The 144,179-nt window shown below is 40.4% G+C and overlaps 2 protein-coding genes and 1 pseudogene across 5 annotated transcripts; 2 read left to right on the plus strand and 1 right to left on the minus strand.

Moving 5' to 3' along the window:
* The first annotated feature begins 1,941 nt into the window (after positions 1-1,941).
* Positions 1,942-98,356, plus strand: FBXO11 (F-box protein 11). Of its 3 annotated transcripts, none has more exons than XM_045885045.3 (23): positions 1,942-2,824; positions 62,985-63,112; positions 63,252-63,333; positions 63,755-63,899; positions 64,976-65,105; positions 65,808-65,891; positions 65,970-66,102; positions 68,629-68,735; positions 68,826-68,937; positions 69,023-69,129; positions 69,217-69,354; positions 76,342-76,559; positions 77,881-77,966; positions 79,054-79,148; positions 80,565-80,687; positions 80,776-80,861; positions 81,613-81,689; positions 81,780-81,923; positions 84,401-84,511; positions 85,128-85,235; positions 85,530-85,638; positions 86,242-86,340; positions 86,441-98,356. In XM_045885045.3, the coding sequence occupies exons 1-23, from the start codon at positions 2,605-2,607 to the stop codon at positions 86,568-86,570; spliced, it is 2,772 nt and encodes a 923-aa protein (XP_045741001.1). In that variant the 5' UTR covers positions 1,942-2,604; the 3' UTR covers positions 86,571-98,356. The 3 variants fall into 3 exon arrangements, with proteins under 3 accessions (XP_045741001.1, XP_064428591.1, XP_064428592.1); XM_064572521.1 differs by having other exon boundaries at positions 2,064-2,824; positions 63,003-63,112; XM_064572522.1 differs by lacking the exon at positions 65,808-65,891 and having other exon boundaries at positions 2,064-2,824.
* Positions 45,470-58,205, plus strand: LOC123851334 (protein BEX1-like; annotated as a pseudogene). Its single transcript, XR_008506899.2, has one exon. The product of XR_008506899.2 is annotated as a protein BEX1-like (transcript).
* On the minus strand, positions 87,728-110,254 carry MSH6 (mutS homolog 6). The gene is made up of 10 exons (XM_045885043.2): positions 109,896-110,254; positions 98,869-99,068; positions 96,151-96,317; positions 91,830-94,374; positions 90,489-90,760; positions 89,392-89,509; positions 89,012-89,101; positions 88,318-88,472; positions 88,014-88,213; positions 87,728-87,898 (listed from the first exon to the last, which is right to left on the minus strand). Exons 1-10 carry the CDS (start codon positions 110,153-110,155, stop codon positions 87,817-87,819), a joined length of 4,089 nt encoding a protein of 1,362 aa, XP_045740999.1. The 5' UTR covers positions 110,156-110,254; the 3' UTR covers positions 87,728-87,816.
* Positions 110,255-144,179: the final 33,925 nt, after the last annotated feature.

Raw genomic sequence — 144,179 nt, forward strand, 5'->3', positions numbered from 1 at the left:
GAGAGAGAGAATGTACAGACTCGAGAAGGTTAAACATTACAGAAAATAAACAAGCTATATATTTTTTGTACATCTGAATTAATATAAGTAAATCTTCACCTCTGCCATGCCAAATTACAAAAGCTTTATGCCCAAGGTTTTTGCCTTTTATTTGGTATTTCCCATAGCACCTTACATAGTAATGCAGATGGAACAGAAGGAACCAGTAAGTGCTTGTTGAATAAAAAAGTAAATTTTCAGAAAAATCAGAATTATGGATCCACCTATATGTATAATAGCAAGTAATTTTCCTCCCCCTCCCCTTATATTTATCTGAACCAAATCTAAAATTTTACCCATTGGCACCTAGCTAACAACCATAAAAATCTGGAGTTCTTCAGTTGTTTTCTAACAAACCCCTTCCTCAAATATTTTTTGGAGACGGAAACTTAGATCTAAGTTTCAACATTTTCAGGACCAAAGAGATCATCTCAGAACTACAGAATTTTTAAAAATTGAAAAGAGGATTATGTCATCCAAAATAAATTCTTATTAAAAGGTGAGGAACCCTCATTATCTAGAAAGGTAATTTGCCTAGAGTCACATAATCAAATCAGGGATTCAAACACCCTGCACAATAACGATTCATCTGTCCTTGCCCTTCACTCCCCTTTCCCCAAGTACACACTTTTCTGCCTCTCAGCCTTTATCATACTTTGTAAACCGCTTAATTATCTATCTCAAACCTAGCAGCAATTGATCAAACTCAAATAAGAGAGAAATCACCCAAAGGTCTGAAAACCAGAGAATCAGGTAAACTGCGAGTTTTACCACATCCATAAAATGATAAACAAAAGGGAGAACGAAGCGAATTGAGAAAGGGTACTTTTTCCGTCTTCACAACAAAAGCTAGGGAATAAAAACGCGTTTTCCTTGGGGACAGATTATGCTGAGGGGACCAGATACAGATACAAAAGATAATTCCTCCTGGGGTTTTTCCTTTTCCTTTGAGTTTGTGGGATCTAAGAAAAATTTTTTTCTTAAATCACATAAACAATCATAACCTCAGCACATTTACTTCCCTCCTTTTCTCACATAGTATTTTCCTGAACATTAATATAGACCACGTTTCCAAAAAAGAAATTGACCAAAGGTCTATTGCCTATTTACCAAAACCTTTTTCAAGACTTAGGTGACTCCTCTTAGGCTACGATTAGGAAAGTACTCCAAACTTCGGTTACAAGCTGAAAGCTCAGTGAATTGGATCTCCAAGGTTTGCAAATACCCTCAGCTGGGCTAAAGGGCACAGAATCTCTAGCGCTCCCTACAGCTCACACTTTGAACCTACCTACCACAGAAAACGCGAGTTACCAAGGATCGGCTCCCTGGCTCCACTTTTTTTCCTGCTTAAAAAATCGGGTGAAGGTGGTGGGGGGGGGGGGGAGGGGGGGAGGGAAGGACTGAAAAGGCGAACCAAAGGATTAATCACTTCTCCCCATTACATCAGCAGCCCCCGCCCTTCCCTCCGAGCACCTCCTCTCCTAGAATCGTCGCTACGCACTAGCGCTCTCTTCGCCCACCCCCCGCTCTATTATATGCCCTGATACCTCCCCATTATCACCCGCCCCACCACACTCCCCCATCCCTCCTTCCCCCTCCTCTGCGAGGGAGGGAGGAAACCCGAGAGAGGAAACAGGGCGTTGAAGGAAGGGACTCCGCCATAAGAGCGGAGGCCCCATTGGCCTGAAGGTTGTATGGGAGCTCCCCATTGGCTGCTTGGCTGGAATCCCCGCCCACCTGCTTCCCCGCCCATTCACCCCTCCCCCCGCCGCCCCGCGGCCTTCCCCCGCGCCCCTGGCCAGCCCCGCGGCGGGGAGGGACCCACTGGGCGAGTGGAGGCTCCGGCGGTGTCAATGGCTCCTCCTGCCACGGAGCAGCAGCAGAAGCAGCGGCGACGGGGTTGAGGAGGAGGAGGAGGAGGAAGGGTTCCTTTAAGGAGGAGGAACGACGACGCCTCTTTTTCCCTCTATCTCCTCCCTTCACACTCATTTCCCCTTCGCCGAGGAGAGAAGGGGGGGGAGGAGAGAGAAGAGGCCGAAGAAAGAAAAAATTCCTCACAGAAATCTCTTTCAGGGGGTGTGGGGGGAGGAAGAGGGAAAAAACGAGCCGGGCGCCCCCTGCTCCCTCCCTCCCTTCTCTCCCTCTCTTCTCCTCCTTCTCCCTTCCTCGCCCGCCCGCCCACTCCCCCCGCCGCCGGAGACGCCGCTCGGGAGTCGGCGGGACCGGAGTCTGTCTCCTCACCCGCCGACGCCGCGCTTCGCCTCGGGATCCCCAGGCGGGCGGACGCCCTTTCTTTCTGTCTCCGTCCCTCGCGGCCGCCCCGCCCGGCGGCCTCGGCCTTCCCCGCGCGTCAGGCCCGCCCGCCCGGCCTCGCTCGGTCTCCGTCTCCGCGGGCCTTTCTCTCGGACTCGGGCTCTCGCTCGCCCCCTCCGCCCTTCCCATCTCCCCTTCCCCTCGCCCCCTTTCCTTCCTCCCCCTCCCCACCCCCTTCTCCTGCCCCGGAGCTCGCAGTGCGTGTGCGTGTGTGTGTGTCCCTCCGCCAACGCCGCCACCTCAGCCCGGCAAATGAACTCCGTCCGAGCCGCCAACCGGAGACCCAGGCGAGTGTCGCGGCCGCGCCCGGTGCAGCAACAGCAGCAGCAGCCCCCGCAGCAGCCGCCGCCGCAGCCGCCCCAGCAGCAGCCGCAGCAGCAGCCTCCGCCGCCGCCGCAGCAGCAGCAGCCTCCGCCGCCGCCACCGCCGCCTCCGCCGCTGCCCCAGGAGCGGAACAACGCCGGCGAGCGGGGTAAGGCCGCGCTCCCTCCCCGCCGCCCGCCGGCTCGGGCGCCGGCCGGCCGGGACCCGCGGGGAGGGAGACCGGGGCGGGCGGGGGAGGCCTGTGCGCCCCGGGGGTGGGAGACGGAGGCCGAGCGGAGGCGGGTCCGCCGGTGCCGCAGTGTCAGCCCGGCCCGGGCCCCGGCTGGCAGGAAAAGCCGCGGCTTCCCCACTCGCCCGGGCTCTCGCTCAGGCCGCGCTTTGTTTGGTTGCGGGGGCTCGGCACCCTCTACCCCCACCCATCCTTTGGCTTCTCGCCTGGCTCACGGACCCCGGAGGAGTCTGTTGGTGGCTAGGGTGGGGGGAGGCAGAGGGTGGGATTTCCCCCTTTTCTGCTGCCTTCCACGGTTTAGACTCCCCCTTCCTAACAGAAGGTGGGGGGAACAACTGGGAGTGATCGGGCGATGGGGCTGGCTGGGGAACTTGTTTTCCCCCTTTTCTCTGTTAGCCTCCCCCTTCCTGTGGAGGAGGGGGAAGGGGGGGAATCCGAGTGGTCTGTGGTGTTGGCCGGGGAACTTGTTTCCCCCACCCCCCTCCCTAGTCACGGGGTAGGGGGAGCAGCGACTACTCTCCCAACCCCACAATGTTTGCTGCGCAGTTTGGCTTTCGTTACAGAACCCCTGGGAAGGACCCGTTAAATCAAGACCTTTAAATAAATAAATATAGAATCCATCGGCCATTTCCAGCCCCCTCCCTCGCGTGCGGTGCAGTTACCCTTCCGCTCTGTCGACCACCCCTCTCGCCTGTCCTCCCCTAGCGAACCCCTACGCCACCGTGCCACCCTCCGTCTCCTAGTGGGGTTTGAACGCCCCTTCTTTCCAGCTGGCCCCTTGGGAGAGTGTGAGTGTGTGCTGTGTCCAAGGCCTAGTGAAATGTGTCATTTGGACCCAACTGTGCAGCTCTATCTGGTAACCACCATTGTCTAAGGGCTGAGGCTCCCGGGGGTTGGATTCTTGGTTTAGGAAAAATAATGTTCAGTTCTAGTTTGATGATGTGGTTATTTTGGGAGGTTTGTGAGGTAGGGTGTTGCACCTTGGTCTCCAAACGTAACTATTCTCTTTATTAATTAGCTGCTCTCAGTGGGGGTGGAGGTCAGTACCATATTTATGTGTACGGTTGTTGTTTTAAGGAGGAGGGGAATTGTTAGGAGACATTTTGCGTGTTTTCGTTGGAGGATTAAGGTTAATTTTACATGCGTTGGTTGTCACACCTCCTTTGATTAAGGGAATTGAGATTAAATGGCTTTTAAAAATTATACATTTCCTTAAAAACTGTTTCAGTGTTGTACTTGACGAAAATACTTAAATGGAAAAGAGAGATGATAATCTGAAAAATAGTTCAAAGGGTTTTCACTAGTCACTGTTACAGATAGTCCTTGAGAAAGCAGTTTGCTATATGTTGCTTGAAAGAATGTGATGTTTCAAGCCAGTTAGAGGTCTTGTGTAACATTATTGGCAAATATGTTTTAGTGATTCTTTGATACATTTACCTTTTTTTTTGTAAATTAAAAATATTTGTAGTTTCATCATTTCCTTTCACATTTGCATATCAGGGTTTTCCTGTGTTCCATTCAAATAATACTCGTCTCCTTCCACTATATGTTGTGTCACAAAATTTTTTGAGAAAACAGTGACACTAGATTGAAATCCTGGCATAGTAAGGATTTAATTGCTAGAAGTAAGCAAGCGTTTTCAAGATGTACTGATTTGTTCATACCATTAGGGCTGAATTAAATCTGTTTGGCCAAACTTAATTTAGTCTCATTGTGTATTTTAAAATATTTATTCTGAATCTCCTTTTCACGGTGTGTGTAATTTCAAACTTAGCTGAGGTACTTTTATCTTGGATACTTTTCTTCATTTGTGTGAATTATTAGCTCCTAAAGTCTGTTTCCTTTTGAAGTAAAGTGACTTGGTTGTTGGCATTGACATGCCAGAGTGTCAATTTTCTTTTCATTCATGTGCGTAAGCTGACTTAAGATGTTCATGAAATCAAGATTTCAGTATGTACCTAACCAGATAGTAAATCAGATGCACTGTAGAATTGTTGCTTTGCTGCAGCTAGTAGAAACTGTTCTGGAGATTCTATGTTGGCACAGAGGGGAAAAGAACTTGCTGATTAGCCTTCAGGGAAAAGACTGTGGGTCTTTTAGAGGGCAAGTAAATGGCTTTAAAATGAATAAAACATTAAGCTAAATTAAAAGACTAATAAAGTTTTTGCCAGATTTATGTAAAATATGTAATTCTTCAAAAATTGGCAATTTGATTACTTTTTTAAAATGTACAGTTCACATAATGATCAGAAGTTAGCCAAAAGGAATACTCTTTATTTTAAAAGTTTTATGGAGCATGCAGAGTGTCACTATTTCTGGTTTGGATAGGAGAGGTTTTATTGTTGTTTAAGAATATGCTGGGTTTCATAATTTTGACAAGGTAATTAAGGAACTACAGCTAACACGTGTGTGTGTTTTACTTTTTTTTTTTTTTTTTTTAACTAACTCTTAATGGATATGTAACTCTTACATTAGAGTTTGGATAGAGTTACATAATAGTGGATCAGACAGCTTTCCTGGTCAGGAATTGAAGTCAGACTCACTGTTTTTAAGACAAGTTAAATCAGTCTGTATATTTCACATAAAGGATGGATTTTTGGCTTTTTAGTGGTAATAGAACAGTTACAAGATAGTATTTTTTTTCAGGCAAAAATTTTGTCAGGGCTGGTTTTAGTTGCTTATTCACCCACAGGTTAATTCATCTAAAAACTTCCTTGATATGTCCTTAAACACACACGCGCACACACACACGCACACTCTTTCTTGTGTATGTAATGGCCAATGTTTGATGTAGAAAGAAATAGTCTTCTAGAGTGAATTTTTATAAGGACTTTTCAAAGCCTTCCATGGGGGAGAATTACTTATAACCCACATTGGGAAATAATTGGCCTGGGTGTTTCATGGAATGCTGTCTTCACTCATGTTATCTGAAATGGCCCACTGTCTTAAGATGGAATACTAATCATTATATGTTTTGGTATTTTAGCTTAAGTTCCAGAGTTTAGGATTTCACATACTACTTTAGTAGAAAGTAATTTGTGTTGCACATAGGGACACTTGGATAATACATTTCAGACTCAGTGAATCTGGAAGTAGTGTGGGGTTAGATTTTTTATATTTCTTTTCTTTTAAAAATCCTACAAGGATTTCACTTTTGCAACTTGTTCTGCTGAATTTATTTTAATATCTCTTTGGTAGTCTTTTTCTAGGAGAAGTATGAGGAAAGCTTATAATAAGCCTGAAGAAGCGCTATGTATTCTGAGCACTTTTAGCTTGTAGTTAAAATTGATTACTTTGAATAGGTAATAAATGCACATAATTTAAAATTCCAGAGTTTCTTGCCTACACCTGCCTCACATACTAGATTCTCCTACTTGGAATCAATCACTATTATTAGTTTCTCATTTATTATGTTTTAATAAAAGATGAAATTTGCCAACTGAAAATCTTGATATGGAAGTTTTTGAAAATAGGTGTAATTTCTTCCTGGCTAGAAAATTCATAAGATTCTTTTGAAGTTCTGAAATTTTAACTGTGTAATAATTTATAGTTAAAGAAATTTAATGAATACAATATATTAATGGGTATTGCTATTAATTTCTAGTCTGCAATGATTATACAGAGTAAAATAGTAATCATTCTTTTTAATTTCATATTTATGGAATAAAAATCTCACCTGTGACCCTGGAACTACAGGGTTTTGTTTTAACTAAACTTATTGAAGTAATTGAGTTCATATAGTATTACATGAAATATTCCTGATGGAGCTACATTATTTGTAATATGCAGCAGCCAGGAAACTCCTTAGCGTTCTAGTCATGCTTGCTAATCATATTTTCTGTGGGCTTATTCTAGCTCATGATATTTTACCTTCAGGCTCTTCAGAATAAGGAACTTACAGAATACAAGAATAAGGAACTTCTGCAACCTTTTTTGATAGAAGAGTTCTGGACAAGGGACATGATTTTTTCCTGTTTTAGGAATTAAGTACTGTGGGGCATTGCTCTCCCTTCTTGTGGCTAAACCTTCAAAATTTTTACATACATGAAAGGAGAGATGTAACCCATTTTTGTGTGTGTTTGGGGAGGAGAGCCTGTTTTCTCAAAGCTTACAAATTATTTGAGGGGTAGGAATGAGATAGTGACAATGCCAGTGTTAAAGTTCTGCTGATGAGGCTTATGGGTTGTCACTATACTGCTTTTCTGTTTCTTTACTGGAAGTTCTGGCAAACCCACGGACAGATCAGCCAACTTGGATACCTACCAGGTAAAGCAAGAACTACCAGTAGATCCTGACCTGTTAAGACCCCTGAACTTAAATTTGTCAGAATTCAAGGCTAGTGAGTATTTTCTAAGGCCCCCCCCCTACCGTTTGTCTTAATTTTGAAGCTAAACAATCTATAATAATGAATTATCTCAACTTGAGGTTTTTTATTGTCCTCCAATTTATTCCTAACTAATAAGTTACTCTTATTTTGTGTCTGTCTTGTCCCACTAGTCTCTGAAGGGTTATTTTGTTTTAGACTACTAATTTAATCAGCCCTTTGAATTGCATTCTCAACTTCCAGAGAATTCCAGTTTATGTGAGGTTGCTGACCAGGTACCCCCAAATTGTAGTGGTTAGCCTTTGAAAATAAAATTATAAAGAAGCAAAATATAAGAGTTGAGACAGTTGGGCAGTATGATAGAGCTCAGAGTTACAGCTAGCTAAATGGGGATTCCGATCCTGGCTACACCATCAACAGGCTGTTTGACATGGGGCAAGCAGTGTAAACTCTTGGAGCCTTTACTTCTTTATCTTTAAGATGGGGGGATGATAATACTTGCCTTATGGAAAAATTATTGCTGAGAGATTTAAGTATCTATCACTTGATAGATGCTCAGTGAATGGCAGCTTTTAAAAATTTTAAAAATAATAGTAAGGAATGCAATCAGTTGTATATAAAACTAAACCCAAGAGATAAAATGTGTATGAGTCGTTAGTTTCTGGCATACCCAAAAATGCAATCTAGCTGACTTCGTATAACCTTAGGGAGACTGGTTTATAATTATAAGAATGAATTGAAATATTCTTTAAAGAAAAAGTAAGGAAATGGAAGAAATTGGTATTGAGAATAATAATAAACATAGGTCTCTTTCTGCTTATGTACTAGAGTCTATGCCAGATACTTTCTTAGACAGTATGTCTTTTAACCCTTTTAGCAATTCTGTAAGATAGACATTAATCAGCAGTGAGTATTCATAGTAAATAGCAGAGAAGAATTTCAAAATTGATTTATATCACTGAGTCTTCCCATAAACAAGAGGAGATAACAAAATGCGTTTGGCAGAATGTCTTCATCACATTTAGGGGATGGAATAACAGCCTTTGAAGCACATCCGTCCCCTATCTTATCCCCTCTATTTTACTGAAAGCTGGTTCAGTAGTCTGATGCCATTGACTGTTAAACATCTGCTTTCACATTTTCTAAGTAACCTTCTGATCATAACTTTACCTCTAATGTAGATCTGTCTCTAGAAGAGATTGCACTGATTGGCCAGCATGTTTTTCCAGCTTGTTGAGATCACTAAGCATTCATTGTACAAAAAGGGGTAGATTTCCCTTGCATAACTCATAAGTTATGAGTAAAAGGTGTTAAGTCATTTTAGCTCATGGTTATAGACTAGACTATTTCAGGAAGGAAAAAAATATGAGTTCAGTTATTCTTCAGTGGTAATTTTGGCAGGTTTGTGGACTGAATATCCTTTTGTCACCAAAGCTTGATGTCTTTAGATATCTAGCCTGGGGTTTTTATATATGTTAGGTTAACACAAGAAATGTGTGTAAACTTAATCCTTAGAAAATAGAGAAATGAAACCAACTAACTTCTCCTATATAATTTATTTTAGTTTAAGGAAATATCAAAAATATTTACTTTAAAAATGAATATGTCGTGTATTTTTTTTGTTCTAAAAAACCCCAAATAAGATAGTATATTAAAGCAAATTTAAGTTCTGTATGTTAGTGGCTTACTCTCCCCAGTTTCTAAAGACCCAGTTGTCAAATGGTTAGCCCTTGTAACGAATGGAAAATTGTGACTATGTTCAAAAAAAGGAGAAAAAAATGATTAAATGCTGTTCTCTCAACTGGTGCCTAAACCTTTAAAAACATTATGGAATACTTCCACATCTTATGAGAGAAGAGGTACTATTCATCTTTTTTGTGAAGAGAGCCCACTTTTCTGTTTTTTCAAAGCTTTGAAATTGAGTGATAGAAATGGAGTAATAACCTGTGCTTTAAAATTATTTTTCTGGTAATAGTGAAAATCTTAGCTTCACTGTTTTCTTCTGGTGTGCAACAACACTCATTTTCCAGATGGTCAAGTTAGGTTGTGTCAAAATCTTTTTTTTCCTCAGAGTGGAATTAACTGGCTATTATAGGGATTCAATCTTTGGCATTTCTTTCTTTAGTACCGTGTATTGATAACGGACTTAAATCAGTTTAGCCTTTGCTAGTTTGCTGACTTGAGTTTAGATATGAGAATTCTTTTTACACTCAAGTATTGATTTTGTATCTTACATCCAGAGTGTATAACATAGTATGTATAAGACCACATGGCTTTATGAGAATCTGACACTTAGGAGGAAGCAAGTGGGGAAGAGGAAGAACATAGAACTCTTTTTTTATTCACCTGTTATATTTTGAGTTGGACAGGGTTGGTATATATACGTCATTAGTAATTGTTTCTTCCCACATAATCATACATCCTTGGGGAAAAAAAACAGGCTTTAAGGAAAATTAGAAGTGATGTAGAATTTAACAAATGGAAAGTAGAAATCATTCCAGGTTTGTGTCATGGCAGAGATAAAGGATCAAAGAAGTGTTTGAAAGAAATGGGGGTGGGTGAGGACATTGTGTTTTGAAATTGAATGTTATTGGCAAAGTGATTGTATGGTAAAAGAAATTGTGGAATCACTCATTTTTCTGTTAAAAGTAGCCACGGATCTACTGAACAGTTGTATGACTGATAACTTCATAATCCTTTGAAATGCATTTGCATTTTTAAGAAACTGATCACTTAGTCAAATTTTGGTATTTTAGACCCAGTAAAAGAGATAGAAATAAGTGATTTGGACAAAGACCTTTTGGATAGGAATGCTTCCTCATAGACAAAATAAGCATGTAGGGGTAGAAGAGTCTTGCAAGAATCACTTACCTTACACATTTATTGTTTTTCCTAATCTACTTCTGACCCTAAAATTTTTCTTAAAAGTTTCACTTTCTATTTTTTCAGAAGACTTAATTTTGGGTAGGGGATGGGGATGGAGAGAAGAAAAAGAATTAGAGCAGGTAGGAGTGGCAGTATGTATGGGTCATTTAAATTAGCAGTGGTAATTTGAATTAGAAACAGATCTATATATAATTATGTACGTATACTATATATAACTATATTTAAATTGTCAAAATAATTTTATTAGGTTTTTTTTTTTAAGATTTTATTTATTTATTTGACAGAGAGAGACACAGCGAGAGAGGGAACACAAGCAGGGGGAGTGGGAGAGGGGGAAGCAGGCTCCCCGCAGAGCAGGGAGTCCGATGCGGTACTCGATCCCAGGACCCTGGGATCATGACCTGAGCTGAAGGCAGTCGCTTAACCAACTGAGCCACCCAGGCGCCCTTATTAGGTTTTTTTAAACTAAGGGGTTTTTTTAATTTTTTTTTTTAAAGATTTTATTTATTTATTTGGCAGAGAGAAACACAGTGAGAGAAGCAACACAAGCAGGGGGAATGGGAGAGGGAGAAGCAGGCTTCCTGCGGAGCAGGGAGCCCGATGTGGGGCTCGATCCCAGGACCCTGGGATCATGACCCGAACCGAAGGCAGATGCCCAACGACTGAGGCACCTAGGCCGCCCCTAAACTAAGGTTTTAATGAAAGTATACAAGTGCACAAATCATTGGTGTATAGCTTGATGACTTTACACAAAGTAAGCATATCTGTGTAGCCAGTAATACCTAGATCAAGAAATAAACACTACCAGCATCCCAGAAGTGGTATTCATCCCATCCTGGCCTTACCCCCGCCACCCTCCAGGCCTTCCCACTCATTATCCCCAACCCTATCTTTCTAACTGCTGGGATTAGTTTTGTCTGTTGAACTTTATATAAATGTAATCACCCAGTATGTATTCCTATGTGTCTGGCTTCTTTCACTCAATATTTGTTTCATCCATGTTGTTGCTTGTAGCAATAGTTTGTTCATTCTTGTTGCTGTATAATAGTACATTGTATGAGTATACTACAATTTATTCATTGTACGATTAATAGACGGAGTTTTCATCTTTGGCTGTCAGAAATAGTGCTCCTATGAGCATTTTATGTGTCTCTTTTGGTGAACACATGTACACATTCCTGGTAAGTTTTATACCTCAACATTATACCGTTATCTTTTCTCAGAGGCAGAGCTTCCATTTACATGGGAGGTAAAAGAGCTTTAAGACAGATATGAATATGGCATCTCATAAGTAATGTTGCTAAAACGATTTTATTTCAGATATTAGTGTTTTTCTTAAGTCTTTTGGTATGTATGCTGTAAGTCCAGCATTAGAAAGTTTACCCAATTAACTTAATATACTGTATTTTTCACCAAAGGTTGTAAGTTGAGTTATTTTGAGGAGGAAGGAAATCTTTTTTTAAATATAGGAATTTTCAAAAATACTGTGTACTTTAATGTGTGATTCTAAGCCTTCATTCGAAAAATTATTTCTTTTTGCTACTGCCATACTTTGTTTCTCCATTTCAGTTTGGGATCCTGTTCCTTACTACTTTTACGCTTATCCTTTTAACTCTTGTGAAAATATTCTGCTTTTATTTGGTTGATTGTTTCGCTTTTTTCCTACATATCTTGATTATAAATATAAAATTATAAAACTTTCATAGAAAGGGCGCCTGGGTGGCTCAGTTGGTTAAGTGACTGCCTTCAGCTCAGGTCATGATCCTGGAGTCCCTGGATCGAGTCCCACATCGGGCTCCCTGCTCAGCGGGGAGTCTGCTTCTCCCTCTGACCCTCCCCCCTCTCATGTGCTCTCTCTCATTCTCTCTCTCTCAAATAAATAAATAAAATCTTTAAAAAAAAAAAAAACTTTCATAGAAAAATTGAGGCACATTTTGTTTTCAAGTTGTTTTTCTAGTCCTTGGCCAGATCTGTCAGTTCCTGATGTATAGGAAGAAGGTGTAAAAGGGCTTCCTCCTCAACTGTGCTGCTGAAGTGCTAGTTAGTGGTTTATAAGCTCATATTCCCCACCATACAAATATCCCCAGAACCAGGCCATCAGTGACTGAGACGGGGCTCTGTTTTTAAGGAATCGCTTGCTTGAAACTGATGATACGGTAGCCTTAGATACCAAAAAGAGTAAGATCTTACTATTTTGTGTCTGATCTTTTAGCACTTACCAGATCAGTGTTAGTGCTAACAGTTGTTCTTTCTTGTCCACAACCAGCAGTATGGAGGAGACTGCCTCCTCCCTCCCTCCCTCCCTTCCTTCCTTCCTTTTTTAAATAACATAGCCACATTGAGTAAATGTTGCTTTTAAGTTTGGGGAGAAGGAACCTGAGCTTTTTCATCAAAGTGGCTTTTTTTTTTTTTAGAGAAACTTTTTTTTTTTTTTTTTTAAGATTTTATTTATTTGAGACAGAGAGAGAGAGCACATGAGAGGGGGGAGAGTCAGAGGGAGAAGCAGGGAGCCCAATGGGACTCGATCCAGGGACTCCAGGATCATGACCTGAGCGGAAGGCAGTCGCTTAACCAACTGAGCCACCCAGATGCCCTTTTTAGAGAAACTCTTAACTATAGAGAACAAACTGAGGGTTGCTGGGGAATGGGGTAATTGGGTGATGGGCATTAAGGAGAGTATTTGATGTAATGAGCACTGGGTGTTACATGCAACTGATGAATCACTAAATTCTACCCCATATCTACTATATGTTAACTGACTTGAATTTAGTAAAACCAAAGATAAAAAAAAAAATTCTAGAATGGTTTCTTAATCCAGTTTCTAAAGTAGGGGATTTTGAATGAGGTGACTTCTGAGATGCTCTAAAACTTTCTGTATCATTTAAATTACCAGTATAATCATTGAGATCTGAATTTGTTAGGTATTGTTGTACAGACATGGTTCTTGCTTTTATGGAACTTATGGTTGAGTTAGAGACTAAATAACATTCAAAATCAAAATGAATTGAAAATAAGCATGTTGATACGGTTTTCATTGTCTTCTGATAAATATTTTTAAGGATACACACGCACATACATACATACATATACCACACCGGAGTTTTGTTTGTAACCTTATCTGTCCACTTTTCCAAGACCCGAGACTGTTGGAGAGTCATCTGTGAGATGCTGTTAAGATGAAGGTTTGTTATGACCCCCTGCTGTCTGATACATGTTCTACCCTTTAATCATTTACCGAATTACGTTTGTGCTACAGTTAGAAAGTTGTTGCCTGGCTGGCTCAGTTGGTAGAGCGTCCAGCTCTTGATACAGGGGTAGTGAGTTCAAGCCCCACGTTGGGCATGGAGCCTACTTAAAAAAAAGTTGTTGCAGCCCAAAGTTTAAGCTAAGTTATAGCATGCTTCTGTATATGATTAAGAAAGAAACATGTGGCTAGTGAAGGAAATTACCTGAGGAGTTGGGGTCATTCATCTTGTTTTCATGGTGTCTTCCTTCTTCATTGCATTCATTGTTTTGCCTTTATATCTAGAAACTGAAAGTAGACAGGTTTAAATTAGATTATATGTTGCCAGAATCTAAGATCTTCAATTGCAGAGATAAAACAACACTTTAATTTTCTTCGTAGCATCTGTAGTCCCACATACAAGTAGTTGTAACTCAGGGTGCCTTTATGGATTTTTTTTCTGATGCTGTCTTAGTCTCTACTGCAACATCTCACAGGGAACCTATCCTCTATTTCTGAGTCATTTGATTTGAGAACCTTTTAGCTGAAATCTTTAAAGCTGAAAAACTAAGCTGAGAGATCTGGGTCTAGTGAGCTTGTCCAGGTTTTGTAAAGTTAAGTCTGGTTTTAGAGGACTAGAAAAATGTTACATACCAATCATAGACATGTATTGAGAACACACTCAGTACGCTTTCTGAAACTTGGAATATGCACTCTTGATTTTGTGAAGTGTCTAAAAATTTTTGGTGAAATGTTAGCAGTGTCTTGGAATGGTGGAGGTGAGGTGATTTTTGTTACTCTTTGTACATTGGAATCTGGAAGGAAAGAGGTTTGTATTTTTAAAAAGATTTTAATAGTTGTGATTGTGATGTGAACTTATAGTATTTGGTCTGAAGATAAAGTTCTCACAAAGGTCATTTTAAACTTGAGTAAGAGCTTAAAATTTTACATTTCTCAGTGCTCTGTGTTTTAACTGCTTATTAATTTATGGACATTTTTAGTTTGTATCCACAGCAACTTTAGGATAATGATTGCTTATATATATCATTTATAGGAGATGAGGATAACTAATGATAAAGTCAGAATTCAGAATTAAAAACAAATTGGTTACTTGAGACTTTGAGCCAGTGATTCTGTCTTTCTAGGATAAGTTTGTGACCATAGGTTATGTAAATACAAATACATAGAAACAGTATTTTAATTACTTGCCTGGCTGAATGATGGAAATTTAGTGTGCAAACTGTCAGAAAGAAAAGCAGAACTTAATACTGGTCATAACAGGTGGCTGTTTCTTTTGTACCCTGGTGGTATGGACTCATGTCAATTTGGTAGTTTTATGTGGAAGATATTTTCTTCTCACAAAACTGGAGTTAGCCCTGAAAGAATTAATGACTGTCAATTTATTAAGTTGAAACAGATTGCTAAGGGAAATTGTTTCACCATTATCAGTTAAAAAAAAACAACAAACCAACCTTCCCTTTCTAAGATACTGTATTCTTAAAAGTTTTGGATTGTGGGACCTAATGTGTTTGAGAATAAATAAACTGCAGTGGCTTTCTTTGCAGCCTAAAATTAGTTATTAGATTTGGAATTAACTCATCTCACATTTGACCAGTCTTTTGATCATCTTATAGACTACTTGTAAACCTGAACCAAGAGAAAACATTTTTTTTTTTTTTAAAGATTTTATTTATTTATTTGAGAGAGAGCATGAGAGGGAAGAGGGTCAGAGGGAGAAGCAGACTCCCTGCTGAGCAGGGAGCCCGATGTGGGACTTGATCCAGGGACTCCAGGATCATGACCTGAGCCGAGGGCAGTCGCTTAACCAACTGAGCCACCCAGGCGCCCGAGAAAACATTTTTTTATTAGAAAATATACTAAAAATCTTCATTGAAGTAGGTGAATGTTTTTGTTTTGTTTTTAAAGGGGCTTTGGGGTGCCTGGGTGGCTCAGTTGGTTAAGCGTATGCTTCAGCTCAGGTCATGATCCCAGGGTCCTGGGGTTGAGCCCTGTGTCAGGCTCCCTGATCATCAGAGAGTCTGCTTCTCCCTCTGGCTCCCCCCGCCGCCGCTTGTGCTCTCTCTCTAGCTCACTTTCTCTCAAATAAATAAATAAAATCTTTAAAAAAATAAATAAATAAAACTACGGACTACTAGGGGCACCTGGGTGGCACAGTCAGTTAAGCATCAGACTTTTGCTTTCAGCTCAGGTCGTGATCTCAAGAGTTACGAGATCAAGCCCGGCATCAGGCTCAGCACTTAGTGGGTAGTCTGCTTTTCTCTCCCTCCCTCTCTCGCCACCCCCCCGCCCCCGACATGCTCTCTCTCTAAAATCTTAAAAAAAAAAGTAGGGGTTACTGATAAGATTTAGGGCAGATCAGTCATTAAGTGTAGATTCTAGATAGTAATCAACATAGTTTTATGAAGAGCTGATTACAGATGAATTCACAGTATTTTCCTGAAAACAGTGACTTTGGTAGCTGAAGAAGGAACAAGAGGAATATAGGTGGATTTAAATACAGCTTTTATTTTATGAAGGAGTCATATTGGTGTTGTAGTTGGGAAAATTTTAAAAGTTGTATTATATGGAAGCTACAAGTTACAAAAAGAGTGCTAACCGGGGCGCCTGGGTGGCTCAGTTGGTTAGGCGACTGCCTTCAGCTCAGGTCATGATCCTGGAGTCCCTGGATCGAGTCCCTCATCGGGCTCCCTGCTCGCCAGGGAGCCTGCTTCTGCCTCTGACCCTCCCCCCTCTCATGTGCTCTCTCTCTCTCATTCTCTCTGTCTCAAATAAATAAATAAAATCTTTAGGAAAAAAAAAAAAGTGCTAACCATTTGCAAATAGACATTTAGTAAATAGTTATTTCTGTTTCAGCTTCCTTCTCTGGACCAAGATTTGTTCATATAATTACTAATTTAGGCTATTGAGCATATTAAGTTAACAGATTAAAAAAAAGGGGGGGGGGCTGGGGTTAAGTACCCGAAAAACCAAGAATAGAAATCAAATTACTTTGAATGGTCTGTAAAAAAAAAAAAAAATGCCTTCATCTTTGTAGAAACAGCAAAAAAGTGAGTAGTCGTTTAGAAATGTTGAACTAGAACCAAGTATAGCAGAAAACAATATGGACTACAGTTGAATGAATCATCCTAAAGTGTGTTTGTGTGTGTGTAAACACATGATACCATTTTATAGTAATAAGACTTGTAAAATGTTGAAGTGGTTGAAAAATATGTCCATTAGAAAATTTTTTGGGGGGGCACCTGGGTGGCTCAGATGGTTGTCTGCCTTCGGCTCAGGTCATGAACCCAGGGTCCTGGGATCGAGCCCCCCCTTGAGTCCCCTGCTCCTTGGGAGCCTGCTTCTCCCTCTGCTTCTCTCTCTCTCTCTCTCTCATGAATAAATAAAATCTTTAAAAAAAGAAAAAAAAAATTTTTTTTAAGATTTTTTTTTTTTTATATTTTATTTATTTATTCATGAGAGTCAGAGAGAGAGAGACGCAGAGGCAGAGGGAGAAGCAGGCTCCCCGCCTAGCAGGGAGCCTGATGCGGGACTCGATCCCAGGACCCTGGGATCATGACCTGAGCCGAAGGCAGACGCTTAACCATCTGAGCCACCCAGGCATCCAAAGATTTTACTTATTTATTTGACAAAGAGACAGCGAGAGAGGGAACACAAGCAGGGGGAGCGTGAGAGGGAGAAGCAGGCTTCCCACGGAGCAGAGAGCCGGATGTGGGGCTCGATCCCAGGACCCTGGAATCATGATCTGAGCCGAAGGCAGACGCTTAACGACTGAGCCACCCAGGCGCCCCGTCTATTAGAAAAATTTAAGTGTTATTCTAAAGAGGGATAAGCTAAAGGGTGGCTAAACCTTTCACGTGGTTGAAAGTAATTTTTTTTTTTTTTTTAAAGATTTTACTTATTTGACACAGCACAAGTAGGGGGAGCAGCAGGCAGAGGGAGAGGGTGAGGGAGAAGCAGGCTCCCCACTGAGCAGGGAACTTGATATGGGGCTCGATCCCAGGACTCCAGGACCATGACCTTAGACCTTAGCTGAAGGCAGAAGCTTAACCAGCTGAGCCACCCAGGCACCCTGGTTGAAAGTAATTCTTAAGGATGTTGCTCAGTTATTTTTCTGTATGCTCAGAAGATAGCTGGGGGAAACGAATTTAAATTATTAGATTGATGATTTACCCTGGTGTAAAGAACATCTGGTAAACATCTAAAGTAGGTCACTAAAGAAGACTATATACCTTGCTTTTTTGGTGTCAGCTATTAGGATTAGATACTTTAATTACCTTAGCAATGGTAAATCAGTAAGAAATCATAGAATGTTGGATATAAAGTAAATTTTAATAGCTTATTTCTTATAGATCGACTTAATATTTTAAGTCTGTACTGGTATAAAAAAAAGGCAGTTATATTATTCAGTATAAGGTGAACCATATTGATAATAGATTCATGTAAAGATTCCCAGGGCAAAGTTCTTTTTCACTGTGAATTCACGTGCCAATTTATGATAATGGTATTTCAGATCAATAAGGAAATTATTAATAAACGATATTGAGACTATTGATTATTCATTTGGAGAAGCATTCAGTTAATTTCCTACTTTGTACAATACCAAAAAATACGTTTCAAATGGTTAAAGAGCTTTTTTTTAATTAAAAATTTCTTTTACTAAAGTAAAAACATTTAACATGATATCTACCCTTTTAACAGTTTTAAGGGTACAATACAATATTGTTAACTATCGGCAAGTTTTTCATCAGATCTGAAGAATTTACTTACCTTGCGTAACTGAAACATTATACCCATTGAATAGCAACTCCTCATTTCCTTTTCATCCCGAGCCCCTAGAAACCACTATCCTATACTTTTATGAATTCAGTTTTAGATATCTCGTGTAAGTGGAATCATATAGTATTTGTCCTACTCTAAGTGACTTATTTCACTTAGCATAATGTCCTCCAAGTAAGAGCTCAGTATTTTTAGAAAATCATAGAAGAAATTAGAAGAAAGTACTTTGGCACTCCTCAGCAGTGCCAAAAAAAATCAGAGTCATTAAGGAAACATCAAGAAATTGACTACATGAATGGAAAGTTCTGTGCAATGAAGGGTGCTAATAAAGTGTTAAGGCAAATAATCGACTGGAAAAAAACTTGGACTTTCTCTAACATACAAATGATTAATATCATAGGAGTTTTTATGAAAAAATTATACATAAAATATTGCTTATTGAGCTGAATCTTCTTTCTAAAAAGTACCTTTCATCCCATTCCCTTCTCACTTCTACCCTCTCAGAAGCAGCAACTATCATGAATTAGATAAGAACCTGTTCATTCCATTTTTATCTTTTTTATTTATTTTTAAAGATTTTATTTATTTATTTGACAGAAAGACACACAGTGAGAGAAGGAACACAAGCAGGAGTGGGAGAGGGAGAAGCAGGCTCCCCGCTGAGCAGAGAGCCGGATGCAGGGGCTGGATCCCAGGAGCCTGGGATCATGACCTGAGCCGAAAGCAGATGCTTAATGACTGAGCTACCCAGACACCCCCATTTTTATCTTTTTTTTAAAAAATATTTTATTTATTTGAGACAGAGCGCGAGTGTGCACAAGTGGAGGGAGGGCCAGAAGGAGAGAGAGAAGCAGACTCCCCGCAGAGCGGGAAGCCTGATTTGGGGCTCCATTCCAGGACCCCGAGATCATGACCTGAGCCCAAGGCAGTTGCATAACCAACTGAACCACCCAGGCGTCCCTATTCATTCCATTTTTAAATACTTTTACATATTTGTGTGAATCTGTAAACAGTTAGTTGTACGTTGTTATGGTTGTTACTGTGGGAAAATAAAAGCTTGCCTTCAGGATGTTTTAGTGCGGTAAACAGGAACATAAAATATTCTCTCCTAATGTTTAATGTGATAATACCACATTTTTAAGTGAAATTTTTAAGTGATTTTTCAGTGAATTAATGAATATAGAAGTATATAAAATTTAAAGGAAAAGTCTGTTCTTTTCTCTTCCCCTGACCTACCACACCCCAGAGGTAACTCTTAACTGTGTGAGGATGTTTACTGTTGAGTTTTTTTTTAATGTATGTTTATATAAATACACTTACTTTATTAAAAAGAAACCACACTATATATTAATTGTAAATTAAGTATTGGTTTTTACTTAAATATATCCTGGGCATTTTTCTGTGTCAATATAAATCTAAAATTACCTCATTTATTTTTTATAGTTGCAGAATAGTTCATTATATGAATGGACCATGATTTATGTTAAATATACATCTATTGATTAATATTCAGGTTATTTTTTGCTATTATAGTATTGAAGTAAACATCTTTGTACAAATATCTTAACATGTTTATGTCACAATTTTGGTTTCATAAAAGTGAGTTATTGAATTAAAGGGATATTTGCATTTTAAAGTTTGATAAATGTTGCCAAATTTGTTTTTTTAAAAAATAATCCCACCATTAATGTATGAGGTTAAATGTTATTGAATGAATGTATACATGAAATGCTTAAGAGTGGAGGGGAAACTAGTCTGAGAGCTGAAATGGTTTGAAAAGACTTGCTAGAGAAAGTGAATGCTTAAACTAGATCTTGAAGAATGAGTATGTCACAGATAAAGAAAAGGGAAAAAAAGGATATTCTTAGTAAGAGGAAATGGGCCAGACAGAGAACATGGAAGAGTTACCAGGACAGAATTTTAACTCTGTCATCATACTCTCTTCATCTCACAGTTTACTTTGTCTTGGTGTTTCTTTTCCAGAAAGACGTTTAAAGTTGAGTTAGGCACTCTCCTGTCTTCAGGGCTTTACCACCTGTAGAATAATCTAAGTTCTTTAGTCCAGATTCAAAGTCTTCTGTACTTTGGCTGCCCCCCCCCCTTTTTTTGGTATGATTCTTCTTTTGACAGGCTTATCTACAGATTGTTCTTGAATGAATCATATAGTTTGCTACTCTTTTTTTTTTTTTTCATTCTTGCCAATTTTTGAACTCAGTGGTTCCTTCAGTATTTAATCACTTGTTTTTGAGTTTCCATGCTTTTGTGGTAGCTACCAATATCTCAGCCTCAGGTGCTTACTGTCATTTACATTTATGTAAGCATAAAGATCCATTTATGCTTAATATGTGGATTATCAGTAAATATTTCATAGTATCTTATGTAATCTTGCTCAATGTCCTGAATGTTTTTATTTATAATACAATTGGCAGTGAAGTTTCTGAAAACTCACCAGAACCTATTTTCCATATTAATAGATATCTGAAATCAGTGTATGCACTTCTAATGCACAATAGAAATGATGTGTAATTTATATATTAAGCATAACAAGAAAATGTTTTTGAAAGCACTTAAGTAGCAATTAGATATCTTTATATCCATGGGAAAACAAGCAATTTTGGTAATAACTACTATTTAGTGGTTGTGATATTAATAGCAATCATTTATTGATTATTCTAGGTAGACAGTAAATTCATGTTTTATTTTTACAATAGCCCCCATCATGTAGATAATATACCCCTTTTACATATGAGGACTTAAAATTGAAGTAAAACCTAAGTTTCCATATTGATACTGCACATTACTGAACAATTATTTAGCAGGATAAATACCAAAAAAAAAAAAAAAGTTCTAAATGCTCCATAGTGAAATTGTAGAATATAATAAAATAAAGAGTTCTTTAAAATTATGAAAAAAACCAGAGTGCCTACACGAAAATATCAGTTATACTAAAGTGTGTTTACCAGAACAATAATTTCCAGAAGTTAGTAGAATGCTCTTTCCTCAAAATGTAGAGGTAATACAGTTGTTTAACTTGAATTCTGTACCCATTTAAACTTGAGTTATCAGCAAGAATGAGGCCCAAAATGAGTATATACACAGCAATTAAGAGTTCATCACCTGTAAAAACTTGATGCAAGAACCAAAGGATATACTTGAGCAGAGAAGAATAGTAAACTAGAGAGAGGGAGGAATTGGATAAATACATCATGAGCAAAGAATTGGTAAAATTATGTTAACAAATCAAGTAGACTATTGATTGTAAATATGTATAATATTTTTAAAGGTAGAACCAAAATACTAGACAATTACAAGAAAGTTGTAAGAAAGGGGATTACAATGAGTCAAGAGTGCTACAATTCAGGGCACCTGGCTGGCTGAGTTGATAGAGCATGCAACTCTTGATTTTGGGGTTGTGAGTTCGAGCCCCAGGTTGGGTATAGAGATTACTTAAAAATAAAATCTTAAAAAAAAAGTGCTAAAAATTCTTTTTTCACAAGAAGTGAGTACAGAAATTCTGAGAATTCCAAGGCATCTTATAAAAATAGCTATTTTTGTGTCACTACAGCCAGACTATCTGGATGAAATCCTAGCTTATCCCTTACTAGCTGTGTGACATTAAGGTTACTACAACTTCCTGTGCCTAAATTGTCTTATCTATAAATGGGATGACAATATCCTCATAGTGTTATGGGGAGGATTAAGTGCAATGCACATAAAGCCATTAGAACACTACTCAGTACATGTAAGCACTCAGTACATGTTTGCTGCTGCTGCTTTTATTTCTTTTACCTTAAGGGTAACCTTGAAAAGAATAGAAGAAAATCTATGACTTACAGGCCTGCAGAACTCAAATAAGAGAAGGAAGAAAGCTTACCCCTTAGTATACCATCAAGATCAATTGGACTAATTTTAATTTTTCATATTATTTTTTGAGCACTTCTAACCACTTAAAAGCATTGGTATTTTATTTTATTCTTTCTTAGAGATCTTCCAAAGAGCAGAAAAATTTTACTTTTTAAAGAAATCATTCTATGGGGGTGCCTGGGTGGCTCAGTCGGTCAAGTGTCTGCCTTCGGCTCAGGTCATGATCCCAGAGTCCTGGGATGGAGCCCCACATCAGGCTCCCTGCTCAGTGGGGAGCCTGCTTCTCCCTCTCCTGCCGCTCCCCCTGCTTGTGCTGTCTTTCTGTCAAATAAATAAATAAAATCTTAAAAAAGAAATCATTCTATGTTGCATGAATCCATCAGGCCCTTTTTATAAATCTAAGGTTTATTATTGAATCTCAGTGATCTTTTTGTGTATCTTGAAATATTTTGCTGTTTTATCATTACCACTAATTATTTCCTGCTGTGCAAAAAAAAAAAAAATAAAGCAAGAATGATGGAATCCACTAGAAGGAAGATATAATAGTGAAATAGTCATTTTTCAGGTTTTTTTTATTGCATGTATTGCATCCTTCAAAAAAGGTGTAAAAGAGGGGGAGAAATATACAGATAAGGGAGACTTGCTGTGTCTCTCTGTCAAATAAATAAAATCTTTAAAAAAAAAAAAAAGAAGATAAATACAAGGTGAGAAATAGCACTTTAGACCTGAGCTGTACAGTATGGAAGCCACTTGCCACATATGACTATATTTAAATTAATTAAAATTCATAGAGTTTAAAATTCAGTTCCTCAGTCACAGTAACCATGAAGTGGGAATGTAGCAGTCTATTAGCTTCATTTCACTATGGCTACCATATTGGACTACATAGCATAGAGCATTTTCATCATTGCAGAAATTTTTTTTTTTTTTTTAAGATTTTATTTATTTGACAGAGAGTGAGAACAAGCAGAGGGAGCAGCAGAGGGAAGGGAGAAGCAGGCTCCCCACTGAGCAGGGAGCCCGATGCGGGGCTCCATCTCAGGAACCTGGGAACATGACCTGAGCCAAAGGCAGATGCTTAAACAACTGAGCCACCCAGGCTCCCCAATTGCAGAAAATTCTTAGAGAAAAAATTCTTAGAGAAAATCCCTGCTGAGCAGGGAGCCCCATGCGGGACTTGATCCCAGGACCCTGGAATCATGACCTGAGACAAAGGCAGATGCTTAACCGACTGAGCCACCCAGGCACCCTAAAAACAACCTTTTCAAAGTAAAAGAGTAGCATTGTTTTACATTTTTGTAAGTCTGATGTCTCCCCCAAAGTTTGTTGAAAGTTTGTATGTTAGAATCTAACCCCCAATGTGATTGTATTTGGAGGTGGGGCCTTTGGAAGCTGATTAGGTCACAAGAGTAGAGCCCTCTTGAATGGCATGAGTGCCCTTATAAGAAGAGGCCATAGAGTTATCTCGCTTTTTTCCACCGTGTTAGAGTACTAGAAGTCAGTCAGTCATTTGTAGCCTGGAAAAGGGCCTTCACCAGAGCCTAACCATGTTGACTTTATGATCTTGGACTTCCAGCCTACAGAACTGTGCAGAATAAATTTCTGTTATTGAAAAGTCAGTTTATTTTGTTACAGCAGCCTGGGCTAAGACACATTGCTTCCCGTAGAGCAAGTGATCTGAAAGGGACCAAACAGGAAGCCACTGTGCCTTTATGACCTCTTTGAGTGAAATTTCTAGTCATTAGAGGCGAGTCACTAAGTTTAGCCAGTATTAGGGGAGGAGAATAAGGTTCGCTCATGAAGGGAGAAGTGTCAAAGAATTTGTGGACTTTCTGAAACTACTACACTGGATAATGCCAAATGTTAATAGGAGTATAGACACTGCAGCCTTTCCAGAGATCAGTCTAGCAGTACTTAAGAATATCAACGCCCTATAGCCTAGTAATTTCATTTCTAGATTTGTATCTCAAGGTATTTGTAAGAATTTCATAGGGGATATTGTACATGGATGTTTACTGCAGTATTGTTTGTAGCAGCAGAAGTTGGAGGCAGTCAGGTTGTCTCATACTAGCCTCAGTGTAGATGGGTAAAATTTGTGAATGCATATTGTATTAGTGTCCTAGAGCTGCCATAACCAAGTATCACAAACTGGGTGGCTTAAAACAACAGAAATGTATTCTCTCATAGTTCTGAAGGCTAGAATCCAAAATCAAGGTGTGAGCAAGGCCATGTTCCCTCTGAGACTCTGGGTAGAATCCTTCCTAGATCATGGTGGTGGCTCTTAACCCTTGGATCGCCCCTGTATCAATCCAATCTTTGCCTCAGTTGTCATATGGCATTCTCCCTGTGTCTATTCACATGGTGTTTTGCTCTTACAAGGACATCAGTTATAGTGGATTAGAGCCACCTAATGACCTCATTTTAACTTGATTACATCTACAAAGACTATTTCCAAATAAGGTCACACTTATTAGATCACCACCTACCAATGGTTAGGACTTCAGCATATCCTTGAGGGATACAATTTAATCCATACAGCAGTTAGAAGCAACAAATTAGATGTACACATGCACATAGTATATAGCAGGAAATGTAAGAAATAGAAGGATGAGGTAGTAACAATAACATTTATATAAATGAAAAATCAATGTGTGTTAAGAGTTCTCCAGAGAAACAAACCAATAGGATGGAGATAATAAATATATATAAATAGGTAGGTTGAGAGAGAGATACTAAGAGATTGAGAGAGATTATGAGGCACTGGCTCACATGATTATAGAGGCTGGGAAGTCAAAATCTGCAGTGTGGGCCGGCAGGATGGATACCCAGGATAGCTGATGGTGCAGATAAGTCCAAAGACAGTCTGCTGGAAGATTTCCTCTTGCTTGGCGAAGCTCTTTTTGTTCTAATCAAACCTTCAGCTGATTGAGGCCCACCCACATTATGGAGGGCAGTCTGCTTACTCAAGAGTTTACCAATTTAATGTTAATCTTGTCCAAAACATCCTCCAAGTTGACATACAAAATTAAACGTCACAAGCCCACCCTTTGTCAGACTGAAACCCATAGATCTCTCCTTAAATCTTACTTAGAATCCACATAGATAATAACACGGTCATACTTATACCCAACATACAAATATCCTGTGTACAACCCAAAACACCCTAAACCTTTCGCCAGAGAGGATGCAAAATCCTTGATTTTTAACTCTTCTCTTTGATATCCCATAACTTAAATATTGTGATGTTATTTTTATATGTACTTTAAAAATTGTAAGTATGATGTGTAAAGTATTATGATACATATCTTATGTTAAATGATAAGGAAATAAAAGAGGGAAGAAAAAGATATTTTGTATATACAAACATACATAGGCACACAAACACATAAGGAAGAAATACTCATGACAGTTACAGTCCTCATTTCTGTAACTGGTCCCATAGTCATAGCTGGTATTCATAGCTACTTTCGTCCAATACCCATTTTATATTATTTTTGCCTTTAGCAAGTAACTCAGCTGGTCATAGTTCTTGGAACAGTGACCCAAACCTTCATTCCTGAAAGGTCTGAGCCATTAGTAGTCTTGCCTGAATTGGGTTGTAGTTTTCCATTGATTTTAGTAACAGGGCATGGTAACATGGAGAGATGCCCTTGAGGATCTCCTGTACTCCAGACACACTCTTTTACCTCTATTGCAGAGTGGCAGTCCAGATTCCCCTTGGTCCATCCATCCAAACAGCATAGTAGCTCCCTTCTTTGACTGTTTATTCAGGAGCATGAGGTGTTCAGAATGTCCAGGTGGCAGTTTTAACTTCCACTTAGTTCAGTGGGATCATTGTTATGTCTTCTGGTGGAAGCATTCCTTCCCTTTTGGAACTAAGACCTCTAGACCACTAGTAGAGCATATGGTCATGGAATCAGCAAAAAATTTTGTAGGTGGGTCACTAGGAGTAATAGTAAGTGGTGCCACTTCCATTTCTCCCCCTTGATTCCTGGAATGTGCATCCTATGAGAGAAACATCACTGTGTATCAAATACTAATATTCCCGGAGGATTTGGCCCCAGCCCTGCAAGGTATTGCCATCAGGCTGGTACTGTAACTGAATCTTCAAAAGGCCATTTCATCATTCTATCAAGCCATTTGCTTTAGAATGCTAGGGCACATGGTAAGACCAGTGGATTCTACCAGCATGGGCCCATTGCTGTACTTTGCATGGTGTTAATAACCTTGATCAGAAGCAGTGCTATAACCATGAGCATGGATAAAGCATTCTGTAAGTCCACAGATGGTAGTTTAGGTAGAAGCTTTGCATTCAGGGTAGGCAAATACATATCCAGGATAAGTATCTATTCCAGTAAGAACAAATGCTGCACCTTCCATGATGAAAGCAGGTCCAGTGTAATCAACCTGCTACCAGGCTGATCACTCCAGGGAATGGTGCCATATAAGAGATTCAGTTTGGCCTGGCTTGGTGAGTCGAAGTCCCAAGTTGCTGAGTCCAGGTATAACTGCCGTTCTTGTCACCCCATCTGCTTTTTTTCATAAGCCCATTGGGGGCTCATGGCATGGGAAAAGAGATGGCTGAGAAAAGAGACTGACTGGTATCCACAGAACAGGTCATCTTACCCACTTGATTATTCACATCTTCCTCTGCTGAGGTCACCCTTTGGTGGGCCTTGACATGAGACACAAAGATCTTAATGTTTTCACCCATTCAGAGAGTTCTATCCTCATACCTCTTTCCCAGACTCACCTGTCACCAGTTTTCCAATTGTGTTCCTTCCAAGTCACTGACCATCTAGCCAAACCATGGACCACAGCCCATGAATTGGTATTTAATCACATGTCTGGCCATTTTTCCTTCCAAGCAAAATGAACAATCTGGTGCCATGCTCAGAGTTCTGCCCCCAAGGAGGATTTCCCTTTACCACTGTCTTTCAGGGATGCCCCAGAAAGAAGCTGTAGTGTTGCAGCTGTCTGTGTTCGGGGGGTGCCTGCATATCATGCAGAACCATCTGTAAACTAAGCTTGAGTTCTTTCTCTGTCAGCTGATGGGATGGAACTCCCCAGGAAGCTCTAGGTGCAGGCTAAGGGAGAGCAGGTGGTGTGGCAGGGGTAGGAACCGTGGACATTTGGGCTACATCTTCATGGATCTTCCTTGTGCCTTCATGATGTGTTAAGACCTCCATTTGATGACTGAGTGCTGCCATGTAGGCCCAGCTTTGTGGCGCGGTGGGTCATATAACACCCAGGTGGTGATGAGCACCTCAGGTCACGTGGGAACTTGATGTGACCCATGGTTAAGTGTTTTGTCTCGGCTAAGGCCCAGTAGCAGGCCAAAAGCTATTTCTTAAAAGGAGAGGAGTTATCTGCGGAGGATGGCAGGGCTTCACTCCAAATACCCGAAGTCCTCTGCTGCCCTTTTCCTATAGGAGCTTGCCAAAGGTCCCAGACATCATCCTTGTCTGCCATTGACACTTCCTGCACCATTACATCTCCTGGATCACGTAGCACGTGTGAGAACAGCTTACATGGCAGTTTGAACCTGTTGCAGAGCCTTCTCCTGTTCTGAGCCCCACTCAAAACTAGCACCTTTTTTGGTCACTTAGTAAATGGGCCAGAGTAACACACCCAGATGAGGAAGGAATGTGTTGCCTCCCAAATCAGAAGAGGCCCACTAGGCATTGTGTGTTTGTTTGCTTTTTCATTGTAGGGGGCCAGATGCAACAGCTTATCATTCACCCTAGAAAGGATATTTCAACATACCTCATACCACTGGACCCATAGAAATTTCATAGAAGTTAAAGGCCCTTGAATTTTTGCCAGATTTAATTTCCCATCTCCAGGTGTGTAATAAGTGTCTTACAATTAAGTCTGGTAGTTGCTACTTCTTTCTCACTAAACCCAATCAATGTGTTATCAGTGTGGTATCTTGTGAAAGGGAAAGGTGATCAAGATCCCGCATCACACAGTATATATAAACTAATGCTTGTTGGGCGCCTGGGTGGCTCAGTTGGTTAAGCGACTGCCTTCGGCTCAGGTCATGATCCTGGAGTCCCGGGATCAAGTCCCACATCGGGCTCCCTGCTCGGCAGGGGGTCTGCTTCTCCCTCTGCCCTCTTCCCTCTTGTGCTCTCTGTCTCTCATTCTCTCTCTCTCAAATAAATAAATAAAATCTTTAAAAAAAAAACAAAACAAAACTAATGCTTGTTTTGTGATAAAGATTAATGTTAAACATTTTAGAATAGTTGTCTTTGTATAAGCAGGAGAATGAAAATGGAAAATGAAAGTAAGTAAAACCCATAACAAGAATTTAAAATATGCAAATTAAGTCTCCCAGAAACTAGGATCAAAAGACCAAAAATATGGAATATGGGTAAGAAAAAGAGAAATAGTAGAAAAGTACAGTAGAATTGTTAGTCTGGGACACCCAGCTCTGAAATACTAGGAGTTCCAGAAGAAGAAAATTGAGAGGAAGTAATTCAAACAAATATTTCAAGAAAATTTCTCAAAAATAAAGGACATGAATTTGCATATTAGAAGGGTCCACCACACATTCATGAGAGTGAATGATAAAAGACCCACATTGTAGTATATCATGATGAAATTTCAGGATATCCAGAAATAAAGAGAAAAACTTAAAAGCTTCTGGGCGAGAGGAGTCACATACCAGTGATCTGGAGTCAGAATATCATTGGACTTCTCAAAAACAAAACTGAAAGACACTTGAGCAAGGTCTTCACATTTATTAAGAAAAATTATTTCTGCCTTAGAATTCATTATTTAGGCACACTGTCAAAAAGTGTGAAGTATAGAATAAAGTATAATAGTCTTGACATATATGAAGAAAATTATAAAACCGAAAGTACAAAAAAACAGACAAGTCCACATAGTCATACATCACAAACTTAGGATATAGAAAATTAAACAATACAGTTGACAAGCTTTATTTAAGAGATATAGAACCCTGTATACACACAAGCACATGCACATGAGTAGAACATATACCTTATTTTCAAGCATATAAAGTTTAAGTTACAAAAGTTCAATCTGTATTAAGTCACAGTGGAAATTTTATCAGTTTTCAAAGAATCAGTGTCATTTAGTGCATGTTTTGGACCTTAATGTACTTAAATGAGAAATCAACAGTGATTAGTTTAAAAATTACATTTAAACAACTTTTGAGAACTAACTAGTATAATGAGATAAGAGAAAATATATTAGCCATTACAAAATACTAGAACTCTGACACAAACACTACATGTCAGAACTTGTAGATTGTAACTTGTAGATTGGGAGGAGACATTTGTTGGCTTAAAAAGACTGATATTTAAAAAGATTGGATATAAAATAAGTAAGTATCCAACTCTTGGAATAGAAAAATAACAAAAGAATAAAACCAAAGACAAACAAAAATAAGTATAAAGTAGAAATTAATGAAATAAAGGACAAATAATGGGATCAGTATAAAGACCAGTAGACAATAGGAGCACCTGGGTGGCTCACTCGGTTAAGAGTTAGATAAGCATCTGCCTTCACCTCAGGTCGTAATTTGTAATCTCAGGGTCCTAGGATTGAGCCCCGCATCAGGATCCCTATTCGTGGGGGAGTCTGCTTCTCCTTCTCCCGCCCTTCCCTTCAAACCACACCCCCACACACCCCGCCCCGCTCTTGCTCACTCTCTCAAATAAATAAAATCTTAAAGACCAGTAGACAATAGAATAAGAATTTTAAGAATCCTAAAGTAACTCCGTGAGTACTTTGTCAATAAATTTGAATCTTAGATGGCATAGTTTTTTAGAAAAATGTAATTTGCCAAAATTAACCTTAGAAATACATAACACAAATAAGTTAATCATCAATAATCAGTAGAAAACAAAGAACAAATTTACATGTACCAGCTTCCTCACCAAAGGTACACCAAACCTCAAAATTTTATAGTTACAGAGAAGAGAAAAAGAAGAGTTGTCCATTTTACAAGACTGATCATTCAACAAATATTTCTAGAGCATTTATACTACCTACATTAGTGAAATAATACAAAAATATTTGATACCTAAAGTAGCCAATGACAGTACAAGAAAAGATATAACTTAATCTTATGAATAGGGATGCAAAAATCTTAAAACATTAGCAAATTAAAGTCAGTTTATGTTAATGAAGGAAAATGTCACAATCAGGTGGGGTTAATCCCAGAAATGCAAAATTGGTTTAATACTGGAAAACCTCTTAATGTAACTTGTCACTTTCAACAAGTTAAAGGAGAAAAAAGTAGTCCATATATTCATTGAGCAGATACTGAGCATCCACCATATTAACCAGGAACTAGGCATTAATGGGTTAGCAGTGTACAAACCAGAGTCCGGTTTGCATGGAGTCTACAGTCTAATGTAAGACAAATGGTAAGTAATATTAGGTGATATGGTAAATGCTGTGAAGAAACTTAAATCAGATAAAGAAAGGGAACAGAGATAATTATTACTAATAACCATTCACACATTAAATATAAACCCTCAATCTCCTCTTTTTTTTTATTCATTAGAGCAAGTGAGGGCAGGAGGAGGGGGGAGGGTCATTGGGGGAGGGAGAAGCAGACCTCCCTTCTGAATTGAGCAGGGAGCCCAATTCAGGGCTCAATCCTAAGACCCTGGGATCATGACCTGAGCCAGAGGCAGACGCTTAACTGCTTAACTGATTGAGACACTTAGGCGTGCCCACCTCAGTCTTCTCTTTTTTGCATCTCTGTTCTGTGTCTGTTTGCCATTTACAATACTCTGAACACTGTAAAATAATAAGATAATCAAATATTTCTGTATGTAAAATAAGGTGACACTTGCTAAAATTGACTCGTTGGCTAGCAAGATCTGTCTTGTGATAACACAGTCTTTATCAGTTGAAGTTTAAAACTTGAAATCTGTGTCTAGGAGTGATAATAGAATATAAACATTTATAATATATAGCATATTTATAATCTAATACAATCAATTATATAATTTATAATAAAATATATGGAGTAAATATAAATATATGGAAGTTGTGTTTCTTAGTAAAAACTTGAAATTCAGAGATTGTCTTTCCTACATAGAACTTTTTTCTCTCCTAGAAGGACTAGAGGGAAAAAAGCTGTTTCCATAGGCTTATTAATTAATATAGCACAGTAACTTTAGCATAACACTAAAGTTGTAATGAGCTGGGAGTTAAGTTTAATTTGAACATAGTGCTAAATGAAGCAAAAGTTATATAGAGTAATTTCACGTAGAAAGACCTGTTCTTAATTCCAGATAAGCAGTCTCATAAATGCTTCCCTATTAGTCATTATTAGGATGCACTGTGGAGTATCTATGGCTTTACAAAAAATTTTTACTCCCAAAACAACCCGAAGTCATGTCTGTTGGTGTTCCATAATATAGCACTGTATTTGAAGGACAGTACTTCAGAAAAATCTAAAACTCTTTAGTTGGATTTGGAAGAAGATCTTTGGATATAAGTCTGTTGGTTCTCTTTGTTTAATCCCTGCAGAAGGACTAAACTCTCATGCCTTGACTTCATTAAAATAGTACTTTAACTAGGAGCTTCTGCTAAAAATGCTTATAGTAATTTTTATACTTACGTATTTTAAAAATTTCAAAAGCAGAATTGTATAAGGTATTTTAGGTCTCTTTTGACAGACTCCTAGTTTACTTCAAGATCCGCCCCCCCCAATAAAATAAGGGTTTATTTTTTTCTAAGATGCCTCTGAGACAACAGTCAAGAATTGGGCAGCTTCACAGAAGATGTGTGCACAAAAAGTCTTTGACTTTGCCTAACCCAGAGGTTTCAGATTTGCAGCCAGCAAACTGATCTGGCCAATAGAATGTTTTATTTGTTCTGCACAGTGCTCCTAAAAAATAAATTCAGTTGGTTTCCAACATTTTAAATGTGAAATTTCATATAATCTTGATTCCTAGGTTCCCTTAACATTTCAGATCATCTGATATCACTGGCTTGAATTCTAACATGGCAACAGTTGGCCAGGGTTTAGCACTGGGTGAGGATTTCATGAACCATTAACTCTCCAATTGTCTGTATTCCCCCACCATTTCTTAATATTTCACTTCACTCATTTTCTTTATCTGTGACCTACATAACATTTAAGTTTGTGATGCTTGCTAACTTACCCATGTACAGAACCTTTTTTTTTTTTATATAAAGATTTTGTTTATTTGTCAGAGAGCACAAGCAGGGAGAGCAGCAGGAAGAGGGAGACGCAGGCTCCCCGCTGAGCAAGGAGCCCGATGCAGGACTCAGTCCCAGGACCCTGGGATCATGACCTGAGCCGGAGGCAGACGCTTGACCCACTGAGCCACCCAGGTGTACCTGTACAGAACCTTTTTTAAAATTTTGTTGCTTCTGATTATGGCATGGGAAGCTAACACTGATTAGGATAAATTAGCATTGCCATCTCTCTTTCCATGAACTGTAGTATGTCTTTAGGAGAATGTTTATGTATGTATCTGTTTATATAGATAGAGATATATAGACATGCTTATCTAAAGTTCTTTATTTTAAAAAAGTCTTTATTAAAGCATTTGCTATTGATTCTCCTAGACTCTGGTAGTTTCTATAAGAAGAATGTTGTGACTTAAGTGAGGTTTGTTAAGGTCCTAATTTTGTTCAGTGATGATAGGACTATTAGAAGTAATAATTTTTCACATCTATCACTGAAAAACATTTATTTAACCTCTTTCTGTGTCATTAGGCTGGGCACTTGGGGTAGTTATTTATACTGGTTACTGAATATTTTTGGCTCTCTTCCATCTGGCATTTCCTAACCTTCTGTCATTGGGCCATGTCAGCAGTTCTGGCCAAAGAGTTGTGAATGGAAATGAGTGTGTCATTTCCAGACCAATCATTTAATTGCCAGTACAATCTCTCTTGCCTTCTGCTGCTGCCACTAGCAGTGTTTCAGAGCCTGAGTTCCAGAAGAGAATGATTGTACAGAGCAGAGCTCTCCACCAGCCAGTGATAGGCATGTAAAGTGAGCAAGAAATAAACCTGTTTTTTTTGTTTTGTTTTGTTTTGTTTTTGAGAGAGCTACATGCATGCAAGCTGGCGGGGGGGTTGGGCGGGGAGGGTCAGAGGGAGGGAGAGAGAGAATCTAATAAGGCAGGCTCCATGCCTAACACGGAGCCTGATGCAGGGCTCTGATCTCACAACCCTGAGATCATGACCTGAGCCGAAATCAAGAGTTGGTCGCTTAACCAACTGAGTCACCCAGGCACCCCTAAATTTATTATTTTAAGCCAGAGATTTTTGGAGTTGTTCATTACTGCAGTTAACCTATCTGATACCTACATAATAGTAGTAAAGTGAAGAAAGAATGTAATTAACTTACTAATTAAAGCAATTAATTAAGGGCAGGTATGCTAAACAAAATCTATAACCTGCAAGCTATTAGAAAATTTTTAGTCTTTAGGGGCGCCTGGTGGCTCAGTCACTTAAGCGTCTGCCTTTGGCTCAGGTCATGATCCCAGGGTCCTGGGATCGAGTCCTGCGTCGGGGGGCGGTCCCTGCTTAGCGGGGAGCCTGCTTCTCCGTCACCCTTTGCCTGCTGCTCTGCCTGCTTGTGCTCTCTCTCTGTCAAATAAATAAAATCTTCCAAAAAAAATTTTTTTTTAGTCTTTAGGGTAAGTCATTTATTTTTAATTTGTGTCATCAAAGGCCTTAAGTCTTAGAAATTGCAACTTTGTTTGAGAGTACACACTAAAGATGCCAGAGGTCACAAAACATTTTGCATAGTCAGCACTGTGTTGTGTACATAAAAATGGTCTGAAGATGATCAAGGCCTATCATAGTTAATCCTGCTGGTTATCGAAGAGGGGTGTGTGTGTGTGTGTGTGTATTTTTTTCTAGAAGAGGGGTGTGTGTGTGTGTGTGTGTATTTTTTTCTCCAGAGTAGCATGGAGCTGAAATTTTTTAAACAAACTTGTAGGATAGGTTATAGATATTTGTGACATAACATAGTTTTGTGATGTAATTTTAGAGCTGGAAGAACCCTTAGATATCATGTAATACAACACCCATAGTTCGTAGAAGTTAATATGTTATAAAAGATGAAATAAAGAACATGTTTGAATTACCTACTTTTACATTATTTTTAAGTCTTAAAATACCATTTTAGAAATCACAGCTAATGTTTTTCTTAGTACTCTGCTGACATTTGTATTCTTTTTGCTTCCTCACTGCTTTCTTCATTCTATTTAATCCTCACAGTATTTCTAAGAGGTAAATTTTTTTCTGCCATTTTACAGTTGTGGAGACTGAGACTTAAGTGAGGTAATGTGCCCAAGATCATATGGCTAAGTAGTAGAGCTGGGATTTGAACAAGTTCTGTTGACTCTAATAGTCTATTTTGTTTCCACTAATATCCTTTTTTAAATTTTTTATTTATTTATTTTTTGAGAGAGAGAACACGAGCAGGGGGAGGGGCAGAGGGAGAAGCAGACTCCCCGCTGAGCCGGGAGCCCGATGTGGGGCTCGATCACAGGACCCTGGGATCATGACCTGAGCCAAAGACAGACGCTTAACGACTGAGCCATCCAGGTGCTCTCCACTAAATGTCTTAAATGTATTTAAGATTTTTGTACAAATGTAGAGAATGTTTTACTTTGTGTGGCTATTAATCAAAATTAAATTTGTCAGAGTGACAGGAAACCCAAGGCAACAGTTACCTAAAAAGATAGAAGTTTATTCCTCTCTATTGTGATTAAAGTCTAGAGGTAAGCGTCTAAGATTAGTATGAAGGCTCTGCCATGACATTATGGACCTAGGCTTCTCTTTTATTTACTCCAATGTCTTTAAACACATGATGTTTATGCTTCAAAACACCTGCTTATGTTCCAACATTCTACCTAGCAGGAAGCAGAAAGTGTGAAGAAGATCCCTCTTCCTTCTCTTTAGAATCTATCTCAGGAGTTGGATAGGACACTTCTGCTAATACCGCATTGGCTAAAACCAAGTGAGATGGCCAACTCTGCAGTAAGGGAGGCTGAGCAATATGGGAAGTGTTCTAGATGGTCATCTACTCAGCTAAAAATCTAGGGTCTGTCACAGACAAGGCAACTAGATTTGGGGTAACAGCAGTTTCTCTCACATTGGTGTAATCAGTTTTTGTTTCAACTTGTTTATTCATAGGTATTTATTGAGTGCTTGTTTTGTACCAAACACTGTGATTCATAAATATATATGACAGTAAACTGTATTAGTTCTTGTGTTCATTTATAGGTTAGGGAAACTTTAGGTTAAAATAAAGAGTACCCAGGTGTTTCCTTTGTACATATATAAGAAAAAAAATTATATCCAGCTTTAGGTTTAGCTTTATGCTCCAATAAAACATGGTATATTTCTTCAAAGTTAGCCAGTACCTTTGAAAATTTTGTACCACAACCCCAAAATACTAGCTCTAATGAAAACTGTGAAACTGGGGCACCTGGATGGCTCAGTCGTTAGGCATCTGCCTTCGGCTCAGGTCATGATCCTGGGGTCCTGGGATCGAGCCCTGCATCGGGCTCCCTGCTCAGCAGTGAGTCTGTTTGTCCCTCTCCCTCTGCCCCTCTGGCTGCTTGTTCTCTCTCTCAAATAAATAAATAAAATCTTTAAAAAAAATTTTTTTTTGTGGAAATGAAGGTGTATTCTCATTTAATTCTGTTCCCTATTAGCCTTAAAGCAGAATACCCATAGAATCAACTAGTGATTATTCTTGACTGAAAAAAAGTATAAATAGAACTATCATTTCATAATTAGCTCATTAGCTTTCCTATGGTACTAACAAATCTGCAGCATTTTAAACTTCAGTTTCATATTGAGCTAGTTTACCAAGAGTGTTTTGGTTTTATTTTCTGTATTGAAGTAGGTTTGAAGGCAGGGGGGAAACACTGTGTTTGAAGCTAATATAAGTCTTTGGACTAATTGCTTTAGATTTGTTTTAGTTATTAAACTGTATTGGTATGCCTAGTGCTATATGATAATCACTATAGATAGGTTTGAATTCTTACTGTTGCCTCTTCTTCCCAGTTCTTGACATCACTCCACTTTAATTCCTTTTGAATTTCTGATTATTACTTCTATATCCCTGTGTCTTTCAGCCTTGGTTGTGTATCATGAACCAGTAGGCCTTTTTCAGAATTCAGAATGCTTTTGAATGTAACATAAATCTCACTCAAACTGGCTTAAACAATAAGAAAATTTATCTCAAATGACAAGTTTTGTCTCACGTTCTCCTCAAGGACCTAGAATGACTGTCTGCCATTAAAAAATGCAGCATTTATCCTTTTTTTGTAGCTACTAGGAGAAAAGAGAGAAGGACCTCTCTTACCCAGAAGCCAAAAAAGCAAGCTACTTCTTGTGTCTCACTGGGTCACATTCGCTTAGGCCTGCTCATCCTTGAGGAGTATGGAATTGCCATAAATAACCAGACTATTCATAAGTGATCCCATATGAAGTCAATCGCAACGTCCACTTCAGAGTGAGTGAATTGTGGACATATTTGTTTTTACAAGAGCTACAGGTGATTTAGTACATAACTAATTTTGAGCACTGCTACACTTCCCAGTTCACAAAATAATAAGGGAGGAAAAAACCTAATCATTTTTCCATTTTCCAGTGGGACAAAGGATAGTTTGGTTTAATTTATCTTCTTGGTTTCTGCTGAGGAGACTGAGTTTGGTTAGCCCATTAGTTAAGGCTCTAGGGTAAAGTAATTGTTAATTGGGGATTAGGATGGAAAACGCATATTCATAATTGTCATTTAAATTTATTAACCATTCATGTGAAATATACAATTCTAACGTGGGGGCTGTTGTTAGAGATCCTTTGACTGTGTGCTTTCTGACAAATGAGTTAACCACTCAGCACAGTGATAAAAAGAAGTATGTTAACTTTTTGGAATAAAGCTGCCCAACAATCTCATTTATCTTTAACACTAAGAGGCAGAAGCAATAAAGACTTTGAGCAGCATCACATATTTCTAATACTCATGTACTTTATTCTCAGAAAAGTTTCCTTAAACTCCTTTTCAGTGCCTATTTACCCTTACTATTAAAATAAATATGTCCAGCAAGCTATTATTTTGGTTTAATCAGAAAAAAATAGACGTCTGTAGCTAGTCTAATAGCTTGGAAGAAGTGACAAAACAGATGACAGCAAGAAAGGGAGGGGAAGAAAAATCTATAAACTATAGGAGTAACAAGAAACCCACCAGTATAGGCCAGTTTCTTCTAGAAAATCGCTTTGTACTTATAAATGGGTCCTCAGGGTCGCATCATATTATAAACCAGTAGACTTATTTATTTGATCCTAATGATTATCTTATAATTATCAAAGTGTTATTTTAAGGATATTCTTTTAAAAACAAAATAAGGTAATATACTTTAGAAGTATTTTCAATCAAAATGATTAAAATTAAAATTCTGGGGATGCCTGGGTGGCTTAGTTAAGTGTCTGCTCAGGTCATGTTCCCAGGGTCCTGGGATCCAGTTCGCATGGGGCTTCTTGCTCAGCGGGGAGCCTGCTTCTCCAACTCTGCCTGCTGCTCCCCCTGCTTGTTCTCTCTCTTTCTCTTTAACAAACAAATACATAAAATCTTAAAAAAAAAAAAAAAAAAAAGATTTAAAAAATAATAAAATTAAAATTCTGTTTTGGTATTTGAAGGGTGTAACCCTGAGCTATCCTGAAGGAGCTATGAAAACATTTTCTTTGAGGGCTACAGATAAGAAAGACACAGTAAAGCTTTAGCGATTTTTTTTTTTTTTTTAAAGATTTTATTTATTTGACAGAGAGAGACACAGTGAGAGAGGGAACACAAGCAGGGCGGGTGGGAGAGGGAGAAGCAGGCTTCCCGCGGAGCAGGGGACCCGATGCGGGGCTCGATCCCAGGACCCTGGGATCATGACCTGAGCCGAAGGCAGACGCTTAACGACTGAGCCACCCAGGCGCCCCAAGCTTTAGCGATTTGTATACAAAAAATAGGACCAAAATCTTTCTTGAGGTCTCATCCATTTATGAATTTATGAAAATTGCTATTTTCCTCTGTGTAAATCATCCAGAGCCTATTACTTTTAAATCTTGCCAAGTTTCCATCCCTCTCCCCTAACCCCAATCAGTGCAAATTAGTTTAATCTTAACCTAACCCAGACATCATCAAGGTGAATCATTGATGTTGACACAAGTTGTTCCCCAAATCTCCAGTTTGTTTATTTTTTATATTTTGAATTCTGGACGATCTTGAGATGAGTTGGATATATTTTGTTATGGTAGTATTACCCCTTACACTTCTTAGAATCAAGAAGGGAAATGCATTTCTGTAAAGAGTAGCTTTAAATTACCCATATTACTAATCAGTTCTGTTAGTGCCATTGTTTATTCCGTAATTCCTTTGTAAGAAGTATGGTTAAACTTTTAGTAAAACCCAAAATACTTTCCAGTTCAGGTTTTTGCATTTGACGCAGTCTTGTGTTTTTCAGTAAGTATTCATGCTATAGAGCGTTGTTATTAACATCAGTCCGTGGGATACCGCATGAAAATCTGGATAATTTGTAAAATTTTTAAAATATTCTTCAGTTCTAATATGAAAAGTTTTTTTCCTTTGGTTTTAGTTAATGATTTATGTGACTCAAGGCAGTAGTGTAAAAAAAATTACATTTTGGCGCCATCTACTGTTCTTTAATATGATCTTTCATCTACTTCGGTAAAACTTGTAGGTAAATATATATATTTTCTTTTTCCCATATAAAGCACAAAAATAAGGGAGGGGTTTTTTTAATCTGCATGAGCTGCCTTGTGATTCCTGTATTTCTGGTGCTGAGGCTATTTCCTTGGTAATTTGGAATAAGCTTATTGAAAAATATTTGTCAGAGGGGAGACAAACCAGAAGAGACCCTTATCAAAGGAAACAAACTGAGGGCTGCTGGAGGGGGCAGGTGGTGGGGGAATGGGGTAAGTGGGTGATGGACATTAAGGAGGTCACGTGATGTAATGAGCACTGGGTATTATATAAGACTGATGAATCACTGACCTCTACCTCTGAAACTAATAATATATGTTAATTAATTGAATTTAAATAAAAAATGAAAATTAAAAAAAAATATATGTACTCTTACCTCTGCCACTTTTGCATATTCATTTGTTCAGTGCTTCTGGGTTCCTGAAGAGTTTTTCCTCTAGTTTCCTTTGTCTTCCCATGAAAGCTCCTGAGTAAGACAGCCTCACTGGACTTCTTACTTATTTTTTTATTATTTTTTTTTAATGTCCCTTTCTGAAGACCTAGTTTTTCATCTTTCATAGTCTGCCCATATCTTATCCTGAAGCCCCACATCTTTCTATTCCATGAAATCTTTCTTTCCCTCTGATTCTGAGCTACATTTACTTTTATTTTTACTGCTTGTCTATAATTTCTTTTATATAAATCATTTGCACTATAGAAATAGCATCTTATTTTATATTCATGGTCTCTAATCGTCAGACATGATCTGGTACTCTGGCACATTGAGAGGGAGAGAGGGAGTTTGTTCATTAATTGCTGTGTATGTCTTTTCTCTCCAAAGAAGTGTCATGTTCTCTGTTGACTGGGGCAATTTATATACTGTTTATGTAGTCCTTAGATAACAAATCTTTATGCACTACCGGGTATAAAGACTTGGAAATCTGATGCTTTAATTTAAAAAAAAAATGTGTGCACAGTAAAGATAAATGAATCCTGAACAGTGAACTTTGAGTAAAGTTGATGAGTTTCTGTGCATAAGTAGCATGCTGTCTATTTTGGCTGATCAAATCTTTTTTTTTTTTTAAAGATTCTATTTGAGAGAGAGTGAGGGTGAGAGAGAGAGAGAGACCGTGCATGAGCTGGGGGAGAGGCAGATGGAGAGGGAGAAGCAGAATCCCTGCCGAGCAGGGAGTCCGATGCGGGGCTCGATCCTAGGACCCTGAGATCATGACCTGAGCCAAAGACAGATGTCCAACCAACTGAGCCACCCAGGCACCCCTGGCTGATCAAATCTTATTCTACTATTTCTCCATCAAATTTAAACATTGTTGATTTCTGCTGTGTTGGTTTATTTACAGCATTTCCGCCACCCACCTCAACCCAATATAACTTTAAAACACATAAAGCTTAATTTTACATTTCCTCAACTAAGAATAGTATCTATAGACTCCCTCTTCTATAAGATGAGGATGGATACTCATGGTTCTTGACTTTCACCACTAAGCTGTTTTAGCTCTGCATTGTCATTATCAATCTCAGTCTGCATTGAGAACATATTTATCATATTGCTAGTAAAGTATTTTTCAGTGATCTGTATGTAGATTGATTCTAGAAGTTGAAAAATAACAGTGTTCATCTTACTATGAATATGGAGATATTTTCTCTGTAGCGCCAAGTATGTACTAGTTTCTTTTTCTCCTCTGCTTAATACTGTTATTCCTAGGCCTCTGAAGAGAGACCATTCCTAACTGTTCCAGTGGATTCTTTTTTACATTTCACCTGTTGCCTTTATCATGTCTTCAAGTTGTTCTAAGTTTCTTACTCTCTAACCTATTAATTTACCCTATGAAATTAGGAAATTTCATTCCTGCAGCTCTTTGGAGTCTTATTCCAATCTGTAGTTTCTTCGGGCCTGCTTCACACCCTTTATCTTAGAATTTCTTCCTTTTGTTGCTTTTCTGTGATAACTTCATTAATTTCTGGATCCCATATCTTCTTCTGTGTTTACTCCCAAATTTTGTTGAAATATATCATCAAGTAACTTCCTGAGAAAGGTTATATAGGAGACCAACTTTGTAAGTCTTGGAATGTCTGGAAATTTCTTTATTTTACCTTCACTCTTGTTTGGTGGTTTGATGAGAAGACTTGACTTCCTTTTATTGATCTATAACGAATGTCATTGCTTTCAGATCTACATATCATGATTGTCCTTTACTGTACTTGCACTTATCAGAGTTTAGAGCTCCTCTGAGGTTTTGAGAGAATTTGACAGTTCCTTCTTCTGTTGTAGCCTCTAACATGCTTTTGTAGGCAGTAGCTTTCTCTGCTTTGCTTCTGTAGTCAATACTTGTTTATGTTTGTGTCTTTGAGAAGTCCATTGAAATCTCTTGTGTTCTGATGACTTTATCCTGTCCCTCTGTTGTAGTGCTTTATATCTTATTTCCTTACTAATAATGTTGAAGAGTCTTAGAGATAAAATGAGTCTACCTACTCTGCCATTTTCTCCCAGGTTTTTATTTTTAAAAGTTTAAAGTTGACAGGGCACCTGGATGGCTCAGTCAGTTGAACGTCCCACTCTTCGGTTTCAGCTCATATCATGATCTCCGTGTCCTGAGATTGAGCCCTGTGTCGGGCTCTGTGCTCATCTAGGAGTCAGCTTGAGATCCTCTGCCCCTCCCCCTGCTCGCTCTCACGCATGTGTGCACTTTCTCTCCCTCTCTAAAATAAATTAGTTAGGGGCACCTGGGTGGCTCAGTCGTTAAGCCTCTGCCTTCAGCTCAGGTCATGATCCCAGGGTCCTGGGATGGAGCCCCACATCAGTCTCCCTGCTCAGCGGGGAGTCTGCTTCTCCCTCTCCCACTCTCCCTGCTTGTGTTCCCTCTCTCACTGTGTCTCTCTCTCTCTCTCTCAACTAAATAAAATCTTTTTCAAAAAAAGTTTAAAGTTGACATATATTAAGAAAGTATCTTGAACATGAGATCCCTATTGATAATATAGTGATTTTACTGTGGCAGAAAACGATTCCTGATTTCATGTTGTGTTTCTACATAATAGCAGTGTGTATATGTACAGCTTTCCATTGGATAATGGCAAAAATTTTAGCAGAGAAGAGTGACTGACGTGTAATTTGGGGGAGGTTTTTTGTTTTTGTTTTTTCCTCTTCTTTACTATCACCACCTTAATCCAGGCCTTTCTGGTTTATTGCCATTATTGAAGGAGTCTTTTTATTGTATCCTAGTTTATATGCACATTGCTGCCTAAGCCACCTCCTTAGTGAAAGGTTTAATTATTAAATGTTACAACACTAACTGAAATTTTTCCTTTTTTTTTTTTAAAACAGAGTAAAAGAGCATTCCCTTTACCCTTGGCTTTTTTAAGGACTTTGTGTGGCCCCAGTGATTCTCAGAAATGTGACTCCTGACCCAACAGTAGCAACATCCCTTGGAACTTGATGGCATTGTAAATTCTTACACCCCCTCTCCCATTTCTGATTCAGAAACACTGGGAGCGGAGCTCAGCATTGTGTTTTAATAAGATCTCCACATGATTCTGATCTGTGCTAGAATTTGAGGACGGCTGATCTAGTCCATCCCTCTCAGTTTGCAGGCAGAGAATTGAGGTGTAGGGAGGTTGATTGGTTTGCCCAAAGTGTTATAATTAGTTTTCTTTCTAACGCTCAACACTTGATTTGACTTTTTTTTTTTTATGATTTTTAAAAATTTATTTGACAGAGACACAGCGAGAGAAGGAACACAAGCAGGGGGAGTGGGAGAGGGAGAAGCAGGCTTCCTGCTGAGCAGAGAGCCCCATGCAGGGCTCAGTCCCAGGACCCTGGGATCATGACCTGAGCCGAAGGCAGACGCTTAACAACTGAGCCACCCAGGCGCCCCTTGACTTGACTTTTTATAAGTTGGAATTAAAGCAATATGAAATGGGGATGTTGGGAAAGGCTTTATAGATAGAAAATATGGGACTTGCCAGAACACAACTATAACCTTATGTAAGTAGAGAGAAAAGAGATGGATATTGTAAGAAGGAAGACCACAATGAATAAAGGCACATAGATATAAATACATATATAAACAGAATAGACTAAGTTGACTGATAGTAGGTGTTCTTTACAGGAGTATAGAGATAATATATGTAAAATAATGATCACACTACCTGACACATTGATAAAATGTTAGCTACACTTTATTAGTGTTGTTGGCTGGTGGTGGTGGTTGTGTTGTTGATGTTGTTGTTAGGCGGACAGTATGGAACAGAAGACTGGATTCCTGAACCAAATCCCAGCCTTGCTACTTACTAGCTGTTTGAGAAGTTACTCTCTCTAAACCAACTATTGTTAAACTAATAACTGTTAATACTTCCTAGCTTAACAAGTTATTTTATACTGAATAACATAAAGCTAATGTCAAAAATCATCTCTCCCGAAAGGGTAAATTTTTGTCTTGAATTGAAAGAATTTACAAAAATGGCCAGGAAAAAAAGTGGAAACTTTAGTAAGAGGGAACTGGTTAAATTTAACAAGGAGCTAATTAAATAAATAATGGAACCTTTATGTTCTATAGCCATTGGAAACCATGTTTCAGAAAATTTCATGACCTGTATCATAAACATATTTCATATTCATGATGCAATGAAAAAAAGCAAGGTACAAAGCAGTACATACAGTATTTCAATTAAATTATATAATTTGCATAGAGAAAAATAAGTAGAAGAATCCTAAAATATTAATGGGAATAAACTCTGAGTGATGGGATTTTCAGTAACTTTTTTTCCTTTGGTGTTTTTCTTCAGATTTTCTAAGTGGACATATTTTTATAATTAGAAAAAAATTAGTGTGACGAATAACTTCAGTTGTGGCAGGATTGTTGGAATAATTTTATAGTTTCCCAGAATGACTACTGATACTTTAAAGGAATCACTATTCATTTTTTTTGTAGTCAGCCCATGGCATTTGTGGATTTCACACTGTATTTTTTTTTTTTAAGATTGATTTATTTGAGAGAGAGAGAGAGAGCTGGGGGGAGGGGCAGAGGGAGAGAGAGAATCCCAAGCCGACTCTCCACTAAGGGTGGAGCCTGATTCGGGGCTCCATCCCAGGACTCTTGAGATCCTGACCTGAGCCGAAATCAAGAGTCAGCCACTTAACTGAGCCACCCAGGCACCCCGACCATTCAAGAACTATTCTGAACACCCATCATAAGTAGTATAATATTTTGTACTAGTAATCATTATTTCTACCTCATAGTTTTTTTTTGAAGGTTGAATTGGATAGTATAAAAAAGGCCTGTAGCTAGAATATTTTGAATGCACCTTGCTAACTTGCAGCATCCTATCTCATTTATGATAATAATAACTAACATTGGATGTCTCTGCAAGGTACTGTATTGATGTTCACAACATTTTATAAGGTAGGCACTATTATTTCCATTTTATGGATGCACTGAGAATCAGACAGATTAAGGAACTCGTCCCAAGATTGCACAGCTAGCTACTAAGCCAAGATTCTAACCAAGAGCCAGTTTTTTCAGAGCCTGTATCCCTAATCATTTGGGTGTGGTATATCCAAATATTATTGATAGTTATACAAAAAGATCTAAGGAGATGCCCATTATGAAAATAAAGGGTCTGATGTGCATGTTCTGGTGTTTTGCATATAACACTTTTAATAAAATATGTGAAAATAGATTTTTTTAAAATTCTATAAACATTTCCAAAAGAATATGTTTTATTTCATTGTTATTCTATATGCTAAATACTCATAGTAATAAATACTCCTGGTGTTCTTGCAAATGCTAAATACTTCTATATCCAGTAGTAGTTAGCAAAACTAATTTATGTTCAGATAGCACAGTGGTTAAGAGTATGGGGCTCTGGAGCTAGACTGAGTTCAAATTCTGCCTCTACTACTTGACACTGTTGTGATTTGGGGCAAGATGCTTAACCTCTCCTTGCCTAGTTACTTACTTAAAACTAGGAATATGTTCCTCAGAGTTGATACAGTGATTCAGTGACTTAATACAGGAATACCTTGTTTTATTGCACTTCACTTTATTATATATCACAGATACTGCACTTTTTTTTTTTTTTTTTTTTTTTTGGACAGAGAGAGACACAGTGAGAGAGGGAACACAAGCAGGGGGAGTGGGAGAGGGAGAAGCAGGCTTCCTGCTGAGCAGGGAACCCGATGCGGGGCTCAATCCCAGGACTCCGGGATCATGACCTGAGCCGAAGGCAGACGCCTAACGACTGAGCCACCCAGGTGCCCCCAGATACTGCACTTTTAACAAATTGATGGTTTGTGGCAACCCTGCACTGAGCAAGTCTATCAGCACTGTTTTTCTAATGGCATTTGCTCATTTGTATTGGTGTGTAATGTTTTGGTGATTCTTGCAATATGTTAAACTTCTTCATTATTATTTTATAGTGATGATCTGTGATCAGTGATTACGACTCGCTGAAAGCTCAGATAATGGTTAGCAATTTTTAGCAATAAAAGACTTTTTAAATTAAGGTATGTATGGGTTTAAGACATAATGCCTAATAGACTACAATATAGTATAAACATAACTTTTACATGCACTGGGAAACCAGAGATTAATTTGATTCACTTTCTTGCAGTGGTCTGGAACCAAACCTGCACATTTCCGAGGTGTGCCTAAACATATATAAAACATTTGGAACAGTAGTGCTTACCACATGTAAGTGTTCAGTGTTAGGTACACAAGTAGTAGTAATAGTACTAGTAGCAGTAGTGGAATTGCTGCTGCTACTGCTGTTAGTCCAGTTACTGTTATTGTCATCATTTGTATTATAAAATAAACTTTTGAGACATCCAAATTACATAACTAACATTGTACTTGGAGTCCATTGATCTAAAACTTATTTAGCTACCCCTGCTAACCTTCAGCAAGCAGTTCACTGAACTTTAATGGGCCTTGGGTGCTCTGTCAGTAGAATAGTGTTATAACATCTTTCCTGTCAGGTAATCTCTTGATCTGTAAAACATTACTTACTAGAAATCTTACAGTTCCAGAAATTATGGTCTAACTTTGAACCGTGAAAGAAAGAGAACTGATGATGCTCAGCCTTCCTATCTCTCCATGAGGTCCATTTTCTTTCTTTCAGAAAAATAGTTTCTTATGTGTGTGGAGTTGACAACACAGGTGAAGCATTTAATGCTTGTTAGACTATAAAAGGCTTATTCTCATTCTGATCTTCATACTTTAAATTTATTGCTAAATTTAATGTGAAAATAAAATTAGGGACAAGCTAAATTGTTTTCTTTTAAGCTGTGTGCATATGGTGATTAGTGTGCCCTATTTTATATTTTCCTAACACCTTATGTGTGCCTTTAAATGGTGCTTACTATCGTGCTTCAATTATTTGTATGTCTAGCTTCCTACAGGATCGAGCTACTTTGGCAGATCTTTATATTCATAGTGACTAGCAAGTACATGAAAACTAACAGCTTTTTAAAAATTGCTGACTTATATGAATCCTAGATTAGCCTATAATTAATTAGGTTTGTCTTAACTGTTGATTTGAGGCCATGGTCATTCTGACCCTAAATTAATGATGCACTTGATTCCCTGGTCCTATCAGCTTCTACTTAAGATGTAATGCTAGTTTTGAATATTAATATTGTCCAAATGAACTTAAAGCGACTTAAAATTTGTGAAAGTTACTAACTTTAAAAGGAATTTTTTCCTGTTTGATAAAATAGAAAAGAATGATTGCATTACTTTATGAATTTTGTCAATTTAAGACATACGGGAAGGGTAAAACTGGAGGTAAAAAAACAATAGAAGAAACAATGCAAATGTTCCATTTTTGGGGTGAGGCTGTTCTATACTCCTTCTTTACCTGAAAGAGGTGGGAGAAAATGTCGTAGGAAAACAGAATGTGATTATATAACAGGAAAGAATGAAAATAAAGCTAAGCTATTCCCAAAGGATGTTAAGCCTTGATTTAGTAGTTGTCAGTTGGAGGTTTTCTTTTTTTTTCATCAAGCTAGAATTATGTATTCTTGCCAATTCTGGGCCCACAGATATTTTTTATATATGGTGTTGATAATTTTGACATCAATAGATAACAGTCCACTCTGCCTTATGTAGCTTTTCCTCAAGGATTGGATAGCACGTTGCCATTAAGCATCTATATCACAGTATGTAAATAATGATAGGTAATCTATACTTAGTGACTCTCCACGTCTCCCGTAGTATATTTACAGAGTGATTAAATTCTCTATCTCTAAATCACTCACTGGATCTTGAGTTTGTTGAGAATCCCCACAGTACCTCAAAACTCAAAACCCAAACCTGAACTCATCTTTTTTCCCCTCCTCCCCATCCATGACTTGCCCACAAAGATCCCTCCCTTGGTACATGACACTACCATCCATTGGATTGCTCAAATCAGTATTACTCCTGGCTCCATCCTCGTGTCACCCATATCCATCCAGTCATCAAGTTTTACGAATTTACCTTGTACATATATCTCAAATCTATTCACTTCTTCCCTTTTTATTACCATAGTTCAAGCCATGTTTATCTCTTCTCAGTTGTATTACTGTCATAGCCTCCTAAACTGGTCTCCCACCATCAGTGCCATCCATTTCTTACTGGTTTTTTTTTTTTTTAAAGATTTATTTATTTATTTGAGAGAGAGAATGAGAGACAGAGAGCACATGAGAGGGGGGAGGGTCAGAGGCAGAAGCAGACTCCCTGCCGAGCAGGGAGCCTGATGCGGGACTCGATCCAGGGACTCCAGGATCATGACCTGAGCCGAAGGCAGTCGCTTAACCAACTGAGCCACCCAGGCACCCCCATTTCTTACTGCAGTCGCTTAACCAACTGAGCCACCCAGGCACCCCCATTTCTTACTGTTTTTACACTGTTCAGGTAATTTTCCTAAAACAACTGTCGCTCTTCTGCTTAAAGACATTCAGTGGCTGTCCTTGGCTTTCAAAGTAAAATCTCAATTCTTTGAAGTGTTTTTGGCACCCTTCATGATCTGGCCCCTGCTACAAGATACAGCCATATGGAGTGACTTGTAGTTCCTTGAGACCTGTACTGGAGGTGGGCACCATTAGGTCTTGACACACACGAACTCCCAGTTTTCATTCATCTCAGCTTGGACTTTCTCCAAAAAATCTTCACTAATACCCCAACATCATCTAATATTGGTTAGATATTCTTGTGTATTTCCATAGTACTTTCTGCTTATTCCTATTACAGCATGTGACATACTGTATTTTTATTGCCTGTTTAGTTGTCTGTATCTCTCCTAAATTCCTGGACGGCAAATACAATATTCTGTTTGGTCGCTCCATTTCCCCCCCCACCCCCTTTTTACAGTTGTCAACAACTTTGGAGCTCCTTTCTTCAGGTCCATTTCCTTCCTTCCTTCTTCCTTCTTTCCTTCCTCCCCTCACTTTCTTTCAATTAAAATTGTATTTATTTTTCGACTTATTTAGACATTAAAAACAAAAAACAGTTTATCCATTTCTCCTACCACCCATCTGCCCCCTGCTGTAGCAACTATCAATCTGTTCTCTGTATTTATGAGTGGTTTTCAGGAGTTTTTTTGTTTTTTATAAGCTTTGGAGTTTTTTGTTTTTGTTTTTTTAGATTCCACATGTAAGAGAAATCATACAGTGGTTGTCATTCTTCATCTAACTTACTTCACTTAGCATTAATGCCCTCAAGATTTACCCATGTAACCACAAATGGCAAGATTCCTTTCTTTTTTATGACTGAATAATATTCCATTGTGTGTATATACCACAATTTCTTTATCCACTCATCAGTCAGTGGACACAGGTTGTTTCCGTATATTGGCTGTTGTAAATAATGCTGCAATGAACATTGGGCGGGGGAGATATGTATATCTTCTTGTGTTAGTGTTTCTGTTTTCTTCAGATAATAGCCAGAAGTGGAATTGTTGGATCATATAGTAGTTCTGCTTTTAGTTTTTTAAGGAACCTCCATACTCTTTTGTGTAGTGGCTGTACCAGTTTACATTCCCACCAGAAATGCACAAGGGGTCCCTTTTCTCTACGTCCTCACCAACACTTGTTATTTCTAGTTTTTTTGATAATAGCCATTCTAACAGGTATGAGTGATACCTCATTGTGGGGTTTTTTTTATTTAAGATTTCTTTATTTTAGAGCAAGCAAGCAGGGGAGGGGGAGAGGTTGAGGGAGAGAATCTCAAGCACATTTTCTGCTGAGTGCAGAGTACAACAGGGGGCTCGATCGCATGACCCTGAGATCATGACTTGAGTCGAAATCAAGAGTCCCGATGCTTAACTGAGCCACCCAGGTGCCCCCCTCATGTGGTTTTGATTTGCATCCCCTAATGATTAATGATGTTAAACATCTTTTCATATACCTGTTGGCCTTAGTATGTGTTTGGGAAAATGTCTATTTAAATCTTCTGCCCAATTTTGAACTGGATTGTTTGGGTTTCGTTTTTGTTTTGCTGTTGAGTTGTAGGCGTTCTTTATACATTTTGTATATTAGCCTTTTATCAGATACATAATTTGCAAATACTTTCTTCCATTCAATAGGTTGCCTTCTCATTTTGTTGATAGTTCCCTTTGCTGTGTAGAAGCTTTTTAGTTTGAGGTAGTCCCACTTGCTTATTTTTGCTTTTGTTGTTTTTGGTTTTGGTGTCAGATTAAAAAAAAAATCATTGCCAAGACCTGTGTCAAGGAGTTTACTACCTATGTTTTCTTCTAGGAGTTTTAATGGTTTCAAGTTTTTAATCCATTTTGAGTTTATTTTTGTGCATAGTGTAAGATAATGGTCCAGTTTCATTCTTTTGCATATAGGCTGTCTAGTTTTTCCAGCATCATTTATTGAAGACACTGTCCTTTCCCCATTTTATATTCTTGGCTCCTTTGTCATAAATTAATTGGCCTTATAGGTGTGGGTTTATTTCTGGGCCTTCTGCTGATTTTTGTGTCTTTTTACTCCCAATACAATACTGTTTTAATTACTCTAGCTTTGTAATAAAGTTTGAAATCAGGGAGCGTGATGCCTTCAGCTTTGTTCCCCTCAAGAATCAGGCAGGGGCTTTTATGTTTCCATATAAATTTTAGAGTTGTTTGTTCTATTTCCATGAAAAATGCCATTGAGTTTATGAGAGGGATTGCATTGAATTTATATATTGCTTTGGGTAGTATGGACACTTTAACAATATTAATTTTTCCAATCCACGAGCACAGAATATCTTTCTTATTTATTTGTGTCTTCACTTTTTTTCATTAATGTCTTACGGCTTTCAGTATATAGGTCTTTTACCTCCTTGGTTAAATTTATTCCTCGGTATTTTATACTTTTTGATGCTTTTGTAAATTGGACTGTTGTGTTTTTTTTAATTCTTTTTTAATTCTTTTGTATTTATTTTAGAGAGAGTATGAGCAGGAGGGGCAGAGGGAGGGAGAGTCTCAAGCAGGCCCACGCTGAGCACGGAGTCTTACACAGCACTCGATCCCACAACCCCAAGATGTTTCTTCTTTTTTCTTTTTTTTATCTTGTAATAGTTCATTCTTCATGTATGCAGCAGCTTTTTATGTATTGATTTTGTATCCCGCAACTTTACTGAATTTATTCTAACAGTTTTTTATGGCTTTATGGTCTTCTATATATAACATAATGTCATCTGTAAATAGTGACAGCTTTACTTCTTCCTTTCCAATTTGGATGCCTTTATTTGTCCTGCCTAATTGCTCTGGCTAGGATTTCCAATACTGTGTTGAATAAAAGTGGCAAGAGTGAGCTATTGGTCTTCTTCCTGGTTTTAGAGGAAGAGCTTTTAGCTTTTCACCCTTGAGTATGTTAGCTGTGGGCTTGTCATATATGGCCTTTACTGTGTTGAAGTATGTTCCCTCTATACCCACACTGTTGAGAGTTTTTATTGTAAATGGATGTTGAATTTTGTCAGATGCTCTTGCTGCATCTGTTGAGACAGTCATCTGATTTTTATTCTTTGTTAATATGTTATATCTCATTGACTAATGTGCAGCTGTTGAGCCATCTTGCATCCCTGGAATAAATCCCACTTGATCGTGGTGTATGATCCTTTTAATGTATTGTTGAATTCAGTTTGCTGATCTTCTGTTGAGGATTTTTACATTTAGGCCTATAATTTTCTTGTGGCCCTTACCTGGTTTTGCTATCGGGGTAATGTAAAATGAGTTTGGAAGAGTTTTCTCCTCTTCTTTTTTGAAAGAGCTTGAGAAGGACTCATATTAATTCTTCTTTGAATGGTTGGTAGAACATAACAATAAGAACCCATCATAAAAGGAAGAAGACCTATCAGTATGCTGCCTTATAAGAGACTCGTTTTCCAAAATAGATCATATGTCAGACCACAAAACAAGTCTTAATAAATTTAAGAGGATTCAAATCATATCAGGCATCTTTTCCAACCACAGTAGTGTGAAACTAGAAAATTAATTACACAAAAAGACTGGCGAATTCATGAATTTGTGGATATTAAACAGTATGCTGCTGAACAACCAGTGGATCAAAGGAGAAATAAAAAAATACCTTAAAACAAATGAAAATGGAAATATGACAAATTTGTGGGATGCAGCAAGAGCTGTTCAAAGAGGGAATTTTGTGGCAATAAATGCCTACCTCAAGAAACGAGAAGTCCAGGGGCACCTGGGTGGTTCAGTCGTTAAGCATCTGCCTTCAGCTCAGGTCATGATCCCAGGGTCCTGGGATCGAGCCCCCGCATCGGGCTCCCTGCTCAGCGGGAAGCCTGCTTCTCCCTCTTCCACTCCCCCTGCTTGTGTCCCTCTCTTGCTGTCTCTCTCTCTGTCAAAAAATAAATAAAATCTTCAAAAAAAAAAAAAAAAGTCTAAAACAACTTTATACCTCAAGGAACTGAAAAAACAGCAGATGAAGCCCAAAGTTAGTACAAGGAAGGAAATAACAAAGATTAGAGTAGAAATTAATAAAATAGAGACTAAAAAGACAATAGAAAAGATTAAGGAAACTAAGAACTGGTTCTTTGAAAAGATAAAATTGACAGATTTTTAGCTAGACTCACAAGACAAAAGGAGAGAGGGCTCAAAATCAGAAATGAAAGAGGAAATACTACAACTGATAGCATAGAAATACAAAGGATTAGAAGAGATTTTCTTGTTATAAGGATTGGAAGAGATTAGAATACAGTTACTTGCCAATAAATTGGACAACCCTAGAAGAAATGGATAAATTCCTAGAAATATACAACCTACCAAGACTGAATCATGATGAAGGAGAAAATCTGAACAGATGAATTACTAGTAAGGAGGTTGAATCAGTAATCAAAAAACTCCCAACAAGGGCCTTCACTCACTTGCTTCTCGGTGCCTGCTCCCGGTGGCCCTGAAGGCATGTGGGCCAGAGGCGGCCCTAAAGAGTCGGAGGCGGAGGGGAAGCAGGTGTGCAAGTCTAAGTGTCGTGGAGGCGCACTCTTAGGCGAGAATTGGGAGGAGGAGGAGACTGCAAGGATAGGCCCAGGAGCAATGGCGTCCAAAGAGGAACAAGCAGTAAAAAAATCTCAACATGGAGAATGCCAAACAGGAAAATGAAAAAAAAGGATGAAAAGGACCAAGTTGCTAATAAAGGAGAACCCTTGGCCCCCCTCCCTTTGGAAGCTGGTGAATATTGTGTGCCTAGAGTAAATCATAGGTGGTTCCGTGTTAGGCAGCCCATCCTGCAGTATAGGTGGGACATGATTCAGAGAATAATAAATTTATATTGGAGAACCACAGGCAAGGATGAGAGAGGAGAATATGGAAAGGATTGGGGAGGAGATGGAAAAGCTGAGGGAAAAGCAATTCAATCATAGTCTGTGGGCAGTTAGCACTGACCCTCCTCACCATGACCATCATGATGAGTTTTGCCTTATGCCTTGAATCTTGATGTTTTCCCTGAACCTGCTTCCTGAACTTAATGTTCTCAATGTAACCTTTGTTGTAAACCTTTTGGTGTTACATGTCTCTTGTGGGTCTCCTATGACCAGCTTCTAATTGAATGTTGTATTTTGACCCAGAATGTAAGATTCTGTCAGCAGGGGAGTTTTACCCTATTGCATGGCAAGGTGTTCATTATATATTGTGAAGTTAGTAAAGCAGTTTAAAAGAAAAAAAAAGAAAAAAAACTCCCAACAAAAGTTCAGAATCAGACTGTTCCACTGGTGAATTCTTCTAAACATTCAAAGAATTAATGGTTGCTCTGTTTCACCAGTAATTCACGTCATGCATGGCACATTCATTTATTTAGTCTTCATTTATTCAGCAAATATTTGTTGAACATACTTTATGTCAGGCAGTTTATTTAATTTTTTTAAAGATTTATTTTTTATTTGAGAGCGTGGGAGGGGGGAGGCTGCAGAGGGAAAGAATCTCAAGCAGACTCCCCACTGAGAGCACAGAGCCTGAAGTGGGGCTCCGCTCTGCAGGATTTCACTACCCTGACATCATGACTTGAGCCGAAATCAAGAGTTGGACATTTAACCTACTGAGCCACCCAGGCGCTCCTGTCAGTCCATTTAGAATGAAGTGGTCTAAATTTTTTCTTTTGAAATGAAGTCCTGTTTGAGTTTTCAGTAAGTTTTTATAGTATCAAAGAAGTGCTTCTAAAAATTATTATTCAGTGGTCAACATATAAATATATTTTCTTTGACCAGTCTTAGATAACCCCTATAGTTGATGTTGTGGTGGAAGTTTAGCAGAAGTGTATGTATGTGTATAAATAATAACTGAATACATTAATGGAAGTATATAATGGTATCTTGAATAATTATATTTTTTAAAGTTTGTAAGTATATAATTAGAAACACCTGATTATAGCAAGTCATGCTTTTAAAAAGCAGTGTTTTATTATGACTTTATTTCTGGACTCCTTACCTTAGAATATTTAAGAAAAAAATTTAAAATACTTAAGTTTTAAGTAAAATATTTAAGTTAAAAAACATTTAAAATGAATTTTATTTTCATTTCAGTTTATTCATTGGATTTTTTTAGTAGTTGGAAAAGCTGTGGTAGTTCCCAACTGTGTTAGAAACAGTTGTCAAGTGTAGTTCTTTACAGCGTGAGACTGGGAGCTGTTTCTAAACACACAGTTACTAGCACAGATTTGCTTAAGTTTCCAATCTGATCTGTGGCTATGGGTAAGTAATGTGGAATATATATAATATTTGTGGGTGAAAAAAATTACTGTAAATTAAATTCCATAAACTCTAACTTCAGGTTACTGTATAACCTAAAGGACTTTGAACCTCAGCCAAGCAGTAGTATAGTTTTTTGTAAGCCTTTAAAATAGTTAAGTGTATAAAAATTAAGATGTTCTTCTAGCTTCAGGATATATAGACTTAAGTCTCTTCTTTTGTTGAAATGAATCCTAGTACAAATTTTCAGTCATATTTAATACCAAGGATTTCAAAGATTATTTTTTAGTTAAAGAAGTGTGCTTATTTTCCAGACAGCTTTACTTAAACCTTGGCTCCTATTAATAGTGAAGACTCTGGTATATTTGTATAGGGTTTACAGTAAAATCTAAAAATTACAAAATGAAAATGTGTGTGTGTGTGTATAACATCCTTTTAAATTGTATGGTACTATTTATCTTTTAGAGCACTGAAAAGGGATTTTTGTTGTTGTTGTTTTTAAGATTTTACTTTTGAGTAACTCTGTACCCAACGTGGGGCTCAAACTCACAACCCTGAGATTAAGAGTTATGTAAGATCTACCGACTGAGCCAGCCAGCGGCCATAGAGCACGGATAAGGTCTTAAAAAAATGTGTGTGTGTGTGTGTCACTGATTTTTTAAAATATAGCTACTAGAATATTAAAAATTAAACTAAGTATTACATATGTAGGGGTGCCTGGCTGGCTCAGTTGGAAGATCATGTAACTCTTTTTTCTTTCATATGTGTGTGTGTGTGTGTGTGTGTGTGTGTGTGTTTCAAAGAGTACTTATTTTTTTATTTTTTTTTATTTGTCAGAGAGTAGAGCGAGCGAGCACAAGCAGAGTTAGGGGCAGAGGGAGAAGCAGGCTCCCTGCTCAGCAAGGAGCCCAATGCGGGACTCATTCCCGGACCCTGAGATCATGACCTGAGCCAAAGGCAGACACTTAACTGACTGAGCCACCCAGGCATCCTGAAAAGCATGTGACACTTGATCTCAGGGTTATGAGTTCCAGCCCTACATTGGGTGTAGAGATCACTAAAATAATAAATAACTTTTAAAAATTACATATATGGATCACATTCTGTTTCTACTTAGACATCGCTGGCTATTTCCTAACTGAAAATGATGTTTTCTGTAAGTTATGGTTGAAATTGAGCATTTTTGGCATTGAGAATTATTTTTTTTTATTAGTCTTAGATTACAGCTTGCTAAATATAGGCGTTCTAATATTAGATGTAAAGTGAAACTATAAAGTTAAAAAAAATTTAACAAAATGTTATTTTGAGGGCTTGCTTTTAGACTGTTGTTAGAACAAACCAATAACTAACATTTTATGATTTCTTGATTCTTGGATTGGAGCTAGTTTTAGGCAGTTACATTAACTATTCATTTTATTCATTGTCTCGTTTATTTATTTAACAAATTTTTTTTTCGTTTGCTTCATATGTGCCAAATCTATCTTGGGGAATGCTTCTCCATAATTTTAGGAGGGAACAAAAAATAATGGCTGTGCATGTTAAATAAGTTCATGGAGATGGAGGTAAAAAGAAATGAAGCAGTTCCTGTCCAGGTTTTTGTTTTATGTAAAGTAGTATGTAAGATCATCATAGTTCACCCACTAGTGATGGTTCTAGGAAAAATTCCTTGAATTGAATAAAACTAAAGTGTTCTCCATGGATGTGAATCAACATTTATTGAGTACTTACTGGACAACAAAGTAGAAACTGAGGAAATATATAAACAAGAGGCCTTGGGGCACCCGAGTGGCTTAGTCGGTTAAGCATTCAACTCTTGATTTCGGCTCAGGTCATGATATCAGGGTCCTGGGATTGAGCCCTGTGTAGAGCCCCATGCAGGACTCCGTGTTCAGCTTGAGATTCTCTCCATCTCCCTCTGCCCCTCCTTTGCTCTCTCTCTCTCTCAAATAAATAAATCTTAAAAAAAAAAAAAAAAAAAAAAAGATGCCTTGCCCTCAGAGCTTATATTTTTGTTAGGAAAATATGGCATAAAACATAAAAGTAAATAACAACATAAGGCAGCTATGACATATATGGTCCTTATCAGTACTGCAGATTCTTATACAATTCTACAGGAAATCCAAAAATGAAGAGAACACTAATGACTAGAGTGTTGTTGTTTTTTAAATCCTTCTTCTTTGCTTATTATAATAGTGGCCAAGTGATCTTTTCAGAATGACCCCTTTTTAAATACCTTCTAGCACTGTAACTTATTCTCAGAACAGTCAGTGGTAACTTATTATGAGAACTATGTAGAAATTTAGCACAGATTACCTCAGCACAAGTAAGAATTTAATACATTTCTTCTAGAACTGAGCTTTGAGTGCTTTAGAACAGGACAGTGTTTACAAATGGGAAGTTGAGGTTACGATGGCATTACACAATTCAAATTATGTAGCTTCATGTATTTGTTTGGTGTGAACTTCAGGTTGCAGCTGAGTTAACTAACACGTTTTCTTTCCATTAGTACCTCTGAATTCCTTACTTTTCAGTCTTTAATATTTGTTGTGTTGATGGTGAGAAGGAAAGGATTCTGGATTGGGTGGGTGAGGTGTAGGTGTCTGTAATAATAAGATCTATAGATTTTAAATAGGAATGGGAGTGGGGTGAGAGAGAGGGTTGTATAGGATGAAAAGTTTTGAGAATGTACTTCTGAGTGTTAAAGAAACTGGTTACCAGCATTATAAACCAAGCTGCTAGAGATATCATCCCCACATGCATACACACTACAAATATACAGAAATGTAGCACAAAACAAGAGCAAAACTGTAAGTGCATAGCTAAGCTCTAAAGAAGGAAAGAAGAGAAGGAAACCAGAAATGAGAGAAGTCAAATCAAAGCAGTAAGTGGGAGTTGGTGCTGCTGCATAAAATAGCACAGGGACCTTTTGGTCCTGGGATGTATCTCCTAAGGGTTCTGGGGTGGAATTTGGTGTGTATATGGGGATGGGAGATATGTGGCCTTGGACCTTTTCAAAATAGAGCTAGCACTAAGACCCAGGCCTGTGGCCTAGAACCCACAGCTTCCGAAATTGTGCAGAAATTTTAAATGACCAGTGATAATCTAAAAAAGAATATAAAGGAACTCCTGGGTGGCTCAGTTGGTTAAGTGGCTGCCTTCGGCTCAGGTCATGATCCTAGGGTCCTGGGATCGAGTCCCACATCAGGCTCCTTGCTCAAGGTGGAGCCTGCTTCTCCTCTGCTTGCCTCTCCCCCTGCTTGTGTTCTCTGTCTCTCTCTCTGACAAACAAATAAAATCTTTAAAATATATATATAAAAGAATATAAAGTAAGCGTGTGTAAAATTTTAAAAGGATAAAAAAAAGGGAGATGAAGCATGGTGATGTAATAGGCCTATTTAAAAAAGAAACAGTGGGGCGCCTGGGTGGCTCAGTCGTTAGGCATCTGCCTTCGGCTCAGGTCATGATCCCAGGGTCCTGGGATTGAGCCCCACATCGGGCTCCCTGCTCAGCCGGAAGCCTGCTTCTCCCTCTCCCAAACCCCCTGCTTGTGTTCCCTCTCTCTCTGTCTCTCTCTCTGTCAAATAAATAAACAAAAATCTTTAAAAAAATAAAATAAACAGTAAGACTTGAAAAAGAAAAACAAATCAACTTTCAGAAATTAAAAATTAAATAATGGAGGGGCACCTGGCTGGCTCAGTTGGTGGAGCATGCGACTCTTGATCCAGGGTTCTAGGTTCAAGCCCCATGTTGGGTGTAGGGATTACTTAGGAGTAAAATATTTTCAAATTTTTCTTTATTTTTTAAAAGATTTTATTTATTTGTCAGAGCGAGAGCACAAGGAGGGGGAGTGGCTGGCAGAGGGAGAAGCAGGCTCTCCACTGAGCAAGGAGCCTGATGCAGGACTCGATCCCAGGACCTTGGGATCATGACCTGAGCCAAAGGCAGACACTTAACCAACTGAGCCACCCAGCCGTCCCTAAGACTTTTTAAAAAGGAAAATAAATCTAGCAACACATGATTAAGAACTAAATCTAGAATGTAGTCCAAAAGTAAAAAGTTGAAAATACAAGGTTGATGGGGCGCCTGGATGGCTCAGTTGGTTAAGCGACTGCCTTCGGCTCAGGTCATGATCCTGGAGTCCTGGGATCGAGTCCCGCATCGGGCTCCCTACTCGGCAGGGAGTCTGCTTCTCCCTCTGACCCTCCTCCCTCTCATGCTCTCTGTCTCTCATTCTCTCTCTCTCAAATAAATAAATAAAATCTTTAAAAAAAAAAAAAGAAAAAAGAAAATACAAGGTTGAAAAAATACTAGGCTGACCTAAAACACAACAAAAAGCTGTTAGGAAAATATTATCAGGCAAAAATAGATTTATTTATTTTTTTATTAGAGAGAGCAGCAGGAGCAGAGGGAGATGGAGAATCTCAAGCAGGCTCCACACTCAGCATGGAGCCCAACTCAGGGCTCAGTCTCACAACCGCTGTATCATGACCTGAGCTGAAACCAGGAGTCCGACGCTTAACCAACTGACGAAGCCATCCAGGTGGCCCTCAGGCAAAAAGAGATTTTTAAGGCAAAGCTTATTAAGGATAAAGAGAACCATTGCATAATGATGAAATAATTCACCAAGAGGAAGTAATAATCTTGAACCTGTATGTCCAGATAACATTATCTTAAAGTATACAAAGTAAAACTTTACATACTACAAATAAAGGACTACCTATAGATATAGTGAGGGATTTTCACACATTTCATTCAGAAGCTAATAAATCAGATCATCACTACCACCATCCCCAACAAAAGTAAACACATAAATTATATGAACAACAGAGTTAAACGATCTTTTAGATGTGTTTAAACTTTAAAAAATAGAACGTAGATGTTCCCTTCAAGCGCACACAAAACATTTTTAGAAATTAACCACATATTAAACTACAAAGGGATGACATCAAAAATAGGCATATCACATTGGCAACAGTATGGTTCCTAGAAAACTTGCTTGGTTTTCCAAGTTTCATTTGAAAATGATGTTAATAGAATAGTATTTAAATGAAATAATAGCAAAAACATTTATTGAACGCTCACATGAGCCAGGCACACTGCTGTTTTGCATGTGTTATTCTATTTAAATCCCTTCAGTAGCCCTGTGAACTATAAGACTATCATCTTTAGTAGATGAGAGAAGTTAGGCTTAAAAATGTTAATTTGGGGCGCCTGGGTGGCTCAGTTGGTTAAGCGACTGCCTTCAGCTCAGGTCATGATCCCAGGGTCCTGGGATCGAGCCCTGCATTGGGCTCCCTGCTTGGCGGGAAACCTGCTTCTCCCTCTCCCACTCCCCCTGCTTGTGTTCCCTCTCTCGCTGTCTCTCTCTCTCTCTCTCTCTCTGTCAAATAAATAAATAAAATCTTTAAAAAATAAATAAGAATGTTAATTTGCCCAAGTCTGCTGTTTGAAAAACCTTTTTTTTTTAATATTCCACTGCTTTAAACCCCACCTTTTAAAAAACATCTTTGTTATTGTAAAATAATAGCCAGGTAGAGAAACTCCTATAAAACAGACATACAGGTTATCGAATTATTATTAAGGTATTGAATTATTATTAAAGTTGGGTATTTTAATACCAGTAGGTCAAGGAATAGAACTTTGCTGGCCACTGCAATAACCTTTTATGTGCCCTGTTCCAGTTATAATCCTTTTCCTTCACCAACAAAAAGCATTTTTATGATATTTTTTTGGCTTTTTCTTTACAATTTTAATAACAAAGTGTACATTCTTAAGCAGTATGCTTTAGATGTGCTTATTTCTTCCCCCCCGTTTTTCCCATGCAATTTATTTGTTGAGGAAACTGTTAAAAGTTTGACCATTTAGAGTTTCTTACAGGATTGATCAGATTCAGATTAGGTGTTTTGGCAAAACTTGGTGGGTGCTATTGTGTTCTTTCATCAGGAGATCTATTATGTCTGGTTGTTTCTCTTTTTCTGGTATTAGGAACTAGATACTCAGTGGTTAAATCCATTAACTCTAGAGATTGCAAATTTTTATTATTTCTTCATTTATTAGTATTTGTTTCTCTAGAAAAACTTCCTCTCAGCCAATACTTGATTATCTGGTGTTCAGTTTATGTAAGAGAGGAAGAATAAATGTTTATTTCCTATTATTTACCAGTTTTCAAAATGATGACTTGGTTTTCACTAGCATCTTTCAAAATAACCTTTTTTTTTTTTTAAGATTTTTTATTTATTTGACAGAACAAGACAGCGAGAGAGGGAACACAAGCAGGGGAGTGGGAGAGGGAGAAGCAGGCTTCCTGCCCACCAGAGAGCCTGATGTCGGGCTGGATCCCAGGACTCTGGGATCATGACCTGAGCTGAAGGCAGACGCTTAACGACTGAGCCACCCAGGTGCCCCAAAAATAACCTTTTTAAAAAAAAATTTTTTTTTTAAGTATCATTACTCATGGATTTAAATATATTTTTTTCAGTTCATTCATTCTTAATGGATGCTCAAATTGTCCCATCTTTGGCCACTAGAATCCTCTTCAAGTTAGCTCCCTGCCATCATGAAGTTTATGTATTTTAGTAAATATATGTATTTATAAACATATTTATATAGCCTCAGAACATACATACACTAAACACATTGTTCTGTATATTTGGGGTTTTCATACTTACTACATATTTGCAATAGTTTATCAGTCTGTATAGAACTGCTGTATATTTTGTAGTGACCACATAATAGTCTATTGTATAGCTGCATCATAGTTTAATAGTTACTGATGAATATTTTGATTGTTACCCTGCAGTATTATAAACAGTACTACAGCAGGTATCTTCGTACATAGTACTTTGCCCACATGTTTGAATATATAATTACAGAATCAATTCCCAGAAATGGAATTGCTAAGTAATAATAGCTATTGCCAAATTGCCATCCTTAAAGCAATTAGGAACTTCCCCCCCACATATTATCCTTTGATGATACTAGCGTGTGATCGCACTTTTTGATCTTTGATAATCTGCTACATAAAAAATCTCATTGTAGTTTTTATTAGCATTTAAACTTAATTCTGAGTTGTCTGTTCGTATCCTTGGCCTGATTTTCTATTGAATTGTTCATCTTTTCCACACTGATTTGTAGGCATGCAGATATAATAAGGAAATTAGCCTTCTGTGACATGTACTGCAAATATATTTTCCTTACTGTGTTGCTCCTTTAATTATGTTTATAGTGTTCATTTTCTCAGCAGAATTTTAAAACTTTTTATATATTAATCAAATCTATTAGCTTTTTTTTTTTTAAACAATTCATACTTAGAGAAGAGTTAAAAGTACAATACAAGGAGGGTTTTTTCCCTCTGATTGCCCTTCAGAAGTTGCCAGTCTTCTTGTCCTGCCACCTTCTAATACCTTAGTATTTCCTACAAAAAAAGATATTCTCCTAAATCACTGTACTACAGCTATTAAAAACAGAAAATTAACATCAACACATTACTACCTTCTAATCCTTTGACACCCCCTCCTTCAAGTTTCACTGATTGTCCTAATAGTAACCTTTTAGCAAAAGGATCCAGTTCAGAACCATATGTTGCATTTAGTTGCTGTATCTTTTCTATGTCCTTCATCCTGGGACATTTCCTTAGACTTGCTTGACTTTCATGACTTTGACAATTTGAAGATTATTAAAACAAATTAGAACAAATATGCATTTGTCTGAAGTTTCTTCAGATTAGATTTAGGTTATGTATCTTTATCATAGAAGTGATGCTGGCTTCCATTACGCTGTTTAATTATTTGATGAATCTGATGAATCCCTCTACTATATGCAACCCGTCTTCCAGTTCCACCATCCCTTCTTCTGTGTGTTGTCCTTCTCTTCCTACTCTTGCTCTGACTCTCCATTTTAGGCCACCCTCCCACCCACCCCCCAAACTTCCTTCTTACCCTTCTTGAGCTCCAGCACTTTATGCCACAGTTTGAGTCTATGCACTGTCTGCATAGATACCCTTTTCATCCTACTTGATGATACCCTTCACTGAGCTGTACTTCTCCATGGACACCCTCCTCACCCTGCTTTGATTCTGACACCTCTTGCAAGACTACAGACTGTAACCATTGTGGTAGTAAGTCTTCCATTCCCTTCATCAAGTGGACATGCTCCTCACCTTTTTTTAAATGCCTTCCAAAATTGGTTATAGCTATTTTCCACTTTAACATAAAAAAAATAATTTTCATTTTCTTTTAGTGATTTGATTTTTTTGTATTTAAATATATGTTCTGGGGCACCTAGGTGGCTCAGTCAGTTGAGTGACTGATCTTTTTATTTCAGTGGCTGACTTGATTTCAGCTCAGGTCATGATCTTGGCGTCCTAGGATCCAGCCCTGGGTCAGGCTCCACGCTCAGCAGGGAGTCTGCTTCAGGATTCTCTCTCTCCCTCTGCCCCTCCCCCTGCTCACTCAGTCTCTCTCAAATAAATAAATCTTTTAAAATATATATATATATATATGTATGTATGTATATATATGTTCTACTTTGGAATTTATTGTGAAGTAAGAAATGAAGTCCAACATTTCTTTCAGATGTTTATCCAGTTTGCTGGAATTTTATTTATTTGACAGCACAAGCAGGGGAAGAAGGAGAGGGAGAAGCAGGCTCACCACTGAGTAGGGAGCCCGATAGACAGCCGAGGGTCTCGATTCCAGGACCCTGGGATCATGACCTGAGCCGAAGGCAGCCACTTACCAACTGAGCCACGGGCGCCCCCCCGTTGGCTGGAATTTTATATAAAAGTTGTATCTAGGGACACCTGGGTGGTTCGGTTGGTTAAGCATCTGCCTTCAGCTCAGGTCATGATCCCAGGGTCCTGCTATAGAGCCCCACATCGGGCTCCCTGCTCAGCGGGGAGCCTACCACTCCCCCTGCTCGTTCTCTCCTCCTGTCTCTCCCTCTCTCTCAAAGTTATCTACCTCCTCTCCCCCTAAAAAATGTATGAAGTTCTTAAAAGTATATTGTTTCCAAGAGCTTTAAAAAAAAAAAATGGGTGTCATTTTTCATGTTACTTTTGTTTATAACAGATGATGATGTACCTGCAGATATGGTTGCTGAAGAATCAGGTCCTGGTGCACAAAATAGTCCGTACCAACTTCGTAGAAAAACTCTTTTGCCAAAAAGAACAGCGTGTCCTGCAAAGAGCAGTATGGAGGTAAATTAAAAGTAACTGCTTCTCTTTTTGTAGTGAAAGAATTGTTAGAAACAGAAAGGGAAATATCACCCTTTTTTTGAAGTAATGATTATATATGGTAAAAATATTTGCTTAATTAGTTTTCATTTTGTTTTTGAAGGGTGCCTCAACTTCAACTACAGAAAACTTTGGTCATCGTGCAAAACGCGCAAGAGTATCTGGAAAATCACAAGATCTGTCAGGTATTTCCTTTGAGAAAACTATAAGAGATAGGGTTAAATCTTTTTAATTTTGTTTGATACCAAAAAATTAAAAATTAAATACAGTTTAATGGTGCATTTGGGATTGAGAAGGTGATATTATAGAATAAGCATGAGAACCCTGACCCTCTCACTCTTTTGACTTTAATTGTTGTATAAAAATACATTTTATGTATGTAACCAGTTTCTGAAATGGTACATAACAGCTAAAAGAAAGAATACTTAAGTCAGGACAAAAGAAGATAAATGTGTGTGTCATCTGTCAAAGCAAAATGCTTATAAAATGATTGTTAACAAAACTATTCATTAGATAAAATGAAAATTATGCTCTTTAAATAGTGAGAAACTTCTTGCTATCACAGCAAATAGATTGTTTATATTCTGTTTGCTAATCTCTTTACAGCAGCACCTGCTGAACAGTATCTTCAGGAGAAACTACCAGATGAAGTGGTTCTAAAAATCTTCTCTTACTTGCTGGAACAGGATCTTTGTAGAGCAGCTTGTGTGTGTAAACGCTTCAGTGAGCTCGCTAATGATCCAATTTTATGGTAAGTGAAAATTTATTTATTATCTTGAAATACATTATTTGCCACCCCAAATGCTAAAAAGATGGTAGGGAAGTTGAAGTGCGAGTTGATAGTTACAATTAAATAGTTGGAACAAAATAATAATGCTTATAAATTCCAAGTTACCTATTTATCAAAAACGTAGGTTGTTGGTCCGAGTGGTATTTATGAAATAATAAATGAAGTACTTTCTCTGCTACTTACCAGTTAATAGCAACTGAGTGATTATGGGAAATGTTTTTCATTTAAATTTAAGCTTTTTAGAAACAGAACTATGTCTAATTTAAACAGGTAATTCAGTCGGATAGTTTAATGTGAAAGTAGATTTTGATACATCAGTTTTGGAAAAAAGTTTGACAGTTGTGTTCATGAACCTTAAAATATGCATGCCCTTTGACCCACGTAATTCCACTTCTGGAAATTTTTTTGCCTTATGTACAGAATTTTCATAATAGTACAGTTAACTGTGGGGGGAAATTAGAAATCTAAATGTCCAGCAATAAGGGAATGTACTAACAATGTAATGTCTACTTGAAGGGTGGTGATAAAGGCATTTAACAGTTATTTTTACAGAGTTGTTAACAACATGGGAAAATGCTGTGTTCTAGAAAAGTTTTTGAAAAGAGCAGAATGCAAAATATTAGGTGCTATATAATCACAACTGTAATAAATGAAACTATCTGTAGATAAAAAGACTGGAAGGAAACACTGCTTTGTACAGGAAGTGATAATAGTTACTATGACTACATTTCTGAGGTTTGATGGTTTTTGGTAATAGGATGTAAATGAACTGAAGATATATGAAGAGTTAAGTTCAGAGTATTTTATGGAAAGCCATCCTTTTAATAATAACTGTATGAGGCTTTTACAGTAAGGGTGGCCTTTTTTCCCCCTAAACAAATTTTGAAGAATTGACACTCTTTATTTTGGGAGGTGGACTATTTTTTATACATAGTTACATTGTTTTTAGCCAAAAACGTTTTTGAAGGATCAGGTAATTTTTTTAGTTGTTTAAAGGACTTTTTATGAAGAAATCTTTCATTCCTTTCCTCCTACAGGAAACGATTATACATGGAAGTTTTTGAATATACTCGCCCTATGATGCATCCTGAACCTGGCAAATTCTACCAGATTAATCCAGAAGAATATGAACACCCAAATCCTTGGAAAGAGAGTTTCCAGCAGTTGGTATGAAGTATAAATGGAAAATATTGATTTATATTCATAAATAAAAGTTTCTTTTTAAAGAGTTAATTCAAACTCAGGAATAGGTGTCAAGCCAATGAATATATTTATCACTCGACAAAATGTTCAGTTCTTTTCACTACTGACATATTTATTAATAATTTAAACAGTGGCAGTAAGTATCAGTAGCCTGAGAGCAGTTATACTTTTTATGGGTCTCTTTGAACCTTTTCTTAAATTATTAGTGTTCAGTAGTTTTAATTTTTATATGGTCCTTTATGAGTGGTTCTCAGCTGGGGGTGGTTTTGCTCCACAGGGGACATTTGGCAATGTCTGGAGACATTTTTGGTTGTCACTGCTGGAGAAGAGGATTCTACTGGTATCTAGTGGGTAGAGGCCAGGGATGCTGCTAGACATCTTAACAGTGATGCACAGGACAGCCCCCACAACAAAGAATTACTGTCCCAAAATATCAGTAGTGCTGAGATTAACAAATTTTGTCCTTTCTTACTGGATATTAGTGAGTCATAAGCTGTTTCAGATTTTACATTGCCCTATGCAACAGAAAATTAGTTGGAATAATTGATCATTGTTTTCGATATTTAATAAAAAATATACAGTATTTAGAATATGTTTACATTAGTAGTCAATGTTTGTTTCTGGTTTTTTTTTTGTTTTTTGTTGTTTTGTTTTTTGACATTTTAGTATAAAGGTGCACATGTAAAGCCAGGATTTGCTGAACATTTCTACAGTAATCCTGCAAGATATAAAGGAAGAGAAAATATGTTGGTATGTTTGATTTGTATTTTTATAAGACTTAAAATGGTAATCTTTCAGTTCTGTACTGACACTTTTATTTTTTTCTAGTATTATGATACAATTGAAGATGCCCTTGGTGGGGTACAAGAAGCTCATTTTGATGGACTTATTTTTGTTCATTCTGGAATATACACTGATGAGTGGATATATATTGAATCTCCAATCACCATGATTGGTGCAGGTATTCTGAAATGCATTGTCATTAAAATTTTAATTTATTATTTACATGATGGGTTTCTTAAATGCTAGTGACTTAAAATCCAGGTGAACTTTGATAATGGCTTAATGGTTAAGAAAGAACAGGAATATTGCCTATTGCAATGAAAACATGAGAGTTCAGAAATTACAGACGTATCCTTTTTTTTTTTTTTTTTTTTTTTTGAGAGAGAATGAGAGGTGGTAGAGGGGTAGAGGGAGAGAGATAATCTGAAGTAGGGGCTCGATCTCACAACCCTGAGATGATGACCTGAGCCAAAATCAGGAGGACGCCTCACTGAGGCACCCAGACGCCCCAATTTCTTTTTCTTTCTTTCTTTTTTTTTTTTTAGATGTGTATCTTGATGTGTGTACTTTGTCCAACGCCTTAGTTATTCATTAAGGAAAGATACTTGTTTTATCTTTTATTTGAAAATAAAGATGGTAAATGTTTCTATTGCTGTGTTTTTAATGAAACAGATGTCCTTGGTAAATTTTTTTGTACTATTTCAAAGCTATTTTTGTAGGCAAATTTCTAAGAATAAATGTAAATGGAATAGTTGTTGAGCACTAATCAGTCATTTCAAGATTTGTGCTGTCTGATTTTTTAAGGACACAGTACATGGGCCATTTTAAGATAGCTAGTAATTATTACTTGTTATTGAAATTTGCATTTACTGCCCCTTCTGCTTCCCTCCGGAGCCATTTCCACCACAGAGAAAAGGAGAGGAGGGTATAGAAAATTTTGCCTAGTGATTTGCAGTACCTTCCAGATCAAGGCCAGTATTAGAAATAATTTTCAATTAGGACATTTCTCTCTGTCTCTACCTACTCATCATCCCCTTCTCCTTTCCTCTCTCTGAGCTCTTCTGTTGCTGCTGGAAGTGATTTTGTTTCCATAGAAACCATTTTTGGGGGCACCTGGGTGGCTCAGTCATTTAGCGTCTGCCTTCGGCTCAGGTCATGATCTCAGGGTCCTGGGATTGAGCCCCGCATCGGGCTCCCTGCTCTGCGGGAAGCCTGCTTCTCCCTCTCCCACTCCCCCTGCTTGTGTTCCCTCTCTTGCTGTGTCTCTCTCTGTCAAATAAATAAAATCTTAAAAAAAAAAATTTTTTTTAAATATGTCATTGTATTTGATACTAAATAAGTAGCTAAATATTATTAGAAGTATTGTTATACATGAATTTGAGTGTAATGGGTACTCAAAGAATATCCACTTTAAATATGACTGCCTGGGGGCAGCTGGGTGGCTCAGTTGTTAAGCCTCTGCCTTTGGCTCAGGTCATGATCCCAGAGTCTCGGGATCGAGCCCCGCCTCCTGCCTCGGGCTCTCTGCTCATCGGGAAACCTGCTTCTCCCTCTCGCACTCACCCTGCTTGTGTTCCCTCTCTCGCTGTCTCTCTGTCAAATAAATAAAATCTTAAATAAATAAGTAAGTAAGACTGCCTGTAGTAAAGGCCAGTGAAACATAGTTACCTCATAAAATGAACATTATTCTTACCTATTCAATACTAATGTTTTTTAAAATCTCCCTCTGCATATTATGCTAAGTGAAATAAGTCAGAGAAAGACAAATACCAAGTGATTTCACTTATATGTGGAATCTAAAAAAACAAAACAAACAACGAAAAAAAACAGACTCATAAATATTGAGACCATATAGGTGGTTTACAGGAGGGAGGTGAGTGGGCAGAAAGGCAAAAAAGGTGAAAGGGATTAAGAAGTGCAAACTTCCAGTCATAAGATAAATGTCACAGGATGAAAAGTATAGCATGGGGAATATAATCAGTAATTTTATAATAATGGGGTACCCTGGTGCTTCAGTCATTTGGGTGTCTGACTCTTGATTTTGGCTCAGGTCATGATCCTCATGGTTGTTGGGCTCTGCGCTCAGCGGGGGAGTCTGCTTGAGGATTCTCTCCTGTCTCTGCCCCCTTCCTGCTCGCTCGTTCTCTCTCTCTCTCTTTCTCTCTCAAGTAAATCTTTTTTAAAAAATAATATACTAACTTTGTATGGTGACAGAGACTTACCATAGTGAGCATTTTGTAATGTATATAATTGTCAAGTTACTATGTTGTATACCTGAGGCTAATATGTCAACTATACTTCAATTAAAATTTTTCTTGAAAAATGAAAAAAAAAATCCCTCTCAAAAATGTACCCAATCTAAAAACAATAAAAAGGTTTCTGTATTATTAGTTTTATGGTAGGGTATTTTTACTGATAAAAAATTGAATCTTAGGAGCGCCTGGGTGGCTCAGTAGGTTGAGGGTCTGCCTTCAGCTTAGGTCATGATCCCAGGATTCTGGGATCAAGCCCTGTGTCGGGCTCCTTGCTCAGTGGGGAGCCTGTTTCTCCTTCTGCCATTCCCCCTGCTCATTCTCTCTCAAGTAAATAAATTAATTAAATAAATAAAATCTTTTTTTAAAAATTGAATTTTATTTGAATTATATCTGATAATGTGTTTTTTTAAATAATAAAGGTAATGTGTTTTAAAATATCTTCTCCACAGCACCTGGAAAAGTAGCAGACAAAGTTATAATTGAAAACACTAGAGATTCAACCTTCGTCTTTATGGAAGGTTCTGAGGATGCTTATGTTGGATATATGACAATAAGGGTAAGGAATTTTAAGATTTAGAATATGTATGTTCAGATCATTTAAGGCAGTGGTTCAGACAAAATTTCAAACAAAATATCTACTTTTCAGTTTAACCCTGATGACAAATCTGCTCAACACCATAATGCACACCACTGCTTAGAGATTACGGTAAACTGTAGCCCTATTATTGATCACTGTATCATCCGAAGTACATGTACAGGTTAGTGTTTCCCTTATGTTTTACTATAAAATGAGTCATTGTGTTGTTGCGCAATAGGTTTTTAAATAAATATTTTTTCTTCCAGTTGGCTCTGCAGTATGTGTTAGTGGTCAAGGAGCATGTCCCACTATCAAGCACTGTAACATCAGTGACTGTGAAAATGTTGGACTTTATATAACAGATCATGCACAGGTATTTTTAACTTTTATAAAAGGGTTTTTTCTTTCTAAAAATTTTTTTTAAGTTCTGCTAATACCTACTTCTGATTAATTGTTGTAGGGAATATATGAGGATAATGAAATTTCCAATAATGCTTTAGCTGGGATTTGGGTTAAAAATCATGGAAACCCAATTATTAGACGGAATCATATCCATCATGGACGTGATGTTGGTGTGTTCACATTTGATCATGGCATGGTAAGAACATTTATTCTTAATAGAAAAACTGACTTTGTATCAGTTAAATTTCTTTTTTTTTTTTTTTTAAGATATTTATTTTTAATCTCTGAATACCCACTGTGGGGCTTGAACTCACAATCTGGAGATCAAGAGTCACATGTTCCACCAACTGAGCCGGTCAGGTGCTCCATATCTATTAAATTTCAAATAGGTTTCTGCATTTTCTCTTCACCAAACTAGGTGAACTGAAGAGTATAGGTTTAAAAGAAATTTCAGCATCATATTTTAAAATTAATATGCAATATTCTATAAATTCATGAATCTAATATTATGTGCATATAGAGAAGATGGAGTCCTTAGGGAATTGATGTAATCTTTGATGGGAGTAAGATCTAATCCAGTAGTTCTCAAATGTCAGTGTGCAGAAAAGTCACCCAGATAGGGGTGCCTGGGTGGCTCAATCAGTTAAGTGTCTGCCTTCATCTCAGGTCATGAGCCTGGGGTTCTGGGATCCAGCCCCATGTCAGGCTCTCTGCTCAGCAGGGAGCCTGCTTCTCCCTCTCCCTATGCCTGCCACTCCCCCTGCTTGTGCTCTTTCTCTGTCAAATAAATAAATCTTTGGGGGGGGGGAGGTCACCCAGATAGAATAAATATAATATAATGTAATATAATGGGGACCAGGGTATGCATCTTTAATAAGCACCATTAAGTGAGTTGAATGCAGGTTGTTTGTAGGCTACACTTTGAGAATTAATGGTGTTGTTATTAGTTTGACTTCCATTTTATTCCTCTTAAAATTTTTTTAATTGGCAGAATTTTAATAAGATACAATGGTAATAAAATCAGTTCTAAAACTTACACAGCAGTTAATTAGGCATCTTTATGGATGATATTGTATTTTAAGTGCTATTGTGTCATTTTACACAGTTTCTAGAGACACAACTTTTTGAGCTCTTTTAGGCCACTATTTCAAAATAATGCTCTTTGGTGTCTATTCAGGTATTCTTTTCATTTAATGTCTGATTTTCATTGAGGCAATTTTCAAGTCCTATTACAACATTGGCAGCATTTTTGTTAAAGAGTCAGAGATGGGAGAGGAGATGATGGCATGGTGGCCAAACGGTATTTTGGTGAAGGTCTATTGCTGTTGTATGAATCAGGCAACAGAGGATTGTTGGATTCACATATACAAATTGTCAATTAGTGAAGAAAAGGATATTCCCATTAAGGATTAATAAAGAGATTTGTAAGGTATTACAGATTTGTAAGGAAAGGATGAAAATTAAAACCTAACATCTTGGGCCTATCATCTGTTTTAGTATTGTGACACAATCCTTTAAAATCCCTTGGTAGAATGTTCTTCCATTTTAGTTATTCTTTTGGCTTGGCATGGCATCTTTGTGTTGACAACCCATGATTGGTAGGATAACATCACTGAAGATAATCTTTTTAAAATTTTACTTTATTTTCTGTAGAACTTCAAAGAACATCAGAATAAACATTTAAAACTAGTTTCTGTACTGTCCACGCTCTTTAAATATACACATACTTATTCTCTGAATTTTTGTTCCTTTTTCTCTCCTCAAGTTGACATACTTTAAATTTCTATATTCATAAGAATGAATCATAAAAGATTTTCTACTTTTTTATTTTTAAAGAATTGTTTATGTAAAAATACTACATGTGCAAGTATAAATTATAGGACACCTCTAGGATTTCAGGGTATGACTCTAGCATTTGTCATTGTTAGCTTCATGTTTAATCTTTGAAGTATGAACTTTCCCTGTGAAAAATGAGGAAATAAGCACTTTATATTTCAACCCATCTCCATCCCATCGTTTATATTCTTTTCTTAAGTAAACGTTTATAACTTTTACATTCCTATAGTTATTGGTCAGTATTTATTCTATATTTGTTTACTTTTAGTCCTTTTATAACAGTTTCTCTGTTGCTGAATTTTTTTAAATTTTGATTCATTCCTTGTATGGCTGAATTTTCTCATCTAGCTATTCATTATTTGCTTATTTTTAAAAGAATGGTTTACAGGTACTGTAGCTTGAATTCTTGCCACTTGAGAATGCCTATCCATTACTTACTTACTTGGCTAAGTATACACAATTTTGATTATACTTTTTTCCCTCCGAATTTTGTAGTCATTTTTATATTTCTAGCATTAAATGTGGCTGATAAGTCTGAGATCATTTTGGTTTTTGTCTGAGATGATTCTGGGGTTTTTTTCTTGTGATGATTTGCTTTTCTACTTCAGTATTCATAATGTAGGTTTTTGTCGTTGTTGACGTGTTGTTTTGCTGGTTTTCTCTAACATGTGTTCTTTAGAAGCTTGGCTGTGTACTACTTTGTTCTTTAAGTTTTATGTGATTTCCTCAAATCTGTGCCCCTCACTGTGTCTCCATAGGTTTTTTTTTTCCCCCAGTATGGTTTTTATCTCTAATTTTTAATGTATTTTGTTTTATGGAATTTTTCTAACCTACGTAAAAAAGAGAATAGTATAATGAATGAATGCCCATTTACTCATTCTCCATCTTCAGCAGCTATCAGTTCATGGCCAGTTTTGTTTCATCTATACTTACTCTTTACTCTCTTCTCTACTCTCTAGATTATTTTGAAGCAAATCCTGGACATCATCATCTCACCCGTAAATATTTCAGTATGCATCTTTAAAAGATAGGGTTCTTTCTTTTTTCTTTCTTTCACATAACCAGTGCCAGTCTCATTCCTAAAAATAATTTTTCTATCAGTGTTCACAGGTTACCAATTATCTTGGTTTAATATTAAGTCCATTGCAGAGTGTTATTTTTGTAAAATACAGTAAGAATGCCATAGCAATGCCAAATTGCTATAAAATTTTGGAGACATTCTAAATTTATGAATTTAACACATGACAGATGACAGATTATCTATCTTGAAATCTGGCTATCCTTTCTCTCCTTTCATTTTCCTTTACTTTGGATAGTTTCCCTTAGATAGGAAGCATAAGTTTTAGATGACAGAAATTGCACATTAGTGTGTATTCTTGCTCACATTTACTTCTTGTGCCTGAGTTATTTTTATGAAAATAATACTATGGGAATATTTCTTTTCCGTGTTCCAGTCATGCCACTAGATTTGATCACCTTAGAAGATCCTTAGCTAGGCTTATGAGAACCTTCAGTTACTTGGAGAAAACTACCTTGCTAAAGGTCTAAGATAACATTTGTTAGGTTTCAGCACCCTACTCCTCCTTATCCAGATTTCACAATATTGGGCAAGTGTTTTATAGATAATAATTCGGGGTTGTGAAATAAAAAAAAAAAATTGGGGGTTGTGAAAGTTTATTTCAATGAAGACAGCATTTTTTTTCCCTCTATTTTTCATTCTTGAAAGAGTTTTAAGAGAAACTCTTAAAAGTGCTTCACCTTTTATTTTGATACCAGTGTTGAGTTTTTAACCTTATGGGCGCCTGGGTGGCTCAGTTGGTTAAGCATCTCCTTTGGCTCAGATCATGATCTCAGGGTCCTGGGATTGAGTCCATGTGGGGCTCCCTGCTGAGCAGGGAGCCTGTTTCTCCCACTCCCTCTGCCCCTCCTCCCTACTCATGTGCTTGCATGCGTGCTCGCGCGCTCTCTCTCTCTCTCAAATAAATGAAATGTTAAAAAAAAAAAGTCCCTGCTTTTGGAGTTTTGTTAATATATGTTGGAATTTTCATGGTTTGCATCTTACAAGGCAAAGTAGAATTCTGTCTATATCCTGCTCACATTTCTGTATTATTATGACTTTACACTAAAGGCATCTCTTAAAACCGATGCATTCTATTAATTACATTAACTGAACCCTTTAAGCCCATAACAGGAGATTGCTTTCCTTGTAAAATTATAAAACTGTTCTATCTGAATGTGGTAAAAGGACAATTGTAGCAATGTAGAGGCTTCTGGTTTTAAAAGCATGAAGAGTGGGGCACCTGGCTGGCTCAGTCGGTGGAGCATATGTGTGACTCTTGATCTCAGGGTTATGAGTTTGAACCCCGTGTTGGGAGTAGAGTTTACTTTTTTAAAAAAAGAGCATGAAGAAAAAAATGGTTTTTGTTTTCTTTTCTTGAATGTTATCTTAAAAGATAGAGGTTACAAACTTTATATTTGATGGAATTAAGGAACATTTTTAACCTTTAAATTACAACGTGGTAAATGACTAGGTGCCTATGACCACGCCGGCCATTACAGATTAGAGCAGATTATAAAACCTTATGTTCAGGGGGCACCTGGGTGGCTCAGTCAGTTAAGCATCTGCCTTCGGCTCACGTCATGATCTCAGGGTCCTAGGATCAAGCCCCACATCGGGCTCCCTGCTCAAGTGGGGAGCCTGCTTCTCCCTCTCGTTCCCCGCTTATGCTCTTTCACTGTCTCTGTTTCAAATAAATAATAAAATCTTAAAAACAAAACAAAACAAAAGACCTCATGAATGTTCAGGAAGATAAATTGGTAAACCTGATGTGAATATAAATATATTGAGGTGTTTAAACAACCGGTAATGAGTTTAGGATAGAATTACCACTAGAGGCCTAAGCAAAGGAGAATAACATAATTACCAACTTTAATAAAAAATTGTACAGCAAAGAACATGTAGTTATACTTTATGACTCAGCTCTGAATAGCATACTAATCTAACCAAAATTGTGGTTTCACTACATTGGAAGGATATAGTGTGAATGTGTGTGATGGTAGAAAGCACTAAATTCTTATCTTCTGTAATAGGAAATTAGTAGACAGTACCTAAAACTGCAAACTCAAAATACAGCAGTACAAGCCTTTACTTAAAAATATAGAGGTAGATAAAAAGAATCAGGTAAAAAAATTGAAGGGGGGGGGTGCCTCTGGATAAGGGAAAATGAGGAGAGGAGGCTGCTGTTTGCCTTAGTAAACTTAGGAATCTAGTTGACTCTCTTAACTATTCAAAATCAAAACCTAAAGAAAATAGAAAGAGCATCCCTGCATTTGAATCATGTTTAGTGAATACATAGCAAAGTATACTTGCAGTATAGTCAAGACATGACAGTAGCCTGTTACTGAAATCTTTATGCAATAAGCAGCATACCTTTCCTTGCCACATTCTGAACAAATTATGAAATAAAGCCATGAAGAAGCATGAGGAGGCTGAAATAATCATTTTATTACCCTTTAAAGGTTAAGTTGGAGAATACAGCTTCAAATAAGAACCAAATGGGTCTGATTCACTGCACCCCAAAATTAAATAAGCTTACTCACTCACTACTCCACGAACAAATCTTGTGATTTGTTCACAAGATTTGTTCGTGGAGTAGTAGCAGAAGGCATGCTCTTTTAGGGGAGCTCACTTCCCTGAGGTTAAGGGCAAAGCTGAATTAGTCATACCCAGTTTATTCATTCCCAAGTTTACCAACCAGATATGTCATGCAACTCCCAGCAGAGAAAGGAGCCTAATTGAGCTCCTTTCTGTATATATACCCAGCGTACATTCATTTTTATTTGGTATAAAATCAAAGAAGCTTTTTATATTTAAAGAAGCTATTTTTAATGTAATCCCCGCAATTAAAAAAATATTTAATCCAAATATGAAGAAGTTACAGATAATTTGTACTTTATTTGTGGAAAATGAAATCTGAAACTACTTCTGAATATTATTCTCGGAGGTCTGTTTTCTTAAAAGTAAACTAGAGTATTCAGAATTATCCTGTTTTTAACCTCCACTAGATTTTGTGAAAAGTAATGAATTAGTTCCTGCTTGAGTGCTTTCTATATGTGAAGTCCTGTATAAATGCAACAGAAGTTAGTATAGTCATTTCTATACAGGAGCTTATGATCAGGGAGAAATGGATATGACAAATAAAGGAACAGTACAAAGCAGTACATAGAGGTACCTTAAGAAAATACTTAGTACTTAGAGGGAATTTAAAGAAAGGAGAGCATATTCAGTTTTTGAAGGGAGATATAGACCAGGAGTTGAAATGGCTTTTAGAAGTGCCATCTTAGGAATATCTTATTTTTTTTCTCTTAATATTTAGTCTTGATTGGAGGTGCCTGGGTGGCTCAGTCAGTTAAGTGTCTGCCTTTGGGTCAGGTCCTGATTCCAGAGTCCTGGGATTGAGCCCCGCATCAGGCTCCCTGCTCGGCCGGGAACCTGCTTCTCCCTCTCCCTCTGTCTGTTGCTCCCCCTGCTTGTGCCCCTCTTGCTCACTCTCTCTGTCAAATAAATAAATAAAATTTAAGAAAAAAAAATTCTTTTTAGTCTTGATTGAATCTTAAAATTTAGGATATCAGTGTTACAGTAACTTTATTCTCATTACAAAATGAGCCTATCCATTACAGAAAATTTAAGAAAATCAGAGACATATAAAGGATACAAAAGCCATCTATAATACTTCAGATAATCACACCCTCATTTTTATTTTATTGTTCAAGTTACATTTTCTTGAAATAAAATTGAGATCATACTTAATGTATACTATCTGGAAGTATGTACTGTTCCTTTTATTTAACATGATAGCATGTAAAGCATGAATATAAGCCTGTTCCCTGTTATTGGGCTAAGATGAACATTATTTTATGTGTATTTTTCTGTAGTCTGTGATTATGTCCTTAGGTCACCTTTTTAGAATTTGTTTTCTTGGGACATTTTTAAATCTCCAAGGGTTTGTTTTTTTTAATACTCAATAAATCTTTGTTTAAAGGGTATGTATATTTATTGGGTAATAGTATTTATTTGCATTTATTGAATAAATCCCTATTTTTCTTCCCTGGCTTTGAGTATACTCAGACTAATTAGAGGAATTGTGGTTCTCTGTTTTACTAAAACATTTAAATTTCATTTATTCCTTGTTTATCATTTGAAATTTAGTGTGTATCTATGTTTTATTCTTACTCTTGAACATTTCTGATACTTGATTTGAGGCATACAGTAAAAAGGTCATTTTTTAAAATGTCATTTCTTTTTGGAAAGTAGCCTTACCTACAGTTTGATTTCTGTATTTTTCAGGGTTACTTTGAAAGTTGCAACATACACAGAAACAGAATAGCAGGCTTTGAAGTAAAAGCCTATGCTAACCCCACAGTGGTTCGATGTGAAATTCATCATGGGCAGACTGGAGGAATATATGTGCATGAAAAAGGAAGAGGACAATTCATAGAGAATAAAATCTATGCAAACAACTTTGCAGGTGTATGGATTACCTCAAATAGTGACCCAACAATAAGGTATTTATATGTAATTATGGATAGAAGTTACTTTTTCACTTTTTGTGTTATAAGAAAAGTCAAGTTTTAACTCTGTTTTTCCTAGATACCTGACTACTGCAGAATAGATTTTCCTAGTAAATGTCTGTGCATCTGAATGAGCATAGCTATTGCATTTATTTTTGGGTGTTCTGTTTGTTTTTTAACGATCTAAGTCATGCATATTACTATTTTATGAGCAGTTGCAAATGCTGTGATTTTTATTTTAAATTCATCAAACTGCATTATAAATGAGTACATAGGGCCATGTTCTTCTCTTGGAACCTGAATGACCTTGTCTTCTCTTTTTTTGTCTGAGAGTGTGCAGATAGCATAACTCAGGAAAGTAATTATCTCAAAGATTCTTGGACAGAGAGAACAAAAATAAAAAGTCAAAACTTTCAAGCCATCACTTTTCTTTAATAGTTCCTATCATTCCCTCTGACTACAGTAAGGAAACAGATCCAGTCTGAAAGGTGTTGGCTAAGACTGTAGAACAGAACTATTATAATTTAATCAGTAATGATGAATTTTTTTTTAAGATTCTATTTATTTATTTGACAGAGAGAGCGACAGGGAGAGAGGGAACACAAGCAGGGGGAGTGGGAGAGGGAGAAGCAGGCTCCCCACTGAGCAGGGAGCCCGATGCAGGGCTCGATCCCAGGACCCTGGGATCATGATTTGAGCCAAAGGCAGAACTTAACGACTGAGCCACCCAGGCGCCCCTGATGAATTATTTTTTATTGCTAAGGTTTATTTTCCACTGGCTTTATGAAAGTAGATTATGGAATTTCTGTTTTGTTAATATGCAGCAAATGTGTCTAGATCAGCTAAGAAAAAAGTTCTAAATGTATTAGCTATTTTGAGGGGAATGTTTAAGAACGTTATTTTATCTCGAGGGGCGCCTGGGTGGCTCAGTCATTAAGCGTCTGCCTTCGGCTCAAGTCATGATCCCAGGGTCCTGGGATCGAACCCCGCATCAGGCTCCTTGCTCAGCCGGAGGCCTGCTTCTCCCTCTCCCACTCGCCCTGCTTGTGTTCCCTCTCTTGCTGTGTCTCTCTCTGTCAAATAAATAAATAAAATATTTTTTAAAAAAAAGAATGTTATTTTATCTCAAATACTTAGGTGGCTCTTTTAAGCTTTAGGTCTTAGAAAGTAAACAAGGGAACTTAGAAATCATCTAGTCTGAGTCCCTCATTTTACAGATTAGGAAACTATGGCCCCTAGAAGATAAATAATTTTTTAAACAAATAAGCTCTTACTGAATAATGTTTATTTTTTTTATTATTTCTCATAATTATAGGGGGAATTCTATATTTAATGGAAATCAAGGGGGAGTTTACATCTTTGGTGATGGACGAGGCCTTATTGAAGGAAATGACATTTATGGTAAGCATGTTTTGTTCTATAAAATTTTGGAGGTTGGCCTGTCTTCCGGACATTAGCAAAATGGACCATTTTGAAACCATTCAAGTAGGAGAACTGGTCCTTTAAATTTTCAATAAAGATTATTTGTGATATTTATTTACTTAACAATCATTATTCACTTAACATTTACTGAGTACCCACTGTGTACCAGGAACTATACTAGATACCAGTGATGAAAATATAAATAAGACCTTAGTCTCAGGGAGTATCTACAATATCCTTAGATTTACTCTTTTTTCACTTTGGTACCAACTCTAAAGGGAGGGGCACCTGGGTGGCTCAGTCGGTTAAGTGTCTGCCTTTGGCTCAGGTCATGATCCTGGAGTCTTGGGATAAAGCCCCACAGTGAGCTCCCTGCTCGGTGGGGAAATCTTCTCCCTCTCCCTTTGCTCCTCCCCCTGCTTATGCTCTCTCTCTCTCCTGCTCTCAAATAAATAAAATCTTTAAAAAAAAAAAAAAAAACTATAAAGGGAAAATACTTATTCCTCATTAAAACTTTTTGAGATACTAGTTCAGTGGACCATTATTAGATGTGTGTGTGTGTTAGACACTGGTATGTTCCAGGGCTTTCTCTTTTGCTACTATTTACCTGGATAATACTTACATAAAGCTTACTCAATTCCAGGTATTATTCTGAACATCTTACCTGAATTGAGTCATATAATATTTACATCAACCCTGTGAAGTAGACACTATTAAATATCCCCACTTATTGATCAGGAAACAGAGGTACAATGAGGTTAAATAACTTAAAAGTCACACAGGAAGATAGAATTCCTGGGATTCAAAACTTGGCAGCCTGGCTTCAGAGTCTCTATTCATAACTATTATGCCCATACTGCCTACAATTTTTCTTTTTATACTCCTAGTTCCCTTAGTTTTGGTTTTTTAATGCTCTTGGACCATAAATATCTTTCTGAATATGACATATTTCACAAAATCGTGCTTTCCTAAAATTCTAAAAATTTTAACTACCATGTAATATAAAACTCTTACTGTGTTCCATGAGGCTCCATATGTTGACATTGTAACTTTTATTTTTAAATAGGCAATGCGTTAGCAGGAATTCAGATTAGGACAAACAGTTGTCCAATTGTTCGACATAACAAAATTCATGATGGCCAGCATGGTGGGATTTATGTGGTAAGTTAATGTAGTTCTAGAATGTCATGCATCAAAACCAGGGGAGAAAGGGTGGAAGAGGACAGAATTACATCTGGCCTTAGTTAGGCCATATTCAGCTTACAGAGTATGAATTTATGACTGTCTTTAATATTTATACAATAGGGCGCCTGGGTGGCTCAGTTGGTTAAGCGACTGCCTTCGGCTCAGGTCATGATCTTGGAGTCCCAGGATCGAGTCCCGCATCGGGCTCCCTGCTCGGCGGGGAGTCTGCTTCTCCCTCTGACCCTCCTCCCTCTCATGCTCTCTGTCTCTCATTCTCTCTCTCTCAAATAAATAAATAAAATCTTTAAAAAAAAAAAAAAATTTATACAATAACACTCTTGTTCTCCCTGCCAGTATATGAATGACTTTTATAGTATGTGTAATGTTCTGTAAAATTCATTCAACTGACTGAATTTAGACATAGAGAATATACCTTTTTTTTAATTAAAGTCTTTAATTATAATTGTCATTATGAGCTGAACTCAAAACAGCAACTCATTGGCTGAGTTTTATTTTTACACCGGAGTTTTGCTGGTGTGACTATGCTAGGAGTCTAAATCCATAATATCACGGGCGCCTGGGTGGCTCAGTTGGTTAAGCGACTGCCTTCGGCTCAGGTCATGATCCCAGGGTCCTAGGATCAAATCCGCATCGGGCTCCCTGCTCTGCAGGGAGCCTGCTTCTCCCTCTCCCACTCCCCCTGCTTGTGTTCCCTCTCTCGCTGTGTCTCTCTCTGTCAAATAAATAAAATCTTAAATCCATAATATCACTGAAAGTACTAATAATACTAGACCTGAGGTTTTTTTTAGTATTTTTTGAAAAGTCAGTTTTTCATTTGAATTTATACTGAGACATAATTGAGCATCTTACAAAATTTTAAAACCATGTATTGGTCCTATACCTTCTGTTACCATGGTGTATCTGAAACTGTTATAACTGATTCAAGTGAGAAGATGTAGGAAATTTCAGAAAGGTCCTTGTGTAATGCCAGGTGTTAACTCTAATTTTTATTTTCAGTTCTAGAAATGTCCATGTCTTAAGTCCTCTGCTCAAAATATAAAAATAAGTATTTTAGTAACCTGAGACCTTATTTTATTTTGAATGATTTCACCAGTAATTTGAAATAACTATTAGTTTACTAAACTAAATGTTATATATCTTAGAATGAAATAAGAGGCTTAAAAGTACAAAACCACATAAAGACAGTATAAAAACTTCTGGAGCTTAAACTCAGAGGCTACACAAAAACAATGTTACTACCTCCTCATCCAGATTAAAAAATAAAAATTGGGATTTTTTTTTTTTTATTATAACTGTCTTTAAAGGGGGGAACACACTATAAACTACTTGTTTCTAAAAGATATATATTGTATCAATGTAACTTTTATTTAGCATGAGAAAGGACAAGGCGTAATAGAAGAGAATGAAGTTTATAGTAATACTCTGGCTGGGGTCTGGGTGACAACTGGCAGCACTCCAGTACTGAGAAGAAACAGGATACATAGTGGAAAGCAGGTAAAATTATTTTGGACTCTTACATGGGAAATACATTGTTTTATAAACTTTTGTTGTCATTTGAAAACAAATTTTTTTTAAATTTTAGGTTGGTGTTTATTTTTATGACAATGGACATGGAGTGCTAGAGGACAATGATATCTATAATCATATGTATTCAGGGGTTCAGATAAGGTACGCATTTTTCACATTTGGCTTTCTTTCAGGAGGGCCAGTTGGGTGGGAGTATGGGGTATGTAGAAGAACTTTCCTTGTTATTTAATGCTCAATTTTTATTCCTCCTTTTGTACATATATTCATGCTCTTACCACATGCTTGGCTTAAGTTGTCAGAATATTGCTTTTCTTGAACCAGCTGAGGATAGCAGCCAGTGGCACATAAGCCTGCTGTAGGAGCACATTTCCACTGTTCTGTCATCCACAGTCACAGTCATAGTCGCCAGCATACTCCGTCACACTTGGGAAGTAGGAGGCTGTATAAACACTTGTGAGCTGTACCCGGCATACTGTAGGCACTCAGTAAATGGGAGCTTCTGTTTTTACACTATTTCTGTAAAAGAGTTTTACACCCCTCTTTCCTGTATTTTAAGTTTTTAGAAACTGTAATAGTACTTATAATTCCCTTCATTTTATATATGAGGTGAGTATACAATAATAGTAGTCACTTAATCTAACCTCCTCAGTTTAGTTTATATATTAGGAGACTCTATAGTAATAATGTAATCTATAGCTAGTATTCTGTGGGAAATAGAATTAAGCAAAACTAAACTGTCTTTACCGACAAACTTCTCAGAGCATCTGGACAGACTCCACTGTATACTTATTCTTACTGTGATTAATACGAATTTTTTCACTGTTACCTCATATAACATGGGATATGGGAGTAGAAGCGGTTAAGATGGCATTAATTTCTATTGTACCCGTAGGACTGGAAGCAACCCCAAAATCAGACGCAACAAAATCTGGGGAGGACAAAATGGTGGAATTCTTGTTTATAATTCTGGTATGTTTAATCTTTCATCTTTTTCTTATTGCTAATTGCCTTTAGAAATATACTTTCCAAATAACATAACCTAAATATTTATACTTGTAGGTCTAGGCTGTATAGAAGACAATGAAATATTTGACAATGCCATGGCTGGAGTCTGGATTAAGACAGATAGTAATCCTACACTAAGAAGAAATAAAATCCATGATGGAAGAGATGGTGGCATCTGTATATTTAATGGGGGTCGAGGTATTGTTGTTAATTTTGCATTAGTAAAAAATCCAATTTTTCATTATTCTTCCTCCATATCTTTAATGATCAGTGACATTGCCAATTAATATAAGCTTTATATGAGTGAATCTCAGTCTTTTTCCTTATCAGGTCTTGAGATGGTTTAGATTAGTGCCTAGAGGTAAAGGAGACAGATGTTTACACAATTTTTCTTTTTGTAGCCATCCTGAATGTGCTAGTTGTTAGGCATTTTTAAGGTAGAATCTGTTTACATTTTCTCTCTGGACTTTCTATTATTTAGAATAGTGACACGATTATATTTTAGTATATGTGCTGCCGAAGCGAGCACATGATACGATTATAATAAACACCAGGGTCCAGTTACAGAACTAGGTTAGAAATTAATTGGCCTGTAAATACATGAAAATGTAGTAAATAAGTATTGTTGTTGTACCTGTTTACAGCTGTGTTTGTTGGAGAGTGGAATTAATGAAGCCAAGGTGCCTGGTTTTGTATACATAAAGGTCAACTCATTTTGCATTGAGGCAAAAGTTCCACAGTCCGTGCCCCTTGCAAATGCATGTTGTTCCAAAAGAGAGACTAGCGGGGAATGTCAAATGCAAATTTATCACCATTCCTGAAATGTCAGTAACCCAGCACTATACATATCTTATATGGAAGGAATAGCTAGTTATTACTACAACATAATCAACAAAATTTACTACTACAGCCAAGCAGTGACGATTCCATTAATGACATAGAAAGAGCGCATAATCTAGTAATTCAATAAGGTGACATATCTGGTAGTCTTTACAAGATAAAATGAGGAAACACAATACAGTGGATGGTTTTATTTGTAAGGTGTTGAGAAAAGGTTCATGGACTAAAATCACTCTTGAGCTGTGTCTTGAAAAATGAGTATTCACTGGTAAATGTTGGGTGGGGAGACCATTCCTGGTGTAGAAAGCATAATTCACCCTCATTTGTTTTGTACATATTTATTAATTGAACACTTCTGTACCAACAATTGATACAGATGCTAAAGATAAATGGTGAATAAAACAGTACTACATCCAGAAAGTTGATAGTCTAATGGCACATCGTAAACAAAAGTGTAAAGGAAACAAAGTGGTACTATTTAGTAAGGCGCAAAGAGGTACTGAGAGTTGAGGCTAGAGAAAGGGTGCAGCGCCCAGATTCTAAGAGACTTTGTATACGGAATTCAGACTGGATCTTAGCAAAAGCAAAGATTAGAGGTAGGGACTTGGAGTAGTCTTTTCCAGGGGAAAAGCAATTTAGAGGTCAAAACTGAAATGCCAGGTCGAAATTCTACAGAAATAAAAAACGTTTCATGTCTTCAGAGCACAGAAACGCTAGTATGCAACTAATGATAATTCACTATACATAAGTAGGTTTTATAGGAGTAGTATTAGCTAATTCTTTAGTGCAGTGTATGTTTACATGTATTAATTCAGTCCTCATTATAACCTTTATATGTAGGTGCCATTATGCCCAGTTTAGATAAGGAAATGAGACAGAGTAGTAAGCAATTTGCCTACTCAGAACTAGGAGGTGGTGGAATCCATATTTGAAGTCCTTAAGTCTGATTGCTCAGCTTTTTTTTTTTTTTTTTAAAGATTTTATTTATTTATTTGACAGAGACAGCGAGAGCAGGAACACAAGCAGGGGGAGTGGGAGAGTGGGAGAGGGAGAAGCAGGCTTCCCGCTGAGCAGGGAGCCTGATGTGGGACTCGATCCCAGGACTCTGGGATCATGACCTGAGCCGGAGGCAGCCGCTTAACGACTGAGCCACCCAGGCGCCTCCTCAGCTCATTTTTTAAATCATGTTACACTCTCAGAAGAGAGAATAATAAATTTGATGGAGGGAAACAAATCTTCCAGAGGAGGTGACATTAGGAAGAAAGAGGGCAGGACATTCCAGGATGAGGAAATAATACAAACCAAAGGCATTAGAGATAAAAATGTATAGCATATTGAGAGCATTCAGTAAGACAATGGAATAGGTTAGGGGAATATCTTCAGAGAAGGCACATGATAAGAGTTGTAGGAAACTGGGAAAAATAGCAGAAGAGAGACTGCAGTAAACGAAGTTATCAAGTAATGATTATAATGATGACCAGAAATAATCAGGGCTTGAATGAAAGCATTGAGGCTGCAATAGTTCTAACAATACTTCAAAGGAACTAATTTTAAATCAGTGTTTTTTAGTGAGAAATAGGTGCCAGGCACTGGGAATGCATGGTTTGTGGTACCATGGAATTTCCAGTTATTGGTTAGAATGGTTACCTGCCATTTTAAGCAGTTTTTGGTTAAGTCCTACCTTAAACTCCTCTGAATTACTAATAAACTTGTCAGCTGAAAAATTAGTCCTTTGAGTTTTATACAACAGTTAATAAGAAACTTAAATATCACCAAAAAGGCTAGTGAAATTTGTTTGTGCATTAGCCTTAATCTGAGGAAATATTTTATTATAGGTCTCCTTGAAGAAAATGATATTTTCAGGAATGCTCAAGCAGGTGTTCTCATCAGCACTAATAGTCATCCAGTCTTAAGGAAAAACAGGATATTTGATGGATTTGCTGCAGGTTTGTATCTTTTTTTACCTGTAGCTTGTTTTTTATAGTGTTTGATCTTCAGTGTATTCTCTTTTGTTTAATAACTGAAGGTGTGCAAAGTGTGTTGCAAAAGTGGCTGAAAGACTGTCCGTTAACAGTGGGCTTTTATAAGAGCGCCTCATCCAACGTTCGGGATTCTGCTCAGCCAAACTTTTAAGACCTCCCTCTTGCTCTTCAGTAGTTAATTATGAAACCTTAACTGGGATAGAATGCAGGCTTGTACTACCATTTGGAATACAAATAAATTCAAGCCCTCTGGCCTCTCAAAAACTTTTTTCCCCCCCAAGACCTTGGTAAGTGAAATCCAAGTATTGTGCATATATTTCACCTTTTTGCCAGAGAAGATGACACTTTTTTTTTCTTCGTATGTACAACTAGTGGCTACCTAAACATACTTACGGGCAGGCATTATCCTCTTGTGCTTGCCAGGAAAATTAGTAGTAAGCTGTGAACCATCTGTAGTAGCATTCCTTCCTTTAGCGAAAAATAATGTTATTCTCAGTGACTCAAACATTTGCATCTTATTCTTTAGATGTTAAACTGTATAATGTAATGATGTATCTACTGTTTGTAAATTTTACTTCAGGTATTGAAATTACAAATCATGCAACTGCAACACTAGAAGGCAATCAGATTTTTAACAACCGGTTTGGAGGCTTATTTTTAGCGTCTGGTGTTAATGTGACAATGAAAGGTATGTTGGAGTCTGCTCTGCCTATAAATACACAAAATACGCCATGAAAAGATAACGGTATCGAAGTCATTGCTGTCACTCTACCAAGTTAACTACAACTCAAGGAACTATTTTGAAAGCTTTGACTTGTTCTAAATGGAGTATCTTACAAAGGAAAATCCATTTCTATTTTAAGCTGATTTTTTTATTTAATTGGTTAGCCTCCTTTAAAGGTCTTAGAATAATCCTATAATCTGTATTTTTATCTTAAGTCTTTGTCCTCTAGAATTTTACTTATTTTTTCTTTTATTACAGATAACAAAATAATGAACAATCAAGATGCCATAGAAAAGGCTGTTAGTAGAGGCCAATGTTTATATAAAATATCAAGTTACACCAGCTATCCCATGCATGATTTCTACAGGTATATTTCTAAATTACTTGTGAGTCTTGAAAAGGGGGAGATAAGTGATTTTCTTTTCTAAACTGGTAAAATGCAACATTTCTAGATTTTTCTCTTACATGTAAACTAAAGGTAGAGAAAATTGGGTATTTGGAAACTTACCAAGGGAAGAGAATATAATTGAGAATGTTATATTTGTCCACATTAAGTTCTGTGATCAGTCTACTTGAGGATTTTGTTTGGGACCATAAATACGGAAAAGTATACCGCAGCAACTCTTGCTATCACCACAATGCTTTTGCTTAGGAGTTTCAAAGTAAAGCTGTAATTAAGTGTCCCACATACCCCAGTCACTGAGATGTTTTTGACTCCCTTCCCACCCTGCTCCCAGGTTAAATTTTTCTTAAAGTTTCAGCTGCCTTCTGCAATTTGCAAATCATTTGTTTTTCTCAGAAGACATAGAAGATTCACTTTAATATTAAAGTCCTTTTGAAGAAATTAACCTGGGCTGGAGCCACAAAAATTTGGGGTTTGGTCCTCTTTTAAGCCATAGGTCATAGGGTAAAATGAAAATTTTGAAGAAGTAACATTTCAAGAAAAATAACGTAAGCTTTTGCTTTTTAGATGTCACACTTGTAACACCACAGATCGAAATGCCATATGTGTGAACTGCATTAAGAAGTGCCATCAGGGACATGATGTAGAATTTATTAGACATGATAGGTATGTAGCACACTTGTTTGCTCTATATTACCCACTTATCTCCCCCCACCCCACCCCCGGCCATCACTTTCCTAATTTTTGGGTTTTCATTTTGCTTTAGGTTTTTCTGTGACTGTGGTGCTGGAACACTGTCTAATCCTTGTACATTAGCTGGTGAGCCTACACACGATACAGACACACTATATGACTCTGCTCCACCTATAGAATCTAATACATTGCAGCACAACTGAATTCCTTCCCTAAAGAAAAAGTCCTGCCATTCTAACATCATAACTTAAAACATTTTTTTTGGAAGAAGACTTAAAATATTTGCCCATGCTACAGGAAGAGACTGTATTAAAAATGGATACACGAGGTCAGTTGACACTATGAAGCTCAAGCTACCAAAAAGAAAGTGGCAATATATTGACTCAGGATCTCAAAGCTGGGTGTTTTAGCATTACTGTGTAAAGACTTTCGAAGGGACAGAAGTGAAGAAATAAGCTGCAATTTTGTACAGATACCAACTTCTGAAAAAAAGCTGGGGTTTTTACAGCTAGCATTGAATGCAGTCCAGTTTGCAGTAGTACTCTTCAACAGACAAGCAGCTTTGTTGCTGCCTTTATGGACATGGGTACCAATTGCTTTTGTAATATGGTAAAAATGTGAGCTAGCACTTCTGCGTTTCTTTTGATTTTTTTTTAACATGTATTCAGATTGAGAAATATGATTTTAATGCTTTAATCTCATGTAGTTTGTTTTTAATTTCAAGCAAATCTTCTTGTACTTGAATGTGCCCTGTTTTGTTAGCACACCTAGACTTGCTGTAACTGTACTCATGTCCCAGTATGTACGTTCTTTCTATGAAAGAGAAAACACTAATCTTAAATTATATCCAGCAATGTTTCTGGTATCCTTTAAGAAAAGTTAAGACTATTATTTCCTTCCCTTTCCTGTGCAGCATTCAAAATCACCCCTAGAAAAAGTGAGTGTTTTAATGAGACTTCCTAGGAAGGGATGCACTGTAAAACAAAAAGTATTCTTGTAACTCAGTTTTGTGAAAGGTAAAAACTACTATGTTTTAAAGTACACTTTAGAAAGTCTCTTCAAAACAGTCCTGTATTTGAACTCTGTTCATAGTTTTTTTTTGAACAGTTTAGACGAACTGCTGGAAATTAAAAACAATTTCCTGCATTAAGCTGAGACAAGTATATATACAGCCCTATACAGTTTCATAGCTCCCCCCCATTTATGTGTATTGGTGACAGTGGGTATAAACAGCCTGAAAGTGTATGCATGTACCATAACATCTAGACTTAATATATTGTGGAGTATTCAATAACCATTATGTAGAAGGTAGATAAGAATTAAAAGGGTTTAATTTCCTAGAAAGAAAATGGAAAAATGGTCATTTTTAAAAAATAAAGTTTATTAGATCATAATGTTGTCTGAATTTACCACCTTTGTCAAAAGCCAACTCAAAGCTTCCAATGCAGTCTATAATTCCTTAATCAAAGTCAGCAATTTAGGGACAGCTTCAGCATCTATAGTCGACCTTTCACTAGCCAGGCAAACTTCCCTTAAAATTAAAAAAAAAAAAATTCAGTTCATGCTTTTCATAGTGCATCAACCATCCCCCTTTACAGTTTTAGTAAGGTCAGCTGTATGGCAAAATTATACCCAAGTATAATTACCGAAATAATCGCAGTGACTGAGTCATCTTCTCAAATTCTCTTGCTTTCCTATGTCCCTTTTGAATAACCTCCTCTGGAATATTAGCAAGCCTCGCTGCATTAAAGCCATAGCTTTTAGGACAAGCTCCCTTAATGAATTTATAGAGGAAGGTAATGGTCTCCTGGCTGGGATCCTCACATTCATTTTCTACCATGCATGCCTAAAAAAAGGAAAATATGTTCTGTTCATGTGCAAGCAATGGAAGTACCTGCCTTGATTCCCTCAAAAATCTAAACTTCTGAATAAGCAATTTATTATACATACCATGTGGCCCAGGCGCACTGCAACATTTTGAGAATAATCTTCTACTAATGAATGGTAGTGGGTAGAAAACAATGTACGACACTTTATGTTCTCAGCAAGTTCTTTAACAACCGCATTTGCTATTGCTGTTCCATCAAATGTTGCAGTACCTCTTCCTATGAAAGTAAAATATATGCATAAATTATGTATCTGCCTTATACCAGAAGGATATACCTCACAACAGAATGAAAAAAGGATAAACGGTAACCTCAATTAGTGCATCCAAATAATAGGCCCTGTTTAGCTAAATAGATCTGCTTATCAGCCGTGGAAGTAGGGTGCTGGTTTTAAAGATTTTTAACTAATCTCTACACCCAACATAGGGCTCAAACTTAAAACCCTGAGATCAAGAGGCCCACATTCTACTGACTGAGCCAGCCAGACGCCCCTGCATTTCTTTTTTTAAAGAGTACTCTGCAGGTACCATTGATGTTCAGAAACATCCTATTGTAACAACCATATTTTAATATGATGAAAAAAATTTAGCCTTGGTAAATTAAAAGACCTTTTCACATGATCTCTCTTACCATCTCCCACTATGGTCTATGGCACAAAGGTGAGCACGTTCAAACTTTTTTTAAAGAAAGGTCCGACCATCGTCAAGAAGAATGAAAGTTTTTAAAATAGCCTTTAAATGGAAATTGTAATGTCTTACCTAATTCATCCACAAGCACCAGAGAATGTGCTGTGGCATGCGTAAGTATACTGGCAGTTTCACTCAATTCAACAAAAAACGTACTTTCACCTAAAAAAAACACACAGAAGGAGATCTTTTTAAAAATCCTAAAATAGTACGTTCATCTTTTGGGTTCCTGTCATGAGCTACCCAGTACCACAGGTTACATCTCATGAAGAGATTATGCAATTCTTGAAGGAAGAACATTTTCAAATGCCTGAAAGCACTCCACTAACACCAGAAAAACCAAACATCGAATTTAAATGGCTCACACAAATTTCAAGGCAGATGTATTTATCATACAAAATGTAGAAATGAACTGTCCACTAATAAAGCCTTAGGTGAAAAAGAAGACTCACCTGACATTATTCTGTCGGAGGCACCAAGTCTAGTAAATACTCTATCAATTGGTGTGAGCCTACACACTTCAGCAGGTATGTAACAACCCACTTGGGCCATTACAGCTAATAGGCCAGCCTGTGAAGGAAGGAGGAAAGGTCTTTAATGTATTAAAGAAAAACAGATACAGATAGATAAGAACAATTATATACGAGTCAGGCACTCTTAAAAATTGTTCACAATCCAAAGTAGGCAAAGTGAAGCCTAGAAAACCAAGAGGCTTAGGGCCTAACTGCCTTTAAAACCTCAGAGCCTGTGACCTTTTAACCCACTGCATTAGTGATTCTCAACCCTGGCTGACTACACGGTAGAATCTTAAAATCACTGATGCTTAGAACCAATTCTAGACCGAATGCATCTATTTGGGACGATGGAAGCCCCTCTGTACTTTTTTTGTCAAGCTCTCCCAAGTAATATTAAAAAACGAAAATGGGATTGAAAACCACAGACTATACTGCCTCCTGCTAGTTAGCAAATTTGGTGAACCTAATCATACAGGAGAGCAGGGGGGTCAGCAAATATTTTTAGTCAAGGGTCCAATGTCTCTGTCACATTTTTTTTCCTTTCTACAACCTTTTAAAAAATGTAAGTATGTTTAGCTCAGTGGCTGGCCAACCCCTGGTATAAAGAGAAGACAAAAGCAGTTTCCAACAGTTATTAGAGGTCCTGAATTTCAACTGCTCTCCTACCTGAACAAGTCTGTCATGGTTCTTTTATAAGGATTCCCACACATGAGTCTGAGAAACAAACCTCCAGCATTTTCATTCATTATGAATACATCTACCTTCAGAGGAAATGAATCCAATCAAGTCAAACAGTTTATAAAGAAATCATGACCTGAAATCTCGAATTTTTAATGTATGCTCCCCATAACATGAGGCAGATACCTGATAAAGGTAAATACAATTACAAAGCATTTTTCCTTTGCTTCCTATTATGCTGGTGACTGAATTCTATGTAATTTATGTGCTATCTGGGAAAGGGTGGCCTAAATATGTAATATATTCCGAAAGTATACAAATGACTTTGTATAACACCACCTTAATGTTCAGTTTACCTGTCTCATGAGCGTAGACTTGCCCCCCATGTTAGGTCCAGTCACAAGCACACAATAAGCTTTGCCATTTTCCTCCTCCTCCTCTTCCTCACAGCCTATTAGAATGTCATTAGGTATAAAGTCATCTCCAAAAAAAGTCTTCGTAATGCAGGGATGACGTGATCCTCTAAGGTCTAAGAAGGGAGGAGTGCCTTCTTCTGGCAACAGAACTACTGGACGACACATAGGGCCATCACCCCCTCGACTGTAGTTAGCCAGGCACAGTAAGACATCTGTTAAAGAGAGGGTGAAAGTGAGGCTTCATTTTTGAGGCTGCTTGAGAAGCACAAAAAATCAACTAATTAAGTCTTTCAAAAACACTTTTTCAGAGGAGGACAGTATATTCTAGTTGCTTTTTATACATGTTTTTTTCTAAGAGGCAAACTTACATAAAAGAATCTTAAAGTAAATTCACCAATTTTGAACACCTGTGCTGAGGGAAGATTTAAATTACCCACCAAACTGTTCAAAGTTGTATTGGTTTAAGGAATAATTGTGCTATTCAATTCTGGACAGTTGTATTCAGATCAGAACAGTTCTATTACAAATTTGGGTAACCTATGGTTACTATATTTTTACAACACAGGAAAAAAACCTAAACTGTAAAACAGCAAAGGCTCCAAATAAGTTGGAAATTTAAAGAAAAAGGAAACTATTTATGAAATTGAAAAGGTTGCCAAATTACAAATATATAAATCAGGGCTCTTAGAAATCAACTATAAGAAAAAAGTGTGATAATTTGGGCTAAGATAAAAAGATTAAGATCTTAAAATATATGCATGTAAAGAGATCAACTGAAAAAAGAAAAAAGTGATGTGCCAAGACATAGTTTTAATTTAATTTAGTCTAACAAAAAAGAGAAACTTAAACATTATCAAAAACAGTATCAGATACTAAAGGTACTAAAAATCTGGGGTGCCTGGGTGGGTCAGTCAGTTGAGCATCTGGAACGTATGACTCTTGATCTCAGCTCACGTCTTAATCTCAGGGTTCAAGCCCCGAATTTAAAAACAAAGCAAAATAAAGCCCCTGCTTTAAAAAAAATAAATAAATAAAGGTACTAAAAACCTTTCAGTCTTTCATTCAATTATTCAAGACTGAGTAAGGGCAAAAGTGAACTTAAATTGCTATAGGCAAACGAGCCATTTGTCAAGTGAGGAGGCAAGTATATACATACACGTCAAGACATACACCTTGTTTGCTGTGTTTAGAGATCTACCTCAATGGCAAATGTCCAATGGATTTAAATCTTAACACATAACTGGGACACAAGGACTAACCAAAGTTTGTTCAAAGTCTTACCCAATATTGCGATGCACTCAACAGCAGACTGCCAGTCCTTGTAATTTTTATCAAAGTTAAAGAACAGTCGCCGCATGCAGTCCTTCAATGATACGTCTCTCCGTTCTTCAGCATTTATCAGATTAGCCAACTTCTTCTCAATAGTTTTGGTCCAGTATCGCTTACACCCCTTCTTGGTAGATTTTAGCTCATATTCTTCTGGCAAATTACGAGTGATGAAATTCTCTGGAATTTCCAACTGGTAACGGTTCCTACCGATCCCCCAGTAGACAATGGTCCTACAGCCAATTCGACTGCGCTGTTTCTCCAAGTATTCCAGGAGGCTCTGTTCATTTTCTCTTATGTCAGCAAGAGCTTGGTCATAATCAGAGTCAAATCCCGCTTTGGGAGTAATTAGTCCAGTCTTTCGAGCCTTCTCATGGTCAAAGGCTGTATCCCATCGGTTCAGTTCTATAGTCAAATCTGGAAAACGACCCTCAGGATTTTTTGTCTGTAGAGTAATGACCTGCTTAAGGATTTTAGACTTAAAGTCGTCAACGACTTCTTCCATAATCTCTATAATTTTACATACTACTTTGAATCCTTCTAGAGCAGAAAGAAAATCAATAATCTTTTTTTTGCTGTATGTAGTTTCTTCATACATGATAGCCCTGCTATCTGGGTGGTTCTGGCTCTTCAGGGGAGACCCAACATTATGAATTTTACTCAGCAGCCTTTCAAGGTCTGGAAGCTTCTTCAGAAGGTCTACCACATCAGAGATTTTGTCAGGCACAACCATGAGGTCTTCTATAGCATCTAGACGATCGTTGATAGCATAAGGGCTACAGAGTGGGGCACAAAGCCACTGCTTTAGAAGCCGCTTACCAAAGGGCGTATGGCAAGTATCGATCTTTTCTAGCAGGGTCCCTTCAGTAGAACCATTTGTTCCATTCGTGAAAATCTCCAAGTTGCTTAATGTCACAGCATCTAGCACCATTCGTTGATTGGCTTTAGCAAACACAGCACCAGGTCTTGTAGCACTGACCATGTCAGAATCCAAGGGAATGTATTCTTCAAAATTGGCCATTGATAAAAGCTCTTGATCAATAAGGCATTTTTTGAGGTAGAAGACACAACCACCTAGAGCAGAGAGGGCCAATTCACTCTTCTCTCCTGGTGTCAACCCAAGAGAATCAGACTCTGAGGTCATACCTTTAAGCACCTGGGGTAACATCACCCCACTGTCCTCATTTAACTTCTCCTTAAAATATCCTTCTTCAAGGAGAGTTCTCAAAGTTTTGGCTGCATCCCAAAACTGGGAGCCTGGTATCAGACCTTCCTGAAGAGAGGAGGATAATGAACCCTTCAGAATCATCTTCGTTTCTGTTGAGAGGTTTCCTTTCTCAAACAAGACTTGTACTGGAGGATAGTGTGCCACTAGAGTCCTAAATCTGGAACAATGGCGATCATCTGAAAACTGACCTATGAAAAACTTTCCCAGTGAGGTATCAACAAAGCATACTCCGTACACCCGAGTGTGGCCAGAAGAATCTTCCTCTTTTTCTTTGAGGCTAAGAAGATACTTACTATAGTTCTCAGAGGGGTCACCTTCCAATACACTGTAGGTCTGTGTACCCTTGGTAATGACTCTACAGATCTCCCTCCTCACCACTCTGTCATACTTAGATATATGTGCCATCTTCCGGCATCGTGCCTCCATCATTTCGGGGGTCTCAGTCTGTTCCACTCGTGCTACCTTATAGCCCTTCTGAACCAGAGAATCGGAGTATCGGCCAAATGCTATTTCAGGGAAACCAGAATGAGCCCAGTTGCCTTTCATGAACACCAGACCTAGTTCGTTGACGCCAGTAAGAGCATCCATGTGGTACAGCTCATAAAACTTCCCCACCTTATAAAATATAACCAGATCAAAGTTCTGAGACTTAATCTGCCACCACTTCCTCATCCCAGGAGTACAGGAATTAAGGAAATCCTCAGGAACAAAGAGTGTGGATGCATCAAAATCAGGGTGATCGGGTCGCCGCCTGTGTAGATCTCTTCTCTTTTCCTCCTTAAGCCACTCTAGAGTTTCATGATACCACAAAGTGGGGCGACTACTATCATCACATCCTCCACCAACGTGGGCTTGAGATTCAGAATTTTGAGGGGCAGAGAAAGCAGTCAAAGCACTCTTGGTGTCTGATGAAATGCCAGGTGACCGTTTGGTAGCCAAGGGCATTTCCTTCCTTGAACTTTTCCTTTTGAGAGAACCATTTCCAGTCACCATTTTCCTCCGCTTTGAAGCAACTTTGACAGGACTGTCCAGGCCCTCACTGTCACTATCCCCCACTCCACTGCTTATTTCATCACTGCTCCCTTCCTCCTTAGCATCCGGCTTGAATTCCACATCAGAGCCACCAACGTCACTCTCAGAGTCTGATATGACCCTTCGTTTTTTTATTTGGCGGCTACTTCGCCTAGATCCTTGGACCTTAGGCCGTACTTCCTCTTCACTTTCAATTTCATTTTCTTCTTCACTCTTACCTGATGAGTAAGTTGCACCTACCTGGCAGGCAAAGAAAGAGTTACTTAAATATAAGACAAAATCTGGAAAATTAAAGTACTGCTGTGGAGTATCTCTCAATATGCTGCAGTATCCTGTATCAGGAGGAGAACCCAGCTCCAGAAATGAGAAACTATGTTCTTTAAGGAATTTCCAAAAAGGGCGCCTGGTTGGCTCAGTCGTTAAGTGTCTGCCTTCGGCTCAGGTCATGATCACAGGGTCCTGGGATCGAGCCCCGCATCGGGCTCCCTGCTCCGCGGGAAGCCTGCTTCTCCCTCTCCCGCTCCCCCTGCTTGTGTTCCCTCTCTCGCTGTGTCTCTCTGTCAGATAAATAAAATCTTAAAAAAAAAAAAAAAAGGAATTCCCAAAAAATAAGTATCAATTTCAGTAGCATCACACTAGAGAATTAAGCAATTCTCTCCTGACAGTTTTATCCTGTACAATAGTGTGGAAGCCATTAGCATGACCATACATCCCAAATACCTACAGGTGATACCCTCATTAACAGTCAGCTGTGGAAGTAACTTTAAATCTCCCTCTGTTAGCCTGGATCTTTCTTCCAGGGTCATCTCTCCTCTTCCAGAGGGACATACGAAGTTTGCCATTTTAAGCAGTGCAATCTATACAGGCTTTCTAGTCCTTGCTCTTCCACAAACCAGCTGTAGCTTCTTGGGCAAGGCCCAGTTCACTTATCATGGATCTCCCACACATGGAAAGTTGTATGAGGCCAAATGATCTTTGTATTACCATCCAGTTCTAAACCTTTCACTGGTGTTATGACCCCTGTCCTCAACCTCGAAAATGAGATTAAAAATCTCTTTTCTTTCATTTCTCTTAAAATACTCATTAGTTTATTCCCTACCTATAACAGAACAAAACATAACATCAGGCTTAGTCATAAATGAATCTCTTAAGCACATAGTTCATTAATTTGTTAAAGTAGAGAAGAATGATTTAATCACTCAAATAGTGACCATTAATACCAAAAAAAAAAAAAGTATCGAGAACATTAGGTAATTAATTTCCAGGGCTTGACCACACCCTCATAGAGAGGCTTACTGCCAGACATCATAACCAAGTTTATCAACATGTCCTTACCGTCCTGTTGTTACCAAAATGGTGTACTACCTCTTACGGCATGTGTCTTCTAGCAGGCTTGAAGCTTGAGAACTTAAGCAAAATGGCTGCTGAGATTCTAACCTAACTTAACCTACAGTCCTACAGAAGTGTAGAAGTATGTGTATGAGTATTTGGGGTACCTGGGTAGCTCAGTCTGTTAAGCATTCAGACTCTTGATTCTGGCTCAGGTGGTGATCTCGGCTGTGAGATCAAGGCCCCGATCAGGCTCCACGCTGAGTGTGGAGCCTGCTTAAGATTCTCTCCCCTTGGGCACCTGGGTGGCTCAGTTGGTTAAGCGACTGCCTTCGGCTCAGGTCATGATCCTGGAGTCCTGGGATCGAGTCCCGCATCGGGCTCCCTGCTCAGCAGGGAGTCTGCTTCCCCCTCTGACCCTCCTCCCTCTCATGCTCTGTCTCGTTCTTTCTCTCTCAAATACATAAATAAAATCTTTAAAAAAAAGATTCTCTCCCCTCTTCTCCCTCTCCCCCTCCTCATGCTCACACTCTCTCACAAATAAAAGATAAAAGAAGATGTGTATGAGTATTAAAGTGTATGTGTGTGTATACATATAAATAAAACAAGAGAATATCACTTTAATACCCCCCCTTTTCCATCACTTTCCCAACATAATTAACAACAGACTGTTGAACAATATCCCACCTCCATCTCTTCTTCCTCTGGTTCTGAGGGCTCATCACACACTGCCAATTCAAGCCTCTCAATCTTGTCTTTACTCAAGGCTTCATCTGCACGTTGCATTGCTCTGAGTATTTCAGGCTTTGAACTGTAAAAATGACCTCCTTTTTGCACTTCCTTCGATTTTGAACCTAAAAAATTTAATTTATATTTCTTATTAAGCAAATCTTACTCATTTATAAATAAGAACTGTTAGCTAGGGAATGGGCTCAATGTCTAACACGTGCACTAATGGACAAGCATGAGAAGAATCAAGTACAGTTTTTAACGTCCCATTACGTTTGATTGATAATAGATCAGTAAAGCCTACAGTAACTTAAATTACCTATTTTACGTCCTTGAAGTTGCCTTAACTATTGGGTCACCCAGAACTACTTCATCTCTCTTCTAATGACCTGGGACTGTGGCCCTAAATAGATAAAGGCACCCCTCTTCAGGTGAAGGAGATGTAAAAGGGTTTTGAGACCCTTTGTACAAAAAAATCACTTCAGGAAGGCAAAAACTACACTGTCAGTTAAATGAAGCTATGATACTAAGTTTATCCCCAAGGTAATTAAATAGGGTATACTAAAAACAAAACCCTACTAGTAAGGATACTAACATTTTGGAAGGGTAACCCAGTTCAAACTTTGAATGGTTTTGTTTTTGTTTTTTAGGTTGAATCAAATTGTTTTGTTTTCAGGTAAAACTCTTCCTTTATTCCTTTCAGATTATTTTTTTTAAAAGATTTTATTTGAGAGAGAGCACGCCTGCAAGTGGGGGGAGGGGCAGAAGGTGAGGAGAATCTCAAGCAGACTCACCACTGAGTGGGACGTGGGGCTCCATCTCAGGACCCCAAGATCAGGACCTGAGCCAAAACCAAGAGTCGGATGCTCAACTGACTGAGCCACCCAGGTGCCCCAAGAGCTGTAATTTTAAATGACACTCCTATCCTCTGAGCAAAAGATTATATGCAGATGATCACAAGTTTAATGGCAGAGGCCTAACTAGCAATGTCTTTGTTTTCTTCTGACTGAATATAATTAGAAAACAAACCTGAACTTGTCTAAATTTAACAGATCCAAACATTACATTATTTCCTTCTTTCTACTGTATACTAAAACTAATGGGACATCCTAAAGTGCCATTACATTAGCAACTTGATGGGCTGCCTAAAATAAAGGTGCAATTGCCCACTTTTCTCAAGAGCTGCACCAACAGTACAAATTGCAACAATCAAAGTCCATTGGAGGGTGGCTCCTAACTTCCTCAAGTGCCTGTTTGCAGCTGCATGCACCCCCCACCTATCTAATGACCTCATCATTCCCCAGAAAATCCCTGATGCAAACTGCTTTCCAATTTTAAGGACCTCCCCCCTCCAGAAAGAATTAAAAACCTAGTTTATCCTCATCCATGCTATTGCAACAATTTCGGAATTTAAAGGGCAAAGGTGGTACACAACGGGTGCCTTTACAAAATAATGACAACATAAATGTAAACTTTTTTGGGTATTTTTAAATTAAAGTCATGTTGCCAAAGCTTTGTTTAGAATCTCAAAAGTTGGCGTGCCTGGGTGGCTCAATGAGTTAAGCATCCAACTCTTGATTGTGGCTCAGGTCAAGATCTCAGGGCCTGGAGATGGAGCCCTGAGCTAAAGATTCTTCCCACCCCCGCCCCCACGCACTAGCGTGCTAGCTCTTAAAAAAAAAAAAAAAAAAGGAATCTCAAAATTAGTCCTAGAAAAAGACCTTTTGTTACCTGGTTCAACTCTCCTTTTACATATGAATAAGCAGGATCTGAGTTACTTTTTTGGCCAAGATTATACAGCAAATTAGTGCAGAAGACAGAACCAAATTTCCAGATTCTTTCCATCCTGCAGGTCAGATTTGCATGCAGACTGCACTTTCTTCAGTGTGCCCTCCTCGCCCTGCAGGATGACGCTATGACCAAAAGGCAGGATTCCCAGAGATTCCTGGGAAATTGACCCTTATTCTGATTCCAAAACACTGAGTTCAACAGCACCCTAGCCTGGAGAATCTGAGGGTAATGGATAAGGACTTACTCATGCTCAAGCGTATACGGGCAGTGAACCTGGCAAACATAATGAGCGTGTGCACTGGAGAATTCAAGAAACTGATAGGCCCAAGTGAAGCTACACAGGCAGGACTGCTGACGTCTAGGACATAAAAAGCTGGGCCTGGAAAAAGCACATCATGGTTCCAGAAGTCTGATGTGAAACTCAACTCAGATGTGCTCCTAAGTGAGGATTTTGAAGGCTAAGTAAACATGCATCTCCATCTGCCCTAGACAGTGTCACTGATCTATTTGCTACATATCCTGACCGCACTGCCTTTCTCTTAGATCTCTGAAGATCGGGCCCTGTTAATTTACCCTTTTCATGCCTGAATTTGGTATTTGGGTCCAAATGAGATCTAACCATGAAAACATTTTTCCCTTACGGGCATGATATTGCCATTAAGTCAACTGAAAAGACAGAAATAAAAATTCCACCCCACAACAAACCAGCTAAAGACCAGCTGCATCTTCTCTTTTTCCCGTGCTGGAGGCATCCACCCTGCCACTCCTGAAATTTACTGGCATAAAATACACTTAATGTCACTGTACGGGAGTCGCAGACACTTGTGCTGCATGCTTGCTCTCTTACACTCTCTCACACACACTCTGAAGAGTGGACTCTCTTACCTGTATATGGCTTTAATAGCCTTCTGCTAACCCAGCCCCTTGTTGGGCTGTCATCAAAAAACTGTACATGAACTCGGACAGACTTCCCTTTCTCACGGATGAATGTTCCATCAAAAGGGTGGTTGTAAACCAGGCAAGGCCACCAGGGGTAACCCTCCATCTTGGCCCAAACCAAATCACCTGGTGAGAAGTCACAAGAACTGTTGCCAAAAGGAAATATATAACTTGGTTAATATTTGGTTAAGTTACATTAAAGGCAATTACGTACAAATAAGCAATTCCAAGGAAGGCATCATTAACACTCCTTTGAAGTCTTCTGGCATTAATATTCAAGCACAGACATTCCAGAATTTTTTTTAAATCAGATGTTCAAAAAAATAAAGTAAAATTTAAAAAATCAGATGTTCAAGTCATATAATGAATTCTGGTATTAAGGTGAGAAACTGTTTCTCAGAAAATCAAAGTTTATATAAGCTATGGCCAAATTCTGGTAGAATACTGATGCAAAGAAAAAGGCACAGACTCATTGTACATGCTCTGCAAACTATAATGTATCACACGTGTATACTACACTATGGGATGTGTCAGGAACAGGACCTGACCCATGGTATTACTAAAATACCAAACATACTATGTAATTGGTTAATGATAATAAATATTACCTCATCAGACTCTGCTTGGAATCTGTTTCCAGTTAACACTCCACAAGCTACCTAGCACACTAACCCCCACCCCTAGGAATCTGTTTTTATGGAAAAAGTAAACAGAGAAGCGCCTAACACGCCCCAAAATAATGAGTATATATGCCTGCAGAATCAAAAACGAAGATTCACTCTTCATGAAAATTAATTTGGTCCTGAAGGTTTCCTGAGAAAGGGAAAGGAGAGCGTAGCGGGAGAGGAAGAAGAATCGAGCTGAAAAGACTACAGCAGATGTACGCCTGAAACTAATAGAACACTGTATGTTAGCTAACCGGAATTAAAATTCAAACTTAATAGGGGCGCTTGGCTGGCTCCGAAGGCTAAGCATCTGGCTCTTTATTTCAGCTCACGTCCTCATCTCAGGGTCAGGAGACTGAGCCCTGCGCTGGGTGCAGCACTGGGTGTGCAGCCTGCTTGAGATTCTCTCCCTCTGCCTCTGCCCCGCCCTGCTCGTGCGCGCACTCTCTCTTAAAAAATAAAACTTAATAAAAAAGTAAAAATTAAAGACTCCAGCAGAGACCCTCAGTGATGGAGATACCGCAACAGCTAATAAATTCTGCTCAAATACTATATACCAAGATTTTCTAAACTTGCTTAAAGGTTTTCATTAAATAACTGCAAAAGTAAAGTAAGTACATTACAAACAAGAATATTTTAGAATAGCTTGCATTAGTACCCTGGGGCGACCTTATTCAGACCCAGTCATGAAGTTAAAGCAGTCCTGTCTGGAGAAATGTGAACAGGAAACCCCTAGGCTAGACAATCAGCAAAGCCAAACTACAGCATGACTTCAGCGGAAGCTCTTCTCAAGGGCCTTTACGGTACGTGCGCTCTTACAGGAATCTACAGCAACCTGCACAAGCACAAATCCGTAAGTACTGCCGGCAAGCTCACCACACGGTGGATCTTCAAACAGGAAGCTCCGTCTATACAATTCAAACTTCTCCCTTAAGCCCTTCCTCCTTACCAACATGTCCACTGACAGGAGACAAAGACCCTGACAGCCACGCAGAATGCTCGACAAGCCTCCCTACTGTCACGCCGTCTTTCTCTTAACTCTTGGCCAAGTAGCCACTTAACCACAAAAAGCCTGTCGCAAGTGCAAGTATCAGAAAACCACAAGCTTTCTTTGTACGGAAGTACCTGAGACTACCCTACAGCTGTACTCTTTTTCTGCTGCTAAAGGAGGGAAATAACTTGTCTCCCTAAAGACACTATCAGTTCTGAGTCTGAACCCGACCGTAATTTTTAGAAGACTGGCCAAACAGAGTAAGTACATGTTATATCAGTGAACACGTCCCCCCTCAGGAAGCGTATTTCTGGCTGTACAGTCTTGAGACATTAGGCTTCAAAGCAGATTTTTCTGAAAGGGGGATCACTAGGGATACCTATCTGTCAAGCCTGGCTGCCCTTTATTTTTTTTTTACAGATTTTATTTATGAGAGAGAAAGAGAGAATGCACACTGAGCGGGGGGCAGAGGGACAGAAGGAAAGGGAGGGAGAAGCAGACTCCCCGCTGAGCAGGGAGCCCAACTTGGGGCTTGATCCCTGGGGATCACGACCTGAGCCGCCAGCAGTTTAACCGACTGAGCCACCCAGATGCCCCCTGGCTGCCCTTCTTAAAGGCAACTAAATCCCTTAAAAGAGACGCAGGTAACGTTTTGGTGTGTACGTAGCAAAGCGTGAACCCCATCTGGCTAGTTTGAGGCAGTCCCTTCCCTAGGTATTGAATTTATTATATATATGGGGATGAGCCCTGAGCCTGACCAGTATGGGGTGAGGTTTACAACGTGTTCTTGGTTTGTAAAATTAAAGAGGACTATTTTTCTTGCCTTTGTGAACGGAGTTATGGAGGGTAAGGACTAAGTGCTGAACTGGACACCAACTGTTTTATTACATACATGTCTTACAAAAGTTACAAATTCTCAAGAATGGAGTTAGTGCATAAGAGACTGGCAGGAATGTACATCTTGGTGATACATTTGAAGTTCAAAGGAGCAGGATGCCTCAAATCCAGTGGAATTCTATTTTGCCTGGTAGGAGGCAACAGAGCACTTGCAGGCATCTCAGTGGTCTCGGAGGCCGGACTAAGTGCTGAACTGGACACCAACTGTTTTATTACATACATGTCTTACAAAAGTTACAAATTCTCAAGAATGGAGTTAGTGCATAAGAGACTGGCAGGAATGTACATCTTGGTGATACATTTGAAGTTCAAAGGAGCAGGATGCCTCAAATCCAGTGGAATTCTATTTTGCCTGGTAGGAGGCAACAGAGCACTTGCAGGCATCTCAGTGGTCTCGGAGGCCGGACTAAGTGCTGAACTGGACACCAACTGTTTTATTACATACATGTCTTACAAAAGTTACAAATTCTCAAGAATGGAGTTAGTGCATAAGAGACTGGCAGGAATGTACATCTTGGTGATACATTTGAAGTTCAAAGGAGCAGGATGCCTCAAATCCAGTGGAATTCTATTTTGCCTGGTAGGAGGCAACAGAGCACTTGCAGGCATCTCAGTGGTCTCGGAGGCTCCCAGAGAAACTATGACTAGGATCAAAATTCTTTTTTTTTTTTTTTAAGAATTTATTTATTTGAGAGAGAGAGAGAAAGAAAACATGAGCGGGGGAGGGGCAGAAGGTGAAGCAGACCCCTGCTGAGCAGGGAGCCAGATGCAAGCTTGATCCCAGGACCCCAGGATCATGACCTGAGCTGAAGGCAGACGCTTAAGAATGAGCCACCCAGACGCCGCTAGATCAAAATTCATGAGCAAAAAAATGAGATGGCCATGCCTGCCTCCTGAAAGTTCCTTTCTATCCTTAATTAAGAGTAACTCAAGTTTCTGAGACCCAGAAGACATGGGGAAAATTTTTTTTAGCTTTATACCTAAACTTACTATATAATAAAATATTGCTGTTTTAACATGAATAAGTTCATTCTAGTTTTATCCCAAAGGAATTAACTTGAGCTAAGAATACTGTTACCTTAAAACTCCCACTTGTGCAAATGTAGTACAAATTGTAAAACGAACTATACAGTGTTCAAAGGTCTCAAGAATTCCAAGCAACCAATTTAAAAATTTAGTATCTTTAAACTTATTTTGCAAGGCAAATGTACATACTCACTAGAGAAAAAAATGTGTAAAAGCTAATTACAATCGGGGTGCCTGGGTGGCTCAGTGGTTAAGCGTCTGCCTTCGGCTCAGGCCATGATAGAGGGTCCTGGGATCAAGCCCCGCATCGGGCTCCCTGCTCGGTGGGAAGCCTGCTTCTCCCTCTCCCACTCCCCCTGCTTGTGTTTCCTCTCTGGCTGTGTCTCTCTCTGTCAAATAAAATCGTTAAAAAAAAAATAAGAAAAAAGCTAATTACAATCAATTATCAGTTTTGAAGTAAATTCCTTATCTGTAAAGTTAAAATGAACTATTCAAACTGTTCTTCAACATCACCTTACCCTAAATATATCTTACACTTACAGAATCTTACACATAACCTAACTTTTCTGATGTTCGCAACTGGCACTACACTATGTAACGCAAAGACTAAAACATTTAGTAATAAGCACTGTTCCTCTAACGCTAAAAGTGGACACTTAAAAAATTCTGGTCCAGGAAACCGTGGCTTCCAACCAAAATGAGAATTAAGCAAGTAATAAAATATACTGTGTAAGGGCACCTGGGTGGCTCAGTTGGTTAGGCGTCTGCCTTCAGCTCGGGGTCCTGGGATCGAGCCCGGCATCGGGCTCCTTGCTGGGGGGACAGGGGGGAGCCTGCTTCTCCCTCTGCCCCTCCCCCTGCTCCTACTCTCTCTCTCACCCCCCCAAATAAATAAAATCTTTAAAAATAAAATTTTTCTTCACTTAATACTAACAAAGTTTTTACATTTATTAATTTTGTGGGCAAACTTCAACTCTTTATAGGTAATTTTAAAATTTTAATTTCTAGTAGTTGTGTAGTTTCCAAAGAATACCAAAATAAAAGGAACATATATTTTAATCCATGCAAATACTCAAGTTTTCCTACCAACATTAAATACTGTATTTTAAAATATAGAGGGCATGCCTAGGTGGTGCAGTCAGTTAAGCATCCAACTCTTGATTTTGGCTGGGGTCACGATCTCATGGGTTGTGAGATCGAGGCCAAAGTTGGGCTCTGCATTTAGCACGGAATCTGCTTGAGATTCTCTCTCTCCCTTGCACTCCCTCTCTCAAATACATCTTTTAAAGCAATAAAGTATGGAAATATAATGCAAGCCTGAGTTTCACAGCTGGAATGTGCTATAATCTGTCATACACTGGTCCTTATAAGTGCCTAATAATCCTATAAAATCACATCCACCTATTCCACTGGCTCTATTTAAAGCTTTACTCAAGTTACTGCACAGTTTACTGTATTTTCATATTTGGCTATATCTTCTGACAATCTTAACATCTTTCTCTTTTCATATAACTGTATTAACAAGGATCATTACCTCTATGCAAATCCAATTTGAAAATATGTGGGCCGAAAAGTCACCTCACATCTAAGGATTTTATTACAATGTAAAATACACTGGGTCTTTATAAAGCCCAAGCTAAAATGCGAAAATAAATATTGGGATTATCGTACAATGTACTTATAAAGAAGATCCAATTATGACTTTACGTGTTTTTAAAATGTTGATACATCTTTTTTTTAATTTTTGTTAAGTTTATTTAGGTAATCTCTACAGTCAACAGAGAGCTCGAACTCACAACCCTGAGATCAAGAGCTGCCCACTCTTCCAACTGAGCTAGCCAGGACCCCCCAAAATGTTAATATATCTTAAATGTTTGATATTCTTGGGATTCCAAAGACAGTAAAAAAAAAAAAAAAAAAAAAAAGGAAAAGCTGACAGCTCAGAAAAACAAATGTAAAAGCCTTCATACAACTAGGGCACCAGGCTGGCTCAGTGGGTAGAGCATTTGACTCCATCTCAGAGTCATGAGTTCAAGCCCCACATTGGGCGTAGAACTTACTTTAAAAATAATAAAGCCTTCATACAACTAAAAATAAGAAATGTCTCAGTAAAGCCAAACATACATTGAACAGATTTTTGCTTTAAAATCACATTATTTTGCTTTCTCTTTAGTCCATAATCTTGTTGTCAATTACTGGTTGCGCCCCAAATTCATAATCAGCGTTTTAAAAAGGCTATCTACTTAAAAAGAAAAAAAAAAAAATCAGTAGATATCAAAGCACTACTAGAATTTGCTGCTGTAAGCAATAAAAGATAAACTGGGCTTGTCTAACAAAAACTTACGCATATAAACATTGAGTCATAACATGAAAACACTCTCAAGCCAACTTTAGAAATCAGCTATCAGAGTTTGCATCTAACTCTCAAGGTGGACCATTAGAGAAGACTTCCCCTATCCTCCAACAACTAAATGCAGTACTGAGAAAAAAAGAAGTAATCAGAAGTAATCAACCTACCAGTGCACTTATGCCCGTATACCTTTTCCTTCTTCGGCTTGGGTTAACTATGGCCCATCATTTATACACTAGGGTGTAGGGTGACCATATAAACTAGCATCTAAACTGGTGTCTAGTACTATTTTCTAAATAGCATTGGAAAAGAAACCTAAAAGTTAGAAGAAACCAGGTTCTTTAGATTTTTTTTTTTTTTTATTACTAGCACCACGCTCTAACCAACTGAGCTAACCGGCCAGCTGCCTAGATCTTTTTTTTTTTTTTTGAAGATTTTATTTATTTATTTATTTGAAAGAGAGCGAGAGCCAGGAGCGGGGTGAGGGGCAGAGGGAGAAGCAAACTCCTTGCTGAGCAGGGAGCCAGATGCGGGCTCCATCCCAGGACCCCGAGGATCATGACCTGGGCCAATAGCAGACGCTGAAGGGACTGAGCCACCCAGGCGCCCAGAAACCAGGCTCTCTGTGGAGCAGCTTAATTTCATGCCTTAGAGCAGGGAAAACAGTCATCAGAATATTTTCAAAAGCTCTGAGGTAATGTAAAGCCATAAAAGCAGCTCAAAAGAGAATCCCATAGACCAAATTATGACAAGTTGAGCATCTTTTTTTTTTTTTTTTTTTAAGATTTTATTTGAGAGAAAGCACATGCAAGAAAGCACAAATAGGAAAGGGGAGGGGTAGAGGGAGAAGCAGACACCCTGCTGAGCAGGGAGCCCAATGCAGGGCTCCAACCCAGGACCCTGGAATCATGACCTGAGCCAAAGGCAGATGCTTAACCGACTGAGCAACACAGACACCCCAAGTTGAACATCTTTAATGTCTGTTTTAATTACGTCAATTAAAACAAGTTAGGTCTGTGACACTGAGTCCACAGGATACTTTTTAAAGAGCTTGAATTTTTTTAATTCTTTTCTCTTAGAATAGCTAATATTATATTAGGTGTGAGAGTTGGAAAAACGTATTGCTATAAATATGTTTAACTGTATGAACGTTCTTAGGAAAGCACCTACAACTAGTGCAGCTAGTTACCTTTAAATAAAGGTGCTGAAAAAAGATTTGCCAGGTCTGACTGTTCCTTGTCTGTGAATGGGAACAGGGCATACAGTTCAGAGAGAGACCATTATCACTGAAGACCGTAAAAAACAAACTAGCCAAGATGTGTAGTAATAATAATTTTTTTTTAAAAAGCCAGATTTAAGTGGTCAGAAGCCTTACAGGTCTCTCAATTATGATCTTAGTAAACTACAGAAAAAATTAAGTATGAGACGCAGGCTCAGGACACACATACGTCCTGCTACTCTTCTCTCTCCTTTTTTTTTTAACATTTATTTATTTTGAGAGCACACACATAGGCCCTTGGAGGGCAGAGGGAGGGAGACTCCTCAGACTCCACGCTGAATGCGGAGCCCATGCAGGGCACAATCCCAGGACCCAGAGATCATGACCTGAGCCGAAATCAAAAGCAGGACACTTAACCAACTGAGCCACCCAGGCGCCCCTCCTTCTACTCTTCTTATAGCCATTTACTTCAAACTGATGTCATCTTGCCTCCCTCCTTGCTCTTATGTCCCATTATCTGCATCATCACCAACACATGCCTCACCTAGCACTTTGGTCTCTCAACTCCTCTTCTAAATCCTACCCCCACTACCACTACCCACATGCTCTCTCCATTACCAACAGGTCTCCCCACTAAACACACTTAAGCCACAGTGAGATTTCTTTAAGATTTTATTTTTAATGTAATCTCTACGCTCAATGTGGGGCTCGAACTCACTACCCCGAGATCAAGTCACATGTTCTACGGACTGAGTCAGCCAGGCACCCACAGAGTGAGCTTTCTAAAACCTCAATCTCCCCTATGGATTTCTTAAATAAAACCTATAGAAGTATTAGCCATAAAGAAAAAGATTGACAAACGTGACATTACAATTAGTAACTTCTGTTCAAAAGATGTCATAAGCTGGCAAAAAGGACTACCCAGGGTAGAAAAAGACTTTGCATCACACACCACTGGCAAAGAACTAGGAAAAAAACCAAAACAGGCAAAACCCTTGGAACACTTAAGCACGAGGAAATGTACATGACCAACACTAAAAGATGCTCAACTTCTTTTTAAAGCTTTCAACTGACCCTCAGAAAAAGTCTAAATGTCTTTGTGGCCTATCAGTCTGCTCATGACTGGATCCTTACACACCCTCTCCAAGGCTCCTGTCTCTTCTCTTCTATCACAATCTGCAGGACCTTTTTCCTGAACCAGCTTCCTAACACCCCCTTACTCCCACTGTAGCCTTGCTAACTCCTACCTATCTCTTGGGTCTCAGCCTGAAGAGCCAAAAGCCTACGCTGACACATAACCCCCCTTCCCCTGACCAAAGCTCATAGAGCTTATAAATCTGCTTCTGCTCCAAGAATTGCCTTTTTGCTTGTCCTATTCAAGGGTGTATCCAGGATCCGTAATGCCTAATTCTGTGCCTGGCAGAGTAGGTACATGGACATTTGTTGACTGAAGGCCTTTTAGCACGGATGCAAGAATAATCAATTCAGGGGCGCCTGGGTGGCTCAGTCGTTAAGCGTCTGCCTTCCCCTCAGGTCATGATCCCAGGGTCCTGGGATGGAGCCCTACATCGGGCTCCCTGCTCCTCCGGAAGCCTGCTTCTCCCTCTCCCCCTGCTTGTGTTCCCTCTCTTGCTGTGCCTCTGTCAAATAAATAAAATCTTAAAAAATAATAATAATAATCAATTCACGTTCAAATAAACATTATAATACACCTTGCATGTCTCATGATGAAATGATGAAAATTTTATGGAAAAACAGTCTGTTATGGAGGATGCAAATGTAGGGGAGGAAAAATGTTTTTCCCTCCATCCTTTTGAGTTCTTGGCTGAGACCCCCTTAGTAGTAAAAGGTTAATGAGAGAAAACCTAACAAAAGTTTAACGTGTATACCCCCGTATACACTGGATACTAAGGAAAACTGAGTAATTCACAGAGATAGCCCAAGTCACCACCTTAAATACCATCTGCAGCTAAAGACAAAAGAAAAATGGAGTGAGGGGGAGGGAGCGGACAGGTATGGGAGGCTACCAGGGAAGAACAGCAAACAAGGACTATGGTTGTTATGCAGATTTAAGTCAGAAGCTCTCCATTAGTTTCTCCTGATTTAGTCATCCATCTTTTCCTGGAGACACCCTTACAAACAGAGGTTTCCTTTATAAATTAAAATGACCCTTACAGAGAGTAACATTCGGTTACTTCTCGTATCTGCTGTTTCTCAGAAAAAATAAGCTCAGGGGTGCCTGGGTGGCTCAGTCAGTTACGCGGCTGTCTTCCGCTGGGGTCATGATCCCAGGGTTCTGGGATCGAGCCCCATGTCGGGCTCCCTGCTCGGGCGGGGGGGGAGCCTGCTTCTCCCTCTCCCTCGGCCTGCCTCTCCCCCTGCTTGTGCTCTGTCAAATAAAAAAATCTTTAAAAAAAAAAAAAAAGAGCTCAAAATAATCTGTAAGCCAGAGACACATCCTACTACTCTTCACACAACTATATAGTTAAACTCCCTGCCTAAAAGGGTCGCTTAAAGGAAACTAATGCCACTTAGGACTTCGGAAAATCTGTAGGACACCTAAAACTCACGACATTTTAAACAGCCTACTCAGAACCACTAACCAACTCTCTGATCTTGAAGGGAGTTTTTCACTTTTTCTAAACCTCTATTTCTTCATCCTTTCAAAGGGCCACCATTACCCTTTGTGCCTAATACAATACCTGGGATACAGCAAATGCGAGCTTTTCAATATGTCGCCCGCTGCTCCGACAAAAGGCCGGCCAAGCCGTGGAACAGCACGGAACTGCTCAGAGCGAGAACACCTCCCGGCAGGCTTCCCCACAATCGCGTCCGTATACCCCTGCCCAGCGCCAGACCACGGCCTTTAGAGTCTCACTCTCGACTCGGAAAATATTGCGGGGCCCCATCCTCCCATGCAATTGTCAACAAGAGACACCGTATCATAATATAGCATCTTTCTCAACTCCACACAATACTTCCAAAATTAATATAGCCTCTAAATTCATTTGTCTTGGTGCACGTTCGGCCTACCTATGGGATGACCTAGCCGATCCCAGCACTTTCTGCGCCCCTCCACCTGCCCCGCCCCGCCCTGCAACCCTCACTCGGACCAATCAGACTCCTCGGTCTGCGGCGTGACACACCCCCGGTGCGCTCAGCTCGCGGCCCACCCCCCCCCCCCGCACAGCCCACAAGCAGGCCAAGGGCCCACGGCTCCCAGTGTACAGGCGCCCGAGGCTCAAAACCAAACATCCAAGCGTGTTCTCCGAACGTCTGCTGGCCCTCAATTCCCTATCCCAGCTCCGAACGAGGAACCTCCTCCTCGAATCCCACTCACTGCACGCCGCGCCCCCACAGCCTCCGGGCTACAAAGCGTTCATCCTCCCCGAAGGCAGTCCTCTTTCCCGCCACCCCTCCCCCGCTGCAGGCAGGCACCAGCCCCTCCCCCAGCCCTGGGTGCGCACCCCGCACAGAGCTTGCAAAGCGCCTTTCTCTTCATGCCCCACCCCCAATGCTCCCATCTTCCCTTTCTCTTCGCTAACCCGGCCTCCCACCTGGTGGTACCCTTCTCTTCCTCCAAAGTCTGCGCGTCTCCTCCCCCGCTTTCTTCCTGCAGCCCATTTCCTCCTACCCTGTTTACAATCTACGCCCCCTAACGCCAAGGCTACAAACTCAGGCCCCGCACGCTTTCAAGCCAAGTATGCAGCCCCACCTCCTCCAAGCCTAAGGCCTGGCTGCGAACCCCCCCAAGTCCTCCAAAGCGAGCCTCCCTTCCCCAAGCTCCCTGCGCTCCCACCCCCGACGCCCCCCCAACCCCGCTACCTGGCGGGGACCGCAGGGGCGGCAGATCTCCGCAGCCCTCCATTGATGTTCCTCGCTTCCCGCGGCGACGCGGAGCCTGCCAAGGGCCCAGGCCCAGGCTCGGCCTCGCTCCAGGCCGCATCCCCGCCGGGAGAACGGGAGGCCCCGGTGGCTGCGGCGGCGCCGCCGCCTACACCTGAAGCCCTGACCGAGGCCTTATTAGCATTATTCAGCGCTGGAGACTTGGGGAAGAAGCTGTACAGCGTGCTCTGTCGCGACATAGCGACGGCCAGCGAGGCCCAACCGCTCTGTCGGACCGAGCCCTTGGAAGCACGGAATAAACCGCGCGGCGACTGCTGGCGGGAAATCTGGGGGGAGGCGCGCTGCGCCGGAGGAACACTGGCCCCAGCGGCCAATCGGCAGGCGCCCGGGCGTGCGCGGGCGGCGTCGCGGGCGGCGTCGCGGGCGGCGCGCGCCCGGCCCCGCCCTCTCGGGCCGCCGGGCGACGTGGGGCGGGGAGGGGGCGCCAGGCCGCGCGGGGCCCTAGCCCCAGGCGGCCGGAGCGGCGGTGGGTGGGCCTGGCGCGCTCGCTCCGTGGGGCCGATCCGGGCTGGTCTGAGCTGGAACGCCCGGGCCGGAAGCCGGGCGGGGCCGCGGAGCCCCCGCCTCGGGAAGCCGGCCCTCTCTGGAAGGGAAGCGGGCATGATGGGGCTGCGAGCGGGGGCCGCGCGGTACGGACATCACGCACTGCGTGGGCATGAGTGGCCTGGTTGCAGGAGGCGGACCCAAGGGCCGCGGAAAGACGCCCTTGCGGAGAAACGGCTTCCCGCGCCTGCATGAAAAATCCTGTGGTTAGAGCACTTCAGGGGAGGGGGTGGAGATTCAGGCTTATTCAGCGGTGGATCGAGTCTCCTGTTCATCTTGTATTCTCAGAACGTTGCCCTTAGTAGGCACTTGACACGCTTGCTAAACGGATGCTAAGTGGCAAGCACTTTACATGTTTATAATAAAACCTGCCAGCTACACGGAGCTTTCCAATTATTTTACATAGATTAATTAAATCTGCTCAGTAACTGAGGGAAGTAGTAAAGGGCCACAGTTCCTTATCTGAACCTTTTGGACCAGGTGTGTCTCAGGATGCAGAGTTTTTCAGATCTAGAAAGGGAACAGGGTGTGACTAAAGTTCCTATTCTCCAAATGCAAAAAAGAAATAGGAAGACTGACGGTTCTTTGGCCTTGATCCCAAATTATGAATAAGTAAGTGGAATCTAGAATCCTGGAAACCAGCCCCAATCAGCAACAGCTGTGCTTTGGTAAAAACCTATGTAAGATCAGCCCTTTGCTTTGTTCAGGGAGACAGTGTTCTGCCACAAGTTCTCCTTTGCTAGGCAAGAAAAAAACCCAGCATTGTTTCAAATATTTGAGAGGTGCTCTCTTCCCTTCATGGGTACAATATGTGTCACCCCCAGAGATTCTGGGGCAACACCCTGCAATCAATATTTCTGCAGCAAAACCTGTTTATTCACAGTAAGTGGGATAAATATGGACTATCAATAGCCTTGTAAACTCAGGTCAAAATTTGCTACCGAATGAGTTTGCCACAAAACTTTCCGTTTTCAGAGATTTTTTCATTTCAGAGTTGCAGGTAAGGGATTGTTGACCCGTATTATACCTCTACGGCTGTAAAAACTAAGGTACACGTGGGTCAAGTAATGTGCCCAAATCAAGCAGCTAGGAAGTGATGGAGTAGGGATTTTAATCCTGGGAAGTTGTTTCTGGAGTTGTGTGTTATTAACAGAAATGCTACACTGCCTTCAATTTCACATCACGTTATTTCACTTAATCCTCACAACCTTGGATTAGGTTGAACTGTATGAAATTGCCAATATCGAACCCTTTTTGAAGAATGAAAATCCTATTTCATTTGGTTCACCTTATCATTATTATTGCTTTACCAAAAGGAAATAGAGGCTCAGAGGGAACGAGCCAGTTATGAGACAGAAGTTAAGTGCCAGAGCTCTTAGATCAAGAGCTGGGCTCCAGCCCAGCCCACCAGCCAGGGAACTGAGCAATTTTACTTCTCTGAACTTGTTTCTTAATTGTTATTGAACACGATACTAACTTTGGGCCGAATTTTGGAGACTACAGTTAGATGTCTCCCAAAAACTTCATTAAGACTTTAAAAAGCAAGAAGTCACATATCTTAGAATCATCAAACAATATTTTGGTAGTTGAGATCACCCAGCCATCTCCAGAAGGCACATACTGTTTGTAAATATAAATGAAGAACACCCAAATAAGCACAAACAGAACGAGCTACTTACCCAGAGCTTGCTACAGCAAGGGAGTCGGCTACCGTCATGGGGCAGTGATTCCAGCACAGGCTAAGGAGTAGGAAAGCTTCATGGTGAACAGAGGGAAGGCTTCAGGTGTGCTCTGATTGGAAGTAGCTGGCATGGGGAAGCTAGAGATGGGCTAACTAGAAGTGGAGCATCCTTTGTGATTGATTTGGGAAGCCTATTTAGTTTGCTCTGATTGGTCCTGAGTTGGAAGAGGTGACAAAAAAAAAAAAAAGAGAAGCTGACCAGTCATTCACCAAGTCCTGCCGGTTGAGCCAATTGCTGCAGAGGTCATGGGTTCCTGCAGAGGTTGTGGTTTGGCTTCAATCTGCAGCAACCAGCCCCGGGAGCCATACAATATCCCCTATAACCTTTCAGTCTCTGCCAAATGTCAGTGGTGGTGGCTGACTCCTTTGCTGTAGCAAACTGAATAGTGTTTGCTTGTTCTCATTTGGATGGTCCTATTTCCACATGTCTGACAGAAGAAGCTTCCAGGCCGAGGGAACAGCTGCTAAGTGAAGAGCAAACACCCTGAGTTTGGGAATAGCAAGGCGGCCCAATTGGCTAGAGAATATGCTGGGAGCTGGGAGAAGCAGCCAGACATGAAGTCAGGGAGATCATCTGAGCCCTTATGGGACTTTTGGCTTTGACTCTGAACTGGGGAGCCATTGCAGATTTTGAGCAGACCAGTGTCCTGATGTGATGCAGACTGCTATGTTGATAATAAAGGGCAGTCTAATAAACAGTAACCTAATTCAGCTCTATTGTTCTCAACAGAAGAAAGTGTGGAAATAGGGAGGGCATGGTCTGCATAAAGCCTAAGAAAAAAAGAGCCAGAAGAGCAAGAGAAATTAGTGGTATTTATATCCAAAATTGTGGATGTATTTACTGTGGGAATAACTCATGAGTGGGGGAGGGTAAGATGTCCCTCAAGAGTTAATCATATGTGCTCTGCACCTGTGCTCCCCAAGCTCATGGAACTCCTCCTCCAACTGAGTCCTTACCGTATGCCAGGCTACTGATGTTGGCATAAGGGATACAGTCACGAATCGGACGGGCATGTCCGGAGGAGGTACAGACTACGGAGAAAACAAGCCTGGTCCCAGCAGACTTGTAGATTCGGTTGCATCCTTTCTGATAGGGATCAGGCTAGGACCATGTTCCCAAACTGGGCAGCAAGGCATCCCAGAGAACACAAGCAAATTCATAGGGGCACCAGGGGTATTTTAAATTTTCAAGGGAAACTCAGCAACATCTGTCGGACACCATGCAAAACTACTAACTTCAGGGAGTTCACAGTTTTAACATTAAATCCTGTTAGATTGCTTGTGGCAATATTACTGGGGAGGAAAACCAACATTTTCTCTACCTTCTTAGGTTCACTACTTGGGAGTCTGAATTTAACTGACAAAAGGCAGATCGGCAAGAGAAAAGAAACCAAACGTTTATTTTTTGTATGCAGTGCACATACATGTGGGAGTACTCAGTGATGAGTGACAGAGAAGTGGTTAGAGTTTCGGGTTTATATATCTAACTTAGTGGACGAAAAGAGAGGAGGAAGAACAAATGGTTTCTTTAGGAAAGACACATGGTGGGGGAGGGGTGCCTGGCTAGCTCAATCAGTAGAGCATGCGATTCATGATCTCGGGGTTGTAAGTTCAAGCCCCATGTTGGGTGTAGAGATTACTTAAAAATAAAATCTTTTTTACAAAAAGGAAAAACAAACGGTTTTTTTACAAAAACAAACAGGATATAGAAAAGTTGTGATAATTGTTTATGCAGGTACAAGTGTCCTTTTTCATGGCCTTGAAACTCCCTAGGAGCAGAAATATATGACAGCTTCATTTCTCAGAAGTTGCTTTTTTTTTTTAGATTTTATTTATTTATTTGTGAGAGCTTGAGCATGAGTGGGGGAGGGGCGGCAGAAGAAGGAGAAGCAGACTCCCCACTGAGCAGGGAATCTGACAGGGGGGCTTAACAGGTGCCTCCACCGGGACCTCCACATGGGGCTCAATCCTAGGACCCCAAGACCATGACCTGAGCCGAAGTCAGGTGCTTAACCAACTGAGCCACCCAAGCGCCCCAGAAGTTGCTGCTTTTAGTCAGATACAGGAAATCCTAAGAAGGCTTCTTTCTGCATCTATTGAATCTCAAATGTCTTCAGCTTAAAATATTTATACAAATTCTAGGGTTTTGAGTGGATCCCCACACACCATATCTTTGTGAAGCTGAGTTTTTGGTGTTTTCTGCGATAAAAAAGCAAGTACCGTGTGTGATAAAAAGAAACAGGCCCCAAATGGTGTTTCTTGGGCCAGGCCAAGTCACCAAACCAGGGCTTAATACTTAACCTAACTGCAGTTTCAACCTTCTCCAGAAATTAAGTTTCAACCTATCAATCAGGAGTTTTCTTTCTTTTTTTTTTTTTTAAGTTTTATTTTTATTTAAGTAAACTCTACACCCAACTTGGGGCTCGAACTCACAACCCCGAGACCAAGAGTCACATGCTCCTCCAAAAGAGCCAACCAGGCCCCCAAGAGTTTTCTAACAAGCACCACTGAGGTAATCTGCCTCATGGGCCCTCTCCATCCCCACCCACCCAAAGGAAGAAGTAATCTGCACAAAAAGGCCCACTGCTCTTCCCCTAAGGAAAGGTGGTCTTGCCTGAAGCAATCCTTCCTTTTGCTGGTAACTTTCTTGCCCCACCCACTTCCTACAAAACCTTTCCATTTTGTCCAACCCCTCGGAGCACCCGTCTACTTGCTAGACAGGGTGCTGACCATTTCATGAATCATTTAATAAAGCCAAATTTTTTTTAAGATTTTATTTATTTATTTGACAGAGCGAGACACAGTGAGAGAGGGAACACAAGCAGGGGGAGTGGGAGAGGGAGAAGCAGGCCCCCCGCTGAGCAGGGACCCTGATGCAGGTCTCCATCCCAGGACCCCGGGATCATGACCTGAGCTGAAGGCAGACGCTTGACGACTGAGCCACCCAGGCGCCCCTTAATAAAGCCAATTAGATATTCAAACTCACTTGCTTAAATTAAAAAAAAAATTAATTTAATTTTACTTTTAAGTAAACTCTGCCTAACATGGGGCTTCAACTCTACAACTCTGGGGTCAGAGTTGCACGTTCTACAGACTGAGCCAGCCAGGCACCCCTGAATTTCGTTTTTTAACACATGAGAAAAATTAATGTGGAATGAGGGTGATGGGGTCCAAATCTGATCCCAGAGTTTGAGAAGTTGTACATTGCCCAAGCAGCTCACATCCCATTACTAGGTATAGGTTATTTAAGAATGAAATACAAGGGTGGGGGGGCGCCGGGGTGGCTCAGTCATTAAGCGTCTGCCTTCAGCTCAGGTCATGATCCCAGGGTCCTGGGATCGAGCCCCGCATCAGGCTCCTTGCTCAGCCGGAAGCCTGCTTCTCCCTCTCCCAATCCCCCTGCTTGTGTTCCCTCTCTCGCTGTGTCTCTCTCTGTCAAATAAATAAATAAAATCTTAAAAAAAAAAAAAAAGAATGAAATACAAGGGACACCTGGGTGGTTTAGTCAGTTAAGCGTCTGCCTTCGGCTCAGGTCATGATCCCACAGTTCTGGGATCAAGTCCCCCGTCGGATCCCTTGCTCAGCTTCTCCCTCTGCCTGCCACTCCCCCTGCTTGTGCTCTCTCTCTCTCTCTGACAAATAAACATTTTTTTAAAAGAATGAAATATGATTTTTTAAAATTTATGTTTATTATTATTTATATATTTATTATTTATTTTCAAATAGCTATGAAACTGATAGGACATAAATCTGGTGTATGGACATAAAGCTTAATAAATGGAACTGTTAAGTATTTCTTTAGGATGGGGGGGTGGTGGTGAAGACAATACTGAGATATTAAGAGCACCAGAGGTTTAGGACTTAGCGGTTAAGGGCTCTGCACTCAAACTGCACTCAAGCTCTGTACTCAAACTGGATGCTTCAGATTCCAAATAAGCTACTTAGTAACTGCAGGCCTTTGTTGGGCAAGCCATACAATCTCTCCCCGTGCCTCTGTTTCTTCACCTTTTAAATGGGAATGATGATAAGAGGATGTCCTTTATGGGGTATGATGAGGATTGAGTGATAGGACACTGTGAAGTCCTCAGCCCAGCACCTGCCACAGTAGGAACCCCAGATAAATGAGACCCTTATATAGAGAAAGCTCTGAGGATTTTCCAGAAGAATGCAATAATCTGTCTGTGTTCTCTCTCCGCCCATCCCAGGAACAGACTGACTCAACAACCCTTGCCTCAGTCTTGGGCTTTGGGAGGTAAAGTCAAGTCCTAACCCAATCAGCCCGTGATCACCAGAGACTTGCCTATAGTCTGACAAAGTCAGGTTTCTTTGGCCAGTGGCAAGGAAGGAGAGTCCATAGCACAACAGGAACCGTGGGGCAGCTTGTCCAACAAAGGAGAACCTACGGTTGTTGAGGGGCGGGGAGGGTGGAGGTTAGGAGACATCTACCTGAAGCCGTGTTCGGATGGGCTCAAAGTAAAGCCAAAATCTAGACTGCAAAATGGACCCACGGCCACGCTTCCTTGGAAACCACTAAGTTAAGATAGATGTAGAATGGTGTGTCCAAAAAGCCCTTACCTAATGCTGTCCACCTGGGTTGTAAACTGAAGTTGCTTCTCTGGGTCAAAGTGAATTAGACACTGCAGGCAAGAGTGGGGTGTTTCGTGCCTGCTGATACCAAGAGCAAAGTTTCTACGGTCTATGGCCCACAGACCATAGGTCTGAGTTTCTGGTCATAGACCAGACCGCAGCTGGTCTGTGAATTTTAGAGACCAAGATCTCTCCGTGAGGGAGTGCTAGGTGCCGCTGAGGCTTGCTGGCCTTCAAAGAAACAGTGTTTCCTCTCGAACTTTGTAGCTGGCTTCATCTCTGTTACCCTGCCCTGTGAATGGCAGGGCACATTTTTAACTTCGCGTTCCTTGCTCATTTTTACTTTCTCAATCCCCAGAAAGAAGGAGGGGAGGAACTGTGTGGCAGCCAGATGGGAGAACGGAGCTCCAGTCTGCCTTCCGGGCAGCGAGGGGGCTGACATCAAAGGCACGTGTGCACACGTCCAAGTGCCCAAGGTGTGGCAGAGGCCCTGAGTGACTTGCTGGGACGTCGGGGCCTAGACCCCCCCCAGGGAGAGAGAGCAGGCGGCTCTCCGTTCCTCCCCGCCCCAGCATTCTTCTCACACCTAGAACAGCAGGGTGGGGAGTGCTGACGCCGGCCTTTCCCTGGCCCCCAGAGCCGTCCGGCTGGATGGCTTTTCCAACAACTAGAGAGCCCCTTGCTCGTTTCAGAGGGCCTCAGCCTCTGATCTCCAAAGTCTGGCCCCAGCCTCCCTTCCCGGCTGACGGCAATCCTGTCCTCTGCCTTCGCTGCTTACTGTTCAACCTTGGGGACCCCACATACAAGTCGTGGCAGCATGAGAAGATTACTTGCACTTGAGCCTCGGGCTCCCGATCTGATCAGTGGGGATCGACTCATTCCCACCTCACAGGATCATTGGGAAAATGGAATGAGATAAAGTCAACAGACTACCGAGCACATAGATACCAGTCCCTCCCTCCCGCATACCTTCTCAGCCCCTGCCGTGCTCTTGCCCACTTCTCTTCACCAACCCCAATCCCAGCTCACCCGAAGTCCTCACCTCCTCTGAACACACTGTCTCCAGATCAGGAGAGCTGCAGTTTCGAAGAATGGCTTCTTCAGGTCGAAGCCGTAGTTGGTGAGTGATCGGTGAGCTGTGGGGCTGACGGCTGTGGCATGCATCTGATCCTTGTGATACGCCTCAGCTTGTCGGTTGCCATTTCATGGTGAGCCACAGAATGATGGAACTAGATGAGCCCCGTGGGGCCCCGCTCGGGACTCCAGAGTTAGTATACAGATTATTTTAAGCTGAAGACATTTGAGATTCAGCAGATACAGAAAAAAATGCCTTCCAGAACTTCTCTTATCTGACTAAAAGCAGAAACTCCTGAGAATTGAGGACGGCCATAAATTACCTCTTTGGTGTGGGTCTGCTCCCAGGAGACAGACCAAGAGCAAACATGCCCTCAGTCCCCTCCCCAGGGAAGTTTTATGGTTCTGAATGAAGACAGAAAGACCATGGCACCTGCTTAAACAAACATCATCGCAGACTTTCTTATCTCAAGTCTGTTCTCCTAAAAACCCATTTGTCTTTCCTAAAGAGATTTGTTTGCTCTTCCCATAGGAGCCTTTTCTCCCCCTTTTTCCTACTAAATTAGATACGAAAGCCCCAAATTCTAACCACCCCTTCGAGTTACTCACTGAGCACTGCCCCCTGCAGAAATAAGCTCCGTCTGTTCTCTTGCTGATCTGTCTTGTCAGTCTCATTGCAGGCTCCATTCACTTAACAGACATAGAGGACAAGTTTTCCCTCCTCACAAAGATTCTCTCCTTCACCAAATTTAGGCAGGCTCCTCTGCACTCCCTCCTCAACTAGGCCCTGACTTTTTAGACTTCCTGTTCATCTCTGTATTGTCCAGTTTTAGCAAGAATCCTGCTGAATAGGTTTAGTGAAAATCCCCTGCTGTTGGTCTGACCACTCTTAATATCTTTTCACTCTGGCCTGCCTTCAGCAAAAATCCTGCTAGGCCAGTTTAGCAAAGAATTACCCTATCAGTAATTTTCTATCCACTGACTACCCCCTGCTCCTTGGCAATAAATCCCTACTTTTCCTTATAGCATTCAGAACTGAGCATAATTCTTCCCTGCTACAAAACCCCACTGTAATAGCCCCTCTTGAATAAAGTCTGCCTTACCATCTTTAGTAAGTGTCCTGAATGAATCTTTCTTTAACACCCCATTCCCCCACCCAAAGCCCTTATCATCTGGGCCAATCCCTCACTGCATAAAAGGAGAAACTGAGAAGTTAGGCAATTAAACAAGAGAGGGAATAGGAGGGACGCCTGGGTGGCTCAAGTGGTTAAGCCTCTGCCTTCTGCTCAGGTCATGATCTCAGGGTCCTGGGATGGAGCCCTGCATCCAGCCCTGCATCACATGGGGTTCCCTGCTCAGTGGGGAGTCTGCTCCCTCTGTCCCTACCCCTGCTTCTTTTGCACTCTCTCTCTCAAATAAATAAATAAAATCTTTTAAAAAAAGAGAGAGATAGAGTAAGAGTTTGGATTCTGGGACGCAGACCTACCACTAACCAGCCACGTGACCTCAGACAGGTTACTTAACTTGTCTGTGTTTGAAACAAGAGGCACAGCGATAATATGGGCAAATAACAACACCCATCTCACAATATCCATCTCTAATGTTGTGAGAATCAAAGGAGTTACAACTGTCCAGCAGAGTAAGCACTATATAATAATTGGGTTTTTTTAAGGTGCTTGCTTGAGGACACTCAATTAATTAATGATGAGAACTGAAATGAACACACTTTCCTGTCCCTGTGTTAAACAATACCAGAACCAAGCAAAAATAATCCGGATGTTTGCTCCAGGAAATATCTGCTACTAAAAGATAAGATTGTAAATTAACTAAGCAGTTGACTGATCAGGCAGGCCGGGTCTGAGAGGGGGTCCTAGCCAAGAGGACTCCTGGCTTCTTGAAAGAGGGAAATCAGATATGAGCCAGCAGTGAAAGCACAGTTTATTGAAGATCGATCGATCGATCTTTCTTTCTTTCTTCCTTTCTTTCTTTCTATAGAGAGAGAGATGGAGATGGATAGATGGATCATTCGGGAGTCTTGTCTTTGCCTAGGGTCTGGGGTTTTTATTGGCTATTGAGGTCTGGTGCATATGTCCTCTTAGGCATCCAGGAACTGGTCAGAACAAGGATAGGGTCCAGGTGTCCTTTGTAAGTCATTCATTCCCTGAAGCCAGGGGTCTTGGCATCAAGGTGTTTGGAGTCAGTGGTCTTAGAGAACGTTTATGACCCCTCTGCTCCTTCACTCCTTGGATGTTATCCATCATGCTGGAAGATTCCAAAGATAGCATTATCTCTTGGTCCCTTACAAGGAGGACATATGCTATTCGCATTATAAGACATGTGTACAGTGGGGTGGGGGGGCAGGTCCCAGCAAGAATAGAAGCTGGAGTGAAGGGGGAAAAATGGCTTTTTTTTATGGGGTCCATTCAATTTCCCTGTCTTACTACAGTTTGTTCACCAAGACTCTTTCAAGACCCTTGCTTCTAGGACCCACCAATCCTTTAAGTCATAAACTCTGCCTCACCCAACCACTTTCCTCCCTTGCAAGACCCAACCTCGCAAGACTTCTTTCTGGAGTTCTAAAGCCATATATCCCACCGCCTGGTTGTCTCGGAGGCGTCTCACACTTAACATGTTCAAAGTTGAGTTCTTGATCCCTCCTCCCAGTCTGTCCTCTGCCTCTTCTCCATCTTAGTAAGCGGCATCTCTGTGTGCACCCAGTTGCTCAAGCCAGAAACCTGGATACCTCCTCTCCCTTATTCTCCACATCCAAAGCCTCGGCAACTTCTTCCAGCTCCACCTCCACACACAGCACAAAGCTGTCCCCTCCCTTCTCTCCACTAATGGTGCTGTCCTCCTAACCGGTCTCACTGCTTGTCTCCCTAACATTCACCCATTCCCCCTGCAAGAGGCAGAGGGACCTTTTAAAAGCAAAAATCGGGGCACCTGAGTGGCTCAGTCGGTTAAATGTCTGCCTTCGGCTCAGGTCATGATCCCAGGGTCCTGGGATCGAGCCCCGCATCGGGCTTCCTGCTCAGTGGGGAGCCTGCTTCTCCCTCTGCCCCTCCCCTTGCTCATGATCTTTCTCTCTCACACACACACTCTCTCTCTCTCTCTCCAAATAAGTAAATAAAATCTCAAAAAAAAAAAAAAATAAAAGCACAAATCCTGTCTGGCTGGATGCCTCCCCAACACGCACACACGCACACACAGCTGGAACATCCTCTGCAGTTACTGCTTGGCCCTCATCTTGGTCCTTTCAAGATGGACTCACTCTGTGTCATAGATGCTCTTCCCCAATCAGATTGGAGGTGCCCGAGAACTAGGGCGCAGCACTAGAAGTTCACACTGTCTGCTCAGGTCATGCCTAATGGCCAGTCTTCTTCCAGGCCGGCCTTCCTCTGGCCATTTTGGTGCCTGATGCGTGACATCTCTGCCTCCAGCCCGTCGTGCGTGCCGCTGCTTCTCCCTGCATTGTGTGCTTTCTTCCACTTGCCTCATCCTTCTTTATTCTTTAGGAAGCTGCCCTGACATTCCAGGCAGGGCTGGGTGGCTCTCTGAGCTCCCACCACAGCCTCCTCACCTGTCACAGTCTCTTTCTCCCACTAGGCTGCAAGGGCCTGGAGGGTCTGGGTTTCCAACTGTGCACATCCTCGGCACTGCATATATGTATGTTTGATGCTGCAAACGAGAGGCTGGCTTGGGCATTCTACTACCCTAGCAAGACACACAGCTTCATAACGGACTGTTTGAGATGGTGTGGACAGGGTTAAGAGCAATCAGTGAAGCACGCCGGGGTAAGCAGTAGTAAGCAAAGAGACCAGGAGAGGGCACCTCAAAATATGTCACATTGCCATAAAGATTATTTTGAGCTGAAGATAGCTGAGAATCAACAGATGCGGGAAGAGTTCTCTGTCCTCGCCTGAATTCACATAAAAGTAGGGCATCCATTTCCCTAGTGAAGGTATCCCCCTCTCCTGGATCAGGAGTAACTCTTATCATCAGAGACAGAGATTCAGCACCGAGAGGACCTGCATACACAAAACTTGCTAAAATAACTGGTATCTTCTACTTGTTTCCCCCATATATTTCCTAGTCACGACCCTACAATTTATCATCCCTTCAAGCCCAAACCCTCTTTCCTTTGTTAAAATGGTAATTAAGCTCCGGGGTCAAACACTTCTCTGAATTTTACTTCTTTTCTGGGACTGCCCTTGCATGCAAATATTAATAAAAATGGTGTGCCTTTTCTCCTGTTAACCTGTCTTTTGTTAGTTTAATTTGCAGGCCCCCAGATACTTAATGTAAGAAAGGTTTTTCCCTCAAGCCACTACGCCCTAGGCCTAAAAGGGCAAGGAAAAGAGCCCTTCCTGGAACCAACGGAGTAGGAAAGAGTGTCCACAAAGCTGTGGCCTCAGGTAGAGGAACACAGCCACTGCCAACCCTCAGACCAGTGGCAACTCCCTTCCCCCTCTATCTCTTGCTAGTGACCCTCCCCTCCTGACTGACCTGAATCCGAAGCTTGAGGACAAGGGAGCCCTGGTGAAGCAGTCAGCGTGCGGGTGCCGAGTGGGGAGGAGGCAGGTGGAGAATACATATGGAGGGAAGAAGGGGAATGAGCGTACAGGAACCTAAGTGGGGACTCTCTGAAGTTCTGTAGGGCCCTGGGCTGCGTGCAGAGAGCCCAATGAGTCCTGCCAGTGACACCTTCGGGGGCCAAACATACACAGAAAAGAGTATGACAAGTCAGCTGGGTCCAGTCAGCAGAGGCGCCCCTGGAAAGACACCCTTACGACCACCCCAAGATCTTCTGGCTTCTGCGGTCCTCAGAGGAAAGGGCCAGCAGGTGGGCTTCCTTAGGGCCTGGGGTGGAAGCCACTCTGGGTGCTTTGGGGCTGTTTTTGTCCAGGCCAGCCTCCTCAGCAGCCCTGAGAAAGGGAGGCCCACGTGGACTGTTTGTGACCTTCAGGACATGACATATCCTGCCACCGAGTAGGACAAAGTGAAAATCTGGGGGAGAAATGAGTCTCCAAGGGAGAACATACGGACCCTCTAAACACCAAGCAGATGTACTAAAAAGCAGATGTACTAAAAAGCAGATTTACACAAAGGTAACTCATAGAACTCCACCCTGGAAAGGGACTCCCTGAAAATGGTTTTAACCATAAGCTCTGCTCGGGTGCTGCCTTCGGTTAGGATTTGACTCCCCGAATGTTGGAGTGGGCAGGGGGGTCAGGGGACCCGGTGGGCAGCAGGGAGAAGGGGGAAGAATTCCCGCAGTTCTTCCTTTGGGCCCTGGAAGATTTAGGAGCTTGAGGATCTGCTCTTTGCAGGACAGCCGCCTGGGGGCGATAGAGCGGCGGGCCCAGAGTGGGGAGCGGATCTCCAGTCCAGCCGAATGGATTGAAAGCGCTCGCAGGTGGCTCTGAGCCTGGCCCGCCCCGCTTCCCTGGGTGCACTCGGCTCTCAGTAGAGGTCAGAACTCAGAATACATGTCCGCCGCTGAAGGCCCAGGCCCCACCGCGGGGTCTGGGCTGCTGGGGCTGCAGGGCGGCGCGCGGCCACCAGGGGTCACTCTTCGCCAGTCGCTCAAACCAGGGACCGTGTGCGGGCTTTACCCCGACCTCCTCCGGGACCGCCGCTCCCTGCGCTCCCAGGCCTGACCCCCCATCCATTGATTCAGTGCCAGTACCCCGCACCCCTTGTCTTGCGCCCGTGGGGCAGGGAAGGGGTGTTCAAGGAAGTAGGGTCACCAGGTAAACTACAGAACCCCTAATTAAATTTGAATTTCAGATAAGCAACGCTTTTTAAGTATGTCCCACACAAGTTTTGCTAAATTTGGCGACCTAGTTTGGAGTCAGACCCTTGCATTTAGATTCCAACCTCACCATTCACTGAGTGACAGGAGCAACGCTCCTCACTTTTCTGAACCTCAGTTTCCTTATGTATAAAATGGGCAATGATACTTAATCACAGAGTAATGTGAAGTCTGTTGTTTCAGCTAAGGGTTCAATACACTGTAGCATGTTCACATTTCTCAGAAGCTATTGGTTCTTGACTTTAGAGATGCAGTATCTAAAAGCTGACCAGAAAGTGGAGACTTGCCAGAGACCAAAGACAGCAGGAGGGGAGAGGCAGGGGCAGGAGGCTGAACTGCACCCCCAGGGTGAGAACTGAGGCCATCTACACCCACCAGCCTTACAATCCACCTTAACATGACTTTACCCGTCCACTGTCTTTATTAACTGACTTTACTATTATAGGAAACTCTTGCCAAAAATGGTAAAAGTTTCAAAAAATTTTATTGTTCATTCCAGGAAATGCCTGGAAGGCTCATTTAAATTTAATCCCCCCTTGGGGCACCTGGGTGGCTCAGTCAGTTAAGCGGCTGCCTTCGGCTCAGGTTGAGATCCCAGGGTCTTGGGATGGAGTCCTGAATCGGGCTCCTTGCTCAGCGGGGAGCCTGCTTCTCCCTCTGCCTCTGCCTCTCTTCCTGCTTGTTCTCTCTCTCTCAAATAACTAAATAAAATCTTTAAAATTAATTGATTAATTAATTAATTAAAATCCCCCCTCCCTAACCCAGAATCATTTTTGGTTTTCACTATTGGAGAGGGAAGGGCTACTGGCATCTAGTGCCTGCTGGCCAGGGATTCTGTTAATATCTTACCATGCACAGGACGGCCACAGAGAATTATTTAGCCTAAAACGTCAAAAGTGCCAAGGTTAAGAAACTTCTGAATTAAATGAACATCAAACTGTTCGATTCTTCAATAGGGAATGTCAAGAGACACCTTACTTCCCAAGACTCTTCAAAATCTTCGCCTCCAAACCCTTGCCTTGCTGTGTCCATCCATCCTAAATTCCTGTAATGTGACTCTCTCACCCAGGTCTAATTAAGTCCCTGCACTGAAATATCCACTGAATTAAACCAGCCTTGGCCCTTTCTCCTCCAAGATGCTCCTAAGACCGGAGACTTAGGAAACTATTGGCTATAGCTTAAAGCCTCATTGGCTGTTTGTGATTGGTAGTGTTTGCCTTGCCATGTTGAGAACAAACTTAACTTTGACCATTTTGATGGTCATTCCAAGAGCAGGCGTCCCACAGGCACCTCCCCTGCGTCACCTGGTTGTAAGACACGCGGCTCAGGGGTCTCCGCTCCTGTGTGGGAGGATGAGGAGGGTGGGGATCCAGCCCTGCTCTGGGGACAGGCCCAACACCCCCTACCCCCCGAATGGGCACACCCCATCATTGCAGCCTCCTATCTACCCCCTTGGGCCTGCCCCCATGTCCAGACTGTGCAGACCCACCCAGATTCAGACTGGCATACAGGAGACCTGGGTTCTCTCTCTTTCTCACTCTCCAATTAACCCTGGGGGAGAGCTCTGGAGGTCTTTCTGTATCTGATGAGACCCAAAGTGCAAGGCACTCTGAAGATGACAGACGAAAGGAATGGCCCCATCCTTCAAGTGAGTTCCAACTCCCTGGCCTGGCTCGTTTAAAAATGATTGAGAGAGAAAAGGAGGGGCGCCTGGGTGGCTCAGTTGGTTAAGCGACTGCTTTCGGCTCAGGTCATGAGTCCCTGGATCGAGTCCTGCATGGGGCTCCCTGCTTGGCAGGGAGCCTGCTTCTCCCTCTGATCCTCCCCCCTCTCATGTGCTCTCTCTCTCTCTCTCATTCTCTCTGTCTCAAATAAAAAAATAAAATCTTAAAAAAAAAAAAAGAAAGAGAAAAGGAAGGAAGAAGTAAAAAAGAGGAAGCACCCATTCTCAACAACAGAAGCACCTGGTTCCCGACACCTGTTAACATTGGGCGTGTTTCCTTGTAGCCTTTTACTTATGCATGTAACGTAGGATCATAGCCCCGGGACAATGTCACCTTCTTTTCCCACATAGGGCCTGTATAAGGAAACCCAAATCAAAGTCTGCAAAGGCCTCAAGGTTACAAAGTTGAAACCTAAAGACAACCAATCACAAATGGCCAACTAGGCTTTAAGCTATAACCAATCAATAATTTCCTTACTTTGCTTCTGCCTTTTCTCTATCAGGTCTCTCCCGAGTTCCCATCCATGGAGTCTCCAACCACTTCCAGCTTGGTGCTTCCAAATTCCAATCAAGTTTTACTCAAATAAACTCTTAAAATTTTTAATATTTTTTTATTTATTTGAGAGAGAGAGAACAGAGTGAGCGAGAACACGAGTGGGGGGAGAGAGGCAGATGGAGAGAGGGAAGCAGGCTCCCCACTGAGCAGGGAGCCCAACCCAGGACTCAATCCCAGGACCCTGGGATCATGACCTGAGCCAAAGGCAGACGCTTAACCGACTGAGCCACCCAGATGTCCCTCAGTCTATCTTTTAACAAGGTCAATGGCTTCAAAATATTACATCAAGTAGATATAACCTAGTGTTTACTTAAGAATTCTCCTAGACTGGATACTGCTTTCTATTTTTTACTATTGTAAATAATACTGCAATGAACATCTTTGAGCAGAAGGCCCACTTTCCCCTTCCTCTAGTTATTGGTGTGTGATCAAGCCCACCAGCGAACAGTTTGCTTCTTGAGCACAGTGAGTACCTCACTTATGTGTCCTTTTTACCCCAGTCCTTAGTCGAGAGCTTAGCACACAGCACATATTCAAAACCTGTTGGCTGATTGGGTGATGGTCATGAGGTTGACCTGCAGGTCTCCACCCTCCTAGTCCTTGTGTGACTTTTGCCTTTATTTGGCTGCCACAAGCCATATGATCCCCTTCTCACAAGACTTTGGTTTGACTCACATCACCTCCCCAGGTTGTCTTATCCTTTATCCACATCACTGATGCTTGATTCTGCCTGGAAATTGAAGTCATCTGGGGAGCTTTAAGGAAAGCCGGCTCTGGATTTGTCTCTGGAGAGTCTGATATAATTGCTCTGGGGGTGGGGTCCAGGGAGGGTGCTTTTTAAAAAGCTCAGCAAATGATTGTAAGAGCAACCACAGTTGAGAACTCCTGAATTAAATAGTCCTTGAGGTCCCTTCCAGCTTTCATGACCTGTGATCTTTGATCGGGTCAGGTCAATGAAGCATGGACTCTATCAGATTGCTCTGGGGAAATAGAGTATATTAATAATTATTTCTAGGAGTATACAGTTAAACTCTGGGAATCTCAAGGGCAAACATTCATAATCCTTCTCCATCTTCTGGAAATATCCTGGCTCTCCATCACTCCCTCCAATTAATGGCCCTTCAAAGATTGAAGGCCAACCCAGCCTCTGACTATTTACATTTCACAGATGGAGAAGGTCTGAAGGCCATCAGGGGTCCAGCTGCTGGTGGAATCTGGAGGGGGAGCCCTGTGTTTTTAACAATTCTGCTTATGGTGCCTTGGTCTATTGAATATTTTAAGCTGAGGGAATTTGAGAAAGGACAATCGCAAGAGGGACTGCCTGACCTTCCCCTCACAGAAAACCCTCATGTGAGAGGTGCCCTGCCTCTACCAGGAGGCAAGGAACATTCCTATCTCCAAGGATGGAGGAACAGCCAGGAGGAATTGGAACAAACTATTGTTGCTAACTATCGCCCAGCTGACTACCCGCGCTGCCTTATCACATTTTTTCCCATGACTTTCCGCTCTTCGTCAAACCCAGCATAAAGACACTCTGGTCTGAGTACTTCTTCAGGCCCTCATTTCCTTCTGAGGGCTCTTCTGTCCTGTAAAATTTACATCGAGTTAATTTGTGTGCTATTCTCTTGTGAATCTGCCTTGGGTTACAGAGCCCCAGTAGAGAACCTAGAAGAAGAGCTGTCTCTCCTCCCCTGTGATCCCACCACGATGACTTTGATTCTTAAAGGTTTTCCTTGTGTCATTAATGGCAGAAAGGCCGGAAAGGGGTCTCAGCCTCCCATTGTGGTCTTCCCGAGCCTTAGGCAGTAAGCTGCGAAGACAGGAGGGTACCAGGGATTAGGAGGGAGTTAGTGGAGGGCAGAAATGGGGGATGCAGCTGTTGAGGAGGCAGCAGGAGCGGAGCAGGCCGGGAGAGGAGGCTGTGCCTGTCAGCAGAGGGCCAGAGCCATTCAAGTCAAACAGTAAATGAGTTTTTCTAACAGCTCATTCCCTGATTCAGTAGTGAAATATTGCCTGGATGTACTCGAATCACCTTCAGGGGATTGTGAGACACCCCCAAAGAGATTAAAGTAATTTCCCTAGAGATTCCCATGATTTAATGATAGCTCAATAAGGAATGAAAAAAGAAAACACTGCCATATATGAGAAAACAATTATTTCCTCCTGCTTGTAGGCAGACACGGGACACTGTAGAGGCAGGGCCGCTAGGAATACAGCCTGCAGGATGGAAGATTACTATGGGCCTCCAGACTGGTGCTTCTTCTTGAGCCACCGAATTTCTGAGAAAGTGAGAGAAGGAGGGTGGGGAGCAGTACCTCCTGTGGTTGGGGTCCAGACTTGCTCTCTCCCCAACTCAGGATGAAATGCAAACTTCCTATCTGCATAAAGGGCCCTAAAATCTTTCTGAATTGACCCGGGGCACAGAAGACTGGAAATGAAGCACATCATCTGCACTATCAGTTCTCTTTTACTACATTTAGAACGTTTGCCAAGGGGCACCTGGGTGGCTCAGACAGTGAAGCAGTTAAGTGTCTGACTTTGGCTTAGGTCATGATCTCAGGGCCCTGGGACTAAGTCCTGCACTGGGCTCTGTGCTCAGTGGGGAGTCTGCTTGTCCCTCTGCCCCTTCCCCCCACTCATGCTCTCTCTCTCTCTCTCTCCAATAAATAAATAAAATCTTGGGGTGCCTGAGTGGCTCAGTCGTTGAGCGTCTGCCTTTGGCTCAGGTCATGATCCCAGGGTCCCGGGATCGAGACCTGCATCAAGCTCCCTGCTTAGTGGAAGCCTGCTTCTCCCTCTCCCTCTCCCCCTGCTTGTGTTCCCTCTCTCGCTGTCTCTGTCAAATAAATAAATAAAATCTTTAAAAAATAATAATAAATAAATAAATAAATAAATAAATAAAATCTTCAAGGATAAAAAAAAAACATTGGCCCAAATTTCAAACTTTTAACTATAACAGACTGAATAGCCTCACATTTACACTCAGATGAGGTTTTATATGCATATGCTCACCTTCCAAAAGAGTGAGATGTTTACTTCCTGTTTTTCTTTTTTTTTTTTTAAGATTTTATTTATTTATTTGACAGAGGGAGACACAGCGAGAGAGGGAACACAGCAGGGGGAGTGGGAGAGGGAGAAGCAGACTCCCCTGTTTCCTGTTTCATAAAGGAAATGAAATGGGCTAAATGAGAAATACTTCCCCAACGGAAATAAAACACTACTTGCTTATTGCAAAGATCATTTTTATGTCTTCTACATAGCGGGGAACACTTGCTGAAACTAAACCCATAGACGTCTCAACAGCTTTATTTGCTCACTCTATTTTGGGTTCCATTATGGAAGCAATCTCTGTTGGCAGACATTGTTCAACCAATAATTTTTTGAGCAATTAAATTTTTTTCTTGGGGCGCCTGGGTGGCTCAGTCGTTAAGCATCTGCCTTCGGCTCAGGTCATGATCCCGGGGTCCTGGGATCGAGCCCCGCATCGAGCTCCCTGCTCTGTGGGAAGCCTGCTTCTCCCTCTCCCACTCCCCCTGCTTGTGTTCCCTCTCTCGCTGTGTCTCTCTCTGTCAAATAAATAAATAAAAAATCTTAAAAAAAATTTTTTTTTTCTTCTCCTTAATGCAATAGAACTAACTGAGTGCATCCCTCTCTCAGGATAATCTGGAGCCGGGGAGGGGGTGGGTGGGTAAGAGGGAGATAATCGTGTTCCCAAATGGATTTTGTGTTGATTCAAAATATATAAAAGAGGAGTGCCTGGGTGGCTCAGTCGGTTAAGCAACTGCCTTCAGCTCAGGTCATGATCCCAGGGTCCTGGGATTGAGCCCCAAGACAGGCTTCCTGCTCAGCGGTGAGTCTGCTTCTCTCTCTCTCTCTCTGCCCCTCCCCACTGCTCGTTCTCTCTCTCTCTCAAATAAATAAAAATTTAAAAATTATATATATTTAAAGATTCATGGGTTACTCTTCACCTACAGGTTTCTAGAAAGATTTGAGACTTGAGGGACACAGAAATCTTCCCAATGGCCCTGCTGATATTCCTGTAATCCCACTGGTATCCTCTTTGAACTAAGGCACTGTTTCTCTCGATAATCAGAACTGTATCCTGAGGACTTATTAAGGATCTGGGCTAGTGTGGGTGATTTTTAAGGAGTAGTCAAAGAAGTGGGGCTTTGCTCTGAATGAGACAGTGTCAGAAAGTGGAGGTAAATTCTGTCATTGGGAATCTTTATATCTCTGATCTAGAAGACAGGAGGAATGGAGTGGAGACTAAAGCTGTCATTGGTAAAGCAGCAACCACTGGTATTAGATAAATTAGAGAGATGTTTTGTCATTTTTGTGGTTTGGCCAATGATATTGTTTGGTCTGTGTTCTGACATGATTAAGGGATGAACAGTCTTGTTCTGTGGTCATACTCTGACTCAGCTCACAAAGTGGCCTTATCTGATGTTGATGTTCTGTGAGAGCATTTATGTTCAACAACAGAACACCACAGCCTAGCTCTGGGGGCCAGGCCAGCTCCTGGCTCTTGGGGGCTGCTTTTCTCTTTCTCATTATTGCTATTAATAATGGGATATTGATAGTGTTCAGGTTCATTTCTCAGTTTAGAGAACCAAAGGGATGGGTCCTAAAACAGGTAAGCATTGGCAGAGGAGGAAGCCCATGCACTTGATCTGTAGGAAGGTAGGTGAGACATTAGGGCAGGTTGCGAACAGCCCATGTGCCTTAAATGGCCGCAGTCATGACATCACCCTATAGCCATTGGTGGACACGATTGTGGCTCTGAATTATCAAGGGAAGGTTGTGTTCCCCCCCCCCTTTTTAAAGTAATCTCTACACCCAATGTGGGGCTCAAACTCACAACCCCAAGATCAAGAGTTTCATGCTCTTCTGACTGAGCCAACCAGGCACCCCAAGGTTGAGTTCTTTTAAAGAAAGCAGTTAAAAAGCAATCCATTTTAGAACTATGATTGTAAACATTATTAAAATATTTAGGAAAAAAGTATTCAGCATTGGAGTAGAGGTGGTGCCCTAGCTTTCAGCCTTCCCATTCCAGTGGGAAAGGTCTGAATAACCCTCTGGGGGGGGGGGGGTCCCTGGTAGATCAGGGACACGGGGCTTTCTTTGCACACAACTCCTGGTCCTATGAGGGAAGCAGTTCCCGCTGGTGAGGAGCCCCTGATGGATCCAGACAGATATGCCAGGCTGATGGAGAAAGGACAGAAGCAGTCCAATGGGACAGTCACAGGCACAGGCCTTGCCGGCTTGTTGTAGGGGCTCCATGACCTTGTCTCGGCCTTCAGCCTCAGTGGTGTGGGACACAGGAGGGAGAGCTCAGCTTAGCCTTTCACTACCAGCCCAAATCATATGGCTCACAAAGCCACTCTTCTGCAAAATGTTGTAACGAGAGGGAGCTCAGCTCAGGTGAAACAGCAAAGACTAGCTGTACATTGAACTTCCAGGAGGGCCACAGCCATGTGATAAGCTGGCCATTAAATAGCTTAAAAACCTGAGACATTGTCCTGGAAAGAAAAATCCGTAGTTCAGTGGTTGTGGAATGTTAGCATGAGTGAGGAGAGAAGGGAAAAGGTTGAGGTACGTAAAGGCAATACAATTAATGGTGAACACTTATCAAGGGCTTCCTATGTGCCAGGTACTGTTCTGTTTTCCACATGATATTGCTGTCCTCACAACAGTCCCATGAAATAGGTATTACCATTTCCTTCACTTTACAGAACAGGAAATTGAGGCCCAGGAAGGTCAGGTAACTTTCCCAAGTTCTAGTGAGACTTGGAACTAGGATTTGAATCTGAGCCATCAGGTCCCAGAGTCTTGTTCTAACTGTCTCCCTTAGACTAGAACCACCTCTTGATAAATCATGAACAGTGGTGTGGATTCTGATCAGGCAGGGCCTGTAAGCCCATGGGTTCCATAGACAAAGGTGGAATCATCAGGTGGATTCTAAGATTTATGGGAAAAAGCAAAAGAACCAGAATAGCCCAAACAAGTTTGAACAAGAACAATGTTGGAGAGCCCACACCACCTCATTTCCAATTTTACCATAAGCTATAGGAGTCAAGACAGTGGGGTATCAGAAAAAGGAGACACATGTAGATCAGTAGAACAGAAGAGAGAGTCTAGAAGGAGATCCTCATATATATGGTCAATTGATTTTTGACAAAGATGCAAAGGTAATTCAATGGAAAAAGTGTAGGCTTTTCAAGGAATAGCACTGGAACAATTAGATATCTATATGCAAAAAAATGAACCTTGATCCATACTTGGTACCCTATAAAAACTGACTTAAACAGATCATAGACATAAATATAAAACTTCTAGGAGGAAACATTGCGGCTTTGGATTACTCTGAGATTTCTGAGATATGATGTGAAAATCATAACCCTTAAGAGAAAAAAATTAAGAAGCTGGGCTTCATCAAAATTAAGAATTTCTTTTATTCTAAAGATATTGTTAAAAGAATGAAAAGACAAGCCATGACCTGGGAGAGAATGTTTGCAAAATATATATCTGATAAAGGAATCCAGAAAATACAAAGAACTCACAAAACTCAATAATAAAAAGGCAATTTAACTTTTAAAAATGTGTAGAGTATTTGAATAGATACTTCCCCAAAGCCAATATATGGATGGCAAAAAAAAGCACATGCAAAAAAGGTTCAACATAATTAGTCATTAGGGACATGCAAACTTAAACCACAGTGAGATCCACTACACCTCAATTAGAATGTCTAAAACTAAAAACCCAGAAACCCAAGCTCAGTGAGGATGCAAAGCAACCAGAATGCTCATACATCGCTGGTAGGAATGCAAAATGACACAGCCTTTTCAGAAAAACAGTTTGGCAGTTTTGTATAAAGTTAAACATTTACCATACAACCCAGAAAACACACACCTAGCTTTTTACCCAAGAGAAATGAAACTTATAGCAGTTTTATTCACAATTGCCAAAAACTAGAAATCCAAATACTCCTCTAATAGAGCACAAATAAATAAAAGGAATGCATCCATACAACAAAAATGTTATTCAGCAATAAAAAGGAATGAACTCTTGATGTTTGGAAAAGTATGGATGAATCTTAATTGCCTTATGCTAAGAGAAAGAAGCCAGACTCAAGGCAACATACTGTATGTTTCCATTTATATGACATTTGGGAAAAAGCAAAACTATAGGGACAGAAAACAGATCAACAGTTGCCAAGGACTGGGTTGGGGGAAAAGCTGACAACAAAGGGACACGGAATTTTTTTGTGGCTGAAGGAACTATTCTATTTTTTTTATTGTGATGAATCACTATAGTCAAAGCTCACAATACTAAACCCCAGAAAGGGTGAATTTTACTGTATGTAAATTATACCTTAATTTTTTAAAAGGAAGGAGGAAAGGAGGTTGCAACAGCTTGTGGGTATAGGGGAACAAAATTTGCAACTCCAAAATGTGTCTTTTTGGCATATAAATTATTTTAGACTGATTATTTAAAAAAAAAACAAAAAACAGGAGATTTAAGAAGTTTTTCTTTTTGCCTGCCCCCCAACTGCCCAAAAGATTTAGATGGAGGATCTGCTCCAGGAAAGGAGCTATCACATAGATAACTATAGTATATGAACTGGGGTGGTAGACAGGGAGGAAACTAGCAAAGTCTGTTACAGTTCCCATTGTTTCTGGATGGCACAGCAAACATTTGTTTACCAGGCATTTATTCTTTTTCATCTTCTGTGAATTGTCTTCCTTCCCTTTCAAGTCCCAGACCCCCACCCTCTCCTCCTTAGCTCTGGATGGTAGATAAGCCTCAAATGCCTGACTGCCTGTGGGCCTCATATCCTCAGGGAGTCCTCATATGTACTATATGTAATTAAATTTTATTTTCTCCTGTTGACTTGTCTCATGTCAGTTTAATTCTTAGATCAGCCAAAAGAACCTTGAAGGGTAGAGTAAATTTTCCTCCCCATTATGGAGCACTGACCAGAGTTGGCAAATTCTATGAGGGATCTCTCAAGAATGTGGCTGGTGTTCTTAGAAGCTCCATCGACTGTATATTTCCAGGTCAGAGAAACCTTCCAAATTCCAGACCCTTTGCTGCCTGCTAATTGGTGACTTAAAACCCGAGGGTAGCTGGACTCCTCTGAGGCTCTGGTCCACATGGGGAAAATGCTAAGGGCATAAGAATACAAGCCGGCGTCTAGCTCACTGAGCAAGCAGCTAGGCCAGCTGACCCCCCTGTCTCTCAGCATTTCTCCAACCCATTCTGGTTTCTTTGGGTGATGTCTTCCTTTTCCAAGTGGCCTGGGGAGCTGTCAATCATGATGACATTTACTGATCCTACCCCACCCCAGGAACAGATGCATGAGCCAGGGTGATATAGCCAACTACTCCTTTCTGCAGGTCACCAGTATTCATTCAGGGAGGGCACATGACCCAGGCAAGGCCAAACAGCATCTTCCTGGAGACTGCTAGATAGATGTTGGGAGAGAGAATTTCTCTCTTCATGGAGGTTACAAAATTGGGGATATTTAGAACCAAGACTACTGTTGGTCATCTTGCCTGGAGGAGGGAATCAATAAAGCAAAGAGACAAGGCCAGGGCCCTGATAACATGTTCTGAGCCCCTGGATCCAGTCATGCAGGAAGCAAGAACCACCCCTGAGCTTCCCAATTACTGAACCATTAAATCCTCTTTCCTCTTGACTACTTTCTCTACCTGAGAGTCTTCACTGACACACTGTAAATATTGCCCTGTGGTCATGCACTTCTGAGAATTACATTCACATGAGTTCAACCAACGGTAACCGACACCTGCTTTATGCCAGACACTGGGGACACAGGGTCCAGGAAGACACAGTTCTTCCCCTGGAGGAACTCACAGATTCATGGAGGAGACAGACAGCTCAGCATATGGTAAGTGTCAAATAAAGGTTAGCTAATGTGAGAAGCTATGAACCCAGAAGCCTAGCACTCACCCCAGCCTGGGGCTTCAAACAGGGCATCTTGGAGATGCCTGCCAAGTCGAGTGTTTAAGCATCACCCAGGTGGAAGGGGCAGCAGAAGGGTCTTTTGAGCAGAGGCATGAGCAGAGCCCTGACAGGGTGGAACAGCATGATGTGTGCAGAGAAACACAAACCTTTGGGTTTTCCTAGAGGAGTGTCCAGCAAAACTCTACGTGTTGATGGAAATGTTCTATCTCTACGTTGTCCATTATGTAAGCTCTAGCTATTAAGCACTTGAAATGTGGATAGTGCAACTGGGAAGCTAAATTTTTTATTTTATTTCATTTTAATTCAAATTTAAAGAGCTGCATGCAGCTGGTGGCTCCCATCCCGGACAGCACAGCGGCTCTAGGCAGTGTAGTCAGGCAGGAGAGGTAGGAGACAAAGCTGGCCACGAGAGCTCAGCGAAGGGCATGGAGACCACATGAAGGGTTGTGGACTTTAACCTGTAGGCAGTAGGAAGTCTTTGGAGGGTTGCAAACTGAAAAGCAACTTGGGTCATGGCACTGGCCCCAGGGACTGGGGTGGAGCAGAGGAAGACTGGGGTTAGAAGGGTATAGCTATAGCTTGAGGGAGAAGTTATGAGACTCTGAAATATGGCAAATGCAAAAGGGCTATTGAGAAGGGCACTGATTCCAGAGGCTTTTAGAAGATAGAATCAGCAGGACCAGTGGTCTCTTGGCTTAAAAGGGTAGAACTGCATCTCCTTCTTGGGAAGGTTTACAAGAAAGATGGACTCTTGGGTGGTGGGCCTGGGACAAGGCCTGGGATAGGATGATGCGGCAGCTGCCAGATTCCCAGCTTCCCCTTCCCTTTAAGGCAGGCTCTGTCAAGGTCAAAGACGCAGGCTGAAGAGACATCATACCCGGCTGTTGTTTCTCCTTAACTTGAAGGATCACAGCAGCCTTGAAAACTACTGAGTCAGATTGTAAATACTGACACCAATTTCCACATTACCAATTGCAGGAGTGGGAAGGCTCCCCAAAAGACAGAGAGGCAGTTAAAGCCTTTGGTAATTAAAATAACACCTGAATAATGCAGTAAAGTCAAAGTATCATTGAGACTCAGAGACTGCCCGCTCATGGGGCCTCCTCAGGTACAGGGAGTGGGTAGCAGGCTTCCTTTAGCTTCAAGACAGGACTGTGGCCTGGATTTCAGGGTGGGAATGGGAGACTTGAGCCTAGGATTTATTTATTTATTTATTTATTTTTGTAATCAAAGAGATTATCCTCTCTCTGAGATGTGCTGTTAAGATTCCATCCATCCCTGGTTCCCCGTGATTCGTTCATTCACTCATCAAATATTTATTAAGCAACAGCTATGTGCCAAACCCTCTTCTGGAAGCCCTGGGATCATTGGGACCAAAACCACAGACCTTGACTTGAAGGAGCTCTTAGTTTTGTGGGACAATTATTTTTATTTATTTATTTATTTTAAAGATTTTATTTATTTATTCATGAGAGACAGAGAGAGAGAGAGACAGAGGCAGAGGGAGAAGCAGGCTCCCTGCGGAGCAGGGAGCCCGATGCGGGACTCGATCCCAGGACCCTGGGATCATGATCTGAGCCGAAGGCAGACGCTTAACCGACTGAGCCACCCAGGCATCCCGACAATTATTTTTTTTTATAAAGATTTTATTTATTTATTTGACAGAGAGAGAGAGACAGTGAGAGAGGAACACAAGCGGGGGGAGTGGGAGAGGGAGAAGCAGGCTTCCCGTGGAGCAGGGAGCCCGATGCGGGGCTCGATCCCAGGACCCTGGGATCATGACCTGAGCTGAAGGCAGTCACTTAACCAACTGAGCCACCCAGGAACCCCTCTAGAGCACTTCCACATCTAAAATGTATTCTGGGACCCACAGCAACAAGCCATTCACAGGAGGCCAGCTGCGTATCCCACAATTCACCTCAGTTCTGACAGTGTCTACCTAGAGACAGCATCAGATGCCACAGGCTGAGGGCTCCGTCCCACAAGACTGCCCCCCACACTTCAGGCACAAGTTGCAAGTTCAGGCTGTTGCCTGTGCTTCTGACCGACTGGCCATAGACTGGAGATTCCAACAACCCTCCTTGGACTCGAGACAGCAGTCACAACTTACCTGAACTTCTGACCGAGGTTCTCAAAACTCCCTGCTCCAGTTTGATGAATTTGCTAGAGAGGCTCACAGAACTTAGAGAAACACTTTACTTACTAGGTTACCAGTTTATGATGAAAAGATAGAAGTCAGGGGCACCTGGGTGGCTCAGTTGGTTAGGCGACTGCCTTCGGCTCAGGTCATGATCCTGGAGTCCTGGGATCGAGTCCCGCGTCGGGCTCCCTGCTCGGCGGGGAGTCTGCTTCTCCCTCTGACCCTCCACCCTCTCATGCTCTCTCTCTATCATTCTCTCTCTCTCAATAAATAAATAAAAATCTTAAAAAAAAAAAAAGAAAAGAAAGGATAGAAGTCAGGAACAGCCAGATGGGAGAGATGGAAAGGGCATGGAGCTTCCCTGTTATTTCAGGGCCACTCTTCCCAAATCCCCACATGTTCACCAACCCGGAAGCTCTCTGAACCCCAAGCTACTGGGATTTTGATGGAAGCTTCATTACACAGCCATGATCAATCCTCAACTCCACTTTCAGTCCCTCTCCCTTTTAAGAGAATGGGGGGTGGGGGCGAGGCTGGAAATTCCAAGCTTCTAATCACAGCTTGGTCTTTCCATCCAGGTGCCCACCCTGAATCACCTCATTAAAACAAAATTCACTCCTGTCACCCAGGAAATGATAAGGGTTTCAGGAGCTCTGTGCCAGGCACTGGGGGCAGAGACCAACACAGATTTTCTATTATTTCACACCGTCTATTAGTTCATTTGGTCCTGCCAGATGATGAGCTCTTTGATGTTAAAGACTGTTTTATCCATTTTTCTGTTCTCCTCAGGGCTTGCTTCCTTGCACCACGCAGGACATACAGATTCTCAATAGATGTTTGTTAAAATGAGTTGAGTTGATTTAAACCATCCCAATGATTTGGTAACACTGAGAGTTTCAAAGTTGTTATTTCCATGGTACAGAAGATAAAACAGGCACAGAGAGTTAGGTGACTGTGTGTATCTAGAGGTTTTCGCAGAGCAAGAATTTGGACCTTGTCTTTGAGCCCTTCTGCCACTGGGGCAGGACAGACAACACCCCTGAGGGGGTTCTTCAAGCGTCCCACAGGGGCAAGCTGCTGCTGATCTTCCTTTGTCTACTTGGTTGAATTCTGTGATCTTCTAATTGTCCAAACATTCCTCCCTTCACCCCGTCCCTCGCTTTTATCTGAAGTGAAACCTGGGGGCAAGGAGTCATTATGTAGAAGCCAAGATTTCTAGGCAATGGAGCTTATCCCTTTAAGCCTCAGACAGTTTACAGGGTCTCTGTCTTCCTGAAGTGCAGTGTCTGGTGTCTGTCTTCTCCATCCAAGAAGCCCTGAGCCTGAGGAGAATGTAGCCCTTTGTACTAAAACATGGGCCTTGGTTATAGACGTCAGCGGCTGGGCTTTGGGGCAATCCCAGATGCCTTCGTGACACCTGAGCCGATGCACTGAGTGGTGAACGACCTGGACTTGTCTGAGGTGGTTATATTGTTCTGTTTTCTTCTTCTTCTTTTTTTTTTTTTAAAAGATTTTATTTATTTATTTGAGAGAGAGAATGAGATAGAGAGCATGAGAGGGGGGAGGGTCAGAGAGAGAGGCAGACTCCCTGCTGAGCAGGGAGCCCGACGTGGGACTCGATCCCGGGACTCCAGGATCATGACCTGAGCTGAAGGCAGTTGCTTAACCAACTGAGCCACCCAGGCGCCTGTTCTGTTTTTTTCTTAAATAGATGTTTCTGTTTGTCCCCCTCAATGGTTAGGCTGCCATCTGTCACTCTGTGAAGCTGAGGGTAGGCTACTGCCTGAATAACAGTCCTCTCCCCTCGTAATTTCCTACCTCTTTTCCCCTATGGGCTTGGAAACCTGTTAACCAAACATGGCGGAAACCTGGCAAGGGAGAAAAAAACATTTCCTATGCCAACTTAGGTCCAGGAGTCAGGGGCCTGCAAATTAACTGACAGTAGACAGATTAAGAGGAGAAAAGAAAACAAGTTTTATTCACATGCATGTGGGAGCACTCAGATGAACAGGCTCGCTGACCAGCTAGAAATAGGGGTTCATATACTCACTTCACAGGGGAAAGGAGTTCTATGGGAAGAACAAATGGGCCTTTTATAGGGAAGACAAATGGACTTTTAGGGAAACAAATGGAAGGTAGGATGATTGCAAAAGTGTTTGTTTTATGTAATTTCTCTTCTGGTCAGAGTGACTGGTCTTCTTCCTAGAGAAGGGGATTTATGGCAACTTCACTCTCCAAAGAGTTCGGTCTTTAAGTCAGATAAGGGAAGCTCCAAAAAGGCTTCTTTCTGCACCTGCTGCATCTCAAATGTCTTCAGTTTAAAATAAATCTCCACCCCAACTCTGTGGGGCCAAGTGAGTCCCCACAAAGGGAAAAGAGGCTCTGAGAGAGGACGGAAGACATGCATGAGCTTCAGCAACATCTATGATAACACTTCAGAGTCAATAAAAACAAGTTCTGCTTTTTTTTTTTTTTTAAAGATTTTATTTATTTGACAGAGACACAGTGAGAGAGGGAACACAAGCAGGGGGAGTGGGAGAGGGAGAAGCAGGGAGCCCGATGCGGGCATCATGACCCGAGGTGAAGGCAGATGCTTAACGACTGGGCCACCCAGGTGCCCCAAAAGTTCTGATTCTTAGCTGTGTCCTGGTTGTCAGCTGGGTAATGGCTATGGGAGGTGTCTGTACAGAGATAAGCTGTGGATCGCATTTCCAGAGGCCAATCCTCTGAAGTCCAGTTGTTTAGAGCTGGGACATGTCTTCCATCAGCTCCAAGAGGTGCTTGAAAGATTGGCAGTGTGCTGACCATGGAGGGATCCTGGGAGGGTCAAGTCCTAAAATTCCACCACTCGGGCTTCATTCCTTAGGTGAGCGTTCTCCAGACAGTAACAGGTGAGCGTTCTCTCAAAATTCGAAGGATAAAATGACACAAAATCATAAAGATAAAAAGGGCATACAAGGGTCTCTGGGGAAAGATAAGTCCTCCTCCCATCTCTAACCTGCACAACTGTCCCACGAGTTAACAAGTTTCTAGTTTCTAAGTGTATATGTGTTTTTATTTTTACACAAATGATGTAATGCCATATGCATTGTTTGGCATCCTATTTCCACTTTCACTTTAAACAATACACATTTGAGACAGTACATATCAGTACTTAAAAAATTGTCATGTTCTTGTCATGGATGCAATGGTATTTCATTGCATGGAAGTGCCATTATTTATTTAACCAGCCTCCTGGTGAAGTTATTCCTCTTATGGCTGCAAATGGCCTGACAATGAGTAGCCTTGTACAGAAGTTGTTGCACACATGCTAAAACACAGCAGTAAGAATAGATTCTTAGAAGTGAAATTGCTGGCTAAAGGGTATGAGAACTTTTCCATTCAAAACTGGAGTGTCAGCGGAGCCTGGGTGGCTCCATTGGTTAAGCATCCAACTCTTAATTTTGACTCAGGTCATGATCTCAGGGTCCTTGGATGAAGCCCCACCTCCAACTCTGCCCTGAGTGTGGAGCCTGCTTGAGATTCTCTCTCTCCCTCTGCCCCTTCACCCCCTCACAAGTGCGTTCTCCCTCTCTCTCTCTCTCCTTCTAAAGAGAAAAAGAAAAAAAAAAGGGAGTGTCAAGTGCACTGCCAAGGAGGGCAGATGAGAATGCTGCCTGAAGAGTCTCATGAGGATTACCTTCTACTAGGAGGAGACAACCTACACAAACTTCCCTTTACACGACAGTTTGGATTACTACACAATAGGCTTTCAAAAGCGTGTGGAATTCATTGAAATGAACAGTGCCAAAGAAAGCTTAAGTGCTTTGTGAGGGAAAGAGGAGCAGATCCGCAATCTTCAGCTCCCCATCCAGACCCCACAAGCTCCGCCCCCTCAAGGCTCTCACGTGTCCCCCCTGCATGCCTCCCCCTCGGCTTCCATTTCCTCTATCTTCTCCCCTCCTGGTTTCACTTCCTTCCCCTCCCTCCTGAGCCCCGATGTATCATTTCAGCTGCTTGTCAAAGCCTTCAACTCTAACCACTTTTTCCTTCCCTGCTACCTCTCCCTGTCCCTTCCTCCAGGTTATAGAGCAATGCTGGAAAAATCTCAGTTTGAGGGAACTCACAGATCTGAGGTGGTCAGGTTCAGCTGGGTCCATGGCATGGCCTGACAATCCTTCCAGCTCTCTCTTCATTGCCCCGCTTCTCCTGTCTCTGTGTCCTCTACGCGGACCACGCCTAACTCCTCCATCTGGGCTCTGGGTCTTCCTCCTTCTCATTTCCCCAGGGTTCCTTTTCTTATATATTTTCCACGATTTCCTCTTTGTTTATACTTTCTTCACAGTTTACACACCTGGCATCTAATAGACAACTAATGTAACATTGTGTTCAGGTGCATTTTGTTCCTTTTAATGTTGAGTAGTAGTCCATCCTATGGATATACCATAATCTATTTGTCCATTGATCTGTTGAAGGACAGCTGGGTTATTTCCAGGTTTTGGCTAGTAGGAGTATGGTAGCTGTGAGCATTTGGCCACAAGTAATTTCATTTATCTTGGGTAAATGCCTAGCAGTGGAATTGCTGGATCATAGAGTAGGTATATGTTTAACTTTACAAGAAACCGCCGAACTGTTTTCCACAGTGCTTATATCATTTTACGTTCCCACGAGCAGTTATGAAAATTCCAGTTGCTCTACATCTTTGCTAACACTTGTTATTGTCAGTCTTTTAAGTTTTAGTCATTCTAGTGGCTGTGAATGATATATGTCATTGTGGTTTTGTCTTTCTCTGATGACTAACAGTACTGTTTATCTTTTCATGTGCTTATTGGCCATCTGTATATCTTTCCTTGTGAAATGTCTGTTCAAGTCTTTTCATTATTTCTGGTGTTTCTTTAAGTTGATGTGTGAATTCTTTATAGAATCTGGATATGTCTTTCATCAGAATATGAGTTACAAATATACAGTATGATACAGACATAACCTGGTCCATGGCTTGCTTTTTCATGTTCTTAATGATATCTTTTAATAGTTTTTTTTTTAAGATTTTATTTATTCATTTGAGACGCAGAGATAGAGAGAGAGAGAGAGAGAGAGAGAGAGAAAGCATGAGCAGGGAGAGAGGCAGAGGGAGAGGGAGAAGCAGGCTCCCCGCTGAGCCAGGAGCCTGATGTGGGGCTCGATCCCAGGACCCTGGGTTCATGACCTGAGCCGAAGGCAGACGCTTAACCATCTGAGCCACCCAGGCTCCCCCTTAATGATATCTTTTAACGAACAAAAGATTTTAATTGTGGTGAAGTCCAATTTATCAATTTAAAAAAAAATTTTTTTAAGATTTTATTTATTTATTTGAGAGAGAGAATGAGAGAGAGAGCATGAGAGGGGTGAGGGTCAGAGGGAGAAGCAGACTCCCTGCTGAGCAGGGAGCCCGATGCGGGACTCGATCCCGGGACTCCAGGATCATGACCTGAGCCGAAGGCAGTCGCTTAACCAACTGAGCCACCCAGGCGCCCAATTTTTTTTTTTTAATTTATCAATATTTATAGTTACTGCTGAGTCCTGCCTAAGAAATTTTGGGTAGCCCAAGAGCATGCAGATTTTCTTCTATGCTTTCTTCTAGACACTTTATTTTTTAATTTTTTATTTTTTTAAAGATTTTATTAATTGATTTGACAGAGAGAGAGACAGTGAGAGAGGGAACACAAGCAGGGGGATGGGAGAGGGAGAAGCAGACTTCCCGCTGAACAGGGAGCCCAAAGCGGGGCTTGATCCCAGGACCCTGGGATCATGACCTGAACCAAAGGCAGACGCTTAACGACTGAGCCACCCAGGTGCCCCACTTCTAGACACTTTATACTTTAAGCTTTTCCCTATAGGTCCATAAACCATCTCAAATTAATTTTTAAGTCTGATGGTAAGTTAATTTTCCCCCTATATGTTTACTCAGTTGTTACAGTGCAATTTTGTTTAAAAAGTTTCCTTTCCTTTTGAATTGCTTTGAGTCCTTTGTCAAAAATCAGTTGTCTGCTTCCCATCTTGAAGTGTAATTCTATTTGGCTTTTTAAAAATAGTTTCCATTTCAGGGGCACCTGGCTGGCTCAGTCAGTAGAGCATATGACTCTTGATCTCAGGATTGTAAGTTTGAGCTCCACGTTGGGTGCAGAGACTATTTAAAAATAAAATCTTAAAAAAAAGTTTCCATTTCTCTGTTAAGATTTCCTATTTGTTTACTCATTATATTTGTCTTTTCCTTTACATCCTTAAACATATTCATAATAGCTATTTTAAAGTCCTTGGCTGCTGTGAAAATTAGCAATTTATTACCTTTTAGTGCTAAATCAACTTTTCATGAGCTGTGCTATGATAATGAACCAGACCCTTTAAGTATTTCTCTTTTGCAGTAACTACAATGTTAATTTTTATCAGTAGAGGAAGCTGGGGGCACTTATTAGGAGGAAAGAGCTTCTCCTGGTTCCACTGCTTCTGTTTTTGTTTATTTGCTATAGTTGCATGACTGCCAGCCTCCTGTCCAAAGCACATAGTCCCTCAGCAAACTTGCAGGACTGGCTCCAGTCCACAAACTACCTCACTGTAATATTTCTGATGTCAACAACATGAATACCAAGCCTTAGGCTGTGTTGTCAGCAAGTGGGTTCCCTACATCTTGACTCCCTCCAGGCATCCATCTACTAGCCTTGGTCCACCTGTACCCCAGGTGGTTGCTTCCCATGGCCCTCCTGACATGGACACCATGCAATTCAGGTCTCACTCTGCCCTGCTGCTAAGTTGGTTCCCAATGCCTTGACTCCTTCTGCATTCCCACCCACCAGCTTTGGTCCACTTGAGCCCTGGAGGCAAGTATTTCCTACTTCCCCACCCACTGTGGGGCAGCCCAGAGAACTTATCCACCTTCGGGTGGATTGAGATTAGATCTGAATCTTGATTTTGGGAAGGGACCCCCGTCTCAAGTTGTTTCTTCTTTAGTCCTTCTTCCTCAGCACTAGGTTATTCCTTAGAATGCCCCCCTACTCCCACCTTTTACCTTTATGGTTTCTCTCCT

Source organism: Mirounga angustirostris, unplaced genomic scaffold (assembly GCF_029215605.1).
Source record: "Mirounga angustirostris isolate CCGP_5_RB_7025 unplaced genomic scaffold, mMirAng1.0.hap1 SCAF_10, whole genome shotgun sequence".
NCBI classification, from domain to species: Eukaryota; Metazoa; Chordata; class Mammalia; order Carnivora; family Phocidae; genus Mirounga; species Mirounga angustirostris.

Excerpts from the sequence above, each read along its gene's own strand:
- FBXO11 (XM_045885045.3), top strand. The coding sequence starts at position 2,605 with ATGAACTCCGTCCGAGCCGCCAACCGGAGACCCAGGCGAGTGTCGCGG. Across the intron at positions 77,967-79,053 it reads TGAAGGAAATGACATTTATG|GCAATGCGTTAGCAGGAATT; the intron begins GTAAGCATGTTT and ends ATTTTTAAATAG. Across the intron at positions 81,690-81,779 it reads AATTCTTGTTTATAATTCTG|GTCTAGGCTGTATAGAAGAC; the intron begins GTATGTTTAATC and ends TTATACTTGTAG.
- MSH6 (XM_045885043.2), bottom strand. The coding sequence starts at position 110,155 with ATGTCGCGACAGAGCACGCTGTACAGCTTCTTCCCCAAGTCTCCAGCG. Across the intron at positions 88,214-88,317 it reads CAGTGCGCCTGGGCCACATG|GCATGCATGGTAGAAAATGA; the intron begins GTATGTATAATA and ends TCCTTTTTTTAG. Across the intron at positions 87,899-88,013 it reads CAGTCACTGCGATTATTTCG|GGAAGTTTGCCTGGCTAGTG; the intron begins GTAATTATACTT and ends TTTAATTTTAAG.